At 32.7% G+C, this 144,179-nt stretch overlaps 9 protein-coding genes, 3 long non-coding RNA genes and 2 pseudogenes across 13 annotated transcripts in view; 10 read left to right on the forward strand and 4 right to left on the reverse strand.

Annotated features, from left to right (window-relative positions):
* LOC148768074 (uncharacterized) overlaps positions 1 to 1,069 on the forward strand; it is a 3,273-nt pseudogene extending 2,204 nt beyond the window's left edge. The window contains exons 2-3 of the transcript XR_016033441.1: positions 1 to 646; positions 742 to 1,069. The exon at positions 1 to 646 is cut by the window's left edge and continues 1,958 nt beyond it. The product of XR_016033441.1 is annotated as an uncharacterized LOC148768074 (transcript). The remainder of the gene's footprint in view (positions 647 to 741) is intronic.
* A 3,118-nt stretch (positions 1,070 to 4,187) lies between these two features.
* Positions 4,188 to 6,334, reverse strand: LOC148768075 (uncharacterized). Its single transcript, XM_088822759.1, has 4 exons — positions 5,945 to 6,334; positions 5,358 to 5,479; positions 5,044 to 5,197; positions 4,188 to 4,933 (listed from the first exon to the last, which is right to left on the reverse strand). The coding sequence occupies exons 1-4, from the start codon at positions 6,332 to 6,334 to the stop codon at positions 4,319 to 4,321; spliced, it is 1,281 nt and encodes a 426-aa protein (XP_088678885.1). The 3' UTR covers positions 4,188 to 4,318.
* A 22,069-nt stretch (positions 6,335 to 28,403) lies between these two features.
* On the forward strand, positions 28,404 to 29,635 carry LOC148768076 (uncharacterized). The gene is made up of 3 exons (XR_016033442.1): positions 28,404 to 28,711; positions 29,008 to 29,119; positions 29,185 to 29,635. It is a non-coding gene; the product is annotated as an uncharacterized LOC148768076 (long non-coding RNA).
* Positions 29,636 to 36,252: 6,617 nt separating this feature from the next.
* LOC105950599 (small ribosomal subunit protein RACK1) lies at positions 36,253 to 38,290 on the reverse strand. Its single transcript, XM_012973969.2, has 2 exons — positions 37,285 to 38,290; positions 36,253 to 36,554 (listed from the first exon to the last, which is right to left on the reverse strand). Exons 1-2 carry the CDS (start codon positions 38,170 to 38,172, stop codon positions 36,453 to 36,455), a joined length of 990 nt encoding a protein of 329 aa, XP_012829423.1. The 5' UTR covers positions 38,173 to 38,290; the 3' UTR covers positions 36,253 to 36,452.
* A 2,634-nt stretch (positions 38,291 to 40,924) lies between these two features.
* On the forward strand, positions 40,925 to 42,235 carry LOC148768077 (uncharacterized). The gene is made up of 3 exons (XR_016033640.1): positions 40,925 to 41,256; positions 41,341 to 41,393; positions 41,948 to 42,235. It is a non-coding gene; the product is annotated as an uncharacterized LOC148768077 (long non-coding RNA).
* A 10,542-nt stretch (positions 42,236 to 52,777) lies between these two features.
* LOC105950624 (exonuclease 1) lies at positions 52,778 to 56,277 on the forward strand. The gene is given in 13 exon segments (XM_012973993.2): positions 52,778 to 52,971; positions 53,129 to 53,165; positions 53,307 to 53,481; positions 53,581 to 53,659; positions 53,957 to 54,001; positions 54,116 to 54,265; positions 54,360 to 54,477; positions 54,572 to 54,672; positions 54,865 to 54,914; positions 54,916 to 54,957; positions 55,055 to 55,147; positions 55,440 to 55,648; positions 55,730 to 56,277. Coding segments are annotated over 13 exon segments (1,629 nt in total). The 5' UTR covers positions 52,778 to 52,893; the 3' UTR covers positions 56,182 to 56,277.
* A 264-nt stretch (positions 56,278 to 56,541) lies between these two features.
* Positions 56,542 to 58,633, reverse strand: LOC105950578 (BTB/POZ domain-containing protein At5g17580). The gene is made up of 2 exons (XM_012973944.2): positions 58,554 to 58,633; positions 56,542 to 58,469 (listed from the first exon to the last, which is right to left on the reverse strand). Exons 1-2 carry the CDS (start codon positions 58,589 to 58,591, stop codon positions 56,762 to 56,764), a joined length of 1,746 nt encoding a protein of 581 aa, XP_012829398.2. The 5' UTR covers positions 58,592 to 58,633; the 3' UTR covers positions 56,542 to 56,761.
* Positions 58,634 to 60,749: 2,116 nt separating this feature from the next.
* LOC148768078 (uncharacterized) lies at positions 60,750 to 61,802 on the forward strand. The gene is made up of 2 exons (XR_016033641.1): positions 60,750 to 61,108; positions 61,498 to 61,802. It is a non-coding gene; the product is annotated as an uncharacterized LOC148768078 (long non-coding RNA).
* A 12,626-nt stretch (positions 61,803 to 74,428) lies between these two features.
* Positions 74,429 to 78,864, forward strand: LOC105950579 (replication factor C subunit 3). Its single transcript, XM_088822869.1, has 10 exons — positions 74,429 to 75,593; positions 76,009 to 76,041; positions 76,611 to 76,785; positions 76,882 to 77,060; positions 77,145 to 77,281; positions 77,365 to 77,469; positions 77,940 to 78,009; positions 78,081 to 78,158; positions 78,285 to 78,393; positions 78,530 to 78,864. The coding sequence occupies exons 1-10, from the start codon at positions 74,568 to 74,570 to the stop codon at positions 78,586 to 78,588; spliced, it is 1,971 nt and encodes a 656-aa protein (XP_088678995.1). The 5' UTR covers positions 74,429 to 74,567; the 3' UTR covers positions 78,589 to 78,864.
* A 2,947-nt stretch (positions 78,865 to 81,811) lies between these two features.
* LOC105961338 (uncharacterized) lies at positions 81,812 to 90,365 on the forward strand (annotated as a pseudogene).
* Positions 86,154 to 86,963, forward strand: LOC148768079 (uncharacterized; the record flags this gene model as incomplete). Its single annotated transcript, XM_088823303.1, has 1 exon — positions 86,154 to 86,963. A coding segment is annotated over one exon (762 nt), but the record flags the coding sequence as incomplete, so codon positions are not given.
* Positions 90,366 to 106,482: 16,117 nt separating the features above from the next.
* On the forward strand, positions 106,483 to 108,087 carry E12A11 (PEBP (phosphatidylethanolamine-binding protein) family protein). Its single transcript, XM_012973958.2, has 4 exons — positions 106,483 to 106,793; positions 107,066 to 107,127; positions 107,240 to 107,280; positions 107,770 to 108,087. Exons 1-4 carry the CDS (start codon positions 106,599 to 106,601, stop codon positions 107,994 to 107,996), a joined length of 525 nt encoding a protein of 174 aa, XP_012829412.2. The 5' UTR covers positions 106,483 to 106,598; the 3' UTR covers positions 107,997 to 108,087.
* A 7,225-nt stretch (positions 108,088 to 115,312) lies between these two features.
* LOC105950581 (pectinesterase inhibitor-like) lies at positions 115,313 to 116,089 on the reverse strand. The gene has a single exon (XM_012973948.2). The coding sequence runs from the start codon at positions 116,069 to 116,071 to the stop codon at positions 115,496 to 115,498; it is 576 nt and encodes a 191-aa protein (XP_012829402.2). The 5' UTR covers positions 116,072 to 116,089; the 3' UTR covers positions 115,313 to 115,495.
* Positions 116,090 to 125,810: 9,721 nt separating this feature from the next.
* LOC105959659 (uncharacterized) lies at positions 125,811 to 127,971 on the forward strand. The gene is made up of 5 exons (XM_088822760.1): positions 125,811 to 126,588; positions 126,657 to 126,770; positions 126,936 to 127,341; positions 127,486 to 127,640; positions 127,730 to 127,971. The coding sequence occupies exons 1-5, from the start codon at positions 125,811 to 125,813 to the stop codon at positions 127,969 to 127,971; spliced, it is 1,695 nt and encodes a 564-aa protein (XP_088678886.1).
* The last annotated feature ends 16,208 nt before the right edge of the window (positions 127,972 to 144,179 follow it).

Here is a 144,179-nt window from a genome sequence, read left to right on the forward strand (position 1 = left end):
ATCTTGATATATGAAGATTATGGAAGAGGCTGGGGAGTGTATACCTATGAAATGTGATGATTATCATTTTCAGATTATTGGTCCATTTGACCAACACACTGTTGACTTGTTGGAGAGAAAGTGTAGCTGCAAAAAATGGGATTTAAGTGGCATACTTTGTAAACATGCATGTTCAGCAATATGGTGTAGAAATGAGGAGCCTGAATCATATGTACATAATTGTTACAAGGTTGAGACATATTTACAGGTTTATGAGCCTCCAATCTTAGGCTTCACTGGACCTGAATTGTGGCCCAAAAGTTCATTAGAAGCTCCACTGCCTCCAAACTACATTGAAAAAGCTGGCAGGCCTCAAAGGCTAAGGAGGAGAGAACCTGATGAACCCCCTGCCCCAGGTGCAAATCCACATAGATTGAGAGGAATTAAAAGAAACAATAAATGTAAGACATGTGGGGGCACAAACCATAACTCAAAAACATGCAAGAAAAGAAAATTTTCTGCAGTTGAGCAGGTGCAAGCAAGCCAAAGTGGAACTGGAGATCCAGTTGGCCAACAAAATGAGTCTGTATTTGAAATTCCTCAAGAATACTTGGCCACTCAAGCTTCTGTTTCAAGTGTACCACCACAGAGAAAAACAAAATTACAGGTTTCAATTATTTTTTTTATTTTTCAGTATAGTTAAAATATATTTATAGTCTTTTATGAATTAGTATTTAATAAACTTATTTGGGATAATTACAGGTTAAAAGGCCTTCTCAAAAGAATGTGAATGTTAAAGGAAGGACAAATACAATTGCTTTTCAAGCTAGCAAATCATCTCCAACAGTTAACACTCCTGTTATTGTCAAAGGGGGACTCAATTTTATCACTCTGAACAATCTGAAAGCAAGTGTCTCACATTCCAAGTCTGCTGGTGCCTCACATTCCAAGTCCAAGTCCAAGTCTGTTGGTGATTCTTCATCCAAGTCCAAGTTTGTTGGTGGTTCTGCATCTAAGGCTGTTGGTGGTTCTGCATCTAAGTCTGTTGGTGGTTCCAATCTTGCATCTTAGTCTTAGATGGCATTTTTATTTTGAAGACAATCTTGTGTTTTTAGGAATATGTAATTTGTTCTATGAAGTACTTTGAATTATGTAGTGTTTTTGTGAACTTGCAGTTTAGTTTGATGTACTCTAATGTGAGATGTCATTTGAAAACAAGTTTGTAATTTGAATCATGTTTGCAAACAAATCATATGTTTGTACTTTGAATGATGCTTTTGGAATCTAAATGATGTTTTTGGAATCAATAATGTACTCTATGTTTTATTTTATTTTTTGTAAGCGATGCTTGCATTTATTTTGTCAATCTGTTAACATGTACCAAAAATTCAAACATAATTGAGATACAAACTTGCATTATATTGGACAAGAAAAACAACAATGTTATCACAAATAACTACATCTTAACCACTAATATTAATCACTGAAAATTCTAACCACTAATTTTCATCATTACAATGACAATTAAACAACCTAAGACAATCAAAAGAACTTTCAAGATCTTCATTCTATTGTTATACATCACAATTAAATTCTCCATTTTCTTTATTTTTCTTTCATAGGACTTCTTTTCTTTGCCATCATATCTTCTTGCTTTGCCATCATAGCTTCTTCATTTGCCATCATATCTTCTTCATTTGCCCTTATATCTCTTTTTTCCTTATAGTTAGCCAATTCATCATTCAAACGGTCTATTCTTCTTATCAATCCAGGGATAATATTCTTTGATCTAGCACACATTTCAGGATCATGCCATTTGAATACATCACAGTGTTTAACTCTCTGTTCCAAAAGAAACACAATTGTGTGTGACAAATAATATCAATAGACACACACATACACACACACACACACGCACACACAAAAAAAAATTACCTCATAGTTTGGACAGACACGAAATCTTCTTCCTGGATTACTAGGAGTCCATGAGGTCAACAATGGCATCTCATCTCCACATTTACAATAAAACACTTCATTTCTAGCAGATCTTGAATTGTAGCTAGAACCACTATTTTGACTCATCCTTCAAGCTCCAATCCCCAATATAAAACAACAAAATCTTAATTTTTGTTTCCAAATTAAAATCTAGGATAAATAAAGAGAGAAGAAAATTTACTTCGAATTCGCGACCGCAAGAAGTGAAATTATCTACCTGCGCTGAAGAAGCTTCAAAATTTGAATTGCCCACTTTTTAATTGTGCTTTCAATGATGAATTCATAAGGAATTGAGAGATTTAGAAAATTGGGGCTTAGGGTTTTCCAGAGAATTTTGAGGTGTTGAGGTGTTGAGGTGCTTTTGTGTTGAGGTGTTGAGGTGTTGATGTGCTTTTGTGTGTCACGTGCGGCGCACGTGCGATTTTCCGTCCAAACTAACTGGACAAATGGACGGAGGGACAGAAACAGCATAAAAGTGACATGTTTAGGGACGAAAATTGTAACTTCATCTTGTTTAGGGACGAAAATCGTATAAGTGGTAATGTATAGGGACGAAAAGTGTAATTATCCCCAATTTCAACGTAAAAAAAAATAAATTTTCTAACAAATTCCTATGGAATAGGGACCAAATATATCTATTATTTTATGTTTAATACATATTTAAAAATAAAATAATTTATTTGATTCCTGCGGGTTGGAGCATATAAGTTTTTTCGAAGTACCAAAGTATTATTTCAAGCATCAATTAAGGGTTTAGATGCCTCATTTTAATACCTACTATTCGAGTTGCTCTTATTAGATTACAAAAAAACAAAAAAAAATCAAAAAAACAAAAAAAAAAGAGAAAAAATCCCACGGTAAAATAAAAGAATTCCTAGAATATTAAAACCGCCCAATCCCATTCCTATTCTTCCTCCATTTTCTCCATTCTTGGCAGACACAGTCAAAGAAGTTTTAATTTCTTTTGTTCAGCAGTTTTTTTTTTCTCTTTTCCCAAATGTTGACGCTCATCTTTTATTTTTATTTTTTGTTTTTCTTCCCTGGCCGGTTTCTATGTTGAAAGTCTTTCTTCCCACTCTATGAAACCGTCTGAAGAGAGGAAACTATAGCACATTAATTTTAGGGGTTTGCTATTATCAGTGCGGTTTTTATCACTCGCAGTGCAAAATAATTCATTTTTTTTTTATTTTCCAATTTTTTTCCAAATCTCCTCTCAAACACTCTCAACCTTTCATTCTTGAAATTTTTCAATTTGAGTAATTTTTCGACCAATATCAGTTAGAGCACAAGTATTATCGACATGGATGACAACGGCTTCGATTTTGAGGTGAAAATACACGTTTTTTGTTCATTTCCAACGTTTTCAGACATTTCGTATTATAACACACGAAATATATGCTTTCATTTCGTGTAATACTATACGAAATATGTCTTAAAATCGCTTGTTGCTTGTTTCGTAGACAAGCATACGAAATTAAAGCTTACATTTCGTAGTAAAACCTACGAAATGCTCTTATTTCGTGTGTTTTTACACGAAATTGTAGTTTACATTTCGTATGTTTTTCTACGAAATCCCTTAAATATTGTCTTTTAATTTTAAATATTTATGCACCAACTAAGAGAACAATCTCACGATCATAGTCACTTCTTTGAACGTGGTATTGTGTATGATAGTAGAGAAGCGTTAATTATGTGGGCAAAAGACACAGCAATTAGTCATAATCATCGACTGATTAATCTTGTTAATCAGAAAAATATCATGTTTTAACATGTGCAAGATATCAATCTGGACGACACGTACTATTGAAGAAACGTTCTTGTCCGTTCAGGTTAATTGGCAAAAAATCAACGGAGGATGGATTATGGCGATTGAGTGTGAGTAATGATAATCATAACCATCTGCCGGGTATTTGAAAGTTTAACTTATGTTTAAATTTGTATTTGTTTTAATTTTGCATTTTAATGTTTAATTTATGTTTTGGAATATTTAAATTTGTAGCGTTGTGTTTTGCATTTTATATGTTTAACCTATGTTTTTGGAATGATTAAATTTGTAGGTTGTTTAAATGTGTACTTTAATTGCTTCAGTTGTACGTAGTTTCTAAATTCAAATCATAAAACTAGTGAATTAAAATACAAAACAACAAACAAGTAAATTAAATAGTTCGTAATAATAATAAACAAGATTAGTAAAATAATTAGTTCCTAATAAAAATAAAAACAAATTATTAAATGAAATAGTTCCTAACAATAATAAAAATGCATAGTCCTAATAATAATAAAAATAAACTTTAAAATTAAATAGTTCATAAAAATATATAACTGGCAAAAAAAAACCGATAAACTACCGCCTCGCTCTCCTCGGCGGCTGCACCTCATGATCGTCGTCATCGTTGTCGTTGTCATAGTCAATGCCAATATATCGGGCGGCGGGCTGCATAATATCTCCAAGATCGGCACGTAGATCGGCAAACTGCTGCATCCAGTCCTGTCCAGTGCTCCTGGTGATCGGGTATAATGCACGTACTATCTGGTAATAAGCCGGTTGATCTGGTGGCCTCACATTCTCTCGATGCACTGGAGCCGGGCCTACGTCGGGGTTGTTGATCTTCAGATGAGTCCGATGATCGGTGTACCACTCCATGTAGTGCTCGTCGACTTCCCCCCGTTGTCGTGGCGTCTTGTATACGTTGGCACGAATGGAATGAGCCTGGACCATGTCCCACATACCACCCGGAAATGGGTAGTTGACTTTGTACGATGTACCTCCTTTGGGACCGCGTGAACATGGCTCCATCGATGGAATCAAGCCGCGGGGAATATCCTGAACCCACCCGAACTGTCGGACGCAACGATCAGGCATATACGGCTCTACGACCCACATGTACTGGATCGTGCCATGATACAACGTACGAGGGATAATCTCGTGTATATCCCGACCATACGGTAGCCACTCGACCTACACAGAAAACAATATAAATACATAAATCAAAAAATTCATATTTAAACAAACTACAAACATAAACCAAAAAATTCATATTTAAAAAAATATAAATATAAAAGACTTACATCATCCGCTGTCATATTGTCGAGTAAACCTCGAATATGCTCGAGCGTTCCCGCTTTTGGCGGCGCGTTCCACCTCTTGCATCGAGGCTGAAACTCGCGGTAGCGCTCGCTCTCCTCCGGCGGCTGGAATCTCGGAAAATACTCGTATATCGCACTGCAATATTTTATTTAAAGATATTAAAATTTATTAAAATATATTAAAATTTAAAAAATATATTAAAATTTATTAAAATATATTAAAATGAACAAAATAAGTACAAAATATATTAAAATTTACCTGAAGAAGGGTGGTGCAACCCGCCAAGCTCCTCGACTGTGCTCGGCTGCATATACCCAACTCCCTGTATAGATTGGCCAAACAGGCCGAACCCCACGAATACGTGCCGACCTGATCAAGCACTGGATCCTCGAGCACGTGCATATACCACGGCTTTACCTGATCACATGTCTTGTCGGGGAATAAAATCGATCCGAGGATAAACACCAGGTATATCTAAACTCGGCGTCTCATGATCGTGTCGGGCATCAACAACTGTCCATGTATCATCCTCCATGTGGGGCCCCCATGCTTCCATGACTCGTCAATATCCTCAAACTCGAGGTTTAATATCTCGGACAGCAAATACACGCATCTAGGCCAGGTAAATAACATCGGGCTAAGGGATACAAACCGGTCATCCGCAGAAAATGCTTGTCTACGGATACATCTATGTCTTCTAGGGCAGCTACTATCTTCTCGTAATTGAATTGGTTCAGGAAGTTGATATGGGACTCCACTCGTCCAACCGGACGTTCATGCAATCATTTATTTAGAAAACATATTAAATAATCAACTACAAAAGTATTTTAATATAAGATACAAAAATTATAATATTAAAGTTAAAACAAGTAATTAACTTACTTCTCCCCTCCAAATATATGTCGCTACGTGCGACTTGAAACTCGGAATCAAAGACAGATCCCCCGGGGGAAATGGACCAACTAGCACATCCGGATTGATTCGAGTATGAGCTCGACCACCACGACCTCCACGGCCCCGTCCTCGGCCTCCACGACCTCCACGAGCTACAACCTCAGTCTCGTGAACGGGGTTCAAAGCATCCTCCTCCTCCTCATCCATAGCACGAAAAGACCCAACATCGGGATGTGGAACCGATGATCTGGCTTCACCAACTCTCTCAGACTCTCGCCTACGTGTAGACATAGTCATGCGCTCGCGCTCGCGCTCTTGATGTTCAGCCTCTTCACGAACTGCTCGCATAATTGCCTTTGATTTCCCTTTGCCTGCCATCTGTTAAATAAACACTATTAACGTCAGTCTAAATAATAATAATAAATAAAACAAATCATAAAAGAAAAAACTAAATGCAGTTATTTCGTGGAAAAACTCACGAAATTAATGCTTACATTTCGTGTTTGTGTTCACGAAATACAAGCACTAATTTCGTGTGGTTTTCCACGAAATAACAGTAAAACTGCCAAAACACATATGTTTCGTGCAAAATCATACGAAACAAAAGCTTACATTTCGTGAGAGAAATCTCACGAAATGTAAGCTTTTGTTTCTTATGATTTTGCACGAAACGTAAGAAAAACAAACAATTAAGCTAATTTCGTGGAAAAAATCACGAAATTAGCCGTTTAATTTTGTGAGTTCTTACACAAAACGCAATTTTTTTCCGAAAAGTTTCGAATTTTTTCAAAATACTGAAAACGTATAGATTTTCGACGAAATTTGTTAATATACTACTATAAAACATTGGGTTAACGATTTCGAGTTCGAATTTTACCTTAAATCGTTGTTGAATTGCTCGATTAATCCGCAGGAATTTGAAGGACCTTGGATAGGGTTTGAGAGGATGTTGAATTTTTGGCAGAAAAGTTACAAATGAAATAAAGTCGCACTGCAAGCCGGTAAAAGTTGTTCTATGAATAGCATTTCAGTTAATTTTATGTTCAATCAATTATGATAATTTGTTAAATTCTCTTTAATTCTGTCATTCTGTGTATATGATATTTTGATAATTGTCCCAAAAATTTTTAAGATTATGTTTCGTGATGATCTTCAGTCGTTTGACTGACAATTTTTTTTTTTTTTTTTACTATTTTTCTTTAATTTCATGTTCACAGCTTTGTAAAAACAGAAGTATTCGATTTAACTTTTTAATACGTTTCGTTCTTAAAAACAGAAGTATTCGATTTAATTTTTAATACGTTTTCAGTCCATTTGGAATAATGGAATGTGTTGCATTTTACGAATTTTTATTTGATAGTATTTTTCGCAATGGGCAACAAATACAAACATGCTGACGAGAATTGTAATTTTTTTTTTTTGATGGTGTGGACAATGCGACAGCTAGAGAGCAATTCCACACCACATTTCTCCATGTTTAATAAATTGAGAGTTATTTTTCAAGCATGTGTCGAAATATGTTTACCGATTATTGTTTTTAACTGTGGATATTGGTTTATGGATGTTCATACACTCTCTTTACAAATACAGGAGAATTTACTTTATTGTATTTTCTTCTATTGTACTTTATCTTAAGAATATAATCATATATATGTTATATATTTTATTTTATAATTTTTTTGTTCTAATAATATTCTTGATTATATTACAAAGATATACCAATAAAAGTAACACGTGTAGTTGGATCGACTCATGAAAATCTCATTCAAATAATGTGTTGGACAAATTTAAGATGGTCCATAATAGTATAATAGGGTAGAATTTGGAATGGAATTTTTGAATTGTATCGATTTTGATCTTAATTTCGAACCGTTTTTCAAAAGTAGTAGTGTGCTAGCCAATAAAATATTTTTTTCAATTTGTGGGTACTCTAATTATGATGGCTTTTTTTTCATTTTTGATACGCCTCTTTTCGAATTTTATCCGTGCAAAAATACTAGTACATGTAAAAATAATCTTTTATATAATGAAAATTTCTTTTGAATTGGTACTACGTCTAAAATAGTTGGTGAGATCTAGGAATTTGTAAAATTAATCTAATGGTTCTCGTTGTATAATTTTACCCTATTTTTAAAAAGCATACAATTTTTTTTTTAAATGAAGACTTCCGTTCCGTATAAGGTATATTACTCCATAAACAATCCATGAAAAATATTAGAATTTCATTTAAGTTAGATTAAAATTACAAAGACTTCATTACAGAATTACAATGGTTACAAAAAATACGGAACATTATGTAAAACAATTACAAAAGATTACAAAACAAATACTAATAATTGTAAAAATAGGAAAACCCTTATTTCAAACACCAACTTCTAGATGCTTAGAAACAATTCAAGAAAATCTTCAAGATTTGCATGACAAAAGAATCCCCATACATCAATGATCCAATAAACAATTCCAATAACATGATTACGCAAATATATACACGATTAGGCAAACCTTTAGGAATCCAACGAATCAGGCCGGAAGATCTTCAATACGAACCGAATTTGAATCCATAATGGAATTTTGTCGTTTTCTTTATTGATCATCACGTCCCATAAACCGGCACAGGCTGCACCGATAGATAATCAGGAGCCAGTGACGGGTTGTGGGATGTATGGCCACTAGAATAACGATAATAACACCTTTCAATAATTACCTCAAAATTCAGAGAGGTAGAGAAAATAAAAATAAAACTATGGAGGAGAGATGAAAAGGGTATGAAAAAGACGAAGAGAAAAAGTGTCCTTGTGTTGTGTTATGTTGGTTTCGTTTAAATACTTTTAATTGGGAGGAGAATGTCGGCGTATAGCCCCAGGAGGAGCAAAGAGGAGGGAAAGATTTGCTTTTTAGGGTTGTTCTTTTTTTTTTTTTTTTTATAATAACTTTTAGCAAAGCCTTGTGTCGTAGGTTGAGGGTTGAATATTTATTTTCTTCGATTAGCAATTTAAAATAAGGGTTTATTAGGGATAACCCCCTTGTTCATATTTTCTAATGAGGTAGATCCAATTTTTTTTCCCGTTTTTGAGATAGACCCAATTTTGCCAACTTGGCAAAATATATTATATAATTTGTCTTTAATACCCCTGTTTTATTTTTAAACGGCATTTATTTCCTTTACTACGTGATTTGAGATTTGTTGATACGTTGCCTAAAATCACGGAATAAAATTACGTGAGATCATTGGCCGTTATATCAAATCGTGTACAATATTTTTCGAAGGTTCTCTTCAGCGTTCCAGCGGTTTTTTATCGTCTTTAAAGATTTCTGCACCGTCGTTGAAATATGATCGAATTTGAGCGTTCGTTGTTGGACGTTGTTAACCGGGTATGAATGCGTTATTCGTTTTTATTTTTCGCTCAATGTCTAGGATTGTCGATTACGGTGGTTAGAAATTTTTAAGAGTTGTGTTGATACTTGATTCTATTAAGTAGAACGTTTTTTAACAAAATTATTCCGTCATATTTACATCGTTATTTTTTGGCGGATGATGTTTGTTTGGAAGAGGATTGACAGAGTTAGATGAGGATGGTTCACGCATATCGGACCAGAGTTGTTTTATATGAACATCGTAGTTGGTTTACGCATTAATTGAAATAACTGTCCGCTGTCGTGGAGTTCATGAGTCTGATCCCGGTCGATAGTTGGTTTATTTGTTTATAACAGCCGATTTAAGTGTGCTGGGTAGTACATTAAAATATAGTTCGTAGTCTTTTTTAAATTAGCGTATGGATTTTGCATTTTAAGTTTATTTTTGATGATATTAATGTATTGTCATTCAAATTTATTTGCAGTCTATTTAATCATTTTTTAGTATTCTGCATTTTTAATTTTGTTTCATGATTTTAGGTTTTTTCGATGGCGAATTTCGTACGGATTTTGTTAAGGTTTGGTGGGTTGGTTGCTATAAAGAGGTGTTTACGATGTAATGGCTCGGTAACTTCGGTTAAGTTTTAAACCGTTGTTATACAGTAGTATACTATTATGAATACCGTATGATACTACCATTATCATTTTATTATACTATTATGAGATTATTAATGTACTAGAGTTTTTTAACTCGACATATTGGTTTGATTGTGTTATGATGTGTTTTATGTATTTTATCAAAACCCTATATTGAAATTATAAGATTATTAATGTACTATTTTATTGGTTATGTTGGAATACTTTACGTTGGTGTTGTTCTCAATGTTCTTGTCATTTCAGTGGTATATTGTTTGTAACACAATTCATATCACTACTATAACCGTAATATACTATCATAGCAGATCAATGTACTATATTGAAATTATTAATATACTATGTGGTTGAATAATACGGGATCCATAGTTGATTAACGAGATCCATAGTCGAATTAGATCAATAAGATAGTTTATTACATGATATAAGGAAAATTACCCTAATTGATTAGTATTTCAAACAAACATATTATTCAGTTTCCATATATATTATTATTTTTTCATATATATTATTATTTACCTTAATCGTTTTCATATAATAAGGAAAATTACCCTAATTGATTAGTATTTCAAACAAACATATTATTCAGTTTCCATATATATTATTATTTTTCCAATAATCAATTAACTAAACCCATAGTCGAATTAGATACATGGGATAGTCTATTAAAAGATATGAGATAGTCTATTAATTTTAAAACACAAATCCGCCGTCGTCACTTCTCAAATCTGGGGTTTTGATGTTTTTTCGGCCCATAGTCGATTAACGAGATCCATAGTAAAATTATACCAGTGGGATAGTCTATTAAATGATATGGGATAGTATATTAATACAGATGTAATTCGACTATGCATCTCGTTAATCAACTATGGGCCGAAAAATTATCAAAACCCTAGATTTGATTAATCCTAGATTTGAGTAACCCTAGATTGGAGCAGTGACGGCGACGGCAACGGCGACGGCGGCGGCCAACGACGATATCACTTCTGGTGGATGTTCTGCCCATCAATTGTTGCAATATCACTGATTTAGTGCTCGAATTCGGTTATAACAGATCTGCAATTACACAAACGTAATAGTCGATTTAGCCAAAACATATCAACAAATCGATGGATGATAGCGATTCAGCGAGTGGCGACGACGTACCTACGACAGCTTGCTCGGAGTGCACGAAAATCGTCGTTTCACGGCAGTGCAGACGTCTTCCCCTTTCAATCGGCCGTACCGGGAAGTTGTTCTGGGAGGTTTTGCAGTTTATTCGATAGTGGATTTGGGATGATAGTGATTTAACGGGAAAATAAGAAGGGATTTGATTTTATTTCAAAATGTAAAGTAACGGGTTTTGTGGGATTTGATTGAGGGTAATTATGTAATTAGGAAAAGTTTGGGTTGTTATCAAAATGGCAAATATAAATTTGGGTCTACCCCTATTATTTGAATGTTTAAGGGGGTTATATCTAATAGACCCTTAAAATAAAGCGTTAATAAGATATAAAGGAAAAATATTATGACTAACCACCTTACATTATTTTTAATGGGTCAAACCCCCTCACAATTATTAATTACTGAACTACCCCATAATTTCTAATAGCAATGACCCCCCACTATTTTTCCTAAAGCTGCATATCTTCATCCGTTTCATCAAAATAATTTCTCCTCAATTTCCGCTACGGTGCTATATTTGTGCCAAGAAAATCGCCAAAAAAAAATCTGCAAATATATCGGATCATTTCCCAGACGCAACAATGCCCTAGTTTGCTACATTTCTTAAAAAAAAAACAACAAATAACATTTGTGTGAGAATCGTTGAGAAATACATGTCAACAACAATGGTGAAAGGTAGCAAGAAGAAGACAGATAGTTTCCTATACACTCGTCGCTCCCCTCGTCGTCTATTAACCTAATTTATGTACATTTACCACATAATTTATGTTTTTGACACCCTCTTCAGCGACTCCGAAGGACAAAATCGAGGTCTCCTGCAGAAACGATATACAACGGTACGCGACGACCATATGCGACGGTTCGGAATTCTTCCATGGTTGATTACTCGAAAATGGAGTTTGTAAACACGATTGTTTTTTTTAGATCTACAGATCTATGGTCACACTATTTGTTGACTCATAAATATTTGTTTCCTATGAAATTTATTTTATCAGAGTCTAAAACAAAGAAAATATCAGTGTTGTCGAAAACATAAAATATTGTAGTCATCTACAATCAGAGTCAACTATAAAATCGGTAGTTCACTATATTTTTCCCAAAGTCAACTATAAAAATTAGATAGTCAACTATAATTTTTACGATGTCAACTATAAAAAAATGGTAGTTAACTATATTTTTGGCAGAGTCAACTACAAAAATTAGATAGTCAACTATAATTGTTCAAATGTCAACTATAAAAAAAATTTGTAGTCAACTATATTTTTCCCATTAATTTACCATATTATTTTTCAATTTAAGATACTATGGTGTTATAAAATTGAATACTCATGATAAAAATCTCATCTTCATGAAAACATGAATTTCCTATAGTAGAAAATAAATTGATTTCAACGACAATAGTGAAAGGTAGCAAGAAGAAGACAGATAGTTTCAAATGTCAACTATAAAAAAAATTTGTAGTCAACTATAATTTTTCCATTAATTTACCATATTATTTTTCAATTTAAGATACTATGGTGTTATAAACTTGAATACTCATGATAAAAATCTCATCTTCATGAAAACATGAATTTCATATAGTAGAAAATAAATTAATTTCAACGACCAAATAATGAGATATAGAAGAAAAGGTACAGTAGTGAGAAGAAATAGAGAAAAAAAAATGAAACAGAAACAGACGAGAAGAGAGGAATTGAGGGAAGAGAAAGAAGAGAGAGAGAAGAGATAGAGAGGGGGAGAAAAAGAAGAAAACAAAAAGATACGGGAAAAGAGGAAATTGGGGATGAGAGAGAAGATATGAGAGATAAGAGAGAAAAATAAGAAGAGAGAGAGAGAGAGAGAGAGAGAGAGAGAGAGAGAGAGAGAGAAAAAGATACCGGAAAAAGAGGAAATTGGGGAGGAGAGATAAGAGAGAGAAGGGAAAGAAGAGAGAGAAGATAGGAGAGAGGAGAGAGAAAAATAAGAAGAATAAAAGAACACGTTAAATATTGAGGAAAATAAGGAAGAGAGAGAAATTAATGGAAAATATAAAATGACGCATATGAGAGAAATAAGGAGAAGAGAGAGAAAGTTGGAGAAAAATATGGAAAAAATGGCATAATGGGCATTAACATAAGCTTAGGAAAGTCACACAATTCAGAAAATATTAAATAGGTTTGTCTACAAATGGTAAATTATAAATTGGGCCCGTATTATATTATTTTACCTAATGAGGGGGTTATCCCTCATTTTCCCTAAAATAAAAGATAAACTTGAATCGACTTTTAGATTGGCTCAACTTGATTTGCTAATTTAGTAATTTTATATATAAAAATAAGAAAAGCTAGGGCATACAAGAAATGCTACGGAAATTTAAGAGACCCTAATGGCGTATTTTTATTTTTAATAAAACTAATAATTATTAATATTATTTTATCTTTTATTTTCAGCATTTTTTTGTCGAATGACTTTTATAGCAAATCAGATTTGCAAACCCGCTTGCAAAATCATAATTCGTTCGGATAGTGTTTTTTCTTTTAAATTATTTTTCTCTCTCTCTTATACGTACAGATAATAATTTATTTTTTAATACAATTTAATAATCATTATTTTTTTGGCATAGCACGGGGATAATTGCTAGTATTACTAATAGAAACATAATTTATTAGTGAAAACCTAGCCGCCTTTCTTCTCTATGGGGGTCACCACCCAATCTTCTCCCCTCCCCCGGTGGTGGTACTCTAATATTTTTCTCTTTTTCTATCTTTTCCATGAACACCACCCCAATTTCCTCCCTCCCTAGTGACGATACTCTTCTCTTCTAACCTATATTCTTTTCTTTAATATCCATCTCCTCTATATTTTCCGACATCTTCTATCAGATCAATGAGATCCACCCAAATTTCCTCCCTCCTCCGGTGGTGGTAACTTATATTTTTTTTTTCTCTTTCTTTCCGACATCTTCTTCTTAGTCGGTATCCCTCTCCCGATTCACAAAAAAACAATAAAAATAAATAAATAAATAAATAAATAAATAAATAAATAAATAATAATAATAATAATAATAATAATAATAATAATAATAATAATAATAATAATAATAATAATAATAATAATAATAATAATAATAATAATAATAATAATAATAATAATAATAATAATAATAATAATAATAATAATAATAATAATAATAATAATAATAATAATAATAATAATAATAATAATAATAATAATAATAATAATAATAATAATAATAATAATAATAATAATAATAATAATAATAATAATAATAATAATAATAATAATAATAATAATAATAATAATAATAATAATAATAATAATAATAATAATAATAATAATAATAATAATAATAATAATAATAATAATAATAATAATAATAATAATAATAATAATAATAATAATAATAATAATAATAATAATAATAATAATAATAATAATAATAATAATAATAATAATAATAATAATAATATAATAAAAAATAAATAAATTATTTTATCTCCATGTTATTTTCTTCTTTCTATTAATTTGGCAGATATTGTCACCAATGATCTCACTACTGCTGGATTTCGCCGATTTTTTGTTCAGTCATCACGTTTGGAGTTTATTTGTTCCGACTGCGGGAGCGTGTTAGCAAGGGATTGTCCAGTCTTCACGTTCGTCATGTTTCGACTGCGGGGGCGTATTAGAGTATATTATATCATTATATACTCTTGTAATATTATGATTCTGTTATGATTCAGTTATCTAGATTAGTTAGGATTTACTTCGTATTATTTTTCTATATATATTTCATATAATCAACCCATAACATAATGGGGGTTTCTATTATATTACGTATTATTATTATTTATCTCTTTCTCCTATTTTATTCTTCCTATATAATTCTTATACAATACTGTAATTTTGGAATTTGGGGTCTAGCCCCTAATTTATAACCCTAAATTAACTCTGAATCCTAATTTTAGCCCAACAAATACTATTTTCCGTTTTGTATAAACGGTCAACTAACGGAGTGGACGAAATGTGGTACAAATGATGAATGGAGAGTGAAGATTGCTCACCTCGGAACATTGACAAAGGTGAAATACAATTTAATTATCATATGTTTATTAAAAAACATAAATATTGGCATCTAGGCCATCCTTGGGGAAAATTATAATAGGGGTTTTTTTGATAAAGTCCCCAACCAAGTATGTTTATTATTCTAGGTTTATGGGCTAGATCTCCTTCGCCAATAAACTCATCCCTTTAATATTTATTATAAATAAAGAAAACACTCATGTATATCTCAATATTACCCTCAACTGTTTATACCCAATTCTTAATTGTAACCCCAATTTAATCAATTTTGTCCACAAAAATCCAATTTTGACCACAAAAAAATTTAATTTTGACTTTTTTTTGGAGCATACTTTAATATGCTTCAATTTCATCCTTTAACTTAATTTAATCTCAATTTGACCCCAAATTTCAGAAATTATTCAATTTTGACCCAAAACTTTTTTTTTTCACAAATATTTTTTTTTTCAAAAAACAAATTTTTGCCGCCGGATTCCGGCGTTGACCAGCGGTCAACGCCGGTCTCCAGCGTTGACTTAAAAAAAAAAAAATTGTTTTTTTTTTCTTTCGGATTTTTTCGCCGGTTTCCGGCGTTGACTTCTTTTTTTTCTTTTTGATTTTTTCTTTTCTTTTCTTCCGGATTTTTTCGCCGGTTTCCGACAGTCTCCGGCGTTGATTTTTTTCGTGTTTTTTGAGATTTTTTTTGTTTGTTTTTTTTACGTCCGCCGCTAAACGTTGACCGTAATTGTACTAACAGTAAATTAACGTAATTATACTGTCAATGACAGTAAATTAACGTAATTGTACTGCCGTTGACAACACATTTATGTAATTGTGCTGCCGTTGACAGTAAATTAATGTAATATTTTTTTTTTGTTTTTTTTTTTTTGATTTGTTGACAAGTCAACGTAATTATATTACTGTCGTTGACAGTAAAATAACTGTAAACACAATAATATTACTGCCAACAACATCAATATTATTATTTTTTTGGGTTTTTTGTTTTGTTTAAGTTATTCACGGAGTAACATAATAATATTACTTTCTATTATTGTAATATTACTGTAAACACAATAATATTACTGTGGTTGACGGTAATATTACTGTTGTTATAGTAATATTGCTGTCGACCACATCAATATTATTATTTTGTTTGGATTTTTTGTTTGTTTGTGTTATTCATGGAGTAACGTAATAATATTACTGTATATTATTGTAATATTACTGTGGTTGACGGTAATATTATGTTGTTATAGTAATATTACTGTCACTCACAGTAATATTAATTCTTTTGGTTTCTTATTATGTTTACATTTGTTGAACGGTCAACATAGTAATATTACTCTATTACACAATAATAATGAGTTTTGTTGTGTTAATATTACTGTGGTAGAGATTAATATTGCAATATTACTGTGTTAAACAGTAGTTTAGTTTAACTTTACTGTGTTTAACAGTAATATAGTTAATATTACTGTCAATCACAGCAATATTGCTGTTTAAACGAATAAAAAAAGGTTACAGAAAGAAAGAAAAGAAGAAAAAAAGAAAAAAAAAATCGAAAAAGTCATCGCCGGAGACTGGCGAAAAAATCCGGAAGGAAAAAAAAAAGAAAAAAAAAATTGAAAAGTCAACGCCGGAATCCGGCGGGAAAAAAAAGTTTTTGAAAAAAAAAAGTTTTGGGTCAAAATTGAATAATTTGTGAAATTTGGGGTCAAATTGAGGTTAAATAAAGTTAAGGATGAAATTGGAGCATATTAAAGTATGAGGAGTTATTTTAGTCATTTACAAAAATCTGGACCATATGTGGACTTATTGTTAAAGGAGTTTTTTGTCTTTATATCTTTATAAATAAGTACCCATTGATGGGCTTATTTGTGATGTCCCCATTATAATACATAGATTTCACACCTGGTGTGTAATATATATATTATATAAAAAGAGGATTTATGCCCTCTTTGAATGACATGTGGCAAATTCCTATGTCATTTTCTCAAATCGCTTAGTTGGCATTAAATTGATGATGTGTAATACTCAATTGATTATTAGACATTTTAATCTTGGTATGTTTTTAAGTTCTTTCCTATTTAATATTTGCACATTCATTTAACAATTACCACATATATATATATATATATATGGGTTTATTAGAGATAACCCCTTTTTTCATATTTTCTAATGAGGTAGATCCAATTTTTTTCCCCTTTTTGAGATAGACCCAATTTTGCCAACTTGGCAAAATATATTATATTATTTTCCTTTAATACCCCTGTTTTATTTTTAAACGGCATTTATTTCCTTTACTACGTGATTTGAGATTTGCTGATACGTTGCCTAAAATCACGGAATAAAATTGCGTGAGATCATTGGCCGTTATATCAAATCGTGTACAATATTTTTCGAAGGTTCTCTTCAGCGTTCCAGCGGTTTTTTATCGTCTTTGAAGATTTCTGCACCGTCGTTGGAATAGGATCGAATTTGAGCGTTCGTTGTTGGACGTTGTTAACCGGGTATGAATGCGTTATTCGTTTTTATTTTTCATATATACATCGTTATTTTTGGCAGATGATGTTTGTTTGGAAGAGGATTGACAGAGTTAGAAGAGGATGGTTCACGTAGATCGGACCAGAGTTGTTTTATATGAGCTTCGTAGTTGGTTTATGCAATAATCGGAATAATTGTCCGCTGTGGTCGAGTTCATGTTTTTTGATCCCGATCGATAGATGGTTTATTTGTTTATAACAGCCGATTTAAGTATGCTGGGTAGTACATTAAAATATAGTTCGTAGTCTTTTTTAAATTAGCGTATGGATTTTGCATTTTAAGTTTATTTTTGATGATATTAATGTATTGTCATTCAAATGTATTTGCAGTCTATTTAATCATTTTTTAGTATTCTGCATTTTTAATTTTGTTTCATGATTTTAGGTTTTTTCGATGGCGAATTTCGTACGGATATTGTGGAGGTTTGGTGGGTTGGTTGCTATAAAGAGGTGTTTACGATGTAATGGCTCGGTAACTTCGGTTAAGTTTTAAACCGTTGTAATACAGTAGTATACTATTATGAATACCGTATGATACTACCATTATCATTTTATTATACTATTATGAGATTATTAATGTACTAGAGTTTTTTAACTCGACATATTGGTTTGATTGTGTTATGATGTGTTTTATGTATTTTATCAAAACCCTAGATTGAAATTATGAGATTATTAATGTACTATTTTATTGGTTATGTTGGAATACTTTACGTTGGTGTTGTTCTCAATGTTCTTGTCATTTCAGTGGTATATTGTTTGTAACACAATTCATATCACTACTATAACCGTAATATACTATCATAGCAGATCAATGTACTATATTGAAATTATTAATATACTATGTGGTTGAATAATACGGGATCCATAGTCGATTAACGAGATCCATAGTCGAATTAGATCAATAAGATAGTCTATTACATAATATAAGGAAAATTACCCTAATTGATTAGTATTTCAAACAAACATATTATTCAGTTTCCATATATATTATTATTTTTTCATATATATTATTATTTACCCTAATCGTTTTCATATAATAAGGAAAATTACCCTAATTGATTAGTATTTCAAACAAACATATTATTCAGTTTCCATATATATTATTATTTTTCCAATAGTCAATTAACTAGACCCATAGTCGAATTAGATACATGGGATAGTCTATTAAAAGATATGAGATAGTCTATTAATTTTAAAACACAAATCCGCCGCCGTCACTTCTCAAATCTAGGGTTTTGATGATTCTTCGGCCCATAGTCGATTAACGAGATCCATAGTAAAATTATACCAGTGGGATAGTCTATTAAATGATATGGGATAGTATATTAATACAGATGTAATTCGACTATGTATCTCGTTAATCAACTATGGGCCGAAGAATTATCAAAACCCTAGATTTGAGTAATCCTAGATTTGAGTAACCCTAGATTGTAGCAGTGACGGCGACGGCGGCGGCCAACGACGATATCACTTATGGTGGATGTCCTGCCCATCAATTGTTGCAATATCACTGATTTAGTGCTCGAATTCGGTATGCGATTATAACAGATCTGCAATTACACAAAGGTGATAGTCGATTTAGCCAAAACATATCAAGAAATCGATGGATGATAGCGATTCAGCGAGTGGCGACGAAGTACCTACAGCAGCTTGCTCGGAGTGCACGAAAATCGTCGTTTCACGGCAGTGCAGACGTCTTCCCCTTTCAATCGGCCGTATCGGGAAGTTGTTCTGGGAGGTTTTGCAGTTTATTCGATAGTGGGTTTGGGATGATAGTGATTTAACGGGAAAATAGGAAGGGATTTGATTTTATTTCAAAAGGTAAAGTAACGGGTTTTGTGGGATTTGATTGAGGGTAATTATGTAATTAGGAAAAGTTTGGGCTGTTATCAAAATGGCAAATATAAATTTGGGTCTACCCCTATTATTTGAATGTTTAAGGGGGTTATACCTAATAGACCCAAAATATATAATATTTCATGCATTTAATATCCTATAAATTCGAAAAATATTATTTTTTTAATAGTTTAAGTTTTCGAAATATATTTTCCGCCTATATTTTTTTAAAATTCAGAAAACTCAATCTTTAATGTATAAATATTCATATTTTTTTATATTATGTATATATTTTCAATTTTTTTAATATTATGTATATATTTTCAATTTTTTAATATTATGTATATATTATTGAATTTTTTTATATTATGTTTATATTTCCATATTTTTTTGTTTTTTTATTATTTTTTTAGTATTAATTCTTTGAAATATATTATATTTATAGAATTTCACAAACTAATTCGAAATATCATGTTTTTAGGTAATGGTTTGATTTTTTTTCTTTTCAAATCCGATAGTATATATATTATGCTTTAAATATATTGAATTGTAACTAATTTCTAAGAAAAGATAAATCTAGAAATATTAATTTTGGCAACATATCATACTTTTATTGTTTGATTTGATAAATGTGAAGGATTTAATATGGGATAATAATATCAGAAATCTTGATTTTATTTCCCATTTTGAGAATAAAATATTTACATATGACACAATATTGTACCATAATTATTTAAATTTGCTTATTGATTTTCGTAAATGAATGATTTCTTAATAATTAGGAGTAATTGATTTGTACCTTAATTATGTATTATTTACCTTTTTAGCAAATTAAAGACAAGTATAAAATCATTTTTACACCACACTCATCACTTTCATCCAATTTCGTTCCAGAAAACTACAAATGTTCCATTAAGTTTCATTTTTTCTGTTAATTTTTCGCATGCTTTATATTTATGCGTTTTTATTATTAATTATGTCGTATTGATACAATAATTATTTATAATTTTATTTACATATAAGATTGTATATCTAATATTTTATTTTGTTTGTTTATTATTGTAGATATAGTCGGCAAAGGTTTGTTATTCGTACTGATTGATTATTTTATGTTAAGATTTAACTCCATAATAATATATCATTACACCAAATAATTGTCTTATTTGAAATTGCAAGGAAAAACTCAAGACTCAATGACAATATAGAGATTATAGGTAAGACTCAAGACTCGGTGACATCAAAAAATAATTGTCTTTTTCGAATTGTGCCAAGAGAGCCGGTGAGTGGAGTTTGATTGGTCTACCAATTGCTCATACGAATTTATATGACACCAGAGTCCAGACAATTATATATATATATATATATATATATATATATATATATATATATATATATATATATATATATATATATATATATATATATATACAACGAGTATTGCCGCAATACAAGATTCGTTGTGTATCATTTTCTTCTATGGTGCAGAATGGACATTTTTTCCACTATGTTTAAGATTGTTAATACTATATGATTTGATTGCATTTAGTTGCTGATTTTAATTTTTTTAATGTTGATTTTTCATTTTTTTTCAAATATCTATGTTGTTTTCTTAATCATTATAATTCATGTTGAATAAAATTTTGTTTTGGTTATTCATCTGGACTTTTACAATAATTTAGTACTTAGTGTAACGAAGATATAATTTTTTTTTTTTTTTTAATTTCTTACGTGAAATATTTATTTTATTTTTCTAATCCATAAATTCTTAGAAAATTTCGAAACAAATAAATATTTTGTATTATCTATAAATGAAACTGTTTGTTTTGGTTATTATAATTTTGTAAAATCTTTAATTATTAATTTAAATGTATAAGTGAGCTTTTAATTAGAACTATAAGTGTGCTGAAATATTTGAACAGTTCACATAACCTTAAATGTCTTAAATTATCAAACATATTGGTAGAAATATATTTTCACAGTACTGTATATATATAATAAAAAAATATCTTTAAATAACTTTTAAAATAGTATATCATACTTTACCTTATTAAAATATATTTCAATATTAATCATATTATTAATATACAATATTCGTATTATTGATAATATAACAAAATATTTATTAATGGGCAATTCGAGCTACTATCTAAAATATCATGTTTAGTTTGATTACCTACATGAATATTACTTACTAAAAAAATCAAAACCCCTGCTACAAATAGGTGGTATTCTTTTATTTTATTTTTTGCTAGATTTAGTTTCATATATTAATTGTCAATTTTGATATAATTTATCTTACATGTGTAACTAATTCTTACAATAGATATAATCAAAATAAATATAAAACATAATTTGACATGACATCGATTTATTAGAACTTTTAAATACTTTAATAACATTTAAATGAGTTTATAAAAAAAACATTTAAATGAGTTATTACGACTATGTATATGAAATATTTGAATTGTTATGTCTGATTATAAGTTACAAAATATTTGGTAAACATATAAATATTTCTATGGGTTATTATTATACATGCATGTGGTGATATATTACAAAATATTTTACTATTATGGACCTCACATTTCTAAAAGTTATTAAATATATATTCGTACTTACTATTTCCACAATTCCTATAGATGAAAAATTGTTACTTTTTTGCATTATAGTTACTAAAATATTTAATTGTACTAAGATATTTAAATATGCTATAAATTTAAGTAATGAAATTTTTAAGTTTTCTTTCTTTTTTTTTTTTTTTTGCTTAATCTTAGAGTTCTAAACATTAGTGAAATAACATTTAAATTACTATGTATACAATATCATAAATTGAATTCCTTTTCTTGACAATTTGATTTTGATAAAATAGCAAAAAAAATTGTAAAGGTTTAAATATGTAAATATACAAAATTTGATTTTTATTATCATATATATTCATAAATAGTTATATAGTGAAAATATTTATACCAACCCTCATTAGGAGAGTTGGTACCTAGCCTTTACCAATAGGGTAAAGGTCTAGGGTTCGAGTCCCCCCCTCCCCTACTTCCCCTTGTAATGGACTTGAATTTACTCAAAAAAAAAATTATAAAATATAATGTAACATATAAGAGTATATATATATATATATATATATATATATATATATATATATATATATATATATATATATATATATATATATATATATATATATATATATATATTTATTGATATTTTCTCGGATATTGAAAATACTGCCAAATTCATTTAATCAAATAATGAACTACGGTCTATCATAAGAAATAAATATTATTAAGGATTGTTGTGATGATTTTAATATAATTAATAATTTCATTTGAAGTCAAATTATTTAAAAATTTAGATAGATATAAAATTAATAATATTTTAATTATACTATTTAGGTTATCGTTGCTTGAGTACTCATGCTTATCTTTTCAGTAAGGTGTAATTTTTTCTGAATTTTAGAAGTTGGTACATATGTATTTGAAATCTTGCACCATGCAAGATTGCAAATACATATGTATTTGCAATCTCTTTAGGGAGGAGATTGCTTCATGTGCATATGATGTTGTAAATAGGTCAATAGGTTGGTGAAGATTTCATTTCTATTTGTCATAATACTTCAATCGTTTTTATTCAGATGGTTATTATGTCGGCATACGATCGATAACAAGTTTATCTAAGTTGAGGAAGTACATTTTTACTTTTTGGGGGAAAAGACTAAATTTCTAATGTATTGTGACTCAATTTCATAAAGCATTTAAACTTTGAGTATTAGTATGGGTATATTATTATTAGTATTAGTACGAGTATTAGTATTACTATTAGTATGAATATTTGCATTAGTATTAGTATTAGTATTAGTATTAGTATTAGTAGTAGTATTAGTATTAGTATTAGTATTAGTATTAGTATTAGTGTTAGTAATGTGTTAGAATTGGTGTAGTATCAATATCAGTATTAGGTGGCGGCTGCTAAAACATCGGATAAAGCAGAACACTCAAAATATCAAGAAGACTCGACTTAATATTAATATTCGTATTAATATTAGTATTGGTATTAGCATTGGTATATGTATTGGTATTAGTATTGGTATTAGTATGAGTATTAGTACGTGTATGTGTATGAATATGAATATTATTATTAGTATTAGTATGACTATGACTATGAGTATGAGTATTAGTATTGGTATTGGTATTGGTATTGGTATTGGTATTGGTATTGGTATTGGTATTGGTATTGGTATTGGTATTAGTATTGGTATCGGTATAGGTATTGGTATTGGTATCGGTATCGGTATAGGTATCGGTATTGGTATTGGTATTGATATTGGTATTGGTATTGGTATTGGTATTGGTATTGGTATTGGTATTGGTATTGGTATTAGTATTGATACTGGTACTGGTATTGGTATTTGTATTGATATTGGTATTGGTATAAGTATTAGTGTTGGTTTTAGTGTTATTAATATTGGTATTAATATTAATATTAGTCTTAGAGTATGGAGCATTAAATATTCATTTGATAATTGGTATAATACTTTGACACTTCTAGAAAAAAAATTCACTCCAACCACAAGTATCAAATAGATTATCAAATTTTAAATATATTAATAATTATATTTTTAAATGTCATATGTCAAATAATGATAGGTTAGTGGAGTGGTTATATTATTATTATTATTATTATTATTATTATTATTATTATTATTATTATTATTATTATTATTATTATTATTATTATTATTATTATTATTATTATTATTATTATTATTATTATTATTATTATTATTATTATTATTATTTATTTATTTATTTATGTATTCATTTTTACCTTTTGTTCTTTTTACTAAGCTATAATATGTTATTAAACTTTAATTCATTATTTTGGTATACATGCACAGACTTTTTCTTAACCATATAAATTCATAAAATACTAAATAATATCTGTAATATTTTAATGAAAGAACACCATTATCATTCCGTAAGGTTCGGAACAAATAAGTAGATTTTAGGATAAAAATATCATTCTCTTTCTATTTCTATGTTATGTAATTCATATGAGTTCTAATAGAGTTTATAATAAATAAAAATATTGTTGCTACTTTTATTCCTTAATAATTTTTGTAACAATATTACGGTAATATTTATAACTTTATTGAAAAAAAAAAACACTATTGTTCTATATTTATAGCTTTTTTTAATCCATGTTTTTAATCACAACAAATTAATTTTATTGTTATTGTTTATTTAGGAAAATCAATTATCTAAGAAATGTATATTCATGTTATATCAAAATTTTGTAGATTAATTATATTTGCTTAGTGTAATCCGATATTAACAATAATACTAAATATTCACTTTGAATACTAAATAATATCATTTTGTGAATTATTTACATTATTTTTTATCTTAAAATTTTAATCACTGGAATATGATGGATTATTTACATTTTTTTTAGTTATCGGTATCAGTATCGGTACCGGTATCAGTATTGGTATCGGCATCGGCATCGGTACTGGTATCGGTGTTGGTATAGGTATCAGTATCGGTATCGATATCAGTTCAGTATCAGTAATAGTAATAATATCATTATCAATATCAATATCAATATCAATATCAATATGATCAATATCAATATCAATATCAATATCAATATGATCAATATCAATATCAATATCAATATCAATATCAATATCAGTATCAGTATCAGTATCAATATCAATATTTGTATTAACCATTACTATTAATGTTAGTATTAATATTAGTATTAGTATTACTATTAGTATTAGTATTAGTATTACTATCAGTATCAATATCAATATCAGTATCATTATTAGTATGAGGACGGGTATTAGTATTAATCTTAGGATGAATATTAATATTAGTATTAGTATAAGTATCAGTATCTATATCAATAATAATATCAGTATCAGTATTAGTATTAGTAATAACCATGCATTACTATTAGTATTAGTATTAGTATTAGTATTAATATTAGTATTAGTAGTAGTAGTAGTAGTAGTAGTAGTAGTAGTAGTAGTAGTAGTAGTAGTAGTAGTAGTAGTAGTAGTAGTAGTAGTAGTAGTAGTAGTAGTAGTAGTAGTAGTATTAGTATCAATTAGTATTATTATTATTCGTAGTAGTATTATTAGTATTACGATGAGTATTAGTATATCTATTAGTATTAGTATTAGTATTAGTATTAGTATTAGTATTAGTATTAATATTAATATTACTATATTAGTATCAATATCAATACCGATATCAGTATCAGTATCGGTATCCGTGTCAATATTAGTATCGGTATCGGTATCGGTATCAGTATCGATATGACTAGCGATATTAGTTTGGTATCGATATATGTATCGGTATCGGTATCGGTATCGGTATCGGTATCAGTATATGTATCGGTATCAAGATCACTATCGGTATTGGTATCGGTTTCAGTATCAATATAAGTATCATTATCACTATCAATATGATTATCAACATCGGTATCAGTATCAGTATCAGCATTAGTATCAATATCAATATCAGTATCATTATCAGTATCATAATCATCATTTATATCAGTATCAGTATTAGTATTCGTATTTGTATTAACCATTTATATTAATGTTAGTATTAATATTAGTATTAGTATTAGTGTTACTATTAGTGTTAGTGTTAGTGTTAGTGTTAGTATTAGTATTAGTAATAGTATTAATATTAGTATTAATATTAATATTAATATTAGTATTAGTATTAGTATCATTATCAGTATTCGTATTCGTATTAGTATTCGTATCTGTATCAATATCAATATTAATAGTATCAGTATCAGTATCAATATTAGTAGTGGTATTGATATTGGTATTGATATTGGTATTGGTATTGGTATTGGTACTGGTATTGGTTATAATATTGGTATTGGTATTAGTATTGGTATCGGTATCGGTATTAGTATCGGTATGCGTATCGGTATCGGTATTGGTATCAATATTAATATGAGTATCGGTATCGACATCGATATCGATATGAGTATGAGTATCACTATTGTTATCGGTATCGGTATCAGTTTAGTATCAGTATCAATATAATTATTAGTATATGTATCATTATCAGTATTAGTATCAGTATCAGTATCAACATCAATATCAACATCAATATCAGTATTCGTATGAGTATGAGTATCAATATTAATATCAGTATCAGTATCAGTATCAGTATCAGTATAAGTATCAGTATCAGTATCAGTATCAATATCAGTATCAGTATCAATATCAGTATCAATATCAATATCAATATCAATATATGTATTAATATTAGTATTTGTATTAACCATTATATATAATGAAGAATGTATGCATAGAATTACTTTGCCCAAAAAAAGGGAATAATTCGAAAAAAACTATTCACTAAAAATAAAAAGCACATTAAATGTACACGTATGAGTCAACGAAAAACGTGGACATGCATATAATATATAAATGATGTTTGTTAAAGCAACTGTTCAAATACTTCTTTGTACACGATATTGCAAGCAACATAGGACAAATCACCGTATTCTTAATTAATGAAAATCGTTATTTAAAATATACTCTTAACTCTAAACAATGATACGTACAATACTAATATTAATTTAATATTGATATTAATACTAAATCTAATACAAATACTAACACTAATACAAATATTAATACTAATACCAATACTAATATTAATGGTTAATACGAATACTAATACTAATACAAATACTAATACTAATACTAATATATATATATATATATATATATATATATGTATGTATATTTTTCTTTAGATAACGCGTTGAACTTATATATTGACACTAATAAATAATTACATCTTATTCATCTGGTAATGGTTGATTTGGCAGTAATTTCCTGTGTTGTTGTATCAAGATATTCAGATTAATGCGTAAGAGTGGTGTTCTGAATCAATCTCCACTCATGGAGTTGCTTGTGGCATTTAGTTTGACTGTTCCAACGTTGTCAGTTTGTATTTATGTGGATTTTTTGTGATAAAATGAAATGCAATTGTTTTTTTTTATTTTTTTGATCATTTTAAATTTAAATCTTCGATATTTTTTAATTCATTGGTTTTTTAAATTAGTGCAATTATTTGACCTTCGAATTAATCCCTGTTTCCGGTCACGGTCAATTGTACGTACCGTTGTCTCGAGTGAAGAGTATATATATATACAGGTTATTCGTCTTCTGGTCGTAGATCTAATTGTAGTTCTGTGGTCTTCTTTAACAACGTTCAGATTAATGTGCAAGACTGGTGCATTACTTTGATTTCAATCTCGGAGTTACTTGCTACATTCAAACGTGGATGGTGCTTAGAACATTATCCATTTATTTTTTATGGGGACTTTTGATTGATAAATTAAGATACGAATTTGTTATTTATTGTTCAATTGTATTTTTTTACATTCTCGACATATTTTTTATTCATTGGTTATCTACATTAACTCATTCTAAGTTTTTGAATTAATCCCCGTGCATCGCACGGGTGAGTTACTAGTTTGTTTATACGTATAAATAGGAATAAAGAATCCATTTCATTTAAATAACAACAATCATATTTTCTTCTAATTATTTCTATTTATCCTTGTAAAGAATTAATAGGCAGATAAAATTTTAAAGTAATTAATAAAAGGGGAAATGAGTGATAACCCCCTAGTTTTGAAAATATATATGAGGAGGTCCAAAGAATTTTTCCTTCCTAGTCAAAAACCCTAATTCTGAACTTATTTTGTGAGACCCCCTGAACAATATAAAATACCTGTTTTGCCCTTTTAATTCAATTCAATAAATAACCTAATCGCCTAACCCCTCTCTTCCATTCACACGTCCGCCGTTTACATCCCTCCTCTCGGTTTCTCTTTATCTCTCCCTCTCTCTCTAACTCTCTCTCGCCACTGTTCTTATTTCGAGAGAAAAATATTTATCCAAATCTCTCGGTTGGTTCGGATTCAGGTTCCCTTCAAATTCGAAACCCTAGGTTTCAGAGAAAAATCGCAAATGGTCATCGGAAGAACTTCCGTCGCTGCGAGAGATTTCCAGATTGTTCCGGTGGCGGAGATGGAGCCGTTGTCTTCTGACCATCATTCACCTGAGTGCCTTTCATGGAAACAGGTGCTTATTAATTACTTATATATTATAAATTATGTTTTTCTTTTAATTTTTGACTAATATTGTAATTCTGAATATTCATAAGGTGCTAAACTGTGTTAGTGATAATTTTTAATAATCAAATTGGATATTTATCTCAGATAAATTTTTGGAATACATGCTACTGTAGTACTGTTGTATCTGGAGAATTGTTGGACCAAATAGATAAGAATTAACTCAAAGAGCCAGTGCAATTTATTATATTACTGAGCTTATGATTTAATTTGTAGATTTATATATATTTTTAATTTTTTTTATAGATGGTCAGCAAATTGGTGCTGCAAATTGAAATCTCTGGTGTGGAATGGCGACAGTGCCATAATTAGATCAGTGCTTGATGAAATTACTCAAAAGTATAGTCTTCCGTATAAGGTTTGATTTAATTTTCATTTTCGATTTTAGTGTTCGTTTTCTCTAACTCGTATATTTTGCCGCAGGTTGCTACTTCATACAATAAGGAATGATGGGGAATAGTACACTATGAAGTTAAATTTATTAAGAGTATAGAACATTGTAGATGACTATAGTCATATACAGTAACATTACTACATGTTACTGTAGTCGACTATAGTTATATATAGTAACATTACTACATGTTACTGTAGTCGACTATAGTCATATATAGTAACATTACTACATGTTACTGTAGTCGACTATAGTCATATATAGTAACATTACTACATGCTACTGTAGTTGACTATAGTCATATATAGTAGTAACATATAGCAACATGTAGTCATGTGTGGGCTATGTGTTTTTTTTAAATGAAGAGTGATGATGATGATTTGTTTTTTGTTGAAGAACATGTGCATGTTATTGTGTATTTCAATCTATATTTGTACATATTGATTTATAAAATCAAGATTTAAATTGTGATCTTTGTTGTTTTGTGTCGATGATGTTTTTTTGTATATAATCAGCGATCTACATAATCGGTCGACTATATATAACTATACATAATTGTATATAATTTTGGAGTAAAAAGAAGGTACATGACTATATATAACTCTATGTGACTAGATAACATATAACATACTATAGTCATATGAAGTCAATATCTGTACAGGAAACTTGCTCAAAAATTATTTTAAAAAAAATTAAAAAAAAAATTAAAAATTCGAAAAATTTAAAAAATTAAAAAAAATTAAAAAATTAAAAAAAAAAAATTTTAAAAAAATTAAAAATAATAAGAAAATAAACATTTATATTGTTTTATTAAAAAAATATATAAAAATGATACATGCAGACCCAAGAAGGCTAAATGCAGTCGGGTAATGGGCATTATGCTGAATGCAGGGGTAATTATATTGAATGCAGTTGGCAAAAATTGCAATTAAGGGCACAATAGTACTTTTGCCTCTCCAGGGGCGTATCTCAAAGGAAGAATTTTAAGGGTGGACATATCCCTATATATTTTCCATACTAGGGGTGTATATCAAATGGACCCTTAATAAAATAGTCTTGTAAAGAATTGAATGACAAAACCAAGCCAAACAAACAGAAACAAATAAACTTTGAAGGATCACTCACAAATGGTAATTAATTTTCTCTCCATTTTCAATGCAAAACGGATATATTTGCTGGTTTCTTGTGGCAATTCTGACAGAGTTATAGGACGCCATTCTACTCCATTCAACTCGCAAATTTCGAAGCTCACTTGCTCCAAATCACGCAACCACGACTGTCTGAATTGATCATCTAATTGGTCTCCACTACTTTCTCTCTGCGTTAGAATCTTCCACACACACTCAATGTGCTCCCTTTCGGCAGCTCTGACGCCGTAGTAACCAATGTTTCTCGGACGACAAATACTAAACGTGCCGTTTAAAAGACACGAATAGGAAGATAATCGACAATGCAAACTCAACCTCTCCACCGCAATCGGTTTACCACAACCATTGATGCCGTGCATCAAATCTTGAATTTCGACCTCATCGTTCATCTTAGTAATTCCGAGAGTAATTTGAGACTGGCTTAATGAGTTGAGCAGTTGTTTTAGCTTGAGGAGCCACGACGATGGAGAACCGTACGCATGATGCATATATGTTACTTCCATATCGGAACACCACTTCCTGGAAGAAGTAGTTGTTGCAAAAGAGATTGATGGGGTAAAGTCTCCTTGATACTCAAAAGATTCTATATTCGGTGCATCGACAAATAGGTTGGTATCTTTGAGTCCATCGCAATGGATAATGGTGAAGCGTTTGAGGCTCGGGAATTTACACCACGAAAAGTTGTCCCATGACAACAATTCCACACCGAATAGAAACAATTCATCCAGATTACGAAAATCCGCTCCTTTGTGCAACCTAAGATTACCGCAAGAAATATTGATGCTTTCAAGAGATGGTGGATATATTTCGATGCTACAAAATTCCTCTTTTCCGAGGGTTTCGCAAAAGATTATTCGCCTTGATGTTGCTTAACCCTTTGCATAATCTGAGAACCGCTGTTTCGAACAAATTACAATTTGTAAAGTGCCATATTTGATAAACATCCCTAGGTGCCTAATAAATTAGGGATAAATCCAAAGGGAAATCATCCTTGTGAATACCCCTGGAAAGGCAAAAGTACTATACTGTCCTTATATGAATTTCCGGCTAGCATCTTTACTGATTTTTTAACTTTATTTTATTTTATTTTAATTTTTTTAGAAACCTGCTTGTTTAATTTTTTATTTTTATTTTTATATTTTTTATTAATTTTTTTTTATTTTTTTTTTTTAATCAATATGTTTACTGTATTGAAAATAATATGTCACTGTAGTAAACTATAGTCATTCTTAGTTCTGTTCTTTTTTGTACCCCAAATTTTTAGTCGATTAATTATGTACACACGCGAATATTGGTTTATACAAAAAAAATCCATAAACCACAACAACAAAAATTTATAATTTCAATATTTAATATTATAAATCACCTCATAAACCAACATATACATATTGAAAATAAACAGATATATCCATATGTAACTACATGTTACTATATATAACCAGTAATGTATACAGTCTGTAGAACAATGTAACTTGAAGCAGATGTACTTCAACCAAATTTTTTGACACCTTCAAGAAGACAAGGAAGAGAGAAACGATTGTAAAGTTGCTAGGGTTTAAAACTGATTTAAAAAGATATTTTAGGTACATCAAATTGGCCTGGGACATGGCCGACACTTATAGAAAACCAAGGAAGTAAAGGTTTTCGGCCTCCAATTTCAGAAGGCCCCAAAATATATATATATATATATATATATATATATATATATATATATATATATATATATATATATATATATATATATATATATATATATATATATATATAACAACTATGTGGTTTATTTTGGTAGTTCACGCCACCCAACACTCACCTGCAACTTAAATAAAAAAATTATTTATTCTGATGGTAGAAGGAAATGCAAAAAACACTTTTACTAAAATTAAAATATCTCTCAACTGTACTTACTGTAATACTTTTTGTGCGCCTCACCAAAATTAAAAGATATATTTTCTGTAAATTAATTTCAATTTGCAGCCTGCAGTATTATTTGTCTTGCATCAAAATTTTAGGAAAAGGGGATATAGACTCTTATTTACAACTGTAGATTTATATTATCTATTTTTTGCGTTTTTCCTAGGCTAAAAATCTTTGGAGTTGATCCAAAAAATTGGTGTTTTCAAGGAGAGGGCTACGGACTACATCTTTTGATTTTTGACATACAATTGCTAATAATGGGTCCTAAAAAATATACGTGTGGGAATAAGAAAAATAAAAAGAAACTAAAAATTGAGAAATTTGCGCAATCTCTACCAACAAAAAAGAAGTTTGTAACATCTGGCAATATTAGTACAATAGGTTAGGGTTCAACATCAGTTGAAAATTCAATGAGCACTGATTTTCCAGTTGAGGCAGGATATAATTTGAATGTTGATGACGATAATGAAGATCAAGTGAAAGAAGAAGATGAGGTCTTGGTGAATGAAGAACCTAATCAACAGAATGACGAAATTTTAACATATGCAGGCTCAGCCAAGTGGATAGTGTCTGGATTAATAGTGCTATTCATGTAATCAGCAGTCATTTTTTCAGTCATGTAATCCTTGTGTAATACTTCGGTGGCTAGTCTGATTATCTGGTCTCTCATATCTGCTTCGCGGTCTACCTGTGCTTCGGGTATTTATGGTTCTTCAACGTGCATGGTACTCCAAAATGGATGTAGATCTATAGTTATAAACGTATTACGTTGCTGGATTTTCAACGAAATTTGGCACGCACACGAAAGTCAATGAGTAACCCACAGAATGTGATCACAACTAGATGGGTCTTCTACCCCCGCTTTACCGAGCTCATCATCAAGCAAATTTAACGCATCATGTGTGACTTTGCATATCAAGCCCTGAAATACCGGATACGATGCTTCATGCATCCTGATTAAGCTGAATTTTGAAAACTCACCATTGATCATGGTAAGTTGACGCTCGACCCCGGAATCAACCTAATATTGAATGGTGTTCACAGCGCCGGTAGAAGCACAAATCCAACCATTCGACGAATTGTGAGCACTTTCCACTCTCTTGATAGCCATAAAAATAAAAACTAATAACTAAAAACACCAACAATATATTATAAAATACAGGCCGAAAATGAACCGAAAATACCAATTAGTCGACGTGTTCCCAAAATGCAAAATCTTATTAGTTCATGCTTTGACGAATTTTTGCTTGTATATTAGCCAAGTATCTTTAAGGTGTGATATTAGTTTGGGGTAACAATCATAGCGTCTAACCATTTCCTCGTAATTTTCATAGTAATCTTCTTCTGTTTTTTTTTTCCACTAATGTTGCCCAATGTCTGCGTCGGAATATAACCCCGTGTTTACTACTACCAATAAATTTCGATGCATTTTTTTCCACATTTCTATTGATGTGAAACAGACACAAGAAATGTGCAGAATCTGAAAAAATTTGGGGCATTGCTTTAATGAATTCACGATCCGTCAATATCACATCAGGTACCAGCCCGCCCAATGCACATTTCAAACAACTCAAAGCCCACGCATATGTGTCTGCATCTTCATGTGACATGAAAGCAACAACAATTGTAAAATAGTAACCAACAGAGGTAATCCCAACTATTTCCAGAAGTGGCATCTCATACCTACATAAAATATTTTTAAGTCTCAAAACATAAATATCAAATGCAATCAATGTATAATAACCCAATACTAAATACTAATTAACAACATATCTACTGGTTTTGTAAGTGCAGTCCATCAATATAACGTGAGAGAATAACCGCTAAAGTTTCAGTGAAATAGGAGCGACAAACATCAAATCAGTAAGTGTATCACTGTAGAGTATCATAGTGCCCAGCTCCATAAAGCCTAGATAACTATAAGTTCCCCTTGAGCAGTATTGATTACTGCCAAGGAGTATATATATATATATATACACTTATGTATAACAGAAAGATAGAGATAAAAGGTGAATAAATTTAAAGATAAATAGATGAAGAGTATCAGCTCAGTCTTCCAATTTTTACACCAGAGATTCACACTTTCAATATACACCACAAGAGTGCCTCAAAGAAGAACAAATCTTCTTTCTCTCTCAACACACAAACCCTAGTTTACCCAGAATACCACAAAGGAAAGAACAGATCAAGCACTCAAGCTTGCCCACTCACCAAAATCCCAATTTCATAACTCACAAAAGAAAAATTGAGAGATTTAGGTCGAGTCTAGGGTTTTATATGTGTCTTATCCACTTCCAACCTCCATGCCAGTATTTATAGGTACTTAAGTCAAATAGAGCCGGTGAAGGCTGTACTGGAGGGTCAAAATCAGCTATGTACCATGCTCTTTGACCTCCAGCCATTAATCAGTCAAGGCAGTACAAGGGAGGAAGAAGACAGAAGCAGGAGCGGCGGAGAAGAAAAAGTAAAAGCTAGGGTTTCAGAATGAGAGAAAAAAGGAAAGAGAAGAGAGTATTTAAGTGAGGAAATAAACGGTCCAGATTCAGCCAGAAATCCAAAGGATGGATTTGGCTCAGATATGGACTTGGGCTCACTTACTCTTTTGGGCCGCCTAACTCAAATGGTGGTGTATAGAATAAGAGGGTAATTGGGCTCACTGGCCCATAACACATTTGGGCCAAAAACCAACAATCACCAGCTTCGATACGAATATTTATATCGTGTTTCTTGAAGGTCACGTTTTATATCAAAGTCTTCCCTCCCATATTCTCTTTTTTCATCTTCTCAAGTTGGTTGTAGACATGTTTCACACTCGTCGATATCTGTTCATTATCCTTTCTCAATCGATCTATAATTAATGTCGGCTTCACATGACTTCTTCTAAGTAACTTCACTATCTCGTATTCTTCTGGTGTCAAACGACCACGTGCCTTAGAGAACTATCGTACACGTTTTCCGTCCTCTAGGGCACGGAAAACTTAAGTTTCCGTGCTGCGGAGGACGATTGTATACTTTCTTTTTCTTTTCTTTTTTAAATTTCCCGTGTGGTGTAGGTTCTCATACTACACAACACGATAGTATGTAAAAAGAAAATTTCAATATTTCTTCGTTTTTTACCTCGTAGAAGTCATCCGAATCGGCCATTATGTTATTTGTTGTTGTCGGGCAGTTTGTTTATCAAACAAACTTGAAATTCTCTTTTTTCGACTGTTTTTAATTGAGAGGGTTTTGGATTTTTTAGAAAGTTGGAAAAAGGTGAAATGAGAGTACCGCTACAAATAAGCTAATATCAGTAAAAGTTCCGCTGCAATTAACATTTCAGTTAATTTATCAAGATTTTACTATTTTTAATAGTGCTTAGTTCGAATTATTTTTCACAAATGAAATTTAATTAGTGAGTAATTAATCAATGTTATAAAATCATCAAGCTTGCAATGAACCTGTTTTTGGGCACATCATCATCGGCATCCCGGAACACTTTTGTGTATAAAATCTGGCCTAGGGCCCCCAAAATGTCTGGAACGGCCACGGGTAAACATACCAACATTACATTTTTTAAAAATTGGTATCCTTCAGAATTCTGTAAATATAATGTAGAAAAATGTTTTTTTCCACCCTTTTGCTATAGGGGCTACTCACTTGTAAATGCAGCACGAAACACAACCACAATACTGGCTACTAAAAAAATCACGGCGGCGTAACTAAGGAGAACATGGATACGTGACAATGGCCCGCACTAGAAACATGAAAGAAGGATTGTGCGATATCACAATGTTCCCATTCTATCGAAGTAAATATTGACTCAAATGTTGGGCCTCGATCAAATTTAATATTGATTCAAGCCTTCATTAATTCAAACCTAATCATCGAATTATTTCTAGTTAATCTTACTAACCAAGCACAGCCTAGTAGTGAACATTACCTGAAAATTTTTGGTTAGAACATAAAAAACAGAGATATATTGCTACAAATCGACAACCAGGCGATGAACAATACATACATACCTACTACATAAACTCGAAATTCAAGCAGAACTGGGATTAAAATTTTCGCAATAATTTAAAAAAGAACATTGTAGCTAACAAAAATATAGAGAATTCAAAGATGCAATCCAGCAAAGCAAACAAAACACAGAATCCAAATATCTCCGGTGACTTGGCGCACAGATTATAATTCTAATAGTAACTTGAAATAGCTCTAAACAAAAAGCATTTTTTATGATAACTCGGCTAAATCTAGTAACGCCCGATACCCCACACTCGAACAACACCGTCGGTATAACCGCTGAAAAGGGTGCTTCCATCGGCACTCCAGTTGAGGCAGGTGCAGTATATGATCTACAAACATCAAATTTCAAAAAACATCACTTATTTTGCAATACATACAAACCAATTAGTACTGTACAAAATATCAACGCACGTTTTCACAATTTCAAATACAAAGCCTGAAAATGTATATATACACTAATGACAATAACCAAGGGTTCGATACAAAACATGCAAATGTATACACTAATGACTATCACCAAAACTTCAATGGAAGCTTGCAAATGTATACAATAATGACAAACTTCAATACATTACTGGTCGAAAAATCTGAATCAATTTTGAGGCAATTTTATAAATTATAAGAAAAAAACACAATTAATCATGTCAATTACATGAATAAATTTGAATCCCTTTGAATCACTTTGGAGGCAATTTCATAAACTTGAAGAGAAAAAAACACAATTAATCATGTCAATTACATGAATAAATTTGAATCCCTCTGGACGCAATCAATCGAGAATTCGAATCGCTTTAGATGCAACTTTTTGAAACTAATTGATGATTGTCAACTTAACTTCTACAGAGAAATTTTGACCTTGCAAATCGGAAAAATGTAAACTTGTTCGCAAATTCATCGAACAAACAATCAATACTACCAATAATACAGGGGATGGGGATATATTCGACATATAACAAGAAATTAATTTGCACTTTTGTTAAATTCATCACAGATGAAGCATGAATCAATTAAGTGAATTAAAAAAAAACAAAATCGAATAAGCGAAAAGAAAAAATGTACCTTGTTCTTGCTAGCAGCGGTTTGGCCATTGCCTTCAGAAATCATCTCGCTCTCCTGCTTCAAGTCCACCTTGAGATCAACAACAACGCTCTTGCTCTCCAAATCCCAAATCTTAATCCCAGCCTCGGTCGCCGCGCAGAGCCAGTACCTATTAGGGCTGAAGCAAACAGCGTGCACAATCGAACCGGCGTCCAACGAGTATAGCTTCTTCCCCTCCGCCAAATCCCACAGCAAAATGAATCCATCTTTGCCACCACTCGCGCAAAGCGAACCGTCGGGCGAAACCGCCACGGTGTTGACGTACCCGGAGTGCCCGGCGAGGGTCGACTTCAACTTGCAATTGGTCAAATTCCAGATCTTGACCGTCTTATCGCACGACCCGGAAACAATCGTCGGCTGGAGATTGTTCGGCGAGAATCGAACGCACGAGACCCAATCGGAGTGGCCGTCCTGATCCTGGATGGTGTACTTGCACTCGCCGAGCGTGTTCCAGAGCTTGATGGTCTTGTCCCGGGAGCCGGAGACGATCTGGCGGTTGTCGACGGAGAACGCGACGGAGAGCACGTCCTTGGTGTGGCCGACGAAGCGGCGGGTGGTGGCGCCGGTCTGGAGGTCCCAGAGGCGGAGCTCTCCGTCCCAGGATCCGGAGAGGGCGAACTGGCCGTCGGAGGAGAGGACGACGTCCTGGACGAAGTGGGAGTGGCCGGTGAGGCGGCGGCGGGCGACGCCGTAGTTCTTGTCCTCCTTGGTCAGGTTCCAGAGGATTAGGGATTTGTCGCGGGAGGAGGTCACGATCATGTCGGAGTTGTCGATTGGGGTGGCGATGGCCGTCACCCAGTCGGTGTGGGCACGCATGGTGCCGCGGAGGATGAGCTGCTCCTGCGCCATTGCCGCTGCTCTTCTGCTACTGTGTGAAATGTGTGTGAGTGAGAGGAAGAAGAGGGAGGCTGAATGGAAGTAAAGAAAACCCTAGTGTTTCACAACGAGTGTTGTTTATATATGATGCGGATTAGGGTTTTGTAATTTGGGTTGGTTTGGGTTCTGAAATGAAGTGGGTCGGGTCCAATTACAAGGCTGAATAAAAATAGGTTAAATATAAATTGCACCTTTTGTATTATTGTTATTGTCATATATACCCATTTTTCAATAAAATGCTACAATTTGACCCCTACCCTTCAATTCATGTTGAAGAATTCTTACCATTTTCAAAGTTGACCTACCATTGCACTATATGTTGGACGATTTCGGATGAAAATACATTCTCTCGTGTATATAAAAAGTATGTTTCTTTCTTTCTCTCTTGTACCTAGTTTACTTCCGATTTTTTTCATGTTTCTTCCCTAATTTTATTTTCCACAATCTAAAAACTTCACCTAATTTTCTGAACAAATAGAATTTAGATTCTGAAAAATTATTTATAATTTTCTTTTAAATTTATGAGATTTTGCATTTTTTTTCCAGCCTAAAAATTTTACCCAAAAATTTATTATTATTTCATTTTCAGCCCAAAAATTCTCGATTGAAAATGCAATGCTTCTTCGTACTCCTAATACTCGAAATTCATGCAGTTCAACGTCGAAACAGTGCATTACATATTTTTCTAGAACCACTTATCAATGCAAACGAAGTGCTACGTAATAAAGTAAAAAAATTGTCCAAGTATTAAAGTCAAAAAATGTCTATTTATATTATATAAGTGTAAGGGTAAAAAAGTAACTAATGGTATTAGAGATTTGAGGATTAACAGTTAAATTTAGGGGTCACTTTGCCGCATTTTGTAGTAAGGGGTATATATATATATATATTTGTATTTAACCATTGAAAATGCCATCGATTTGTTTTACTTGTGTAGAAAAAAGAAAAAAAAAGAAAAAAACGCCAGTGATAAAAATATAATTTTTTTATGGTAAAAATGTAAATTATTTTATGGTAAAAATATAATTTATTTTTATTCACATATCAAAAATACCAAATACGACTTTTGGGACATATAACTTTATTTTTCGACATTTTAAATGTAATTTGAGAAAATATGATTTTTTTAATGTTTTGTCTCATATGATATAAATGATTTAGTAGATTATGAATAATTAATTCAATATTTTATTTGATAATATTTTATTGATGACTTGCATATGTTGTCATTTATTCTAAATTTAAAATAATCACAAAGGTGTATTTTGTTTCAGAAAATAATATTATTAATGACTTACGCACATTTTATAATCTTTCATTAATGAAATTATTTATAGGGGTAATTTGCTATAGCTTCTCCTATAAGAGATTTTATATGTATAAATCCAACTACTAATCCCCTATTTTTAGGGAAAATTTGCTTGACACCTTTTATTTTGGACTTATATAGGTAGACATCCTAGTTGCTAGATGAATGGAGGCATAGGTCCTTTGACTCAAAAAAATAATATAAATAAAATAAAATAATTAGTGTATACATAATCACCATCAATTAATAAGAAAACAAATTGCATATCTCTTTTCTCTCCAATCTCACGCTTCTATCATCATATATTTAATCTCTCATCTTTTTCTCTCCTATATGTCTCACGCCTTTCTCCCTCTCTCGAGCTTCTCTGTTTTTTTTTTTCTTTTTCTTTACTTTTTTTATAAAGAAATATTATAGAGAAGGAAAAAATAGGGATTTTTTTTAGATTATGAGATGATTTCTTGGTGGAAGAATTAAAGAGGACAATAAAAATTCATAAATCCAAAATCATAGCCAAAATTCACATTGTGTCTCCCTTATGTAGAACCTTCCCATCGTTTTTGTTGTTAGCAATTTCCGTTTGCAGGTTGGTTTAACTTCATTTGTTGTTTGAAGAATTGCGTTTGATGTTGAGATTCGATTCCTCTGGTTTACAATTTGCAAGGTATGTCTTAAGTTACATTTTACAAACATTTTGTTTAATGTTTTTGTTGTTTGCAAATTATTTCATAAACAATTTTTTGGTTGATGTTTTTAGTGATGCTGATTTTTTTTATTTTTTTTCAGTTTGCTGTTTGCATTTGGCCAAGTCATAGGTAGTTTATTGCTTGCAATTCAATAATGCAAGTTTTTGCTGAAGTTTTTCTTCAATTTGTTGTTTGCATTTGGCGCAGTCATAGGTAATTTTTTGTTTGTAATTCAATAATACAAATTATGGATTTTGTTTTTTCAGTTTGTTGTTTGCATTTCGCGAAATCATAGGAATTTTGTTGTTTGCAATTCAATAATATAAAATCTAATTTTCAGTTTGCTATTTGCAGTTTGCGGAGTCATAGGCATCGTAGTTCCCGGACCATAGGCGGTGGTGGGGCTGCGGTGGCGTTTTTAGAGTATGAGTTTGTAAAATAAATTGTATATTTTTGTTATGAATTAATTTATTTGTTTTAGTTAATATTTGGAAGATAGATGTTTGGGAATTTGTTTTGATAGAGAGATTTTTTGGATTTGATTTGATTTAATTAAGGGTATTTTTGCCATAATAAATCTTATTAATTTATTAAAACATTAAATTTTGACTTGGATTTACACACCTTATAATATAGAGGGACCTGGGTTCAAAAAAAAATAATATATAGGGACCTATAGCAAATTGCCCCCTATTTTTATTATATTTATTATTTTTATAGTGTCTAAAATACACCTAATAAAATATGGAAAATAAAAATCTCCAAATAATAATCCATTTTATAGAGGTTTTTAATCCCACTTTTCTTCCGAGAAAACATCGTTGCAAATCTTCATATCCCAAAATACGATTTTATATTTCTTTCATCTTCTCCTACGCACAAGCAGAAAACAACAAAAAATTGTCTTCGTTTGTTGTTTGTTTATCGTTCCTTTGATTTTTTGTCGTTTTTTAATTGAAATAAAAAACCCTAAATTTGTTTGTTTGTTGTTCACCATCCTTGTAACGCCAAGTCGAAGAACTTCAATATCAAACAACATGGTGCGGAAACGTAAAAGTTCGGGTAATTAATTCCGTTTTATTTCTCCAATTTTTTTAGATGTTTTGATGGTGATTTAATGACCCATTGTTGGTATTTTTATCTCAGGGGAAAAAATATTGATATTGGAGCATCGATCGAATTATTCACACATTTTAAAGGTTTCGATTTATATTTTGTATGATTGTTTACCGTATTTTTTACATTCTTGTTTGCAAATTTTTTCTGTTGGTTGTTGATGTTTATTTGTTGTCGTTTGTGTTGTTATTTGAAATTTGCATTTTATTGTGCATTATTGAACCATCGTGTTTTTGTTTTTTTGTTGTTCTTGTGGTATGCATTTTGTTGTTCTTGATTTCTTTATTTTGTGGATGTTCATGTGGCCTGCTATTGTTTGCAGTTTGTTACTTGTTTGCAATCGAACCATCATTTTCTTGTTTGCAGTTGCCTGTTACACTTTGAATTTCTTATTTGTAATTTTCTATTTGAAATTTTCTTGTTTGCAGTTGCTTGTTACACTTTGAATTTCTTATTTGCAATTTTCTATTTGAAATTTTCTTGTTTGCAGTTACTTGTTTACACTTTGAATTCATTGTTTGTAATTGCAGTTATTGTTTTTAATTTGCTATTTTTTGTTCATTTTTGCAATTTTTTGTTTGCAATTTAAAGTCTTACTTAGTTTTATTTTGTGTGTGCTAAAACAGCTACGTCAAAGAAAAAGAAGAAACAAGGCATTAAATGACTCTTCGACGTCTTCCAAAAGAGAAAAAACAAGAGCGAATTAGATTGCAAACAAAGTCCTCACAGAACAAGTTATTACAGAAGATCCATGAATCCCACAATACTCACTCAAATCTCGTTTCACTTGTTCACATCTTCAACCGACATAAATTCAAAGAACACCACATTAAATGTGTTCAGAAAAGTTGTATCTTGAAGTATTTTGTACTTAATGTACTAATTTGCTTCTATACAAAAATTAGTTTTTTGGTGTTTGTTATAACATCTTTTATTTTGTATTTCGTGTTTTGAAACTATTTCATATTGCTCGAGTAAAAAATGCACTAGGGGCAGTGTTGGTTATTGTTTGTGTCTACTATGTTTGTTGTTTATTGTTTGTGTTTGCCGTTTACTGTTTATTATTTGCGTTGTTATTTATTGGTTATGTTATTTTAAATTATAAATTGCAATTTGCAGTTTTCTATTGTATATTGCAAATTTATTTTTATTGTTAATTTTTTTTTTTTTTTGCTGAAGTAAAAACAATTAGAAAATGCAAACATAAAAAAAATGCAATACCGTCGAAAAATACGAAATAACAATTAATATTAAAAAATATATGGTTTAAAGAAAGTTGATTAGTGAAGATTGCTATAAGATATTTATGGAAATAAAATAAAAGTTTTTTTTTAACAAGAATTGAAAACTAAATTTCACAATAACTAGTGGCTTAAGAGAGAGAGAGAGAGAGAGAGAGAGAGAGAGAGAGAGAGAGAGGCGTGGGGTGTGGGGGAGAGTGGGGGTTGGGGAGAGAGAGAAATATATATTATGTATGTGTTAGAAAGAGAGAGATTTGTGGGATTTGTTCCCTGAATTTCCAAAATAACTATTTACATATAAATATTAATTGAAGGTTATTTATGTCTATACACTAATAATTTTATTTTATTGGTCAATGGACGTACACCTATATTCATTTAAGTATATACAAAATATTTTATTTTATTTTATTTGAATAGCTCTCTATCTTTATAAGTCCAAAATTAGGGGTGTCTAATCAATTTCCCCTTATTTATATATTAGATAAATTTCTCCTATCATGAGAATTGTCACAAAACCCAAAACAATTTGCATCAACGTTCGAAATGTTTTTAAATATAATTATTTTAATAGATAAAGTGTTTGTGAAAAAAATATTCAATTTAACTTATTACCTAAAATCTTATGAAATGAGGCTCGTAGTCGCGATCCCTCTATTTTGGCTCAATTTTTACAATTTCTTTTTAAAGATGCTCTATATTTCTTTCTTTTATTTTCCTTGACCTGTGCTAAAGACGTTCTTACTAGACCAAAAAAATTAACAACAAAGACATAACTTGTAAAAGATCACTTGTATGAATAAGAATTTTGAAGAGATATGTAGAAAATTGTAGGTATTTTCAAGAACTCGTTAAAAACCTCCCTATATAGCCTTTGGCCTTCTAGAACGTATCTAAAACATTTATTGAGTCACTCTCAACCATATAATTGAATCACCACTATGCATTGGAGGATTTGAGTAGTATTTATACACGAACAATATTTCATTTGTGAACCTATCAAATAAGGGTCTTATGAACTAGAACAATGAAGAAACTTCGAATATGAGCTTCAAAGGTGCAAACTCCATCACGTATCACATTCAACGAGTGTTGTTTATATATGATGCGGATTAGGGTTTTGTAATTTGGGTTTGGGTTTGGGTTCTGAAGTGAAATGGGTCGGGTCCAACTACAAAGGCTGAAAAAATAGGTTAAATAGAAATTGCATCCTTGTACTATTGTTACTGTCGTATATACCCATTTTACAATAAAATGGGACAATTTGACCCCTACCCATCAATTCATGTTAAAGAATTCTGTCCATTTTTAAAGTTGACCTACCATTGCATTAGATGTGGGATAATTTCGGACAAAAACACCCCTCTCGTTGTATATAAAAGTGTGTTTCTTTATTTCTTTCTTGTACTGAGTTTACTTCCGATCTTTTTCATGTTTCTTTACTAATTTTATTTTCCCCAACCTAAAAAGTTCATCCAATTTTCTGAATAAAAAAATTTAGATTCTGAAAATTATTCATAATTTCCTTTTATATTTATGAGATTTTGCAATTTTTTCCTAGCCTAAAAATTTCACCCATAATTTTATTATTATTTCATTTTCAGCCTAAAAATTCTTAATTGAAATTGCAATGCTTCTCGTACTTCTAATCCTCAAAAATCATGCAGTTCAACCTCGAAACACTGCATTACATATTTTCTATAACCACTTATCGATGCAAACGAAGTGCTACATAATAAAGTAAAAACAAATGTCCAACTAATAAAGTCAAAAAATGTCTATTTATATTATATAACTGTAAGGGTAAAAAAGTAACTAACGGTGTTAGAAATTTAGGCATTGACAGTTAAGTTCAGGGGTCACGTTGCCGCACTTTGTAGTAAAGGGGATGTATATATATATATATATATATATATATATATATGCAGGGGTGATAGTGCAGAAATGCAAATTTGCATTTAACTATCCAAAATAAGGGCGTGCTAAATCACACACTAAATTTTATTAAATCCTACACATAAATTAAATATATATATATATATATATATATATATATATATATATATATATATATATATATATATATATATATATATATATATATTTCTCTACTCATATTCTCTAACTTCTCTTTAAGATAATTTTATCCAAATCACTCAAAATTTATTAATTTTTTACGTAAATAATAATAAAAAATGAGTTCAATTTTATGTAATATTTATTCAATTTCATTAAGCTTTTTTAATTATTCAAATTCATATTAATTCGATTCTTTTTCTCAAATTCCAACTTTATTTTAGTTTGAACTTGTTCTCAAATTCGAACTTGGAATGCTATGAACTTTTTTAGTGTGTATTTTGTGAAAAGTTAGGGGAAAAGAAGAAAGGTGGAAAAAGAGAAGAAAAGATTTTAGAGAGAAAAAGAAAATTTGAGTTGTGTGCAGGATTTAGTAAATTTAGTGTGGGATTTAGCATTTCAGTTGACAATACCATCAATTTGTTTTACTTCTGTAAAAAAAGAATGCCGGTGATAAAAATATAAATTATTTTACAGTAAAAAGGTAAATTATTTTATGGTAAAAATATAATTTATTTTTATTCACATATCAAAAATACCAAATACCACTTTTTTTTTTTTTTTTTTGAGGAAAAACACCAATTTCATTAATTAAACAGTGTCAAAAAGGCTGGGAGGACATCTCCCTCAGTACAAGAAGAAACATACATTGAAGCTAGGTGGTGAGCTAGAATATTCCAAGACCGCTTAACAAAACTAAACTGACATAAAACAAAAGTTTTAGCAATTCTGCAACAATCTTCTATGTAGGCTCCAAAAGATGGTTCCGTAAGTTCCCCTCCTTTGAGTGCCATAATTGCTTGTAGACAATCCCCTTCTAGCGTGATTTTCGACCATCTCTTTCCCTGCGCCTTGGTTAATGCATGTAGGGCCGCGTGAGCTTCTCCATCCATCGGCCTCGGTCTTCCCGGATATTTAGACACAGACCACCAAATGCATTCCCCCTTTCAATTTCGACCAACCATGAAGACTGAGTAGAAGTATTTACCCATGGGGAATGAGACATCAAAATTAATCAAATACCACTTTTGGGACATATAGGTTTATTTTTCGACATTTTATATGTAATTTGAGAAAATATGATTTTTTTTTAATGTTTTGTTTGATATGATATAAATGATTTAGTAGATGAAGAATAATTAATTCAATATTTTATTTGATAATATTGTATTGATGATATGCATATTTTATCATTTCTTCTATCATTGAAAATTCTCACACAGCCCAAAATAGTTTGAATAAATATTCGGAGTCTTATCAAATTTACTTATTTTAATAGATAAAATGTTTGTGAAAAGATATTCAATAATAATTTATTACTTTCAATCTTATGAAATGAGACTGGGAAGTCACGATCCTCTATTCTAGATCAAATTTTACCCTTTTTCGGCTAAAGATGTTCGTACTAGAACAAAAAAGATCAACCAAAAGACAAAACTCAAAGAGGATCACTTGTGCAATAAGAATTTCGATAGAAAGTTTTCACCAAATTTTAGATATTTCTAAGGAATTCCTAAAAACCTCTCTATGCTGCCTTTGGCCTTCTAGAACATTTCTAAAACGTTTATTCAATCATTATTAACCGTAAGACAAATTAATTATCACTGTGCATTAGGGGTTGAGTGCTATTTAAACCCTAATGATATATTTGTAGTTTTCTTAAAATTAATTATTATTATTATTTTCATCTCCTATTTTTCAATGTTTTTTAACTTTCATAACAAATCAGATTTGCAAATCAACTAGCAAAATTTTAATCACTCTAGATAGTTATTTTTAATTTATTTTTTGTTTTGTGATTTCTTTGTAACAATCCTCTTTTTTAAACACACCGAATGAAATTTGTTTGTTATTGTATTTTTTTAACATAATCTAGCTATCATATATTTAATTTTTTTTTCTTTTTTCAATGCTACCCCGTGCATCGCACAGGGAAAATTGCTAGTATAACTTATAATAAAAATAAAATTGTATGCAAAACTTTCTCTCCTTAAATACAAAAAAAAGATCAATTTCTACTTTAGAAATGCATTTTCTGTAGTACTAACGATTGGTTGTATTTAAGTGGCATGTTTTTATATAATATTCAAATCATTTTATAAAATTTTAGTAATTTCTTTTAGTAAGTAAGAATATTATTACCTCTTTTAGAAAATGAAATCAAAAATATAATTTAACTTGAAATACGATGAGTTAACTTTCAAAATTTCTTTATAAAACATTGATATTTCATCTTTGTTCTCCTAATATACATATAAAATAGAACTTGTCATGTACTGTAAATTTAAAATAGGGCAAATGGTAAAGTGAGACATGACAAGGTAGTTAAATGCATATTGGTTCAGAGAAAAAACAGTCTTCCAAATAAGTCTATCTCATGTATTTTGTTTAAAATACCCTCCATAATATATTTTTTATCAATTCCATCATTTATACTTTAACTTTCTCAATATTATATATTGACCCCGGATTTGAACAAATATATCACATTAACTCGCATTTTAATAATTTTTTGAAAAAGTAATTTTTTCTGAATTTTTTTTTACCAGCCAAGTTCTGGCGTTGACTTTTTTTTTTTTTCTGAAATTTGTTTTCGGCCGGTCAACAGCTGTTGACCGCCGGTCTCCAACGTTGGCTTTTTCTTCTCTAAATTACTGTGTAAACAACAAAATTATTGACCCAAACAGTAATATTACTGTCTCAAACAATAAAATTACTGTCTAAGACAGTAATATTACTGTTTGGGACAGTAATATTATGAATATTATTTTTCCCAACAGTAATATTACTAATATTATTGGTCCAAACACTAATATTATTGCATGAGACATTAATATTACAGTCGGAGACATTAATATTACAGTCGGAGACATTAATATTACAGTCGAAAACAACAAAATTGCAGGTCAAGATTTGAAAATAATCGACTAGCAAAATCTTAAGCTACTCTGGATTGTTATTTTTATTTTATTTTTTGTTTTGCAATTTCTTTGTAACAATTCTCTTTTTTAAACACACCGGATGCAATTTGTTTATTATTGTATATATATATATATTTTTTAATAAATCTAGTTATCATATATTAAAATTTTCTTCATATTTGCAATGCTACCCCGTGGGTAAGGGTTTACCGGGTTTTAGAGCCGCAATCGACCCGTTTGGAGCGAGTTTGGGTAAGTTAAATGGTTCTCGGTCGGATAGTAAGTTTAATTTTCTAGAATTGGACGGTTTTGCGTCGGGTTACGGATCTTATTGGAACTGACTAAAAAATGAGCCGTATAAATATATTATATTTAATAGTTAATCTATATATATACAAATTAATTTATGATTTCATTCACAAAATTTCTAACTTTCATCGTGTATATTCTCATTTGCCGATTTTTCACTGTTTAAGTTTTTTGGATCTTGTTTCTCGTAAGTAATATCTATCAAATTTGTCGACCACTTGCCTTTTGAACTTTTTTATTGTAGAAGTTAAATCTAATTAATTATATAATTTTATTATTCACTTTATATCACTTGTAAAAGTTTATAGAAGTATTGTATTTTAATTTTAAGATTTTTTTGTTAAAATATACAAGCAAAATATTATGAAAGTTAATTTTTTTTTTGTTAATGGGTCTAGCGATTTTGGCGGGTCAGAACCGTTTAGTTCGGATATGGGTTGTGGTGGGTCTAGGTTTTATATATTTTTCGCCGGTCGAGTCTCGAGTTTAGATAAACCCGCCCCATAATCGACTTGTTGCCATTCCTACTACCCAGTGCATCGCACGGGGAAAATTGCTAGTAACTTATAATAAAAATAAAATTGTATGTGTAACTTTATCTCCTTCAATACAAATATGCATTTTTTGTAGCACTAACGGTTGGTTGTATTTAATTGACACGTTTTTATATAAGGGAAAATGAGGGATAGCCCCCTCATTAGGTAAAATAATAGAGTATGGGCCCAATTTATAATTGACCCTTTATAAACAAACTCATATAATATTTTCTGAATTGTGTGATCCCCTAATCTTGTGTTAATGCCCATTATGCCATTTTTTATCCATATTTTTCTTCTTCTTTCTCTCTCTTCTCCTTATTTCTCTCTTATCCGTAGTTTTATATTCTCTATTCATTTCTCTCTCTTCCTTTTTTTCCTCACTTTGACTTGTTTTTTGTTTTAGGGGTCTTCTGATATAGGTCCAAAACTAATTTGAACTAAATGACAAACCTAACTAAACTTTTGTTTCACATCCTTTATTAAATTCATTCCAAAAATGCCCCTCTACACATAAATTCGAATTTGTATTGAGTAAAATTCAAACTGCATTTTATCATTTTATTATGCATATAATATCTTCATTTTATTATTTTGTAGAAATATGTAGAAAATTGTCACCAAATTGTAGGTATTTTCAAGAACACGTTAAAAACCTCTCTATATAGCCTTTAGCCTTCTAGAATGTATCTAAAACATTTATTGAGTCACTCTCAAGTCTCAACCGTAGAATTAAATCACCACTATGCATTGGAGGATTTGAGTAGTATTTATTCACGAACAATGTTTCATTTGTGAACCTATCAAATAAGGGTCTTATGAACTAGAACAATGAAGAAACTTCTAATATGAGCTTTAAAGGTGGAAACTCCACCACGTATCACATTCAACTGGTTCTCCCGGAATGGAAGAGATTGAATTATGAGGTGACTTTGATTGGAAGCGGGTCCACTGAATTGAAGTCAGCAGCCTTGGGCACCCTGTAATCCTGCTCATACAATAAAACAAAGATTATAATAGGAAAAAATAACACTCAGGAACACGCTCTGCCCCATCCAATATGCGGTGAAAAATAAATTCGCCCATATCAAAGTCCAAACTCCTTTCAACATTGTACAACAACACAGCTTGGTCGATTGACACATCATCAGAATTATTGGTTGAGAATCAATTGGAACATTCAATCTCGTGAAGAACTGCATAGATCTTTGTCAAATGAGAATGCCAAACACAGAGAACGGGCCACTCCAGCATTTTAGCTCCAGTCAACTTCTTCGCCAACCGCTCGTTGCCAAGCCTTGTTGTCAACCTTCCCCCACTTCTTGTGCCTAGGATTTCATTCTCTTGGTAGGGTTGAAATCGAACATAGCATCACGGACACACACTTTAAAATAACCATCTGAGTCATCATCTCCAGCCCTCATATCCAGATTCGCATAAAACTAGCGCAAAACACTAACAGTCGGTGAGGTTTATTGAGAAGCTTGATAGTACCCAACAACCATCTGTCCCTTAAGAGTTGCTTCACACCCCAGTTAATGAAACTTGTTTCATCAATAGGCCTTTCAAGCAAGAATTTTACATCAACCGTTTCTTCGCCCAAAGCCTTCACATGTGAATTGTAGTATCTGAACTCGTTATCCAAAGTACCCATGTCTGGCACATCGAACATTGGGTCTAAGTGCGAGTCCGATCCCGCCGTTTCCTTGCCCTTTCCAGTATCACGTTTTTTGCTTCTTCTGGAACATGCGGTGGTTGAGTCACGTTTTCGAGAGTTCGTCATATTGTCCAGAGGTTTCGGGAAGAATTTGAAGAGGAGAAGATATGCTTCTGAGTGAGAGAAAGGATTGTTGGAAAATAATGGTAGATGACGACTTTGAGAGAGATTTGATTTGTTGAAGACGATAGGGATAGGATAGGGTTATGGTTAGGATTTTGTTTAGGATGAAGCAGATGAAGCACCTCTTAGTGAAAATGCACATTTGCACATATACCAAACCGGTTTAATCTAAAGTGTATTCCTACGTTCAAACGTTACCTGTACGTAGAGATGACAAATATGGCAGATTTCTTCCTAGATACCTAAGATTACTCATTATATTGCATATCACATTTTGGTGGCATGTTCCATATCTTGCATCGAGGTTGGAAGTCACGATACTGATTGCTCTCCTCCGACGGCTGAAACTTCGGGAAGTACTCGTATATCAGGCACTGCGATATTTTTTTTTAAGAATATTTAATTAAATAAACAATAGAATAAATTAATTTAAAAATATTATGAAAACATAATTAAATAAAACATATCAATTTATCTGAAAATGGATGGTGCACCCTGCCAAGCTCATCGACTGTGCTTTGGCTGCATATACCCAACTCCATATATAGATTGGCCAGATCGGCCGAAGCCTACGAATACGTGCCGACATTATCAAGTTCGGCATCCTCGAGCATGAGCATATACCACCGGCTTCACCCGATCGCACGTCTTGTTGGGAAAGAAAACTGACCCGAGAAAAAACACCAGATACATCTGAACTCGGCGTCTCATGGGCGTATTGGGCATCAACAACTGTGCCTGTATTATCCTCCATGTGGGGCCACCATGCTTCCATGCTTCGTTAATCTCATCAGCTCGAGGTTCATAATCTCGGACAATGAATACATACAGTTTGTCCGCTCTGTGTCCTTGTTGTACCTAGGAGGGACCAGCCGTCCCTCCACATGAGCACCTAATATTATCTGAATATCGTGGAGAGTGAGAGTCATCTGTCCCCACGACATATGAAAGTTGTTCGTCTCTGGCTGCCACCGCTTTACGAACGCAAACAACGATGGCCCATCTATGTGTTGAATGAAAGAGCGGGCTAGGGGGTATAAACCGGTCATCCGTAGAAAATGTTTGTATGCAGTGACATATATGCCTAAAGAGGCCAATGCATCTCCGATCATATCGCAGTTGAACTGGGTCATGGAGCTTATACGAGACTCCAGTCGTCCTACCGGCCGTTAATACAATATGTTATTTAGAACACATATTAGTTAATTATACAATTAAAACATTAAAATATAAGATATAACAATTAAAATATTAAAATTAAAACAAGTAATTAATTTACTTCTCCCCTCCAAATGTATGTCACCACGTGCGACTTGAAACTCGGAATCAAAGTAGGATCCCGAGGGGCATCCAGAAATGGACCATCTAGCACAAACGGATTGACATTACTACGACCTCGACCACCACGACCTCCACGGCCCCGTGCTTGACCTCCAAGAGCTACAACCTCGGTCTCGTGAACGGGGTCTACTGCCTCCTCATCCTCCATAGCATGAGAAGACCCGATATCGGCATGTGCAACCGATGCCCCAACTACACCAACTCTCTCTGCCTCATTCCTACGTCGTCGTATAGATATAGTCATCCGCTCGCTCTCGTGCTTCTCGGCCTCAGCACGAATTGCTCGCATAAGTGCCTTTGACTTATCTTTACCTGCCATCTGTCAAATAAGACATTAAACAAGTTAATTTTATGTGTAAATAGTAATAATAAGTAAAACAAAAAAGCCAAAAAAAAGACACTATTTCGTGGAGAAAAACACGAAACATAAGCTTAGATTTTGAGAGAGAACTTACGAAACATGGGCTTATATTCCATGGTTTTCTCCGCAAAAAAAAAAAAAACTCTAGAAATAAAAACGTTTCGTGCATAGTACAACAAAAATAAAACTTATGTTTCGTAAGAAAACTTACGAAACTTAAGTTTAAATTTCATCGTTTTATACACGAAACAGAGAGGAATCCAAAAAATAAACAACGTTTTGTGAAAAAAATCACGAAATTAATTGTTTTATTTTAGGATTTTTTGTACGAAATGTAGTATTTTTTTTCGGTGTCCTCTGAATCGACGATAACAAACCTCTAATTGATGCAATTTGTTAGTAGACGACAACAATAAAACATTGGATTGACGAAATGTAGTTCGAGTTTTACCTCAAATCGTTGTCGGATTGCTCGTTTAATTAGGGCGAATTCGAAGAGGGTTGGAGAGAGGTTAAGAGGATTTTGAATTTGTTTTGAACAAAAGTTACAAATAAATAGAAAAGTGCACTACATGGCTGTTCTATGAATAACATTTAACTAAAATATATGGTTCAAAGCTTTTGCGCCGCACGTGCGTGAAGTCCCATTTTGGCAATAGACGTGGCGGGAAGTTCAAATTCATTTGGCGGGGTATGAAAAATGCCATAAACAAAAAGTCCCGTTCCGTCACAAACAAATAGGGGACCAAAACTTTCGAATACGTGGCAACACATGGTTGGTCATTCCTGATCTCAACCCTCACAGACATGTAACACAAAAAACAAAATCCCCTACTCTTACATTACATCCCCGCCATCTTCTCTAATTTCTCCAATCCCATTTCTTCACCCCAAAATATTAAGAAAAAAAAAAAGGATAAATATACAAATCAGAAAAAATCAAATAATCGAGCAGGAAATGGGCATAAATAATCTCCTGAAATTCATGAAGACGTATGTCGAACCCGTTCACATCAAGAAATACGCTGGAAAACGTGTAAGAATTTCTAGTGTAGTGCAGTGATAGACTGTTTCCTCTTATTTTTTTATTTTTTTCTTTCTTAATTTCTGCATTTTAATTATTATTACTAGCAGTTATATGTTCAATTTATTTATTTTAATTTTTAATTTTGGCTTCTGGGTTGTGGACACAGGTGGGTATTGATGCATACTCTTGGCTACATAAAGGAGGTAGCTTAATCCAAAATTTCCTTTTATTTATTTATTTAATGTATTTTGTAATTGAAGAATGTTGAATATATGAGAATTAATTATTATTATTATCATTATTATTGGGTGCAATGGATTTTGATAAATTGTATGATTATGCAGCATATTCATGTAGTATGGAGATATGCTTGGATATGGAAGGGGATAAGAAATACTGGTTCTTACGTTACTTTATGCATCGAATAAATATGCTTCGACACTATAATATTACTCCGGTAGTTGTTTTCGACGGAGGGAATATTCCATGTAAGTCCACTACTGAAGATCAGAGGCACAGGCATGTTTACTGATTTTATTTTACGGTTGCATCGATTTTCGTCTTTATTCGACTTATGCGATTTTATTTATTAAATTATTTGAATTGATGTTGATATAGGAGAAGAAAAGCTAATCGCGATATGGCGATGGAAAAGCTCAACGACGGCGATTCTAATTCTGCCTCCGAGTTTTTTCAGGTATTAATCGATTTTTATGTTTATTTATCTTCTTGATTTGAACTGGTCTTCTCGATGCCATTGATTAGTTAAACGGATTCCAGTGAAGTATGATTTTTTTTTTTTAATTCTTTATTTCTTGATTTTGATTGGATGGGATGCAATGCTGGAGCTACTTAGAGCTCCGAAATTTGCCCGATTCTCCAAGAATGCTAAAACACGAATCAAGATCGAATTTTTTTTCTTCTCGAGATTGTGGTGTTTGTTTCATCATAAGACGGAAAATTCGTCTACTAATGTAACTCGATGTATTTGTAGAGGGCTGTGAGTGTGACCCCACAGATGGCATATCAACTCATCCAGGTAAGATAAGTCGATTTACTTTCCTAAGTACTTCCATATTTTTGTCGAAATGAACGATCGCAGATTCTTTTTTATTTTTTTTTTGATCGGATTTTAAATTCGGATAATTTGCAGATTTTAAGATCGGAGAACACTGAATACGTTGTAGCTCCGTACGAGGCGGATGCACAGCTGGCGTATCTGTCAGGTCTTGAAGCAGAAAAGGGCGGTATAGCTGCAGTAATTTCAGAGGACAGCGATTTATTAGCGTATGGTTGTCCAGCTGTAAGAATCTTAATTAATTTCTGACGTAGACGAACAAGATTCAAACTCTGTTTCGATTATGCAGTGTTGACTTTTTCTTATATGTTTTGCGCAGGTAGTCTTTAAAATGGATCGATACGGCAACGGTGAAGAGATAATAATGGAAAAGGTTTTTAAAAATACTGTTGGTTCTGTACCGTCTTTCAAAAACTTCGATAGAGAGTTGTTCACAGGTACTTTTGTATATATATTAATATAATATTTCACAAGCTTTAAAAGTTTGACTTTTGGCGCACTTGATTGAATTCTAAACATGGCTTTCTTTAGGTATGTGTGTTTTGGCTGGTTGTGATTTTCTTCCTTCAGTACCGGGAGTCGGGATTGCAAAAGCTTACGGTTTTGTTGCCAAGTATCGAAATATTGACCGTGTAAGAACATTGTTTTATTGCAATATCAAAGAAACTGGAAATATCTTTTCTTGAATCCAATTAATGTGAAGACTACAAATATTGATATATAATTGTGTTTATGATATGCTGGAACTTCGGTATTTTTAAAATGTCTCGAGTTATTTTGAAAAGGTTGACGGCACGAACAATATATATTTGAATTTTTTTCAGGTTATATCAATGTTGAAGTTTGATAAGGGTAAAGTAGTTCCTGAAGATTACGACTTTCAAAGAAGCAGTGGCAGTATTCCAACATGCCCGAGTGTATGTATCACAGAAATACATACAAAAAGTCTTCGTTTCTTTCGAGTTATCTCTCATAGCCTTATAAATCTGCTATTTATTTGAAATATTTCGACAGGTACGATTCAGTTTCAAGGCAACTCAAACACCTCAAGCCTCTTTCACCACAGCTTTTGCAGAATCAAAATCAAGATCTCGATTTCTTAGGGCCGTATCCTCTGTCTTTCATAAGTTGTGCTCGAATATATTACAATCAAATGTAATTTACTAATATTCAAAGTTGAAGATTACGGTCACCCCTGATGGTAAGATCAAATTACGAAAAACCCCCTCATGTTTGGGTCATTTGACATCGCAAAGATGAACATGTAAGAAGATTCATAGTTGAGGGGCGGTTGTAATTACCCAAATAAGAGGGGTTTTTTCGTAATTTGACCTTACCATCAGGGGTGGCCGTAATTTACCCTTTATTTTTTCTGCTCACTTTCCTTGACTGCAGTTAGAGATTTATCCCCTTCAATAGCAATTGCAATAGCTGAAGGGAATCTGGATCCGTGTACAATGGAGGCTTTTGATCAATTCCTTCAACCCGGACACGTTAGTTTTCACCGAGAAAGATTCTCGAGAGAAGAAAAAACTAGTACTGAATCGACGCAAGAAGGGTCCTTCACTATAGTTTCTCGCCACAAAACTAGCAAAAAGAGAATTAGAGGTTCGTCTTCTTTTTATGTGTTTAAAATCTTGAAAAGATTTAGCCGAACTGAATCCCGTAACTAATCATGGAATCTCGCAGGTGACATACCTCCACATGCAATAACCGACACTTCAGAATTACAAGTGAATGCAAAAGCAATCACACAGGAAGTGCTGCACTCGAGTGAAGCTATAGCCTTAGAAAAATTGGCTTTCCCTCTGAGGAACGAAGCTTCCAAAAAAAAGAAAAAAGTCCCGACTAGCTTCGCGTCGAGCAATATTCCTAATAATAACCCCTTCAAGAAAAGAAAACAAAACGAAATTCAGCTGATTCGGGAAGTTGATGTCGATGTCGATGAAGAAGCTTCTCAAGTGACTGAGATTGAGAATTCAAGAATTGTTACTGACTCGCAGGAAAGTGTGGATTCTAAACTTGTGAAGAATACTTTATTGAAAACCGCAAAGAAAGGCGACAAGTTATTAAAACGAGGTCCTTGTGGTCCCGTAGAATCCAAGACGAGTAGTATTTTAAAATTCTTTTCTCGGGTTTGATTCTTTTTCCATGTTAAATTTATAAAGATTTTGATTCATTCATCAGCATCGTAGACGTTTGTCACATTCTTTACCATAGTTTAAATGGCAGATAAACATTTGGCAGCAAACATATTAAGCTATCATTGAACTGTCGAAAGAATGTTTAACACATCAAATGAAGAGTTAAAACACTCCAGGAAAGTACTCTTGAATTTAGTCAATAGGGCCGGGGTTCTTTTTACTATCTTTAGCCTCCGATTCCGAACTAACCTTTTGGCAAAAGGAAATATCAAATCTAATGTTCGTATACTGTACTGTTAACATATTTAATTTATACCAGTTACAATTACAATTTAGCTTACAAGATTAATTTATACCTCATAGTACTTAAAACCTTGAAATATTTAACAAGTAAGCAGTTATTTATCAAGTTCTTTTGAAAAAGAAACACACAATCACTCGAGACAAGAAGTAAACCGTACGATATAGACCCTGTTTCATGCTCAATAAACTACAGATGAACTCACCAAGAAAAAAAATGAACCAATCATATATATATATATATATATATATATATATATATATATATATATATATATCATCTTGGATGCACCTTCTTCTTCTTCTTGACATGACAATGGCAATCATCATACATACTAATTCCACACCCAAATTTCCTCTTCATCTCCTTCCACATGCTCATTTTCCCATTCTTGTTTTTCTTCACCACATTATTATAATTACTAAATCCACTACCACAATTACAACAACCTCCTCCTCTCTCTATCTCTCTCCTCATCACATTACACTCTCTCTCTAACTCCTTCACCTTACTTTCCATCCTCTCTATCTCCATTCTCTCCCCTTCTTCTTCCTCCTCCCTTTTCACAAAACCACTATTACTATTCTCACTACCACCACCACCCACTATTCTCGGGACAATAGCCTCCCTAAGCTTCAACTGCGCCACATACAAAGCCTGCACCACAAACCTAACCGGCAATCTCTCGTTCTGCGCCGCGTGCTCGCACGCCCCACCGGACAACCTATTACAATTCAAAACCCTACATATCTCCTCCTTCTCCGACTCCGTCAAATGCCTGTGCTTGTCCAAATATATATCCACCGCACGGTATACTCCGTCCGACGTCCGGTGGCTCAATATTCCTTCCGATGCCGCCACCGACATGTCGGCAAACGCTACGAAAATCTCCATCTTCAAGTCTATATTGGCCGATATTTCGATCAAGAACTCGTCTATGAGCTCCGCCACTAACCCTAGCCCCGTCGGGTCCCGCCCCGTGTAGTGCATATAGAAGTTTTTCAAGATTCTCCGAACGCACTCCGTGTCGTAATTCTCGTCTTTCGCGTACCCTTGTGAAAGTATTAGCATCATGTCCTTGACCGAGGCTTGGTCTAGTTGCTTACCGATTCTTAGCTCGAGTCCGTTTATGCAATCTGAGCTGGCGTCGAGGAATTTAGCGTAACGGAGCATGTTGAAAAGAAACGTGCACGTCACCATATATCTTTCGTGAGGCAGAAGCTGCACCAAAGCTTCTAGAATCTCCCTCCGCGAAGTTTCGTCTACTTTTTCCTCGTCGGAAAATAGCCACGTTTTCGCGTATTGGCATATATTCGCTGCTATGTTCTCTTGCGGGATTTTTCGCTGGATCATTGCATTGATTAAAGGTGCATACAATCTTAATCCGAGTAAACTCAAATCTTCGGATTTCCACTCAATATCGAATAGCTTCCTTCTAGCGTTCGGTTTATAAACGTTTTCTTCGTTGGACTCTTCTTCATCGGAGATCGGAATATTAATCTTGATTGATTCTCCGAGCAAACGAGGATCTTCCATGGCCTTCGATATGATCGACTTAGCGCAGTAGTCGACAAGGCCGAGCTCCGATGCATGATCGAGGATATTCTCCGCATTCTTGAGGGCTCTTACGGAATTGTTCCAACTAGGGATAACACGGCACTCGAAGAAAGTTAGGGCTTTAGTGAGTAGGTTCTCGGGGCAGTGATCGTCGGTCATACCTAGGTATTTAGCGACGCACGAGACGCGTACGATGTTTTCGGGTGTGAGGTTTGTGCCGATGCCGTGGCAGAATCTTCGGACGATTTCCATAGATTCTCGATCGGCCGGAATATCGCGGAGAAGGTTGGAGAGGTCTGCATTAGGGTTTCTGTGTATTAGCTTTGCTATCTTTGATGATTTGGTTGCCAGAAGTTCTTTGTCTAGTGTGAAGAGTGATCCACATATATGAAGCTGGAGTTCTGATGTTAATTTGGACCTTGTTCTCCTGAATTATTAAGATTTAAATTAATTAATATAAAAATGAAATATATATATATAAATTCAATGAAGTAATTAAGCAATAACGTACCATGTTGAACATTCTATTCCTTTTCTGGCTGCTGCCATATCATATCATATCATATGATACTTTTTCTTAATGGCCTGTAAATTCACAGAGATATAAAGATAAATAAAATGTTCATTAGAAATTTAGAATTGGATGATGCAGTTGCCTACCTTATTCTGACGGCAACGGCGACGGATGGGTTACGTTGTCAACGGAGTTGGGTTAGGGCTAACGGAAGAGTTAGTAAGCTTTTAATTAATACATGTTCCAAGGAAAAAATAAAAATAAAATTGATACACTAATAACCAACGATTGGATGTAGCTGAAAGAGAGAGAGAGAGAGAGAGAGAGAGAGAGAGAGAGAGAGAGAGATACGTATGAGACTTGTTTTGAACGAGTCTAATAGCCGTTATGTATGTTTTTGGGGTTGTTAAGATATTGGGGGGTTTTTGTTAAGATATTTTGGGGATTTAAATATGAGACTTTTTATTTTTTATTTTTTATTTTTATTATTATTATTATTATTATTATTATTATTATTATTATTATTTTTTTTTTTTTTAATTTTATTCTCTCGCATTATACTATTTTGAATTAATAATCCAAATAATTCACTTTTGGGGAAATTCTGATTTTTTTGGCTAAGTGAAAAGGAATTCACTCCAATTATGTTCCACAAAAAGGGGAAAAAACGGGATATCAGAATTTTGGAAATTGGAATGAAAAAACTTGTTGCGAAATCGAAAATCTTTGGATCGGAATTGGCGGGTATTGGAAATTCCAATTTTTTAGTCACTTCAAATATGAAATGTATACTAATATTGATATTATAGGTGTAATCTTCGGAAAAAACTCGGAAAATTTTGGAATTATTTTTGGAAATTCACAACACACACACACACACACACACACACATATTACAATTTCGATAAAAAAAATCTGAATCGGATTTTCAGAATTTGGAATGAAAATATTTTTCCAAAATTGAAAAAAAATGATCGGAATCGGCGGAAATCGGAAATTCCGTTCCAATTTCCACCTCTGTTAGGGACACACAATTGTCCATTAGTCGATGTCTTATTGAATTTTATTAGGGTGAAGGGTAAATATGTCCATAACAAGGGACTTAAATGCACATTGGTCTAGACAAAAAACAGTCTTGGAAATAAACCCAACCTCATGTCATTTCTCTAAATTAAATATCCACCATATAATATAATTTTTATCAATTCCATCCATTGCACTCTAACTTCATCAATATTATACATTGACCTAAGATTTGAACAAATATATCAGATTAACCCCCATTTTCATAATTTTTTGAATTTTTTTTTCAAAAAATAATAATTTTTTTTATGAATTTTTTTTTCGTCCGGACTGATTCTAGCGTTGACTTTTCATATTTAAATTTTTATTTTTTTGAATTTTTTTCATGGCGTTGATTTTTTTCTTTTTTTAGTAATTTTTTTCTCTCTAAATTACTATGTTAACAACAAAATTATTGTCTGAAATAACAATATTGAATACCAAAACAGTAATATTATTAATATTACAGTCCCAAACCATTAATATTACTGTCCCAAACAGTAATACCGAATAGTAATATTATGAATATTACTCCCGAACGGTAATATTATTGCATGAGACAGTAATATTACGGCCGGAGACATTAATATTACGGTCAAAGACAGCAAAATTGAAAGTCAAGACGATAAAATTAATTAATACAATAAAAATACTGTCTCAGACAACAATATTACTGTCTCAGACAACAATATTACTGTCTCAGACAGTTAAATTACTTTTGGAGACAATTAATTAAAATATATGTTTTTTAAGAATAAACAAGTTTTCGAAAAAAAAGGTCAACGTCGGAGACCGGCGGTTGACCTGCCGGCAAAAAAGTTTCAGAAAAAAAATGTTAACGACGGCTGACCAACAGTCTCTGGCAGTGGCGGGTCAAAATTGGGGTGTAAATTATGAAATTGGAGTTGAATTAGAGTTTTAAGGAATTGAGGGTAATTTTGGTATATATAAAAGGGTTTTCCTTATTTGCAAATAAGTTTGAATGAGCTGCAATTACTTGGAAGATAAAAAAGTTAGATGTCTCTTTTTTAATTAAGTGCCCTTATCATGAGCTTATTTGCCATTTACCTATTTTATTAATGGAATAATTAGTGAAACCCCCCCAAAATCTTTGGGTATATTAGGGTGGATCTACACCCTTTTACATTATTAGTGAAACCCCCCTTATTAATAAATTAAATTAAATATTTATTAAATTTCGATTTAATATACCTAGTTTGCCCTTTATGTAATATTATTTAATATTTGACCTATTCTCTCCACCGTCCCCTTCTTTTCCTCTCTCCCTGTTAATATCGTTCTCTTCGCCGAGAAACGCAACCTTTTCCCCGCCGAGGAACGCAACCTACAGATCCAGATCGAGAGCCGCGAAGACGAGAGCCCCGTGTCCTCTATCACAACCTACAGATCCAGATCGAGGAGCTCTCCTCCAATTCCGGTGGCATCTTGAAGCTTTTCGATTCCAAGATCATCGGATTCGCCGCTTAGAGGTCTGTTTCCTTATCTATTTGTGTCCTTGTTCTTTTTTTTGTTACATTTATTTGGAATATGAAGCTAATATACTATGTTGATCTGTTGTGTATACGATTTAGTTAGTACAAAAAAATTGCAACTTTTTTTAGTTTGATTGGATCAAATTAGGTATAATATTTTAGATTACAAGATCTGACTAATTTAAGATTTTAGGGTTGAGATTGTTATGGGTTCTTTTGATTATGTTAATGATTTGCCGACTTGAAAACTATGCTTTAAGTTTATTGCTTTTTTTTCCTCAGATCTATGAATCTTCTAATATATGTGTTTAATATTTTCATAGTTGAATTGGTGATTTTCGTAGTTGCATTGATGTTTTTCACTGTTGAATTTGTTATTTTCGTAGGTAATTTTGTGGTATTTCCGTAGTTGAATTGGTGAAATCAATCACATACACTGATTTATGAAGAACTGTGCCGTGTTGAAGAGTAGGTAATGAAGGTGAATTGGAGAAGATCGTATTTTTTGTAGTTGTATTGGCTCAAATTTATAGTCGTTTTGCTGAAATCGATGTTGTTTTTTGTAGTTTCGATATCTTTGTAGTTGTTTTCATTAATGTGTATCTTCCGACGGGAAGATAACATTAGTTTTCGTCGTAGTTGTTTTCGTTACGGTTGTAGTTGGTTTCAATAATAGTCGTTTTTGTTGGAATTTTGGTGTGTTTTTTTTGCTTTTGCTTTTGCTTTTGTGGATTTCAATAATTTGTAGTTGATTCAATATAGTTGTTTTCATATAGCAATATAGTTGTTTTTGCACAACAATATTATTGTTTTCATTACTTTTTAGTTTGTTTGAATAAATAGTTCATTTAACAAAATAGTTGTTTTGGAGATGTTTTAATTAAATAATTAGTTAATCTTACAACTAAAATAATATAATGTATAATTAATTTAATAAATTGTGAAATTGATGTATCATTGTTTTGATACCAATTGTTTTAATAATAGTCGTTTTATAATAGTCGTTTTAATAATAGTCGTTTTATTGGCATATAGTTATTTTAACTGAAAACTAAAATAATATAGAAAAGGAATATTTAAAGAAAAATATTAAAAAAATATAAAAAATATTTTTTTTTTAAAAAATATTATTTTTTAAAGAAGAAATAAATAAAAAAACGAAAATTAAAATTAAAATATAAAAAATAAAAATATATCAAACTAGTGGATAATGAGTAGTGAATAGTGGGAGGGTAAATTTGAGAATACAAAAAGAATGGATTTCTCACTAATAAAGGAAAATGAGCTGGACCCATCCTTATTAAAATAATGTTAGAGGGGGTTCTCACTAATAGTCCCTTTACTAATTGCTCTCTTCGTTTCATTGTGAGAATTGATGTTTGATATAATTTAGAGTATTAAATAATATAATACTGGCATTCTAAAAGTGAGAGATAGTACAAGGGTGTTGCTATTTGCAGTGGTATTATTACTGAATATACTGGAATCTCATTTATTTGATTTTTTTTCTTCTCGAAATTCTCTTTCCCTCTCCCAAACTCTCTCAACAAATTCAACATTTGAAAAAAAAATCGGCTTTCAATCTGTAGCAAACGAGTCTCAATTCTGGTAATTTTTTTTTTCATATCCTACTAATTTCAATCAAATTCATTTACAATTTAGGTAAAAAACATGTTTAGGATTAAGTATTTTTCGAAAAAAAAAAAGAAAAATAGGGAGGTATTGTGCTCTGCAGCACGATTCCATTGAAATCTTCCAAGAAATCGCGCTCTAGAGCACGCGACCTTCAAGAAATTTGAATGTCTTGTGCTCTAGAGCACGATTCCATGGAAAATTCCATGGGATCGTGCTCTAGAGAACGAGACCTTCAAATTCACCTCGGATGTAGTATTTGTGTTTTGTGGAACATCATAACACATGTTGGGATTCTCGTACTTGTTCTCATATTCTTCGTCAAATTCACCTTCATTTTCCTACCAAAGTATAAAAATTAATAATCAGTATATTAGTACTAATGAGTAAAATATAAATTAAAAAACTAAAAAAAGAAATATTTACAACCTGGTCTCTTGCTCTACAACACGAATCACCAACGATCTCGTGCTCTGGGGTACGAACCCTAGGTAGTTTTGTGGTGTTCTCGTGCTTTGTAGCACGAGATCCTCAATTATTTGGAGGTCTCGTGCTAACTGCACGATACCCCCCGGCCCCTCCCCCCCACCCATTTTTCTCTTTCTTCGTTTTTACCTTGTAATTGTAATCCGGATCGGACATTGAACATGTTATTGCTCGGCAGTAAATTTGTCAAACGAGTTTCAGATTCTAAGATTTCGAATTTTTTTAGTTGAGAGAGTTTTGGTTTTTTAGAAAGTTAGAAAAAAATAGAAATGAGACTACCGCTACAAATAATCCAATTTTAGTAAAAGTTCGGCTGCAATTAGTATTTCAGATGGTATAAAACTAACAAAATTGTTTTTCCAAAGCGGGTGGTTTTTAAAACATATGTGGTAACTTAGTTAGAGTCCGTTTGACTAAACTTATTTAAAACATCTTATAAGCTCATACAAAGGATTATATATTTAATGAGTTGATAAATTGTTAGATTTTATTTAAAATTTTAATTTTTAGGATGTTTGGATATATAGCTTATAAGTTATTTCTAGATTTTATAGGTTGTTCAGATATTTGGAAATATAAAGTATTTTTATCGTCATAATGTCATAATGACAAAAAAGTACATAACATCATTATAATTATCAAATTTATTTTATTCTTCTACTTTTTTCTGAAATTATTATTGTAATATTTACAAATTACTTTATTTTCAAATACAACAATAATATAAAATTATATATTAAATAAACTAAAAATGATCTTTTTTGCGTTGATATGATATTGACTATGTGTTAAAATAAAATTATGTGTGATAAAATATTTTAAAGAAACATGTATATGGAAGTTTTAATTTTTTACCTCATTTATATATTAATATAAGTAAAAAGTTCTTATTTTTGTAAATAAATATAATTTATAAATTGAGATAATAACAATGTTCGAGTATTGTTTAACATATAAAATGTAAATTTAGAATAATTTATTTTATAATTATTATGATAATTCAACTTTAAGTGATTATTAATATTAATCTTGATTACACTAAAATGTTGTTTGAAAAACAAATATATGTTATTATTATTTATGTAATCTATTAAAGTATTTGATTCTTGTATTTTGTGTGTTTTGAAAAATAAACAAATAAGATTTTAAATAAAAAAAAGTGGGTGAAAATACTTTTTAAAACACCTTTTAAAAAAGCGTAATTGTTAAAAATTTAAGATCTTTCTTAACTTTCTTATCGAACACCTTTTAACATGTGTACTTTTAAACATTATATATATATATATATATATATATATATATATATATATATATATATATATATATATATATATATATATATATATATATATATTAATCTATATAAGAATGTATTCCCCCACCAGCTTCTCCTCCCATTCTTTTCTCTTTTTTTTTGGCCCCTATATTACTAAAACGACATCGTTTTGGTATTTTCCATCTCAAAAGCAACTGCTAGCATTTCCTTTTTCAATTTCATTTAATGCAGTCGGTACTCTGCTGTAGGGGTCCACTGTCGGTTCATGACGCAATATTGCGTATGCAGCACACATTTTCTCTTTCCTGCTTTTATTTTATTTCAGAAATTCCTTGCTCTTCCCTCCTCTTCTTCCATTTCTCTCTCCTACCTTTATTCTTTTTTATTAATTTTTCTTCTCATGTGGGCCCAGCTATCTTCTCTCCTCTTCTTTCACCGACCTAATTGCTGGTGTTCTCTACTGAGATTATTTTATATTGTTTCCATGTGGCCCCAAATATCTCATTTTTTTATTTATTTTCAATTTTTCATTCTTATAATTCTTTCTTCTTTTCCAATTTAAATTTTATATTAAATACTCTAAAAAAACACAAATTATTTTCATTATTTAACCTACGTAATTACGTCTTTCATGGGCACCAGTCTACATTTTTTAATTTTCTATTTCTGTTTTTTTATCCAACAATTTTGTGCTTTCGTTTCTTTATATTTCTTTTATTTTATATTAGTTTTTTTTTTATAATTTATTTTATATTACTTTAGTCACCATAAATAATTTATTTTATATTACTCCCAATCTTGTTTTCTCCCCCAACAAATTTCTCTAGCTTTTAATTTTTTTTTTAATCATTTCTCTCTCTTGACTTCAATCTATTTCCTTCTCTCACCCTTTTCTTTTTCATTTTTATTTTACTCTACATCTTACATAATATAGTGCAAAAATTGTCTCAATATGTCCAAACATTTCCCACGTGGCCTCAAGATCAATAGTTTCCCTTTTTTTTTCTCCTCTTATTTTATAGTAGTTCAATCATTTAATCCAAAATAAGACTACAAAATTTTTTTTTTCTAATTAAAATATATTTTAGGTTCAATTTATTTACAACTTAAAAAGAATTTGTTTTAAATCCGTAAATGCTATTGTGTGGACTATTTTTATATTAGTCCAAATAGAACCCATGCAAATAATGTTTGAAATTTGATATAATTTTTTTTTTTCTTTCAATAACATAAAACAAAGAAAAACATATAATACAAAACAAAATAAAAAAGCATAAATAATGGGCAAACAGCACCGCGCATTGCGCGGTGCACACCCCCTAGTATATATATATATATATATATATATATATATATATATATATATATATATATATATATATATATATATATATATATATATTCAGGGCAAATGACAAATAAGTTCATGACAAGGGCACTTAATTGAAAGAATGACATTCAACTTTTTTGTTTTTCAAATAAATCCAGTTCATTTAAATTTATCTGCAAATAAGGAAAATCTTCTTATATATACCAAAATTACCCCCCAATTCATTGAAACCCAATTCAACTCCCATTTCATGATTTACACCCCAATGTCATCAACTAACCAATTTTAACCCTAATTTCAATTTTGACCCCAATTTTGACCCGCCACCACCGGAGACTGCCGGTCTGCCGCCGTTGACTTTTTTTTTTTTTTTTTTTTCCGGTAAGTCAACCACCGTTGACTTTTTTTTTTTTAATAATTTTGTTTTTTCTTAAAAAAAGTATTTTAATTAATATTACTGTCTTGGCTACTAAATTACTGTTTCCAACAGTTATTTAATTGTCGGAGACAGTAATTTAACAGTTAATTGATTTTTTTTTCTTCAAACATATTTTAATTAATATTACTGTCTTGGCTGCTAAATTACTGTCTCCAGCAGTTATTTAACTGTCGGAGACAGTAATTTAACTGTTAATTGACTTTTTTTTTTTTTTTTTTGAAATTTTTTTTCTAACAAAAATTATTTTAATTAATATTACTGTCATGGCTGCTAAATTATTGTCTCCAACAGTAATTTAACTGCCTTAGACAGTAATATTAATAATATTACTGTTCGGGAACATAATATTCATAATATCATTGTCCCAAACAGTAATATTACTGTATGAGACATAAATCTAGTAGCCAATACAGTAATATTAATTAAAATATTTTTTTCTAAGAAAAAAAAATTCGAAAAAAAAGTCAACGCCGGAATCTGGCCGGAAAAAAAAAATTTCAGAAAAAAAAATATTTTTTTCAAAAAATTATTATTTTGGAGGTTAATGTGATATATTTGTTTAAATCCGGGGTTAGTGTGTAATAGTAATGAAGTTAGAGCATAATGGATGGAATTGATAAGAATTATATTATGAAGGGTATTTTAGACTAAAGACATGGGGATAAGTTTATTTGAAAGACTGTTTTTTTTTGTGGACCAATGTGCATTTAAGTCCCATGTGATGGACCTATTTGCCAGTCAAGAGCTTATAAACTTAGCCAAACATGCTCTAAATACTATTTGGTATGGGGAGATTAGAAATCAATCGATATTATCCGGGCAAATTGCATATAACCAGGCCCGTTCCTGGGAATTCGGGGGCCCTAGGCGAGGTTTAAAGAACAATTGAAAACAGGGGCCCCTATTTGATTAACTATTTTTTTATTATTAATGGATGTTCGAAATTGAATGTAGTAAAAAAAATTATATTTTTTTCTAAAAATGAAAAAAATAAAGATTCTGGGGGTTCGGGGCAGTGCCCCCGAAATATTTTTTGAAATGTATGAATATAAAGTAACTAAAAATATGGACAAAAATTTAAAATTAACAATATGATTTGCTGGTTCACTTCCTCCCGTGATATATAATTTTTATAGCAATAGACTTCAAAAATATTTATAAACTTGAATACACTAATAAATATTGATTCTTATTTTAAAATAAAAATAAGTTATTAAGACATTATAAATTAATATTTAGGGGCCCCAAAGTTAAGAAAATTTCAAAAATATCTATTGATCATTTAGTTTATTAGAATTGATGTTCAAAATATTATATATAATAAATTTTTAAAAATAATTACTAATATATAAAGTGTATATAAAATTATTTGGGGGCCCCAAATTTTCGAAAAAAATCGGGGGCCCTAGGCGACCGCCTACTTCGTCTCCCCTCAGAACCGGCCCTGCATATAACCCAAAGGAGGAGGACTTATTTGCTCTCCTATCCTAAACAAATACAGTCCGATAAAAAATTCTATCCTCTCCTCTTACCCAAAATACACCTCACAGTATAATTTATATCAATTTCATTCATAAAGTCCCAACTTAACAAATATTTCACATTGACCCTAGATTTATTTTAATAAATATAGCACATTAACCCCATTTTCATAATGTTTTGAACAAATATTTTTTTTTTCAGAAAATATTTTTTTCTTTGTACATTTTTTTTTCCGGCCACTGAACGGTCTTGATTTTTTTTTTTTGAAATACACTTGTTAACCTCAAATTTAAATGTCTGCAAAATAAATTACAAGACAAGAAAAAATAGGAACAAATAAATATATTTAATCAAAACGAAATGTGTTACAATCTTTGTTGATTCCTCTGATTCTTCTCCTAGATTTAATCCAAGGGCCGAAGCTTGTTCTTGAATTGAAAGCTTGATTCCTTCCTTGATTTGCGGAAGTAGATATGGATATCTAGAAATTGATTTGGGGATTTCTAGGTCTTTGTGGATATGGCGCCTTGATGAAGATGTAGAACCTCCGCGGTTGTTGTTCTTCGCCGTGGCAAGAGCTTGAGACTTGAGAGCTTTTGAGAGCTTAATGTACGCCTTGATTCTTGTGTCCTTGTATATGTGGTGTTTGATACCTCATTTTATAGGCTCGGTTTAGGGTTTCTTGACTTGAAGCTTGGGTCGATGAACTTGGACCCTTGCAGCTTACTCCATGTGTGCTAGATTTTATAAGCCCAAATAGCTAACTCAAATGAATAAGAATTTAGTACTTATTTCGAGTTAACCCACATTGCACATTTTCGAGATCCAGGTTAATAACCGATTTTCTTGGGCTATTAATCTGTATTATAATCTCAAAATTTTGATATAAAACTCAAATTTATAATGGACTTTTCATCGAGATCCAAATTAATAGTCAATTTATAGAAGCCATTACTTTGTAATTTAATCTCAAATTTTCGATGTCAACAACACTTTTTTTCCGATTTTTTTCCCGCCACCACCGTTGGCTGTTTTTTTTTGAAATTTTATTTTATGAACAAAATTCTATTTTTTTTAAATTATTTTATTTCACGCCATTGACAGGTCTTACACAGTAATATTAATTATCACAGTAATATTTATTTTCATAGCAACATTAATATTTCCAGTAATATTAACATTAATAAAAATATTTTTCTAACATAAACATTATTTTTTTCCATACTAACATTAATTTTTTTTAATAACATTAATTTTTAATAGTAATATTAATTTTCACAGTGACATTAATTTTAGCAGTTACATTAATTTACTTTAAAATTTTGTCGCAGTGCATGCATTATTTGTTTTTACAGTAACATTAACTTTGTTTATATATTTTTCTCATGCAAATATTAATTTTAAATAGTAATATAATTTTTCACAGTAATATTAATTTTGATAGTAGTTTTAGCTATCATATTAACATTAATTTTGACAGTAATACTAATTTCTACTACAGTTTTGTCGCAGTAACATTAATGTTTTCTCACAGTAACACTAGGTTGTTTGTTTTTTTCGCACGATAACTTTAATCATTTTTCATAGTAATATTAATTTTCCACAGTAATATTGGAGGCCGAGACAGTAATATTAATATTAACATAATAAAATTAATTACTATCGCAGAAAGTAATATTGCACTGAAATAGTAAAATTGCAGTCCGAGACAATAAATTTAATAATATTACTCTTTGAGACAGTAATGTTACTGAAAAATAGTTTTTATTTTTTTAAGTCAACGGCTCGTGACCTGCCGGGGAAAAAAAATCAGAAAAAAAAACAATACAAAAATAATAAAAAAATAAAACGGAGACCAGCAGTCAATGGTGGCGGTTGGCCGAAAAAAATTAAGAAAAGAAATTCAAAAAGAGAAAAGAAATAATTGGAGACCGGTGGTGACAGTCAAAATCGGGGTCGAAATTGGGTTATGGGTCAAAATTAGTTAATTGATGAAATTGAGAGTAAATTAGGGGTTAAATCATGAAATTGGGTGTGAAATAAGGTTTGAAGGAGTTAGTGGTAATTTTATAAAGTTATGTTCCTCCCTTAATTAAGTACAATTTAGATTTTAAGGAATATATAGAGGAAGGCTTCACGTTAGCTCATGTTTCATTTTATTTGTCCATCCTTGAGGAATTTCAGTTTCCTGAGAAAACAAGTGTAGTTTCGATATTAAACATAACAGTTTTCAACAAACAACAAAATGAAAGTGACACTAATAATAATTGAATATTGAGGTGCTATCATTCTTTTGTAATCAAACTCAGTTAAAAAAATATATCTATATTAAAATATCAAATATTAATGAAGCATAATGCAGTTGTAACTTGTAAGCATCCAAGCAAGCAACTGACGATTTGTTCGACCCTACACCGGGTGATAAACACCGGGTGGGTGGGTCTTCTGCTGCCACGTGTATCTTTTTTGTATTTTATAATAGATTACCCACTAGGGTTTACCTTTAGGGGTTTTAGAAAAAAAAAAAAACACGTGGCAGCAGAAGACTCACCCGGTGTTTATCACCGGATGTAGGATTGAAGGAACCCAACTTGACAGATATTTGTATAATTAAATATTGTAATTAGTCAATTGTATTGTATCAAACGCCGCCGTCCATAATGTTAAATACCGCAATTCATTCGTTAAATAAAGGGGCATGATAGATACAAAATTATTTTTGATAGGTTGCAGAGTAAATTCCAATATATATTCACAAATTCTTAAACTTAATAAATTCTCTCTTTTTTCGATTTAACAATTGGAGTTAAATAAGGGTTTCAAAGAGTTGGGGGTAATTTTGCTATAAATAAAAAAGTTTTTCTTACTTGCAAATAAGTTTCAGTGATGCGGATTCATTTCAAAGACAAAAAATGTTGAATGTCTATTTTTTAATTGGGTGTAAATTAGGGCCGGACGGCCCATTTTTTTGAGAAAAATGGATGCCATACACCTAGTGACTTTAATTTCAAGAGAATAGATGATTTATCTCTCGTAAACGTGGCAGTTGAAAGAACCAAATTATGAGTATTAATTTAGTTTTCTCTCTATTATTTGTTTACATTATTTCTTTGCATATTTTTTTTTTTCTTTTCTTTTCTTTTTTTTTGTTCTTCAAATAAAATTGAAATTTCCCTTATAATACATAAACTTAATGATTTAGCTAATAATATTATATTTTGTAGCCAATGAATTCTTTAATTTATTTGGATTTTTTTTTTAATCATAAGTAATTTCATATGAAGTAGATAAATAAGTATAATAAATTCTGTATGCATTTATTTTGGGTCTTGAGAATCAATTCCCAACACATATAAGATTGAATTAAGATGTGTTGTAAAAGGAATTTTTTTATTTAAAGAAAAAGAGAAAAACAAAAATCAAGAAGAAAGTAAAAGAAATATAAAGATAAATAGAGATGGAAGTTATAATTGCCCCACTCTAGGAGAGATGAGAAAACAAATCATATTCCATTCAAAATCCACATGTCATGATGTTAGTGGTGTCCATTTTTATTAGTAAAACGGAGCGTCCGTTTTGAATTAAATTCCTTTTTAATTTAAGGGGCTTGCTATTATCAGTGCGGTTTTTTCCAGCTACAGTGCGAAATAATTCATTTGTCAAAAAACACTTTAACCTTTTACAAAATCCTCTCAACATCCAAATATTTCGACTTTCGTAGATCGTGATTTGTTTTCGTAGAAATCAGTTAAAACCCAACGATTATCAAGATGGCCAACATCGATCCCGTAAATGAGGTAAAAAAATACGTGTTAGTGTGATTTTTTTCGATTTTCAGTCGTTTCGTGTAGAATATCACGAAATTATTCAAGTCATTTCGTGTTGTTTTGCACGAAATGAACACTTTATTCGTGTTTTCCAGTCATTTCGTGTACAATACTACGAAATTATACCTATTATTTCGTGTAAAGTCACACGAAATAGCAGTAAAACTGTTTTGTTATTCATTTCGTGCAGTACTATACTAAATGTATGAATACATTTCGTGTAAAATTACACGAAATGTATGCATATACTTCGTGTGATTTTACACGAAATACCTAGTATTGTTATTAATTTTTTTTGTGCAAGTATCTAACCTTTTTTTTGTATTTACGCAGCCATATGACGACAATTTGTATTTTGATCCCTCGGTTTTGGATAAAAAGGAATATGAAGATTTCTCTCACTTCTTCCAAGTTGATATTGTGTTCGGCAGTAGGGAAGAATTAATCAACTGGGCGAAAGAAACTGCAGTTAGTCATTGTCACCGTTTGATTTGTCAGTCTAGAAGGGAGAATGCACAGTACATGACGTGTGACAAATACGGACATGGCCGACAAACGAATATCGATGTGGAAGATCCTAGAAACTCAGGAACAAAAAAATGTGGTTGTCCGTTCAAATTGATTGGCAAAAGGTCAAGGTTTGATGAATTATGGCGGTTGACTGTCAGCGATGGCAGGCATAGTCATCGTCCGACTTTGTTTCCTCACGGACAAGGTACGACTAGTCGTATAACTCCGCAACAGAAAGCAAGAATTAAAGAATTGCGAAATTCTCACGTGAAGCCAATGCTGATCATGGATAGACTGAGAAAAGATGATCCGACGATACAAACCTCTATGAAGCATGTTTACAATGAGTTGGCCAAGATTAAATCTGAGGAAATGGAGGGCATGACTGTTATTCAGTTTATGATCCGAGTATTTGCACACACTATCTTTGGAATACTCATGGGCTCCCATGCGCGTGCAAAATTGTGCAGAAAATGGAAGATAATGACACGTTCGTCATTTCAGACTTGCATCCATTCTGGAGTACCATGGCAGTTGAGCCTTCGGAGCTACCTGAGTATCAAGTAAACCGCGAGGAGATTGTGGATAGACAGATTGATGACCTGAATTGCAATTTGAAGAAGATGAATTACACGAGTAAGATAAATGCCGTGGCCTCATTGCGTGGCATCGTTTATCCGTCTACGTCGCATCTGTCCGAGCCATCATTTGTTAAGACCAAAGGACGACCAAAGAATAACTCGACAAAGAGAGACCCTTCTGGATGGCAGTATCATATTGATGAGGAGACAATTAAGTCGTCGTGTGGTTCCAAGGGTCGCCAAACCTCATCTGGTGCAAAGATTCCTAAAACAAAGGTTGAGAGAAGCACTGATGGAACGCCTCAATCGAAGATGAAAGGTCGTGGTTCTCGTATTCCCACACAAGAATCTGCTGCCCCTACAATACCTGCACATGAAGGAATCGACTTTTATTCTTTCGTGCCCAGATTTATGGTCCGTCTTATTCAAGATTATGTTAACGTGATGGCGGATGGCAACTGTGGGTACCGGTGCGTTGCTCAAGCCGTGTACGGGGATCAAGAAAGATGGCCGCAAGTGAGAGGGGAGTTGCTTATTGAGTTATACGAGCATGCTAGTGTCTACACGGCGATGTTTGGCAGTACCGGATACGTTGAGGTCATACGCAAGTGTGACTGGACCTCAGGGCCTTGTCCACAAGCTTATTGGATGGACATGAATGAAATGGGATTGGCCATTGCTACCAGATACAGTGCATTAGTGGTACTTTTGACTCAAGTAGGGAGTATGACTTACCTTCCTATGTTTGGCAGTGGTCACTTATCATGTATGATTGTTGTGACATTGCACAACAATCATTTCATGTTTGTTAATTTGGTCGCAAATAGTCCACTACCACCAATCCATCCGGCATGGGTACACCATAGAGCTAAAAACTTGAGGCACTTACTCAAAACGTACAAACCCCGACTACTCTTGTACGAACAATTAAAGTCTGGTCGGTAGTTCAATTTGTAGTTGTATCTGAAATCTAGTTCAATTTTATTCGTATTTGAAATTTAGATCAATTTGTAGTTGTATTTGAATTCTAGTTCAATTTGTAGTTGTATTTGAATTCTAGTTCAATTTTTAGTTGCATTTGAATTCTAGTTCAATTTGTATTTGTATTTGAATTTTTTATTATTTCGTACTGAATTTACCGAAATGTCACTTCATATTTCGTGGAAAAATCTACGAAATATGGTCTTCCATTTCGTAGAAAATTCCACGAAATATGGTCTTCCATTTCGTAGAAAACTCCACGAAATATGTTCTTCCATTTCGTGTACGTTTACACGAAATACACGATTTTTTTTAATCTAACAGTTTCGTCCTTCGTGTTCTATAACAATAAACACCGCTATTTCGTGTGAAAAGACACGAAATTATTGAGTGTATTTCGTGTAATAATACACGAAATAGCGGGCGAATTTGGTTTTTTTTTAGGAAAGTTACAAATGAAATAAATCGCACTGCAAGCCGGTAAAAACCGCACTATGAATAGCATTTCAGTTAATTTAATTAGAAAATGTACATCCAACTTGTTTGTCACGAACTTATTTGTCGTTGCAGTTAAATCAACCGAATAATAATAAGCAGGTGTAACGTCTACTTTTCCTATTTATCCAATCTCTTCATTTATACAATATCTTACTCTTAAAACTGCCTATTCCAGACATTGAACAGCTTCACTTAACAACCAAAGGAAACAGCTTCAACAACCATAGAAAACATTCTTGTTATCATCAAATTATATAGTTTTCAACGAACAAATTTAGAGTTATTCCTCAGAAATTAACGCCTGAAAATTACTACACAACCCAACACACCACAACACAAAACACTTCTCTTCAACATGCAAGACTTTCTTGTTGATAAAAATTATAATAACCCTTACAAAGTCTCACCTCTTCAATGCCAAGTCCCGTTATCCCACATTCAAAATCAGCCCCCGATATCAACAGTCCCGATTCGCCCTCGAACGAACCGGCTTCAGCCAAGTCCGTCCGATCGTCTCGCTCGACGGGCTCCCCCGTAACTACTACACCATGGCCCACAAAATTAGCCGACTACATCAAATCGAAACCCAAGAACTCGGACCTAACCGAAGAGAGGCTCCACGAGTTCAACAAAAGATACGCAAACAATACAAGCAGCAGCCCTTACTACAAGGGCTTAACCGACTTTTCGCTCGTGATCAACCGAGAGAAGCTCTCCGGATCGAGCCCCGGAAGGGAGAGCCACGCTGCGACGAGCTTCGTCAGTTCCGGATCGAGGACGAGCTTCGTTGTCAAGGTGCAAGAATGGGGTTCCTCTTGCTTTACATCGAAAAGGAACGAGAGATTAAGTTTGTCGTCTTCGGCTTCTTCTTCTTCTTGGACAAAAAGCTCCTCCTCGACGAAACAATCTCACGACACGAGGTTTATGACATCATCTTCCTCGTCAGCATCATCGAAAGTCACGGAAACTAACATAAAGACTACGAGAAACGACTCTCTATCTGAGAAGAAGAAAGTTACTTTTCCCAATACCTCGTCAACTACGGAGAAGCCGTTAAGGGAGAGAGATACCGAACCGCAGCCATCTATGATGCCGCTACCACCGCCAACCGTGTCACCACCGGAGTTATTACCATATCCACTACCACTGATCTCACCGCCGCAGCCACCAGCTGTGCAAGCACCACCACCACTTTGGACACCAGGTGCCGGAGGAGGAAACGAAAGAGAGTACGTCTGGGCAGACACGTATCGGCCTTATTGGCTGCAAGAATTTCTGTGCAATAGAAATAAAGCTCTTTGGCTAAAGAGCATCGTGAGGAACTGGCACGACAAAGCGGAACAATGCGGTCACTTCATATTCGAAGGGAATCCCGGGGTCGGAAAGAGAACCATGATCTGGGCTTTGCTTCGAGAAGCTTTCGGAGAAGACAAAGTACAGGTACAACAATTAAAGATTTAAATTAATTTTGACAAGAATATGCATGTCGATTTCCACTTTTCGCCAACGTAAAATGGGGGAGTTAGATGCTTACGATGGGTGGATTTGAACCGTACGTAGATTTGATTAAATAACTACCCACTAAGCACACATACATGTGGGGTGTGTGTGATTATGTTTAAATCTACGGTTCAAATCCACCCAGTGTAAATAATCAAGGTGTAGCATGTAATTTCCCGTAAACTGCAGGTTACGAGCAATCGTAACATCTCTTATCGTATGATATAACAACAACGTGTTGTATTTTTCTAACCTAAAGAGCCGTAACGAATGTAGTGTTTTACGTCAAAACAACATTTTCTATGTTATATGGTTTGATGTTGTTTGATTATATCTCAGATGTTTTTATCCACAGGCAAGAGAAGAATGCAAGAAATTTTACTTGAAGGTAAATTCCGCAATATTCAAACTTTTCGCAACTCGACGGATACGTCGTTAATTCAGGAGTTCTAATACCGTTTTCTCAGTTACGAACCCGGGGACTTCATAACTGAACTGCATCTATATTTATTAATATGGCAAAAGAAAGTCTTCTTTAGCAACGTCTATCTAAAAGCATATATGCTAATGATTCGACACTTCTTGCGTTAGTGAAAGAAGCAAGCATGTCAAATGTAATGAGTCGTATAGATAACCGTTAGAACTTATTGAAATACCGTTCATATAAGAAAGAGACGGACGGACGACCTGTCAAGGATTATCTCTCGGTTGGAGAAATCAAGATAAGAGGATCAAACAATTTCTTCTGACTCTTTTTCAAATTCGATAATTGCTGGTTTGAAATTATATTAATTAAGTCGAAATTTTAGTATTACATACCTCAACTATAACTCAAGTGCATAGGAAAGAAGAATAGGTTATGCATGCAAAAACAGAAAAGTACGTATAAATTGAGTTCTTCGAGTAACAATTCCACTTTAGTTTCTACATTGACATCAATCACTTTATTCATCACAGGGAGAAGCAGTCGGTAGCATCTTCGTGAATTTATTGGTATCGCCGCAACATGTCGAAGTCAACCTTTCCGAACTTAAAGGTTACGAGAAGCATATCATCGTTGAACTTATCAAAGAGAAAAATAATATCCCGTCTGATACAACGACTTTGAACTGCAATGGCGATAACTGTAAAGGTATAAATTGGCATACTATTTTTTAAGCAATGATTTTCACATCAAAGATATAGACCAATGGCACGCCATGTAATTAATCAACTGTAAACCATGCAGCCATTATTCTACACGAGGCGGAAAAGCTATCGACCGATGCCCTGTCGTATATTAAGTGGATGCTAGAGAGGTTTAAAGGATGCAACAAGGTATTCTTTTGCTGCAGTGATGCCAAAAAGCTTCAGCCGATAGTGCCACTCTGCACGTACGTTCAACTCCTCGAACCTTCCGTTGAAGAGGTAGCAATATTATATTCTAATGCTTTTATAAAATGTCGAAACTCGTCATTCAAACTCAAACCTTTGACGACTGGGATTATATAGATTCTCGAAGTTTTGGCATTCATAGCAAAAAGAGAAGGGATACAGTTACCTCAACAGTTGGCGTATAAAATCGCGATCAACTCCAAGAACAACCTGAGACAGGCTATACGCTCGTTCGAAGCCACGTGGCACTTCAGGTATAATATACATATATACGTACAAAAATGTATAGTGCTTAGCTAACATTTTTCGTTTCCGATACTTTGGATACGAAATGAAGTGGCTGCAGTGACTCTCTAAAGGAAGACCAAGATATCAAAATGGGGTGGGAAGATAGAATAGCCAATATTGCTAAAAATGTTCTAAAAGAGCAAAGCCCGAAGCAGTAAGTACCGTTACGATATAGGACAAAATGCATTTCACCCCCTATAAATTTCGCATTTTTGCACTTTCCCCCTTAAAAATTCAAAAGAGGGTTACTCCCCCTTCGAAATACTATTTCGGTTGCACTACTTCGTCCTAGAAGCCAATTTTTGGAGGGCATTGTGCAACAAAAATAACATTTTAAAGGGGCAGCGTGCAAAAATGTTGTTTTTTAAGGGGCAACTTGCAACAAAAATACTCAATTGTGGTACATAATATTCTATCGGAGTTTTGCTATTAGGGCCATGTGCAACAAGAATAACATTTTGAAGGGGGAGATTTTCTTTTCAAAATTTTGAGGCGTAAAGTGTTAAAATTAGAAACTTATAGAGGGCGACGTGCAATTTTCCGTAAGATATATAACATATATATACAGCAAATTCAGTCATATATATATTCAGTCTCACAGAATGAATCGTCTGCTTTCGATAGGCTGTATAATATCCGTGGAGAACTTCAAAACCTTATAGAGCACAATGTAGCTCCGGAGTTCATATTCCAAGTAAGAAGAAGTACTTAGTTTTCGATTTACCGTAAAAGATTATAATTTATTAACCAATTATGTTCATGCAGAGTCTCAAAGATGAACTGAAAAACATTCTACCTGAGCAGTTAAAACAACAATTCGACCACCTGTACGATGAATATCAAGTATGAACCTCCACCGCCTATATATCACTAGTGTTTTTCTTTCGGTTTTTCAAATGACTCATTTGTCCTTGATAAAGTGAAATCGCGTAAATGGCGCGGCTAAGCCCTTTTTTTGTTCGTTCCTAGAAATACCATGCTGTTAGTAGGTACTTGCTGTCTGCAACTCAACAAGAGGAGCTCGGTAAAAGACAACACGATCAAAGAAAGAACGTTCAACAGTTCATGCGGATCGAAGGTAATTTGGCAAAATAAAAAAGAAAATCAATTAAATGAATATATCCGAAGCTTTATTCATGGTTCATGTACTATCGTCGTCGTCTGTGAAATTGAATCACGGTACCATACTAATTGTTTATTCGACGTACGTACAGAGTTTATAGCAAGATTCATGAGTTGGTACAAGGGGTTGGTTAACAAGGAATATACCTGATCAGATTGAATTCAGGGAGGCCACTTGACATTGTTATTCAAGTTTGCAGACAATCATTTGTCTTTGGGGTTCACTATATATTTTCAGTTTTAAATTAAAATAAGACAGGATGTAAAATACCATAGTTTTATATCTTATAAAGCTATATATATGTTTTATAGTATGTATATTGTGTAAAACTTATTCAGGGGTCAGGACTATTAAGGGCATGTTTGGCTAAACTTATTTAAAACATCTTATAAGTTCCTGCATCTAATAAGATGTTTTACGAGCTGATAAGCTGTTAGATTTTATTTAAAAAAAAAAATTAAGGTGTTTAGGTATGTAGCTTATAAGTTACTTTTAGTTTTTATAAGTTGTTTAGGTGTCTCGAAATAAAAGGTCTGTTTATCGTTATAATGACAAAAAAATACATCACGTCATTATAATTGTTAAACTTATTTTAGTCAAATACTTTTGTTCCTAAAATATTATTATAATATTTACAAATTAATTTCTCAAATAAAAATAATAATATAATATTATATATTAAATAAACTAAATGACATTTGTTTTATGTATGTTGATATGATATTTAACTATTTTTAAAATAAAATGAAGTGTAGTAAAATATTCGAATGAAACAGGTTTGTGAAAGTTTTAATTTTTTTGCACCATTAATATTTTAATATAAAATAAATGTTGTAAAATAATTTTTTTTTTGATAAATAAAAGAAATATAATTTATTATTGAAATAATAAGAATATTCGCGTATTTTTATACACATAAAATATAAATAGGGAATGATTTTTCTTACAATTATTATGATAATTATATTTTAACTCATTATTAATCTTGATTACAATAAAATGTTTTTTTTTTATATTAATATTTGAGGGTATTTTGTATTTTGAGTGTTTTAGTAAAGAAACAAATAAGATCTTACAGAAAAAATGTGGGGTGGATATATGTTTTTAAAAATATCTTATAAGCTCCCTAGTAGTTTATTTTTTGAAAAAATAAGATCTTTTGTATTTTTTTACCAAACATCTTTTAACAGCTTATAAGCTCTTAAAAATCTTATAAGATGTTTTTAGGAGTTTATAAGCTTAACCAAACAAACTCTAAGAGGGTGTTTGGCTAAGCTTATAAGATGTTAAAAGGAACTTATAAGATGTTATAGAGCTTATAAGCTCTTCCAAAGTATTTGGTAATTTAAAAAAAAAAGATCTTAATTTTCTATAAAATAAGCTGTTGGAGAGCAAATAAGATCTTTTTAAAAGCGCAACTCTACCCCACATTTTTATTTAAGATCTTAAAATGAGTAAAAATATGAAATAAGCTCATTATCCAAACACTTTAAAAATTATTTCTAAAAATAAGATGTAACAGCTTATCAATACTTAAAACATCTTATAAGACGTAAGAATTTATCAACTGTTTAATATAAGCTTAGCCAAACACCCTCTAAGTGATGATTTCCTTTAAAAAGTTGTGCCATGCGGAGCTAATCTCCTACTTAATTCACCATAATATAATTGATATTATAATTTATAAGTGCAATCTGGGAAGGGAGAAAAAAGAATAATTGAAATTTTTGAAATTATTTTTAGAAATTAAAATCAAATTGGAAATTGAACTCTCATTATATATATATATATATATATATATATATATATATATATATATATATATATATATATATATATATATATATATATATATATATAAAATATACCAATGTTGCATTTTGGCCTAGTGTTGCATTTTTGGCCTAGTGCATATTCTTCAGTGGCTCAGAAAGAATACAAATTCTTTGACTCCCCTAAGAGAGAGTTAATCTTAGTCATAATTTAATACATTTCAATTGATGATGAATATCTTCAAAAATCATGATACTGTTAAAAACAGTATGACCCAGAAATATGATGTTCCTGAAAATCTTGATTTATTAAATAGATGGACTATCGCAATTATTAAACCTAATATGGTTTATAAACTTGGTACTTTTGAAAAATTAGGGTTCAAACAAATTGTTAAAACCACATAATCTTCTATACCTCTTCATGAATCTGAAATGGTTATTAAATTACTTAGTAAAAATGATATTTTACCTTTTAAAAGAACTCATAAATTCTTACATATTGGTTGTGTTCAAGTTGCCTTTAGGCCACTTACTTTGAAAGGACTACCAGAAAGTTTCCTTGCTACCCTTAGAGATGGTAGAAATCTTAACTGGAAACAATCCCTTATGGGAATTATTGAGTCTAGCTTAGCTTTAGGACCGGTCTATTTTGATGCCTATCCTAATTTATCCCTATCCTTATCAGATAGTAATATTCTTGAATCATTAACATTAAATGTTAAAACTCATGGTTATAATACATACCTGGTACTGAAATTATGTGTAGTTGCTATCGTATATATTATAAACCTTTATTTACACTTAATCCCATGTGTAAAAGAATTGAGAAAGATAATAATGAAACTATCTTAATTGAAACAAATTTTAGTAAATCAAACGTTACTACTAGGAGATCTATTAAATGGGAAGAAATTATTTTTCCTGAAAACTGGATTTTAGAACAATCTATTCCAAAGATCCCTGTTATTAATAGCAACTTTCAACACATCACTCAAAGTAATGATGGAATCATTAATATTGGTTCTAATAATTTACTACGAAGACATTCGACTTCTTATTCCGGATCTAGATCCAGCCACTCCTTTAACATGATGTTTTCTTTCACATCTTTGGGAGGCCGAATTGAGAAAACCGTGAATAACGGAACAGCACCACCCACGTTCATTATGTGAGGTCAAAACTATCACAAAATTGGTAGTTTGCTTCCATCTGAGGGTTCGACACCGAAATTTGCACAACTCTACATTTACGACACGACTAATGAAGTATCAAATAGGATGAATGTCGTTGGGTATACTATTGTTCTATTTTTATTTCAATTTATTGTATTTAAATGTGCGTAAATAATAGGTTAATGATATGTTGTAAAATAATATATTATGTTTTATACAGAATGGAAGCAAGCAATGATGGTATACGGGATTCCATTGTTGCTGATCTTAAGGATTTGCTTGATCAAAACAATCCGTACGCACAATCGTACAAAATGGTGAGAGATAAAGTTGAAAGTTCAAATTGCCGTGATGTCAAATTACGCCTTATAGGAAAAAGGGGCCACGATGGTAGAAGATACAATCTCCCTTCCGCGTCTGAAGTTGCAGCACTTATAGTTGGTGATTTTGATTCTGCATACGCCGACAAAGACGTTATTGTAGAGACTCAATCTGGATCATTGCGGCGTGTCTCTATATTATCTCTTGCTTATCTTCCACTTCAATATCCTTTATTGTTTCCACGTGGAGAAGATGGTTATAGGGACGACATTGCATTAAAAGATAGTAGCAATTCAACATCTCGAAAGAGACGGAAGGTTTCAATGAGAGAATTCTTGGCTTATCGACTTCAACTACGACCCAATGAGAGTGGAATTATTTTTCATTCCAAGCGTTTGTTTCAACAATTAGTGGTAGATGTTTTTAGCATGGTCGAAATAGCACGTCTGACATTCATTCGAACACATCAGAAAGAGTTGAGAGCAGAAATGTACAAGGGTTACGCGGAAGCAATATTGAGAGGCGAAACTGACTGATCGAAAAAGGGCAAACGAGTCATAATACCTCCTACATTCACGGGTGGACCACGCTATATGATCCAAAATTACCAAGATGCAATGGCTATATGCAGATGGGCCGGATATCCTGATTTGTTTGTTACTTTTACCTGCAATCCATGTTGGATAGAGATAACAAGAATACTAAAGGATCATGGATTGAAACCTGAAGATAGACCAGACATTATTTGTCGGGTTTTCAAAATGAAACTCAATCAACTGATCAAGGATATAAAGGATGGAAAAGTTTTCGGAAAAGTGAAATCAGGTATTACGAACATCTTTTATTTGTTTCGAAAAATCTTACATACGTTCAATTGTGTCGAAATTAATTATAATTGTTATTATTTTATTAGTTGGATAGTAATAAACTTTTAATTAATCAAAATTTTTTTTGAGAATAACTTATATTTTTTACATGTGTAAATAATATTAATTATAATATGACTATTTTTGGAAATTAAACACATTACAAATATTATTTTTTTACAATAGTATTTTATGCTTTATATAATTACTATATTTAAATATATATATATATATATATATCTTATTAACAAAAGAAAGGTTCCTGGAGAAACCCTAGAAAACCCTAAGGTCAATTTTTCCCGCTCATTTGGAGGATATCTTATAATGGAATTAAATTTAATTTTCTAATCCAATTTTTTTTTCATATTATTAAATGTCGTATAATCTAATAATTAAACACCTAATTAAATATTAATTTCTACTAATTCTTTAACTAATCTCCTAAATATTGGCATAATTCTAAATTAAGTTTCCGTATAATCTAATAATTAAACACATAATTAAATATTAATTTCTACTAATCCTTTAACTAATCTCCTTAATATTTAATTTTCTAATCCAATTTTTTTCATATTATTAAATTTCGTATAATCTAATAATTAAACACGTAATTAAATATTAATTTCTACTAATTCTTTAACTAATCTCCTAAATATTGGCATAATTCTAAATTAATTTTCCCTATAATTTAATAATTAAACACGTAGTTAAATAGCACAAGTCTAAATTAGTTTTGTAATACTATTTTTTCATATTTTATTAAATTTCGTATAATCTAATATTTAAACACCTAATTAAATATTAGTTTCTACCGATCCTTTAACTAATCTCCTAAATATTGGCATAATTCTAAATTAATTTTCTAATACTATTTTTTCATATTTTATTAAATTTCATATAATCAGATATTTAAACAAGCTAATCATTTAACTAATCTCCTAAATATTGGCATAAGTCTAAATTAATTTTCTAATACTATTTTTTCATATTTTATTAAATTTCATATAATTTGATATTTAAACATGTAATTAAATATTAATTTCTACTATTCCTTCAATTAATCTCCTAAATATTGGCATAAATCCACACCTTTTCAATGACACGGTTCCTCTATTTTTTTTATCACACGTTTCCCCAAAGACTTATCGGGAACAATAATATAATATATATGTATATCTTAATAGATCCGTGGATATCTTTTAGGTTTTCCCAACAAACTCTTTATAAGCACTCTTTATAAGTATATTTCTCTCTGTATCTCTCTCCATCTCTCCCTGTATTTGCTGCTCCAACGCCTCAGGTAAAAAAAGCCATGTTCTTTTTAACGTTCCCTTGCTTTGGTCCCTGTTATTTAATCTGTTTTCACTTGCTTCGGTCTCAGTTCGTTTGCCCAATTTCACCCAAATCTTAAATATCCTGATTTTTGTTTCATTGAAGGATTGAAGGATTGAAGGATTTTTATTCATTGAAGCAGTTATGGCTCCACGAAATTCAACTACACAGGTTTCATTGCTTCATGAAATTGATACAAGCACTATTAATTGGAAGATAATTGTACGGGTAATTCGTCTATGGTTAGCGCCAGATAGGTGGAGAAAAACAGAAACGGGTAGCATTCAACTGGTTTTTTTGGATGAGAAGGTGATGTTTTTATTTTTCCGGATTCTTTTCTATTTATTTTTTTTATTTTTTTTTTATATTCCCAATATTTAGGAGCTTACTATTTTATTGATTTTGTAACAGGGTATGCGTATTCATGCTACCATAAAAAAAAATCTCATTATGAAATTTAAGGAATTGGTGAAAGAAGGCGAAACTTATATGTTTCAAAATTTCTTGGTGGGTGATTCAAATTTACCATTTAGAGTATCTACGTACAAATTTAAGCTCAATTTTGTCGGAATGAGTGTAGTTACTAATTTAGTAGCCGAATATATTCCGACAACCAACTTCAAGTTCGTTTCTTTCGACACAATAAAGAAGAATGTGGATGAATATTTACTATTTGGTACGCAATTGTTTCATATAACTTAGTTTGGTAAATGTTTGTTCTGTCTTACCGTTAATCACTAATATATTTGTGTCGTCTGTATCACAAGGGTTATGTAGAAATCCTCAGTAATCAAAATAATGTTGCAATTTGATTCAGTATATAACTCTGGTACATTTGATTTAATTTATTTATTTGTATAGATGTAATTGGCCATGTGGTAGAGAAGGGGCATATAAAGGAGATCACTACAAAAGGAGAGAAAAGCAAACTTTTGGATGTTATTCTGCAAGATTTAGAGTAATTTAAATATTATATTTTGTTTTTTACAATTTTTATATAGATTTATTCTTATAATATTTTTAGTAATTTATTTTACATTACAGGAAAAATACAATTAAATGTACTTTATGGGAAGCATTTGCTGAACAAATTGATGCATATGTAACGAATGCTGACCAAAATGGACCAACTGTGGTCATACTTCAGTGTTTCAGTGCTAAAACTTATTGTGGTGCGTGTTAATATTTACATACCCTAATATTGATGCATATTTAGGAATTTGTTAAAATATTGATGCATATTTTTGTATATTATTTCACCTAAAATCATACTTAGGAAGCACGACTTTGTCAAATGTTCGACATGAATCACAACTACTGATCGAACCGAATTTGAAAGAAGTTTTAGACTACAGGTATATGTACTACCATTTGATCATTCAACTTTTAATATATATATATAACCTTGAGTATAATCATTCGTTATATATTTTAATACCTGTAAATTTTACAGGCTTGCATTGAGCGAAGAAGTCTATGTCCCATCAGTTAGTCAATTATCGTCCCAACTTTCTTTGCCTCGATCGTACGATCCACTCTAGGCAGATAGAATGACCATAGATGAGTGCGTTGAGAGTACAAAGGTACGTTTATTTGTCGAACATATATCTGATATATTTTTAATTAAACAAATATAATGCTTAAGAATCGATTGTTGTATATATAGTGTAGGTATGTGTTGGATCCGTACTGGCGAAAATTCTGGAAATCGAGTCGGCAGCTAATTGGTGGTATGCTTCATGTAAAAATTGTGTGAGGAAGGTCGAACCTGTCTCAAAGAAATATTGGTGCGAAGAGTGTGACGGGTTTGTTTCTGCTGTACCAAGGTAATTATACTTTGATTTGGTAATATTTTACGAAAACCATCATTCCTCTTGGTATTTGAAATTTGTATATAAAATATATATTTTTGTACAGGTTCAGAGTTCAAGTGAGTGCCATTGATAGTACTGGATCGAATTCATTCGTAATGTTTGATCGTATTGTCATGCAATTAATTGGAAAAAAGTGCTTCAGAACACCTAGGTGGTGCATCAAACAAGGTATTATTGATGTAATAAGTTATGTACATTTAAATCCACATTAGGCTAATAACCATTTTATTTTTTTGTAGGGAAACCATAATTACGGATGTCCTACAGAGATTAATGCTTTGATTGATAAGGAAATTCTATTCCAAATAGCCCGAAATATTAAGTATTGGGGATGGCACCATAGGTGATCCCAATGACGGGGTGGTCAGCATTGAAATCCCTGATGACTTACTCATAAAAGAGTCAGCTGATCCACTTGCTTCAATTGTAAATGAGACATACCCATCATTTTTAGAGAATATGGATTATATCAGTTATTTGCAACACAGGGCCATACTGGCTCCTACAAATGAGATTGTTGACGTGGTAAACGATTACATGCTATCGTTGGTTCCTAAGGAAATGAAGACATATCTCAGTTTTGATAGTACATGTTCAGGAAACGGAAGCATTGACAGACCTGATGATATTTATACGCCCGAGTTTTTGAATACCGCTAATTCTTCTGGTCTTCCAAATCACGAATTAAAACTAAAAGAAGGTGTTCCGGTAATGTTGTTGAGAAATATAGACCAATCTTCAGGTTTGTGCAATGGCACCCGACTGTCAATTACAAGATTAGGAAATCGAGTCGTGGAAGCGAAAATTATATCAGAAACCAACATTGGTAATAAGGTGTTTATTCCACGATTGACTCTAACGCCATCCGATAACAGGATACCTTTTAAATTCCAGCGTCGACAATTTCCTATCACTCTTTCGTTTGCAATGACGGTAAATAAAAGTCAAGACCAATCTCTTCAACACGTGGGTATATATCTTCAGAAACCAGTGTTTGCAGATGGACAATTATATGTTGCTATCTCAAGAGTTACGAGTCGAAGAGGCTTGAAGATACTTATTTGTAACAACGACGGGAACACCTCAAATACTACTACAAACGTCGTTTATAAAGAAGTTTTCCAAAATCTGAACTAAGTAAGTTATTTATATATTTGGTTAAATTATTATATGGATTTTTTGTCTTCAAAGTTTTATAAATGAGCTTTGTAACATTTATTTTCAATTTATAAAAAAGTTCTTTTTTCTTTCATTTTGTCCTACGGTGCAGGTGACATAGGCTCAAGAGTTGAAAACAACTACTCTGTTGGTGGCCGGATTAATTCTTTGGTGGATAGAGTTTTATTAGATTTTTCAGTAAAATATTCAATATATAGTTTTTATTAGATTTCTGAGTTAAATATTCAATACAGTTTTATTTCTGTTTTTTTTAATGATTGTTATGTTTGTTTGTTCAATCCCGTGCATCGCACGGGTCAAGTTACTAGTATATATAATAGTACTTATGTTACTTTAACACTGAATTATGAAAACTCTATTGTGTTTATATTATACAAATATTTTAATACCAACATGTATTACTAATATATTATACTCAAATTTTTATGCAGTTATGTACACAATTGAATTTCAGAAGCGAGGATTGCCACACGCTCATATACTCATCTTTTTACATCCAGATTATAAATATCCAAATCCAGAGGATATTGACAAAATAATATCTGCTGAAATACCTGATGTAAATGAAGATCCAGTACTTTATAGTTGTGTTAGTTCTCTTATGATCCATGGTCCATGTGGTGTATTTAATCCCAAATCTTCGTGCATGGAAGATGGAAAGTGTACAAAATACTTTCCGAAAAAATTTAACGATCAAACATCGAATGACGAAGATGGCTATCCACTCTACAGAAGAAGAGATAATGGAAATGTGGTCAAAAAAGGAAAAAATGTTGTGGATAATAGATTTGTTGTGCCTTACAATCCATATCTCTTAAAAAGGTACAACGCCCATATTAATATTGAGTGGTGCAACCAATCCAGGTCAATTAAGTATCTTTTAAAGTATGTCAACAAAGGTAATGATCGCATTACTGCCAGTTTTTATGAAACTGGATCAGACAAGACTTGGTTAGAAGATTTTGATGAAATCAAGTCGTACTTTGATTGTAGATACTTATCGCCGTGTGAAGCAGTGTGGAGACTATTTTCCTTTGATATTCATTTCAGGGAACCATCTGTTGAACGTTTGCCTATTCACCTGCCTGATGAACAGATTGTAATTTTTGGGGATGATGACCCTATTGAATCAGTTATGGAAAGGCCACATGTACACCAATCCAAGTTTCTCGCATGGATGCACGCAAACAGTATATATAGTGAGGCAAAGTCCCTTACTTATGCTCAATTTCCAAGCAAATTTGTTTGGAAGCAACAAGAGCATGCGTGGCGTCCAAGAAAACAAGGATTTTCTGTTGGAAGAGTTCATTATGTACCTCCAGGGAGTGGCGAGCTATATTATTTAAGAATCTTGCTCAATACGGCTAAAGTGCCTTCTTCTTATATTGAGTTAAGAACCGTCGATAATGTAGTTTACCCTACATTTAGAGATACTTGCTTTGCAATTGGTATGTTAGATGATGACAGAGAGTACATAGGCGGCATTGACTAAGCAAGTAGTTGGGGATCTGGCACGTACCTGCGGCATATGTTCTCAACATTATTGTTGTCGAGTCAGATGGCACGACCAGAAATTGTTTGGGAAAAAACGTGGCGTTACTTGAGCGATGATATTTTACGTAGGCAAAGAAGGTTATTTCGGCGTGAATGTAATATTTCATTTATTGTTAATATATTATATGTTTATACAAAAAAAAATTATTGTTCTTGAAATGTATTTAATTGCAAAACGCCGATTTATATATAACAGATTTGCAACTTGATGAAGATGATTTGCAAAATTTTGCTCTTGCGGAAATAGAAACTATTTTACGAAGTAGTAATAGAAGCCTCTCAGATTTTCCCACAATGCCTTTCCCAACTATGTCTCTTATCACCCAAGTTCAAAACAGACTTATCTATGATGAACTGAATTACGACAGAAGTGAATTAGCTACCGAACATGCTAGATTGTTCTCAAGTCTTAATGACGAACAAAGGATGATATATGATAATATTATGCTTTGTATAAATGAAAAACGTGGAGGTTTATTTTTCCTTTACGGTTACGGGGGTACTGGTAAAACATTTATTTGGAGAACACTTTCAGTAGCATTAAGATCAAAGGGTGAAATAGTGTTGACAGTAGCTTCAAGTGGGATAGCAGCTTTGTTGATTCCAGGTGGAAGAACAACACACTCTAGGTTTGCAATTCCTTTCAACGTTGATGATGAATCAACTTGCAACATTAAGTGTGACACTCCTTTGGCTGATTTGATAATCAAGGCGAAGTTGATCATTTGGGATGAAGCGCCAATGACTCACAAGCATTGCTTTGAGTCTGTGGATAAGAGTTTCAGGGATATATTAAAGCACTCTGTTCATGATAGTAAGAACAAGCCATTTGGTGGGAAAACAGTTGTTTTCGGGGGTGATTTTAGACAAATCCTACCCGTCATTCCAAAAGGTACAAGACAAGAAATTGTGTCTGCAAGCATACATTCTTCATATTTGTGGTATGACTGTCAAGTGTTAAAATTGACGAAAAATATGCGGCTTTGTTCGAACAATTTTGATTGTCCTGATGTGAAGAAATTTTCAGATTGGGTGTTGAGTATAGGTGATGGTGTTGCTGGTGAAGTTAATGATGGTGTGACAGAAATTGAGATTCCTGAAGAACTACTGATACAATCATCAGGTGATCATATAGCTTCTATTGCGGAATTTACGTATCCAAACCTCATGGCCAATGTCAAAGATTCTAATTATTTACGAGAGAGAGCTATATTGGCGCCTAGAAATGAAATTGTTGACATGGTAAACAACTACATGTTATCTTTGATTCCGGGTGATGAAAGGACGTATCTTAGTTTTGATAGTCCATGTACTACCAATGAGAGTTCCTCCGTACATAATGACATATATACACCAGAATTTCTGAATACCATTACATCTTCAGGTCTTCCAAACCATGAGTTAAAGTTGAAAATTGGTGTTCCTGTTATGTTGTTGAGGAATATTGGTCAGACAAGCGGTTTATGTAATGGTACAAGATTGTTAATTACTCGATTAGGAACCCGAGTTCTGGAAGCAGAGATTATATCAGGTTCAAATATTGGAGACAAAGTCTTCATACCAAGATTGTCGTTAACCTCATCAGACAAGAGGATTCCGTTTCATTTTCAACGTCGACAATTCCCTATTGATCTTTCATTTGCTATGACAATAAATAAAAGTCAAGGGCAGTCACTGAAATGTGTTGGTCTATATCTTCTGAAGCCCGTTTTCTCTCATGGACAACTGTATGTTGCTGTTTCGAGGGTTACCGCTCGAAATGGATTGAAAATACTTATAGTTGACAAAGAAGGAAATACTTCCAACAGTACAACAAATGTTGTATATAAAGAAGTATTCCGAAATATCAGGTAACTAATTTTGTATATTATTCACATTAATTATTATGCACAATTAACTTTTGCATCATTAACACACTTTAAATTATTGTACAACATGTGAAGGTGAATTCAACGCTTTGAAGATGTTGTTGTTATGTTATAATTTGCTACGCATTAAGAACGGCAATCTTTTCACCCAAAGTTGTTTCATTTATGTTCTTGAAAGTATATTTGTATTTACAACAATTTATGTTCGTATATTGTTTGTTGTTAGTTTATTTTTTATTATAACATTATCTTCCATATTCCCGTTTTGCATGTCAATTATTTAAACTAATTTTTTTCTTATTTAATTTCGGAAACAGTCCACCGTGCAACGCACGGGTCAAGGTACTAGTTTTAGTTAATCAAACGTTACTACTAGGAGATCTATTAAATGGGAAGAAATTATTTTTCCTGAAAACTGGATTTTAGAACAATCTATTCCAAAGATCCCTGTTATTAATAGCAACTTTCAACACATCACTCAAAGTAATGATGGAATCATTAATATTGGTTCTAATAATTTACTACGAAGACATTCGACTTCTTATTCCGGATCTAGATCCAGCCACTCCTTCATCTCTCCTTTAGATTATGAGGTAGATCTACCTTGTACCTCTAGAGCCTCTACTTCTGCTTATAGAGAAGATACATTTAAAAATAACAATTATGAAAGAATCATTATTAATGAAAACAACATCATTCATAAAGATGAGATTGATCCCGGAACAATTTCGGATTGTAATTTTAAGATTTAAATGGATTTTAAAACCTTACTTGATTTCTCAAAGGGTTCTTCGGTAAGAGCCCAGATTAATGATGAATTTTATAATCCTAAATGGGATGATTTTAGAATATGGTATTTTAAATCCTTTTCAAAACCCGATTTAGATTACTTTGTTAACAGTTTTTATAAATTCTGCACCCATCATAATGAAATTACCTATTATGTTCATTGGTTCATAAAAACCTTTTACATAAATCATGTTTCAGTTATCGAAAGAGATTTTAAAATTATATCTGGTGAAATACAGAAATCTGTTCACCCTCCTCATGTTCCTTTTCAAATTGAAAAAAATGGTAGAGTTTTTAATTTTCTTCCATTTTCTAAAATTATTGAAAATGATGTTCTTCAAGTTACAGTTAAACATATCAATTTAATGATTGAGCAAAATAATTTTTGCAATCTTTATCTTTCGATTATAGGTGAGGAAATTATATCTTTGCATGATAAAATTGACAAAATTTTATCCCAAACTAAGACTCAGACTAAGTCTGATTTACTTGATAAAAGTACCATTGTTAAGACTGCCTCTTCTATACAGTCTCCTGTTGAATTAGACAATTTCAAAATTGAACCTTCTGTTTCTGATTTTGAAAAAATCATTTCTAATAAATTCTGTAAACTAAATATTTCTACTTTAAATAGTGATTTTGAAGAAAGTCCTGAACCAGCTCTACAAAATATGACAATACAGATAGTATTAACAAAATGAGATGGGCTGATAAGCCCAATCTTTCTAAATTCTATTATAATAGACCAACTCCTATGGATGTTCTTCATGAAGAACAAGAAAACTTCTTCAATACTTCCTATTCGGGAAAAAGCATCTATGAATGAAATATTGATGGCGGTAGTGATAAACATATTATTACTCAATGCCATCGCATGCTTATGTATGGTTCTGCTTGCAGAATTAGTGGTAACAATGATTTACAAACTGCTCAAGTTATTACTGTTGGTTTTACCGGCCAGATTAAAGGATGGTGGGATAATTACTTAAATAATTTAAATAAACAAGAAATTTTCTCTTCTATTAAGATTGAAGATGGTGAAACTAAACCTAATGCGGTTTACTCTCTTGTTCTTACCATTCTCGAACATTTTACTGGTAGATTTTCTAATAAATCTGAAAACACCAAAACTCTTCTTTTAAACATGAAGTGTAAAACCCTTACTGATTTTAGATGGTACAAAGATACTTTTCTATCACACATTTTCGATATTCCTGACTGCAATCAGGATATTTGGAAAAACAAGTTTGTTGATGGTCTTCCTTACTTGTTTGCTGAAAGGGTCAAGAAGGTCCTTAGAAAAGACTCAGATCATATTGCATATGAGGCTTTCACTTTTGGCCAAATCGTTAGTACTTGTATTCAAGAAGGATTAAGTCTTTGTAATGAAATCAAGTTAAGAAATCAGATCCGTAAGGATAATCTGTTAGAAAGAAAACAGTTAGGTCATTTTTGTGACCAGTTTGGCCTAGACAATCCTGGCAAAACACCTTCTTATAAGAATAAAAGAGAAATTAATCATAAGCCTAATTATATGAAAAGAAGAAGACATTATGATAATAATAAACAGATTAACCATTCTAAAGATAAGCAAGATAACGACAAAGGAAGAAATCGTTATCATAGAAAGAAGCCCTATAAAAAGGATAGTAATTTTCTTAGCAAAATTGTTTGCAGAAAATGTGGTAGAACAGGTCACTATGCTAATCAATGTTATGCTAAAGATAAGATTAAAAATCTTGATATTGATGATGATTTAAAAGAAACCCTCTATAAAATTGTCATGAATTCTGAGGATGATACAGATTCTAATAGATCTGATTCCTCTCAAGAATCGGATTTTTCCGATGATATTTCTACTAAGAGTGATGAATGTAATAATTGTGCTCTTGGTAAACCCTGTCTTAATTGCATCAAAGATACAGATAATCCTGTTGAAGATGAATATTATAAACTCATGAGTCAGTTCCAAGACCTGAATATAAATGTGTTAACTAATAATAATATTCTTGACTTTCTTAAACAGATTAAGGATCCTAGTTTAAGAGATAAGGTCATTGACCAGTTACATGATTCTGGTCCCTCAACTAGTAATACTAGCACCAATCTCTCTAGTAAAATTGATAATAATTATTACAACATGGGAGAATTAGATAACCTTCTTAAGCTTAGGAATATCAAGAATAGTCCTATCACTATCAATGATTTAAGTCAAGAGATTTATAATCTTAAAAATGATATTAAGATTCTTCAAAAGAATAATTCTGAATTTTCGTCACGTCTTTCTATTATTGAAAAAGGCAAAGAGAAGGAAACTTTTACAGCTCATTCTCAGTTTATTAACTCCGATGAGTTTGACAATTTAAATAAAAATCATTTATCTACCATTAATATTATTATTTCTCAAAAATGGTATACAAAGATTTCTCTCATTATTAATAATTCTTATAAGGAAGACTTCATTGCTATGATTGATAGTGGTGCTGACCTAAGTGTCATTCAAATGGGAAAAATTCCCACCAAGTTTTTTGAAAAAACTACACATTCTCTTTCTCACGCAGGAGGCGGATCATTAAAAATTAACTATAAGCTTAAAAATGCTTATGTTTGTATCGAAGGTTGTTGTATTGCTAATGACTTTCTTATTGCTGAGGATATTACTAGTCAAATGATTATTGGCCTTCCATTTCTTTATAAGATTTATCCTCTTACATTTATTGATGAAAGAGGAATTACAGGTACTTATAATGGTAAGCCTATTTCTTTTAAGTTTATCACCAAACATATTCATAAGGTTCTTAACTCTATCCAAGATCAAATTGATTTTAAAAATTGTCAGGTCAATTTTCTCAAAGAAGAATTTAACTCATTAACTGTTGAAGATAGATTGAAGAATTTAAAACTTCAAGATAAAATAAAGCTTTTATATAATTAATTCTCTATTGACATTTGCAATGAATTCCCTAATGCTTTTTGGGATAGAAAAAAACATATTGTTTCTCTTCCCTATGAAGAAGGATTTAAAGATAGTCAAATTCCTACTAAGTCTAGGCCTTGCCAGATGAACTCAGAATATTTAGAGTTATGTAAAAAGGAGATTTTGTCCTTATTACAAAAGAAACTTATTTCCCCTTCCAAGTCCCCCTGGTCTTGTACTGCCTTCTATGTTAATAAACATTCGGAGCAAGAACGAGGAGTTCCAAGATTGGTTATTAACTACAAACCTCTTAATAAAATTCTTAAATGGATTAGACACCCTATCCCTAATAAAAAGGATCTTCTTGACAGACTAGTCAATGCTCTTATATTTTCAAAATTTGATTTAAAATCAGGATTCTGGCAAATACAGATTGATCAGACTGACAGGTATAAAACTGCCTTCAATGTCCCTTTCGGTCATTACGAATGGAATGTCATGCCTTTTGGCCTTAAGAATGCTCCTTCTGAGTTTCAACAAATTATGAATGACATCTTCTATCCGTATAGCGATTTTATCATTGTTTATATTGATGATATTCTGGTTTTCTCTAAAGACATTGAGATACATTTTAAGCATCTTGATATGTTCAAAAACTTAATCATAAAAAATGGTTTAGTTATTTCAAAACCTAAAATGGTTCTTTTTCAGACTAAGATAAAATTCTTAGGTCATACTATTGAAAAAGGAAACATCATTCCCATTCAAAGAAGTATTGAGTTTGGAAATAAATTTCCTGATATTATTACCGATAAAACTCAGTTACAAAGATTTTTAGGAAGTCTTAATTATGTTTCTTCTTATATTAAAAATCTTGCTAACGATTCTGCTATTTTATATGATAGGCTTAAGAAGAATCCTTCTCCTTGGAATGATAATCACACTAAGACTGTTATTAATATTAAGGAGAAAGTTAAAAACATTCCGTGTCTTATGCTTGCTAACCCTTTGTGGGAAAAATACGTTGAAACTGATGCCTCAGATTTGGGGTATGGGGGTATTTTAAAACAAATCAACCCTGATAATAAGATTGAATACATCATTCGATTTTATTCCGGTAAATGGAATAGTGCTCAAAAAAATTATTCTACTACAGCTAAAGAGATTCTTGCTATTGTTGAATGCGTCCTTAAATTTCAGGATGATTTATACAATCAAAAGTTTACCATTAAAACTGATTGTAAAGCAGCCACTTTCATGCTCTTTAAAGATTTTGAGCATAATGTCTCTAAACAAATGTTTGCCCGATGGCAATCTCATCTTGCTTACTTTGATTTTAACATTGTTTATAAACAAGGGAAAGATAATCATCTTCCAGACTTTTTAACTCGTGAATTTATTTCTTCATGACAGATATGAGCTATCCTGGAAGGAACCCTTTTTCCTCTCAAAGAGGAAGGGGAGGCCGAGGTTTCCCTATTGTTCAGCAAGGGAAGAAATCCCTTTACAACCAGAATATTTCTGGTGTTAGTTCTTCTTCAAAAGAGGTCCAAAAGGAGTTCCAAGAATTCCTCAGACAAAGAGAAAAAAATATACCAATGGAGGACAATTCCTCAAAATCAGAAGAAGAAGAATCATATTCTTCAGTGGCTCAGAAAGAATACAAATTCTTTGACTCTTAATCTTAGTCATTGAAAATGACGATGAAACATTCAAAGAGTCCCCATGGATTCTCATGGATAAATATCTTCCGGCAAATTGTTGGAAGGTCGAAACTTACAAGACGAGAGGATTCTATGAGAATATCCTCACCAGTCTGGGAAGTGTTGATATTCAACACTATCCTCCTAAGAGTAAGATTATTAACTACTCTAAGTTTGTTATTAAGAAGATCATCTCCATCCAAGAATGGGGTACTTCCCCTTTTGCTGAGAAGACCATTACCAACGAAGTTACTAGGTCAGTCTACCAATACAATTATTGGGATTACTTACAGAGTTTTTATAAAACCCTTTTATACCAGAATCCTAAGCATTCTCACACATGGCTTATAAAAATTTGCGATAATATCAGTAGGAATCAAATTCCAAACTGGCTTTTCTCTTGGTGGGAAATTTTTGGTGCTATGGCAGACATTTTGCCAGAAGAGATTAAAACTCTCTTAGAAGAATACTCTATTAGTTTTTCTTCTTTTAAAACTCACAATACAGGTAGTAAAACTATTTGTATGTTTTTTGTTGATTCCGGAATCCCATGGGTTTGGAAATGGAAACCACAATTCGGGTTCACGACCAACGGTACGCCGTGTTTATGGAGAATCCATACTACAAGGTTTTGGAATAATTTAAATGTTATTACTCCTGGCTCCAATGATTCACCTTTACAGGAAAATATCCAGAGGATTAAATCCAAAATGGAAGATCACAAGAAGATCTCTACTAAAAAGACTTCATATAGTCTTCCTTCGTTCCCTGAGTTCTCCAAGCAGTACTCGGACATTTTCTCTAAAGAAAAAATTATGGATCTTTATATGGACCATATTAAGAAGGACTTATTCGATGATATCGACTTTTCTGATTCAAAATCAGATGCTTCTATGAGTTCTGTTACTGACCTCCAAGATGCTCAGGATCCTAACGAAGATTATCAAGATCTTTCTTTACAAGAAAGTTTTGATTTACTCAAATCCTCTCTTAAAGAGAAAGTTAAAGGAAAGGATTAATGGAAGACTGGGAGATTTATCTCGTACGCTTCAGCTCATCACCAGCTTGGAACATCTGGGAGGTTCCCTTTCATGTTAGGTTCGATGAAAAATCTAACGAGATCACAGATAAAAATTATCTCAAGATTCTTAGAAAGAAGATTGCAGCCCTTGAAAAATTTTTCCTAATTGAAGAAGGGATTAGACAGAGAAACAATTTTGTTGTCCAGTCCTTAAAAGATTTTAAGAAGACTCTAAGACTTCTGAAGAAACAAGCTTCTTTAATGGCGATTTAAGGAATATTTGATCATAGAGCATTCCAGCAAGATGCATCTACAGTATCCGACAAATTAAATTTCGTCATTGCTTACACCAGCAGACCAAGCACTGTTTATGAATAGTAAAAACACTATTCACACTTTTTACTATTCACGCTTTTTTATCTTTTTGAAATCCGGGGCTAATGTCCGGCTCTTTTTTTTTTTTTTTTTTTTCTATTTATAGTTGGAGTTTTCTACTCCTTTAGGATCACTTTTCTAGACTCTCTCTCTCTCTCTTTTTAATTTCTCCCTTGTATAACTATCGTTTGGAATAAAAGTTGGTTTGAAGTTCTTGGTGTTCTTTAAGGTACTCTTGCTTTCATTTTCAGTCTTTTATTTTTATTTTTCAATGATCGCCGCCTCAATGGCCGGCTAGGTTTCCTGTATTAAATCATGGCTTGACTCAACGTTACTTTACTATCATGTGCATTTGTGAAATGTAAAGACTTATTTTACTTAAGATATCAAAGGTAGAGTTTGGTTTAACCAGAAGGTATGAGGTTTCCAGTGATATTCATAAGTTAACCATGTGGGCTTGCCTTGTTGCCGTTATGCCGATGCTAGGCGCAGGCGTTTTGGGGCGTTAAGCTTTTTTCAGGTTAACTTATGAACTATGGATGTCCTCAGTAATATCCGATCTGTGTTTCTAAAAGATCCAACAGGATACTATTGATATATTAAGTACGATCTTGTTTTTGTATATATATATATGGGTCTATTAGCGCGACCCCTCATTATTTCTTTTACTAGAATTAGATCCATTTTGTTATTTGCACTTGAGAGAATCCCCTAACTTCTGATAACTCTATTTTATCCTTACATTATTCCAACTCCCCACTCCTCTTACCCAATATCTATATATCATTCTAGTTTCTACCTTTTTTTTCTTTTTCTCTTTTTAATAAATTTATATTTCTAATAAATTATTTTAATAAATTAATTTTTAATAATTTTTTTTAATAAATTCGTCATTTTCTTACTGGCAGATTTGCCACATGGTAATTCATAAACAACTACAAAGTACAATAATCAACTACAAAATTCTAATACGACTACAATTTATAACAAAAACAACTATAAAAACACATCAATCGAACTACAAATTTTAGCAACCAACTACAAGCGACAATTTAAATATATCCAATACAATTTATCGAAACCAACTACAAAATCATCAAACCAACTATAAAAAAACATCGAAATCAACTACAAATCACTGAAACCAACAAAAAAAAAACAATTGTAATTTGTCACGGCGTCGGAACTAGACTGCCCATTTTCTACCGTCGGAATCAACTAAATGAAATCTGTAAATCCAGCAAGAACCCATGACGTTTCAAGTCCAAGGATGGGCCGCCGTAAAGGCTCCTCCACCGTCGCTTCCCAATTCGACAACCTCCTCCTCTTTCAATTAGTAATGCCATTCCCCGAACTCCGCCCCTGGAATCTTCTTCCCCGTGCTCTCCATCGCCAAGTCCTCGACGACCTCTTCCTCTCCATGTTGTCAACCCTAGCACAAATATCCGCATCATCGCCGATGTCGCTATTTCTCACCATCTAACCCTAGCCGTCGTGTCTCTCGCCGTATGGGGTGGAAAACATTAACCAGAGGAAGCTCCAGGTGTGGCGAATTCTCCTTCACGAGCGAAACGTGAATCTAGTTTTCTTCAATTTCCTCAATTTACAAGTTTTCCCCTTTCAAAAGTTATTCCACAACGCGATTCTATAGAATTTGGTGGAGTATCTTCAGTTTCACTAGGTCGAGAAAAAGAAAAAGAAAAAGGGAGAAGTAGAGAGAGCGAGAGAAGAGAGATTGAGAACATAGAGAGAGAAGAGAGAAGATAGAGGGAAGAATGCTGCAAATGATAGGATGTGTTATGGGTTAGAGTTTTTGTGTCGAAGAAGTTCTGTCAAAGTGATAGGTGAAAGTATTATTCAGTGACTAACTTTTAAAAGGTATTATTTTAGTACATATACATATTATTTTATTTTAATTGCTATTCTTTTTTGTCATCGGTGTTAAACATATTTGAAATCTCCCTATTGTTGCGAAATAAACTAAAGACGAGGAAAACCGAAGATTAGATGAACTTTGACTTGAATAGAATGTGAGTTTAGACTATGTTATGAGACTGCTACAAGTTAAATGAAAATAAATTAGTTTAGTCTTATCTATCATAATGTACTTTGAGTAGATCGACTTTAATTCGATTAAACTATGTATGATATTGTGATTTTGGCGATTTAGTGTTGAATTACTTTGTTTATTTGACATTTCGATTTTGTCAATGAAAAATAATTGATTTTGAAAATGTGAATGGACGGTAAAATTTGTAAACACTATTGCAATTGTTCCACAGGACAAAAATAAATACAATTTGCATAACAACATGAATAGGATATTATTATTGAATTAATAAAATATTTGTATCGCTATATATCTTTCAACATGATTCATTTTAATTTTGTTGTGGTGTATGACAACATGCTTTACTTTTTGTCATAAAACTTATAACTACCCGCATGGGCATTTTGTTAATTACCTATAACAACATGCCTGATGCATGTATTAACTTGTTTAATGTTTTACAACGTTGTATGTACCTTGTCAATTGTGCCAAGGATTTAACAAAATATTGGTCAACAACGTTCGCCTGTGTGTTGTCTTAACCCTTTCACAACACACATCGAGTGTTGTTAAAACACCTTTTTCTTGTAGTGATGTCTTAGGATTAAATACCCTTTGCTCCCCGGAAGTATAGTCTATGTAACACTACCTCCTTAAAGTATCATTTGTAACACTTACCTTCCTCAACATTAATTATTTTATATTTTAAAATTTAAAATATAATAAACATAACAATCTAATAATCATTGGATCATAAAAAAATGAAAAGTAACTAAAATTAAATTATTTAAAAAAATTGAAAAGTAATATATATTTTATAATAATGAAAAGTAACTAAAATTAAATTATTGAAAAAAAATAAAAAAAAGTAATATATATTGTATAATAATGAATGCAAATATATTTTAAGAAATTAATAAACTAAAATAAATTTAAATACTTAAGATTAGTATTAGTTATCTGTTGATTTCTTAAAATTTATCGAAATGAATATATTCGATTAATTGGTTCAACAACAATTAGATGTTATTTATTAAATATATACCCAACGCAAGATAATATTTTTAAATTTTAAAATTTTGCATTTTTTAACAGATATTTTTAGTTGTATAATTTAATTATTTTTTTAGTTATCTCTTTAAATAAAAGAAGAAAATTTTAAGGTATTGTAATTTAAAATACAAATTAAATTGTGCTTGAGGGTAAGTGTTACAAACGATACTTTAGGGAGGTAAATGTTACAATCTTACAGAGGATATACTTTAGGGGTGTAAATTGTATGTCTTATAAGGGTATGATATGAATATCAATAGCATTGGGATTTAAGATAATTATAAAAGTAAAACAAGGGGGTGTTGCTAAATGGTAAAAAAAGGTCGGATCCATACTATAGGCAAATGTGTTTTGAGGGGGTCCTCCCTTATAAACCCTATATTTTTTTACAGCGGCGGGTTGTCAGAGCTCCAGTTAGCTGACTCACCATTAATTAACTCCAATTAGTTAACTTTAAACAATCTATTTTTTTTTCTTTTTTTCTTCCTTTAATTTTTTTTTTTCCGGTGGTAGGTTGTCGGAGCTCCAATTAGCTGACTCAACATTTGTTAACTTTAACATTAGTATACATTTCATTTTCTTTTTGTCTTTTTTCTTTCTTTTTTGAAGTTAACTAACGTGAGTCAGCTTACCGGAGCTCCAACGATCTGCTGTCGGAAAAAATAAATGAAAAAAGAAAAGAAAAAGGACAATAAAAAAATGGAATGTCAACTAATATTGAAGTTAACTAATGATGAGTCAGTTAAGTGGAGCTCCGACGAGCCGCTGCCGGGAAAAAAATTAAAATAAAAAAACGGATAAAAGAAAAAAAAATGAATGTCAACTAATTGAATTAAGTTAACTATGCCGAGTCAGCTAACCAGAACTTGACGACCCGCCACCTGTAAAAAAAAATGAATATCAACTAATTGAAGCAACTAATGTTGAGTCAGCTAACCGAAACTCTGAAAGTGACAACCCGCTGCTGGAAAAAAAAATAAAAAAAAAAAAAGATAAAAGAAAAAAAAATTAATGTCAACTAATTGAAGTTAACTAATGTTGAATCAGCTAACCGGGGCTCCGACCACCCAGGCCACCACTTTGGCTGAAGCTGTTTTGACTGCCATATATTTTTTGAATCGAATACCTTCCTCTGTCATCTCTGGTCTGTCTCTTTTTGAGAGAAGATTTTCTACCCCGCCTGACTATGAAGAGCTTCGAGTCTATCGGGAAAGGATGTGGTGGTAACCCCCGCAGCTTTGTCTAGAACCGGGCGGCCAGCCGTGTAGGAAGACTCACCCTAGCCACTATAGCGACCCCACCCCCAACTCTAGCTGAGAAAAAAAAAAACCAAAATTATTTATTTATTTTTAATTTTTTTAAATAAATAAATAAAAATAACAATTAAAAAATGAAATAAGATAAATCGAACCCTAATTAAGGTTTGAAAGTTTAAAAAATATATAAGCTAATTATTTGGCTTTATTCAAATGGGACTTAAAATTAATGGATTTTATTCAAAAATTTAAAAGGCGTATCCCACATTATGTAGACTAGTGAGGGATTATCTCAAATAACCCCTAATAAATTATACCATAGGAAATATAGAAATGTAACAATTGCTTTGTCTCTATCTAATGTTCTTGTAAACCAGTCTGCCTTTTTTTGGAAATGCATCTTGGAAAAGATTCATCTAATCTTCCAATTTATTTGATGATTACGACAAATCATTTGCAAAATCTGGTTGTTTTCGAAGCAAAAGAAAACCATGTTTAGGCAATCGCCTCATAGGAGCGGGAAAGACAAAGGAATAAAATTGAAGCACGTCATCACAGACCGCCCATTTTTTTGTGAAGTGAAGGGGCTAAAGTTGACCCACCAAACAAACTCAATGAAAGATGGCCCAACTAGGCCCAATTGAAGAGATCCTTCGAGCATTCTAGATTAATGTAGATATCATTATAGGATCTTTTGTTGTAAATATTTGGTAGGAGATCGTATGAGTTAATCTTAGCCATTAGATCAAGTTTATTACCACCATCCATTGAATAGGTGGAGTTGTATAAATATGGATAATCTCATTCATGTGTAATCATCAAATAATCTATTTAATAAAGTATTCTTTAGCATTCTCCAACACTTGTTTTCTTTCTTAAACACTTGGACACGCTCTTGTGAGCTTTCGAATGATGCTGACTTAGCATATTCGCGATGGGCGTTAATTAGTGGCTAAGAACCGTACGCTACTTGATTGAGTTTCCAGTCCGTGACAACGTGCTGCAGATATGCCTATTGCTCGGAGTTTCCATACGGTTGCTTTACCAGGCGCAACACTCTCGTGACAAAAAGGCGTCGTTAGAGAAGGCAAAAGTTTTCTCAAATATTGAAGATGAAGGAGATCGTATCAAGTTAGGGAGAAAGGATCTCCAGCCGATAACCGAGAAAGAAGGTATTTTTGATGAGAAGGAGAAAGAGGATGATCATCAAATGGAGGAGAAATCGCATTTCGATAATGAAAATAAGCCAGAAGATCAGTGGCAAAGAGAGAGAGTATTCAGTGGATGCTAGAAAAAAGATTGAAGATGGTAAGAAGAGAAAGAGTAAATAAGATGAGAATGATATTAAGGAGAATAGTGAGGATAATACGGACGGCGAAGAGAAGGAAACAATGGTGACAACGGGCAACGATGAGGATGGAGAAACAAGTAAAGAGAATGAGAATGTTGAGCATGATGGGAAAGAAGAGAATGGATAGAGTGGTGCCGTGAATGGTAAAGTGAACGAAAATGAGGAGAAGGGAACATAAACGAAAAAAAGAGTGGACCGAGTGAGAGCAAAGAGGGCAAAAGTGAGGAAACAATGGGAGAGGGTGATGAGAGAAAAGATGGCAAGCGTGAGGAAACAACTGTAGAAAGTGAGAGCACTGAGAATAAAAGTGAAGAAACAACGAGCTAGAGTGAGAGGAAAGCTACAAGAGTGAAGAAACAACCGGCGATAGTGAGGGCAAAAAGGGATAAAATGAAGAAACAATGGATAACCTGAGAACAAAAGTGAAGAAACTGTTGCAATGCATGTGAAGCCCGAAAGACAATAAAAAATCGCAATAGGTTTTAGATTAGCCGGTTTTAATTTTATTAACGTGCTTTTCTTTTCGTTTAAAGCATATGAAATTTGATCTAGCAAATTACATTTCCGTGTGCAGATTCGTTTCTATCTTCGGCGCACGAACGAGTCCACCCACCAATCCTTGCTTCTTGAAAATCACAGAGTTAAATACCTTTAATCTTCTATTGTGTATCCCAAATTTATTTTTCAACAAGGGTTAGCTTGTATTCTAAAAAAACACCAAAGCTATAATTGAGAAGACAAGAGGAGAAAACTATTTTATCTTTCTCTTTTTATTTTTCTTTTTATTTTAAATTTTTATTTATTTTTATTTGATTCTTTTTCATTGTTTGTTTAAATTTGAAATACTATTAGAATTTATCAAAGAATAATAAAAATATTTTTTACGGAAATAAAAAATAACGGAATATTTATAAAACAATTAGGTAAGATTGATCGTTTTATATAAACAACTAAAAAAATTATTTTTAATATTACAATACATTTTTGATTATTTTTTACTTATTTTATATTTTTAATAATTAATAAATAAATAAATAATACTCATAAAAATAACCACAACTATCTAATCAATGTGGTATAATCAAATTATTTGTTAAGGGTTTGGATTAAAAATAATATAAGATAAGGAAATAAATAATGTTTGTAAATAAAATATAATGTACTAATTGTTAAAAATGCTCCTAAAGTATTTATGTTATTTCATCTTTTTAGTAAATTTATTCAGATTTTATTTTGTTTTGGCCGAAATTGTAAGAAAAAGGTCGTATTGGGCCTAAATAAACAATAGGGTAAATTCCACTTTTCCTCTTGGTACTTTGGTTCGATATCACTTTACCCCATTCTATTCTTGATTGCATCGATTTACCCCTCTTACTTGAAAAATTGTCTCAATGTGGCCCTCATCGTTAGTTTTCAGACCTTTGACCTTAGCATCGTTTGATCTAATTCTAAAAATTACAAAAAAAAAAAAAAACCACCCCTCCCAGTTTAAATAATTATTAAAAAAAATAATAAATAAAAAATAAATTGTGGCCGGCGTTGTGGACTATATTTTTTCGTTGTCTTGAATATTTATTTTTATTTTTGTTTTTCTAATGATTATTTAAATATATATAATTGGGAGAGGTGGTGTTTTTGTAATTTCAGAGCTTAGATCGAAAGGTATTAAGATCAAATGTCTTGATAAATAATTGCGAGTGCCACATTGAGACATTTTTTTGCAAGTGCAAAGGGCAGATCGATACAATTGATAATAGAAGGGGGTAAAGTGATACTGAGCTAAAGTACACAAAAGGGGAAAACAAAATTTACCCTAAACAATACAGGTAAAAAGAGGGTTGGATTGTTGTGTCACGTGCCCCGAACGTGACCTTTTCAATACAACTTAACATAAATTCAATCAGCGGATTGAAACTGTAAGAAACCCAGTAATTTGAGGACCAATTTCGTGGCAAAAAACTTTTGAGGACCAAAATAAAAAAATATATAATATAAGGATCAAAACTGTAATTATTCCACGATTATTTGAGATCGGCAACTTTTTCTTCTCATTTTTTTCTGCCCTTCTTGCCTTCTTGGTCTTTGTTCTCATCGCGAATTCAACAATTTTTATTGTGAATGTCAGTATTAATCGTTTTTTTTTTTTTTTTTTTTTTTTTTTTGATAGGAAGCCACTTTTTCAATGCTGCTTTTTCTCGTTTGTCAAATGTACCGGCAACTGCTTGGCTAATGCCATTGCAAAAGCTACTGACCTTAATAGTATTAATCGTTTTAGGGAGAATGACGTTTTTTAGGCGTAGATTTGTGCTCAGTACAATCATGCTAGGGGCATTTCAGACATTTCAAGATAGATAGGAAGCTAATTGCAAGTAAAACTTAAAAGAGGTGAGTGGATTTTTCAATATCTTATTAATAAAAGTAAGGTTGCTCCTGCTAAACCCTAGGAAAATTTTCCCTCTCATTTGATAGTTATACTTTTCATTTATTTATTTAATTATTTATTTTTATTATTTATTTTTATTCAATATCTTATTAATAAAAGTAAGGTTGCTCCTGCTAAACCTTAGGAAATTTTTCCCTCTCATTTGATAGTTATACTTTTCATTTATTTATTTAATTATTTATTTTTATTATTTATTTTTATTTAATATCTTATTAATAAAAGTAAGGTTGCTCCTGCTAAACCCTGGGAAATTTTTCCCGCTCATTTGATAGTTATAAATTATAATTATCATTTATTAAATTAATTAATTTTATTGTTTTATTATATTTATTATAGTTAAGTTTAATAAATCCGTTAAGTATCTAGACTTTATGGCCCCAAATCTACGTATCCTTTCTCACTAAAATTGTCATTTTACTTAATATTAATTTGATGAAAAAATTATTTAATTGTTTAGAAAAATATTTGGTTCTTATTTTATTAATAAAAATCAAGTTACTCCTGATAAACTCTTGAGATTTAAATGCATCATTGATTTACAGTAAATTTACTGAGGCATGTTATGGGTGATAAAGAAGAAGATTCGTCAAACTTCAACATTAACTGAGATAAGATAAATATACAACCATATTACATCAAAAATATAAAGTTAAATTAATAAATATGGCAAAAAAAGTTTATGGATGGGGGATTATCATCAATATATATAGCAAAATATCAAAATGAATTGAAACTTCAGTTTTATCGTTTAAATTGAACTTTACTTTGTATTAATTTTACTTCAATCTCGTGCATCGCACATGCCAAAAATCTAGTATATATAATAGTGAATATTAACTAGTATATATATTGAAAATAGGCAAAAATAATTTATGAGCTAAAAGCCGAGATAACAAATATGACAAAACATTCCTGAAAAGCATTTACTTTCCACTATATATTTTGAAAAAGCGATTAAATAATACTGTGGTCTGTAACTGTAGCTGTAACTGTAACTGAGAGCAAAAGAACCTCAGAAAACCCAAACACGTGGACAAAATTTGGTGTGTATGCACACGTGGTGCCTTGCTTTTTGCATTGCCCTGTGCATGCTCAATAGGTTGCATGCAACTACTCTTTCAGCGGCACTATAAATATCCACCGTACCACCACCGGCTATTTGTTGTGGAGGATATTTTTGTTTATTAATTAATTAATATTAGTTTGTGTAATTATTAGAATATATATATTAATAATAAATTGAAAAAAAGAAAAAAAGAAAATGGGTGCAAATGTAGATCCATTGGTAGTTGGAAGAGTAATAGGGGATGTGGTAGACATGTTTGTACCGACAGTGAATATGTCTGTATACTATGGTTCAAAGCATGTCAACAATGGCTGTGATATCAAGCCTTCTTTGGCTGCCTCTCCACCCAGGCTTACCATCACTGGATACCCCAATCATCTCTACACTCTGGTATATATTACTCTATATACTATTTTTATTAATTTTTTTTTAATCAAGAAAATTCATCCCTCCTCCCTTTTCTATTTTTTTATTAGATACCTGGTTATTTACATCAGATGATTGTTAATCGTAGATGAATGATTGTTAATCGTAGATGAGGTTAATAATCTGCCACTAAGTACAAATACACATCAATGTGTGTGTTATTATGTACAGATCTACGATTAACAATTAATCAGTATAATTTGTAGTGATGGATCTATTATATTGATTGCATGCAGGTGATGACGGATCCTGATGCTCCGAGTCCAAGTGAGCCAAGCATGCGAGAGTGGGTTCATTGGTTAGTATTAATTATTCTTCCATTATTTAATTTATTGTATATCAATTTGTTTCGATTATTGTCTTTAATTTTAATGTGTTTTTTTTTTTTTTTTTGATTTTTTAAAACCTAGGATCGTGACGGATATTCCAGGCTGCTCCAATGTTACTCGAGGTAAAAATCAGGCCTAAATAAAACTAAAAATTATATTTGACTTTACAATTATTGGATAAAAAGTAAAACAATGGTATGGATGGAATTTTTGGAGACTCTTTAATACCAAAATAAGAAAATATAATTTTGGTCTTTTGTTCTATTAAATCAATCTATATACACTTGTTTTTATATGATATTTAATAATTCAATTAATTAAAAAGTGCTATATTTGAATTTACAAAATTGGAATAATTAATAGTAGATGGACAATAGTGGACAATAGATTCCATAATTGGTTATTTACAATGCTGGATTTGAACCGTTCATCTATACATAATCACACATAGCTATAGATATGTGTGATTACTGATTAGTAGATAGTTATTTAATCAAATATACGGTTCAAATACGCTCAATGTAAATAACTAGGTGTAGCATCTAACACCCCGAGAAACAAATCTAGATACATTATGTGTGTGTCCTGTGTGCGTGGGTGCATGGGTGCAGGTAAGGAGGTGCTGGAATACGTAGGGCCGCGGCCGCCGGTGGGAATACACCGTTACATAATAGTGCTTTTTAGGCAGAAAAGAGGTTTGGACGGGGTGGAGGCGCCGCCGTCGCGGTCACATTTCAACACGAGGGCATTCGCACAGGACCTTGATCTCGGAATTCCCGTCGCTACCGTTTACTTCAATGCTCATAAGGAGCCCGCAAACCGAAAGCGCCACCATTAATTATATATATATACATGACCTTCTGTCTTTATTTTCATTTTTCTATTCTGCAGCAGTTGGTATATCTATAAGAATATGTGTGACCTCTTGATATTTGTGTCCTTGCATGGGCGTTTATGTTGTTCCTTAAGCATTGAGGATTCAGGATGAAAATTCAGGGTATGCCGCATAGAAAATAAATAATAATTAAATATTCGAGTATTACATAATAAAAATATACTAATATTTCAATTACAATTTAGATTGAAAATCTATTTCTAGTTCAAGCGTAAATGCATTCTCCTCTTACTCATGGCTTGAAAAAAAAAAAGATTTAGGGTCTCATTTGGGAGAGGCGCGTTTTTTGAGAGAAGGGCTAAAATAAAATTAATTATGTCAAAAAAATGAACTAAAATTTTTGCATATTTTGAAGATGGGCTGAAAAAAAATTAATTGAGGCCGAAAAAAGAGAGAGGGGCTGAAAAAAATTAATTGAGGCAAAAAAACAAAGAGGGGCTGAAAAAATTAATTGATGCAAAAGAAAAAGAAAAAGAAGAGAGGCAGAAAAAATTAATTAATGCAAAAAGAAAAAAAGAAAAAAAAAATAGGGGCTGAAAAATTAATTGAGGCAAAAGAAAAAGGAGAAGGGCTGAAAAAAAATTAATTGAGGCAATAAAAAAAGAGAAATGTGCTGAAAAAAATTAATTGAGACAAAAAAAAAGGTAAAGAGGCTTGGGGTAAGTATAAGGACCATAACTATTATTATCCTGTTTTAAAACATTTACAATTAGCTACAGTACTTTAAATTTGATTTTTTTTTTTGATGGGAAGAAGAACTTTATTCAGACTATATCAGTCAAGTCAAATTGGGTGGAAGAACAAAACCTTCCAGAACATTATTACAAGGATATTGAGCAAGGGCATGGGCTAATTTATTTCCCGTACGCTTGACAAACTTAAACAAAACTTGATGAAAATCGAGAGCTATTCTCTTACAATCATTGACAATGGCCCCAAAAGTTGCCATTTCGTAATCACCGTCTCGGAGTGCTTTGATTATTTGAAGGCAATCTCCTTCGAGTTCAATGTTGGTCCAGCCCTTCGTTTTAGCAAAAGAGATGGCAGTGAGAGCCGCCAATGCCTCTCCTTCCGCCGGTTGAAAGTGTCCTCGTATTCTGAGCACCTGCCATCCAACGCTACACCCGCTAGCATCCCTTGCTACCGCTGCCACCGAAATCCCTTGATGCTCACGGGGTAAAGCTGCATCGAAGTTCACTTTTATATTCCCTTCCTCTGGTGGATTCCAGACACTCGGATGACAAATTTGCGCTGTAGCCCTTGGCCGGATCTGAGCATCCTCAAACATAGTCATGTATTCTTTACACCAACGTATAATATCCGACGCACACAAAATTTTTTCTCCGTTAGCCTCCTTATTTCTTATGTCCCAAGATTTCCACGCCACCACCATTGCCAATGAGAACTTCTTTTCTCCAAGCAAACGTTTCGCATCACATAACCGTCCCCATGTTGACGATGTATCCCCTCGTTGGATTTTTTCGAATGGCGGGGAACTCCAAACCCCATTCATACCTTGGCAGAGAAGGATCACGTGTAAAATAGATTCTTCTTCGGTATTAAACCGACTACATATTGGAGATGGCCTGATCCGCCTCCTAAATAATTCGGCATTTGTCGGAACAATATTGCTACACATTCGCCAAAGAAAAGATTTAATCTTTGGGGGAAGTTCCAGTTGCCAAATAGCACTCCAATCTCTTTCACTACCGCCAGTGTTGGACCCTTCCCCTCAACTTCTTCGTGTCTCCTGCTCTCTTAGGTGGTCTAGAATTATATAGTAGCACGATCTGACCGAGAAATTACCATTCTTAGAAAAATACCAAGTCCACACATCCTCGGCGAAACCCCTGCCTATCGGCACCGCAAGAATTCTATCAATGTCCACTGGCCAAAAGACTTCATTAATAAGATCCATATTCCAAGTGCTCGAGCTCACATTTATAATATCAGACACGCGATCGGGAAATATCGTAGAGGCTGGACGTTTAGTGAATATTCGACGAGAGCCTCCATCTCGAAGCCATGAGTCAGCCCATAGCAATGAGTCCCTTCCGTTCCCAATTCTACGGCAAAGACCCATTTTAAAAAAAAAAGAATAGTTTTCCAGATGCTTCTCCATGTCGACGAGGGTCGGAGTCCAATGTCAGCACTGAATAGATGACCTCTCCGAAAATACTTTGCCACCAATATTTTTGATAGCATAAGGTCTGGGTTGGTGAAAATCCGCCATGCTTGTTTCGTCACCATCGCCAAATTGAAAGCTCTAAGATCCCTAAATCCGAGGCCCCCCATCCCCTTCGATTTGCATAATTCTCTCCAAGGAAGCCACGCCATCCCCCGATTTCCATTATGACCCAACAAAAAACGTCGAATAGTTGCCTCCACGTCATTTAAAATACCCTGAGGCAATAGAAAACACCCCATTACATACGACGGGATAGCTTGTAGAACTGTTTTGATCATGACCTCTTTCCCGGCTCTCGATAATTGCCTCTCCCCCCACACTTTATTCTTGGACCAAATCCTATCCCTCAGATAGGTGAAGAGCTCATTTTTTGGATTTCCCAATAGCCGTCAGCATCCCTAAACACTTTCCATGTTGCTCTACTACTTGAAATCCCAAAATATGGCAAATAGCTTCTCGCTTCGCAAGGGGAATTTTCGGGCTGAACGTGACAGTAGTTTTCTCTTGATTGATCTCCTGCCCAGAAACTCGAGCATACTTCTCCAAAATATTTTTCAGCACACATGCGCGCTCCTCAGTGGCTTTGCCAAATACCAGGGTGTCATGGGCAAAACATAAACAAGATACCATCGGAGCATCTGAGGCGACCTGAATCCCGTGGAATTCACCTCTAGTTGTAGCCCTGGAAATCATTGCCATAAGAGCCTCGGCGCACCAAATAAATAAGTACGGGGATAGTGGATCCCCTTGTCGTAGACCTATCGAGGGAACTACCTGGCCAAACTGCATGCCTTAAAAAAGAAATGAGAAAGACACAGAGGAAACACACATCATAATAAGCTCAACAAAATCAGGAGGAATGCCAAAACGAAGAAGATTTTTTCTCAAAAAGAGCCATTCTATCCGATCGTAGGCCTTGCTAATATCTAGTTTAATGCCCATGTAATCAGTTTTCCTGCTAGAGTTCAATTTAATGAAATGGTTAATCTCAAAGGCCACAAGGACATTATCCGAAATTAATCGTTTGGGTACGAAAGCAGATTGGGTTGGGGAGATTAAGTCATTCAGAACTAACTTTAAACGATTAGCTAACACCTTAAACCCAAATTTATATATGACATTGCAGAGACTAATGGGTCTGTAATCGGTGATTTTTTCGGGATTTTTAATTTTTGGGATTAACACAATGAAAGTAGAATTCAGAGCAGCAGGAAGCCTATGATTGTTCAAAAATTCAAGGACACAAGAAAGCACATCGAACCCTAACAGATGCCAATATTTGGTAAGAATATGACAGGTAACCCGTCCGGGCCCGGGAATTTGAGAGGAGCCATTTGAGAAATGGCTCGGGTTACCTCGTCTGGAGTGAAAGGAGTGGAAAGAAGTTGATCCGCCCCCTCGGCCACTCGTGTCTCAATGCAATCTAACACCTCATTTATCTCTTCTTCGCTCGGGTTCGTGGTCTTGAAAATATGCTCAAAATAACTGGAGATAATATTCTTTATGTCTTCATTTTTCTCCATCCAGACACCCGCTAAATTCTTCAATTTATCAACCTTGTTTGTGCGGTTCCTGATAGTGGCCTTAGAGTGGAAGAATCTCGTATTGCGGTCTCCTTCTCGAATCCATTGAACTCTACTTCGTTGGCGCCAATAAAGATCATTATCCTCATATGCCCGTTCCAACTTTGCCCTAAGAATCCGAATCTCTTCCCGCGTAGCATCTGTTTGATCCACCGAGAGTAACCTATGGAGTTTTTTATGAAGCCCATCAATCACCTTACTAGGCTGCCTTACCGATGTTCTGCTCCAGTTTATTAATGCCAACCGACATTCGCGGTTATTAGTAATAAGCTTCTCGATTGGATCGGTAGAGCCCTCCGACCGCCAGTATTGTTCGACGATTTGTTCACACTCTTCTCTCCTAAGCCAAGTTGCATCAAAGCGAAAAGGTCTCTTCTTACCTAAGTTGGTGTTACTGGACGGGACGCTGAAAATTAATTGTACAGGGCAATGGTCCGAGCCAGAGTATAGTAGGTGATGAACTCGGGCTGCTGGGAAGTATTCAATCCATTTATTACTTGCAAAACACCTATCAAGTCTGCATCTAACCGTATAAGAAGTCTCTCTGCTATTAGTCCATGTAAAGGGTTGCCCGTCATAACCCAAATCTGTAAGACCGCAAGAGTCCAATGCATCACGAAATGCTTCAATTCGATCCGGATTACGTTGTAAACCCCCTTGCTTCTCCTCGTTGCTGTGAATTTCATTGAAGTCTCCGCCCACAATCCATGGGAGATCGCAATTGTCGCGAATGTTTCGAAGAAGGGTCCAAGATAAGTGTCTCCGTTTGTGATCGGGAAATCCATAGAAACCGGTCCTTCGCCATTCTATTGTTCGTGTCATAAACCTCAACGTCAATGTGGTTATTAGAGAAACTGATAAGATCTACCTCGGCATCTTTCTGCCAAAAAAGTGCTAGACCTCCTGAATAACCCACTCGATCCACTACAATGCCATTGAGATTCCATTTAATTTTTAGTCTCTCTATAAGTACAGTTGTCGCCCTCGTTTTCGAAAGAAACAACAGTCGGGGCCGATGAGCTCGAAGAATATCTCCGAGCACATAAATTGTCAAGGGCGCCCCGAGCCCTCGACAATTCCAAAAATAAAACTCATTAAGCTCGGCGGGACTGCATCGCAGTCTCCGCTGGTAGATTAGACTCTTCATCCCTTAAAACCAACATCAGTTTTTTCCCAATAACCTCTCTGTCCTCAATCCCCGACTCAGCCGCCTTCTTCTTGTTGCTCCTATTTGAGACCTTAACTAGCTTCCTCGTACAGGTGTCCGAGCTACTCCCCGCATGGAATTGAATGGTATGAGTAACCATATCAGACTCATCACAAATAGGTGTTGAAATGTTCTCTTTATTTGCACATGCAACGCTGGTATGAGGAAATAATTCCATTGTGGAGGATATCCCGAAGATGCTAGCACCACTAAGTGGCATTCGGGGACTGGTACCAGCACTCATTCCTTCAACCCGGTTCACAAGTTGCAGCGGCTGTCTCCCAGCCATTCCATCAGGAGGACCAGTAGCCCTCATCCAAACGCCGTATGGTAGATTATCACCTGGATCAGCAAAATCTTCATCGTACCGAACAGGACAACGATTTTCCACATGCCCAACAACTCCACACAGAAAACAAAAATTAGGTAAGCGTTCGTAAGAAAACGCGGCCCAATTTTTTGTCCCATCTGGGTTATGCAGATTCATTCCCCGTTTCAAACTTTTTATAACATCAATCCTGATTTTGACCCTCATATATGGCACATAAGCCGCTGGTTTGGACTTTATTATCTCCACAAGTTCTCCGATCATGCTGCAAATTTGGGTTACAATGTATTCGGTACGCATAGAGAGATGTAGGTTGTGGATTCGTAATACAATGTCCATCATGTTGATATCCACTGAGGTCGGGTCGTTATCCGTATCTAGATCTTGGAAGAGCAAAGCGTTCTTATCCACCAGCCACGGGCACCAAGAGCGAGCGTGAAGATAGTCCAACCGATGTTGGAATCGAATATAAGCGGTTCGGGCCCAGCGTATCAATCTCGCAAGCCTTGACTGGTTGAAGAAGTCGAAGCACGTTTGATTTAAAGGAGTGGGCTGAAATTTCTCTCTGGCAAACTACTCGTCCAACTAGTTGGAATCCCTTATCAACAACCCTAGTCTCCACTAGAGGGACCGTCATGGTAATTCCCTCTTCTTCTTCGTTTGTGAATAGTAGACCCTTTGCCAAGTTTTCTGAAAGTCCATCCATCCAAGAAGAGAGAATAGATGGGGTGTTGCGCAGTGGGAGGGAGGGCCGGAGGGGCGTTGCCAAACCAGATCTGCAGAGGAAAAAACGGGAAACAAAGGAAACACAAACTGGAAAACGAACAAAGAGAAAATAAAAGGTAAGACCAGCAAGAGACGGCAAAAAGACCTATCAAGAAACCCTAGCAAAATAAACACGAGCCGAAAAATAGAAGACCCAACGCAAATAACCAGATAAAAGACGAAGGTGCACGATCCGATGATCAAGCTACTGAGAAAAGGAAAAATCAAAAGAAAATCTCCCTGATTTTGAGGAAACTTAAGCTACCGATGCAAAGTACTGCCTCTCATACAGAGAGAAAGGTCATGCCTCTCATACAGAGAGAATTCCGTGAAGGACGTTTTCAAAATTTGCAATCTAGTCATAATTATTTTTTATTTCTTTAAAGATAAAAAGTTTCATAACTTACAATTGCACCCTTAATTTGATTTTTTTTACATTATTTGTGCATTTTTAAACTTCTCAAGGTTTAAAAATGGCTCTAAAATTAATTCTGAAGTATTAATGATAGTTTGTAAATTATTCTACTGCAATATTAGCTTTAAAAACTTATTTGACATTAGTTCTATTCTTTTACATTTTAATTAAGATTGTCCGTTTCGGGCGTGACACTGCAATGGAACTGGAACAGCAGTGTCCGCGACAGTGTACTGCGACATTCCGACAAACTATGGGTGGACCTAGTGGTGGTGAAAGAGAGCAGAGCTGGTCGTGCCTGGTTGTGGTGCAGGAGAGTAGAGCTGGTGCCTGCTGGTGAGGGCGGCTGACGGCAGGTAAGACGAACACGTCCTTTTTTTTAACTCTTTCTCTAATTGTTATTATTATATTTAACATATTTTTGTATTTTAAAATTTATTTGTTTAAAACTGAAAAACTATTAAAATTGTTATAGACTAATATTTTTATTAATTGCAAAAAGAAAAAACCTTGGTACATTTTTAACCTTGGTCAATGATTAAAAGATGGATGGGTGCGGTGAGCATCGAAACATGTTACATAAGAAGGTATGGGTGAATTTTGTTTTTTTTACAGGATTTGTTTGCTAATTAGAGATTTTACGGGGAGGTATTCGCAATAAACTCTTTGTTGGAGAAAAGAAATCGAGGTGGCTTACTTTGAAGAACAAGATAAACTCAATCTAAATCAATGTTGATTTTCTTGGTTTTTTAAATTATTGACAAATGAGGAAAAATATCAATAATTTTCATTTTTCTAAGATCTCCATATGAAAATTAATCAACCTCAAAACTATGTTATAATAATTTTTTTTCTTCTCAAAATCAATATAAATATTTCTTCATGAGAATATATATATATAGATTCCCACTTCACGTCCAATTCTTCCTTTTTTACCAATATTAAACTGGTGTTAATTAATTCCGGTTCGTTTCCTGGAGCAAACGGTTTGTGGCAACCGTTGCAATTTCCAAATAAAGCCCGAACTCCTTATTTCTGTCCCTAATATGGGCCGGGTCGAACGGATCCTTACTGAATTCAAGAATGCAGCCCTTCAGTTCTTGAACAGTATCATTAATCTCGACCGCGATAAACCGATAATTACGATTCGAATCCAACATTTTCTTTACCAATCCGAGGTTTCTGTTCGCATCGTTGTAATTCTTCGAGCACGATATATACTTAAATTTCAAGTCCTCGTCTTTCGAGCCGCCGTAAAGCCTGTTAAGGTCGTCGTGGATTTCACGGGCTTTTGCTATTGCCAGGTCGATTACGACTCCCGCCACACCTTTACTACTACCGTCCGTGTCTTGGAATGTATTGAGCTCGGATTTGATGACGGACAAGCATTCTTTTGTTCTGTTTGTCTGGGAGCAGAGATCTCTTAGGTCTTTTTCGATATCGAATTTATCTCGTCGACCGAGTGAAGAGGTGACTGCAATTGCCAATGTTATTAGGGCAATGTAGATTATTCTGTCTAAAGAGAAAGCCATTTTGTATTCTTCTTGTTGTTTTTATTGCAATTGAATGTTTTCTTCATATATATGACTTGTTTATATATAGAGGTAATTGTCATTAAATTTGATAGTTAATGCTTGTATGTTTTAGCTTCAGTTTTCAATTCTTGTATTTAATAATTCTGTTTTGGTTGGGATTGTATACGTTTCTGCTTTAGAATAAGAATTTAATCTGAAATTTTGTATTATTGTTATATGTATTTATTATTATATATTAGTTATATTTAATTTATATAAAAAAATATTTAAAAAGCTCACGAGCCGGCTCGTAAACTTATGAACAGTTAAGAATAGGCTCGAGTTCGAGTTCGGAAACCCAAGCTTTTATCAAGCTGGTTCAGCTCGTTTACCCACCTAGTGGTGACCGACTAAGATACAAATAGTGACAAATATGTATGGTAAGTCTTTTAGGAAGTAGTAGAGTAATAGCTAACATGGTGAATTGCAGAACAGTACATGACAAGGGCACTTAATTAAAACATGGACATTCTATTTTTCTGTTTTGCAAATATATCCTTCATTCAAATTAATTAAAACATGGACATTCTATTTTTCTGTTTTGCAAATATATCCTTCATTCAAATTTATTTGCTAATAAGGAAAACTTTATATATATATATATACTAAAATTACCCCCAACTCCTTTAAACCCTCAATCGATTCCTATTTCATAATTTAAACCATAATTTAATACCAATTTCACAAAATAACCAATTTTGACCATCACCGCCGACCAGCTGCCGGTTTCAAATGTTAATTTTCTTTTTTTTTTCTGAATTATTTTCCAGCAGGTCATTTGTCGTTGACCGTCAGTCTCCAACGTTGACTTATTTATTATTTGTTTTTTGAAATATTACTATGCTAATATTCATAATACTGTCTCAGCCTATAATATCTATAATCGATATTTGGTGCAAGGTATATATATGTTATAGGTTTTTATTTTGTTAAGCTTCAATTGATTTTCTTCCTCGATTTTTGCTTACACTCAAATTATATGATTTGAAATAATGATGTTTAATGATTTTATTGTCAATAACTTAATATACTTACCTAAAACAAATTAGGGTGTAAATTTAGATCGGATAGTCTGTTTTAATAGGAAAATCGGATGTTATAGAATGATTGACACGTGGATGGTTTAAATAAAGGGGAAATATGCAACACCCCCCCCCCCCCCCCCAAAATGGAAAATATTATGTAAAAAACCCATTTGACCTTTTAGACTTTTTCCCACACCCATTTCCCAATCTTAATTAGTGAGACCCCCTTATTAAGATAGGATAAGACATAATTACCCTTAACAACCGTTTTTAAAATAACTCAAATATTTAATAATAATATATTTATATAACCGTTTCTTTTTCTGTAGATGTACGTGATCTTCTCTGCATAATCTTCAAGCGCGATTTCAGCGTGATTTCGGCAGACACAATCAAGTATATTTTTGGGCGAGATCAAAGTACCTAGTCGTCATCTATATACCGCTCTGTGCTTGGTGTTGAAGAAAAGCTGCGTGGAAAAATATGAGCCATGAATGTGAAGTGTTTTTTTTTGTAATTAAGATTATGGATTATGATGTTTTGATTCGCAATTTGTTATTGTTTGTTTTGTTCCGATCCGATGGTTATGGGTTCGTATTGTATGTGATATATCTGCTTTCATCTTTACATCGATTTACAGAGTAGTCACATTGCACTAGGATGTATGTGATTACATATTTTGTTTTGATGTGGTTTTGACGTTTTTACTGTAATTTGTGAGGTTGTTAATTTTATATAATTGAATTATAAAATTTCTCGGTTATAATGCAGTTTAACTTACAGTGTAGTCATATTTGTTTGTTTTTAGTATATTTAGGCGGTTGCAATGAAAATTATAGGTCAGAGTAGTCATATTCGCCATTTTTTTTTTCAGCGGTGCACATGATGTCGTTCAACATCATGGTTGTCCTAAAGTATGGAGGGTCGTTTGGGGTGAAGATATGCCGAGCTGATTTTGCGTATGAAGACCTTGTTGGATTTGTGACAGACAAGCGGTGCAGCTTGAATGCGAGGGATGTTATATATATTCCCATTCATCAGTTATTCAAAATGTAGCCATATAATAGTCACATTCGTCCTGGTGTTTTTATGAAGAAATGTGGTTCTGTAAAGTAACTTTCCTTATACTGTATGTTATTTCCCACTATCATGTTCTAATGATTTACAAGCATAGTCACGTAGTAGTCATATTCTTAATGATATCCTAATAATTGTGATACTATGGTAATTCTACAGTTATGCACAACATAGTTACAGGCTAGTAGTCATATTTCTCACTGCATGTACAGTTTGCTAAATTTAGTTATATTTACATGCTATAGTAATATGACTGCTTTGTAAATTATAATTTTTCTGAATAATAATAAATTGTCAATACTAATAGCATCAGAAATAATAAACATTCAGGTCTGTTTAATAATGACTACAAAGCACAAAAAAAAACAAAAAAACCAAAATGTGGTCAACATATAAGTCATCATAACACAAATCAAATCAAATTCTTGAAAAGTAAAATAGAATAACATATTAGAGTTTGCAGTGTAAAAATGCTTCAACGATGGTCCTGCGCATATCTGTGAGACATTTTTCTGCCTCTTCTATAATCATCTTCAATGTCGTCTAAAGAGTCACTCTGCAAACACTCAAGCAGCTTCACTTTTAACTATGTCTGATAACACACGCTATCTTCTGCGAACCGTCGTAATGCCATGTCGTCTCTCGATTTATATGACTTTGTAAAATCAATCCTAAGAATGCCGATAGGTATCCCAAATATAAGTTGGCAATCATTGGGTGTGATTCTGAGCGACTTCCCACCAAGTGAGTATGTGCGCGTTGCTTTGTCGTATGTCCACAGGATCGTAAGGGTTGTATTTTGAGACCCGATCACACTATCATTTGTGATCTTGTGCTTTGCAAACGGGAGTACGACTAGAAGGGTGTACGCCGTAGGCATTCGTAATGTGCTGGTTCAAGTGTTATACCCTCAAAGAATGAAACAATTGTCTTCAAGCTCCCTCTGAATTATGAGGTCCACGTACCATGGTAACGCACTTGACGTGCCATGTTTCGAGTTTCATCTGTAAAAAAATTTATTTTATGTCTGTTGCACACTAATCAATAATATGCATGACTACATATATTCATCAATACTTTTACATGTTTGGAGCAATGTAACACACATGTAGATATATACAAATCATTCTACCAGCATGACTACAGAAGACTAATACAACAATACACTAATGCAATTACAGGTTGTTACTACATCGCCTCTAAAACTACAAAGTGAAACTAATTTGGATCTACGGTCACATATGCAGGCATATACAAGTAATTCTATCAACATGTAGACATATACAAGCCATTCTATCAACATGACTACATAAGACTACTACAGCAATACACTAATTTAGTTAGAGGTAGTGGTTTGAAGAGAGGAGATGGAGGCAAAAAAAAAAAAAAAAAAGAAAAAAGAAAAAGAAGAGGGCCGAAAAATTTAATTGATGCAAAAAGAAAAAAAAAAAGAGGGGCTGAAAAATTAATTGAGGCAAAAAAAAAGGAGAAGGGCCGAATAAAATTAATTGAGGCAATAAAAAAAGAGAAATGGGCTGAAATTAATTGAGACAAAAAAAAAAGGTAAAGAGGCTGAAAAAGAGGCTTGGGGTAAGTATAAGGACCATAACTATTATTATCCTGTTTTAAAACACTTACAATTAGCTCCAATACTTTAAATTTAATTTGATCATAGGCAAAGGGAACGGCCGAGGAAAATTATGATTCGGTTTTTTACATTTTCAAAATTTGCAATCTAGTCATAATTTTTTTTTCTTTTCTTTACAGGTGAAGAGTTTCATAACTTACAATTACACCCTTAATTCAGATTTTTTTACATTATTTGTGCATTTTTAAACTTCTCAAGGTTTAAAAAATTGCTCTAACATAAATAATGAAATATTAATGATAGTTTGTAAATTATTCTACTGCAATATTAGCATTAAAAACTTATTTGACATTAGTTCTATTGTTTTACATTTTAATTAAGATTGTCCTTTTCGGCCGCGACACTGAAATGGAACTGGAACAGCAGTGCCCGCGATAGTGTACTGCGACGTTCCGGCAAACCATAGGTGGACCAAGTGGTGGTGAAAGAGAGCGGAGCTGGTCGTGCCTGGTGGTGGTGCAGGAGAGCAGAGCTGGTGTCTGGTGGTGAGGGCGGCTGACGGCAGGTAAGTCGAATACGTCCTTTTTTTTTTTGTTTTTTTTTTAACTCTTTCTCTAATTGTTATTATTATATTTAACATATTATTGTATTTTAAAATTTATTTGTTTAAAACTGAAAAACTATTAAAATTGTTATAGACTAATATTTTTATTAATTGCAAAAAGAAAAAACCTTGGTACATTTTTAACCTTGGTCAATGATTAAAAGATGGATGGGTGCGGTGAGCATCGAAACATGTTACACAGGAAGGTATGGGTGAATTTTGTTTTTTTTTACAGGATCTGTTTGGTAATTAGAAATTTTACGGGAGGTATTTGCAATAAACTCTTTGTTGGAGAAAAGAAACCGAGGTGGCTTACTTTGAAGAACAAGATAAACTCAATCTAAATCAATGTTGATTTTCTTGGTTTTTTTTTTTTTTATTATTGACAAATGAGAAAAGATATCAATAATTTTCCAATTTTCTATGATCTACATATTAAAATTAATCAACCTCAAAACTATGTTATAATATTTTTTTTTTCTTCTCAAAATAAATATAAATATTTCTTCATGTGAATATATAGATTCCCACTTCGATCACGTCCAATTCTTCCTTGTTTACGAATATTAAACCGGTGATAATTAATTCCGGTTGTTTTCCTGGAGCAAACGGTTTGTGGCAACCGTTGCAATTTCCAAATAAAGCCCGAACTCCTTATTTCTGTCCCTAATATGGGCCGGGTCGAACGGATCGTTACTGAATTCAAGAATGCAGCCCTTCAATTCTTGAACAGTATCATTAATCTCGACCGCGATAAACCGATAATTACGATTCGAATCCAACATTTTCTTTACCAATCCGAGGTTTTCTGTTCGCATCGTTGTAATTCTTCGAGCACGATATATACTTAAATTTCAAGTCCTCGTCTTTCGAGCCGCCGTAAAGCCTGTTAAGGTCGTCGTGGATTTCGCGGGCTTTTGCTATTGCCAGATCGATTACGACTCCCGCCACACCTTTACTACTACCGTCCGTGTCTTCGAATGTGTTGAGCTCGGATTTGATGACGGACAAGCACTCTTTTGTTCTGTTTGTCTGGGAGCAGAGATCTCTTAGGTCTTTTTCGATATCGGATTTATCTCGTCGACCGAGTGAAGAGGTGACTGTAATTGCCAATGTTATTAGGGCAATGTAGATTATTCTGTCTAAAGAGAAAGCCATTTTGTATTCTTCTTCTTGTTTTTATTGCAATTGAATGTTTTCTTCATATATATGACTTGTTTATATATAGAGGTAATTGTCATTAATCTTTGATAGTTGATGCTTGTATGTTTTAGCTTCAGTTTTCAATTCTTGTATTTAATAATTCAGTTTTGGTTGGCGATTGTATACGTTTCTGCTTTAGAATAAAAATTAAATCTGAAATTTAATATTATCATTATTGTTATATGTATTTATTATTATATATTAGTTATATATAATTTATATAAAAAGCTGACGAGCCAGCTCGTAAACTTATGAACAATAAAGAGGGACATACTATTTTTCTGTCTTGCATATATATCCTCCATTCAAATTTATTTGTTAATAAATAATTTTTTTTATATATATACCAAAATTACCCACAACTCCTTCAAACATCCAATCGATTCCAATTTCATATTAAACCCTAATTTATCCCTTATTTTACAAAATAACCAATTTTGACCGCCACCGTCGGTCAGCTGCCGGTTTCAAATGTTGATTTTTTTTTTCCAGCAGGTCAACTTTTGTTGATTGTCAGTCCCCATCGCTGATTTTTTTTATTATTTTTATTTTTTGAAATTTGTTTCTCAAATTATTTTCCGACAGGTCAGCGCCGTTGCCCGCCGGTCTCCGACGTTGATTTTTTTTTAAACATTTGTTTTTTATCACGCTTTTCAATAATATTACTGTGTTTAGATATGGCCACGGGTGGGTCGGGTCCGGGTCCGATTCGGACCCGCCGGGTCCGGGTCCGACTTTTAGGGGACCCGAAACCGACCCGCGGGGAGGCGGGTCCACCCGGTTTTTCAAAAAAAAATTTTTACAAGAAAGGAAAAAAAAAACTTATATTGAAACTTTGGACCCTGAGAGTAACTTTAAATTCAAAATTAAAAAAGGTAATTGAATTTAAAAACTAAAATAATTTTAGAAAAAAAAAAATGAAACGATTAAGACTTTGAGACATAAACTAAATAAAATAAAAGTTGTGAATATTGAATTATGGGTTTTTATAAGTGAAAGTAATAATTGAAAAAAAAAATCAAAATTTCAAAATTCAAAAAATATCAAAATTCAATATTTCTTTTAAATTAAAACATATTTTTTATACTTTTCAAAATTAAATATATATGCATTTGTTATTAGTCGATATTTTTTATATTAATAATAGTTAACATAACAATTAATAATTTATCAAACATTAGTTATACAATTATTATAATCATTTTACAGTGTTATTTATATTTATATATTTATAGTTAGAATTATTATAACAAGGAATATATATAACATAAAAAAAAGTGTCAAATGATTATAATAAATAATGTTAAATAAATTATTAATTATCATATTCATTATTATTAAATAATTTTAATTTAATTATTAACGAATATAATATAATTTAAAAAAAAAAGAAATTGAAAGTACTTGAGCTTAATTCATTTAAATCTTACGATTCGATTCTAATATTTGAATAAAATGTAAATGTAAAAAAAAATGATTAGATCATATGACCTACGATTTAATTCTTGCGATTTTTACAAATTAAACCAATTATTAAAAGAGAAATCACATCATAATATTTTGATTATACTCGTCATATATAGTTTTATTTTTAAAGTAAAAAATTAATTAGAATGAGATATAATCTATTTTTGTTAAAATAAACATCATATATATATTTAAATAGTTATCTTATGATAAAATAATCAATAATTTTAATCAGTGTTCTAAAAATCGGCCGAGGCGGCCGATTAATCGGTCGCCGAGGCGGAGGCGGTCCAAAACCTTTACGATTTTAGTGTAAAGGTTTGAAAAATCGGTTTTTTGCCTGTGAGGCGGTTTGAGGCGGTCCGAGGCGGTCTGAGGCGGTCCGAGGCGGTCAAACCTTTAAGGCGGGTCAAACTTCGGTGGCAAAAATCGGCAAAAAATCGGTCAAAAATCGGTTTTTTTTTTTTTTTTTTAAATCAAAATAAAAGTTGGGATTTTAATAAAAATAATGAGTTTATGCTTTATTTTGTTTATGTTAATTAGTATTGTTAAAGAACTAATGATGTATGCCAAGAATGTATGTAAATTCAAAAAAAAATGCCTTTTATTTATATTTTATAAGGATATTTATGTATTATAATCTTATTATTATTAAACTTTTATTATGTTATTAGAATATATACATGATCGATATATAACTATGTTTAAATATTTTTTATCTATGTTTTGAGTATTTATAAATAATATCTACAAATATATTATATTAAATTTTAAAAACCGATTTATTTCCGATTTATCACCGATTAATCACCGCCGCACCGATTAATCGTGAGTCGGTGCCTGACCGACTTGGATCCGATTACCGATTTTTACAACCTTGATTTTAATAAGTTTTTGTCAAAAATTGAGGTTAATCAATTTAAATTAATTGAAATGAGTTATAATATATTTTTTAAATAAACATCTTATTTTATTTTTCATTCGAATTTTTCACACTATCGATTTTAATAACATAAGTGAGTTTGTATTAAGTCAACGCGTTTGTTTATATATTGAATTGATTCAATACATTATATTTTTCAATAGTGGAGATTATATTGATATAGTAATTAATAATAGATGTTCTGAAGTATTGAACCGTGATTCTATATATATTTTTAAAATTTTCTTATATTGCATTTGTTAATAATTTAATTAAAATTATTTAATAATAATTAATATGAAAATTAATAATTTATATAACATATTTATCATTTTACACTAGCATTTTATATTATATATATTTCTTGTCTACATTTAAACAAATATGCTTGTTGCCCCAGTGGTTAGACTTGCACTATTATACCCATTTACCTAAGTTTGAATCCCCCAATCCCCAGTTTTTGGACAAAAATAACCCGAAACCGATCCGTGCTTGGGCGGGTCCGGGTCTATGGTCAACGGGGCGGGTCCGGGTCAAACCTGGCCCGTGGCCGTGTCTAACTATGTTAATATTAATAGGGTTTATTAGGGATAACCCCCTTATTCATATTTTCTAATGAGGTAGATCCAATTAATTTTTCCCTTTTTGAGATACACCCAAATTTGCCAACTTGGCAAAATATATTATATAATTTCCCTTTGACAAAAATAACCCGAAACCGATCCGTGCTTGGGCGGGTCCGGGTCTATGGTCAACGGGGCGGGTCCGGGTCAAACCCGGCCCGTGGCCGTGTCTAACTATGTTAATATTAATAGGGTTTATTTGGGATAACCCCCTTGTTCATATTTTCTAATGAGGTAGATCCAATTAATTTTTTCCTTTTTAAGATACACCCAAATTTGCCAACAAAATATATTATATAATTTCCCTTTAATACCCTGTTTTATTTTTGAACGACATTTATTTACTTAACTACGTGATATGAGATTTGCTGATACGTTGCCTAAAATCACGGAATAAAATTACGTGAGTTTATTGGCCGTTTCTATCAAATCGTGTACAATCTGTTTTGAAGATTTTCTCCAGCGTTTCATCGTTTTTCTATCGTCTTGAAGATTTTTTCACTGGCGTGGAAATAGGATCGGATTTGAGCGTTCCTTGTTGTCCGTTGGTAAGCGGGTATGAATGCGTTTTTTTTCGTTTTTATTTTCGCTGTATGTCCAGGGTTGTCGTGTACGGTGGTTAGACATTTTTAAGAGTTGTATTGATACTTGATTCTATTAAGTAGAACATTTTTTAACAAAATTACGCCGTCACATATACATCGTTATTTTTGCTGATGATGTTTGTTTGGAAGAGGATTCACAGAGTTAGAAGAGGATGGTTCACGCAGTCGGACCAGAGTTGTTTTATATGAACGTCGTAGTAGGTTTATGCAATAATCGAAATAAATGTCTGCTGTGGTCGAGTTCATGAGTTTGATCCCGATCAATAGTTGCTTTATTTGTTTACAACAGTCGATTTTAGTGTGTTGGGTAGTACATTAAAATATATTTCGTAGTCTTTTTTAATTTAGTGTATGGATTTTGCATTTAAGTTTATTTTTGATCATATTAATATATTTTTTAGTATTCTGCATTTTTAATGTCGTTACATGATTTAAGGTTTTTTCGATGGCGAATTTCGTACGGATTTTGTTGAGGTTTGGTGGGTTGGTTGCTATAAAGAGGTGTTCGAATGGGTTTACTCGCGGTTCATTGGTTGCATTTGTTATTTCAAAGTGGCCACAACTCGATGGGTGGGATATAAGCATGACATATAGGCTGGAAGGCATTGGTGAATGTATCTTGGCTGACGATGAGGACATGATGTCGATGTTTGAAATGTTATCAGATCTCTCGTTGGATTGTATTGATGTTAACATTGATGGAAAACCAGTAGGGTTGCCTGGACCGAATGTATTATCTGCAGAGGTTGGTGGCTTCCCATTGGTCTTGTACGATGAAGGTGTGGTTGTTAATGAACGCAATGTAGAGGGAGTGGCGGATAAGGTGAAAGGCAGAAGATTGCTGAGTGTGGATTGGGCATATTTGATTAAGGATGTAGGTCAGGGGTTCGAAGGCGGTGTTCGTGATTTCAGGAAATCGCTTATGAAATACTATATTGAGATGGGATTTGAATTTTCGTATGTTAAGAATGAGACAACGCGAGTTACAGCGGAGTGTCGTTTCAAAAATGCTAGCCAGTGTTCGTGGAGGATACATGCATCGGTGGATAAATCAAATGATTACTGTTATATTCGGTCGTACAACAAACATCATCAATGTGGAATGTTTTTTGGAACAGCTAGTAAGAGAAGATTGAATTCAGTTGTCATCATTGACCTGATTGAAAATGATATTCGTGCAATGCCGGCTATAACCCCAGGAGAAATTCAAAGCCGAGTGAAGGATAAATTTGGTGTTGACATAAGCTATTGGGTTGCGTGGAGGGCTACCGATGCGGGAAGAAGAAGGATATTTGGGGATGAGACTTCTTCATATTCGTACCTTCCATCTTATTTTGATGAAGCGGGGAAGACAAATCCTGGTAGTATCTTTCATCTTGATGTTGATGTGGAGAAGCAGATTTCCGACGGTGTTTTTTTGCATTTGCAGCGTGTTTGGATGGATTCAAATTTTGTCGTCCTGTTGTCATGCTGGACGGCACGTTTTTGAAAGGTAAATACAAGGGAGTGTTGCTTAGTGCAGTGGGCAAAGATGCTGATGAAGGTAATGATCTTACTGCATTTGTGTTTAATAGTATCTTAACAGTTATGCCATAGTTTATTAACTGTCATATGATAGTACAATTGAGTTATGTATTAATATGCACAGTTGACTCATAAAACAACTAAAAAATGTTGTAGTGATTTTGGTTTAATTTCGTATGTGCAGGTCTGTTCCCTATCGCATTTGCAATTGTAAGTGAGGAGACTGATTCGAATTGGGCTTGGTTTCTGGGTCATTTTAGGGATGCTATTGGGAATGATAGGACGCTCAATTTCGTTTCGGATCGGAACCACGATATCATTGAGGGTGTTAGGAACATTTTCCCTGACTGTTTGCACACATATTGTTACAAACATTTGCAGAACAATTTGAAATACAGGTTCAGGGGTGTTCCAGCCGGCTTTCGTGAGACGGTGTTACAACAATTTGCGGCGTGTGCTTATGCGACAACTAAGGAAGAATTTGATCGATGTATTGACAAGCTGAAGACTACTGGTGGGACGAAAGTTTGCAATTTCTTAGATGATCTTCCAAAAGAGAAGTGGTCCAACGTTTACTGCGAGGGTCATAGGTACGGTCATATGACTTCTAATGGATGTGAGTCGTAGAATCATCAAATAAAGAAGCAACGTCACTTGCCGATAACTAGTCTGATTGATGGCATAAGGTTGTTGTTAATGACGCAAATCTGTAACCGGCTATGTGATGGCAATAGATGGACGACTGTGTTGTGTGAAAAGACCGAGAAGAGATTGAAGGAGGCTGTTGACAATGGGCGTTCATGGATTTGCAAAAGATCGTCTATGCACGTGTTCGAAGTTTTTTCGTCGCCAAATGCTGTTGTTGATCTTGGAGAAAGGACCTGCTCTTGTAGGCTGTGGCAAATTAATGGGTTTCCATGCGCACATGTTGCTGCTGTTATTTTGTTGAACTTCGTTGTGGGCTTGCTGCGTATGATTATATTGATAGATGGTACCATAGATCAACATTTAAGGAGAGTTATTTGGGCTCAATTATACCCTTTGTGAGACAAGTGTCAGATCTTCATGTTGCTGTAATTGGACCTCCTGAAGTTAAACCAACACGTGGTCGCCCAAAGAGGAAATGGATTCCATCTCAGGGTGAGTGTGTCCCCCGGAAAATGAGTTGTAGTCGTTGCAAAGCTCAAGGAAATCATAACAAGAAGACCTGTAGGAAGTGATTGTTTTAATTTATGTTTTTCCAGTACTTTTTTAAGGTTGATGTCTTATGCTTAAAATGATTTTTTTTTCTGTTTTCGTACAATAATCTGGTTTTATGGGATTTTTCGAACAGAATGTTTAATATTGAGTTTTTAATGGTTGTTGCTTTATATTATAAAGTTTAGTATTTTATTAGAATGCTTATAGTTATTTAAAATGATACCAATAGTCGAATAAAATATATGCAATAGTATATTTTGATTTAATTTGTGTTGTACACTTTCATATCGTGTGGTCAGTTTTTGACAAGATTTTCGTTGTTAATCAATTTAACATTCAAGGATAGGGTTTATTAACACGTGGTTCTATAATTTCACAAAATTGCTGAATACGATGCACAGTATAATTAGTTATACACAATAGTATAATAGTATCCAATTGTAGAATGACAGCTCGATAGCAATCTAGTGTATATTACATAGTCCATTAGTTGTACGGTTTTTTTTTCGATATAACTGAAGAGGCGTACGTTTTGATGAGTCGTCTGTATTTAAACCCCATAAGTTGAAAAGGCATGTATATGTAGCGATGCGTTTGTAATCCGGGGAGACGCATCATATTGATCATAGGTTTCACGATTATTTTTTTCGCCTATATAAGCATACCAATGGAACGATACTTTTATATCTACAACAGACTTTTATCAATAAAATAAGTTTTAAACAATATGGACCGAAGGTTATGGATACAAACTGAGAGGGTTTTCGCAGAAGCAGACTGGAGGCGTGATTTCGGAGATATTGCAATTCCAATGTACGAGGAGGCATGGGAAATTATTGACGGGGCTGATGGTGGTGTGGCGAACAGTGACAATTGTCGTAGGTCGAGGCACACGATGATTTTTTATGATCTTATAGGCTGCAACATGTGTTGGTTTTGTTTGTATGTCGAGAATAACGGGTCTCCCCGAGTTCGTAATAATAACGAAGGTGTTGTTTCTGGTGACGCTGGAAGAGGTGTCGGGGGTGAACGAGGTGGAGTCGTTGATGCCAGTGGAAGTGGGGCAGTGAATTTAGGCGTTGCGCAGTTTTCCGATGAAGAAGTGGATTGCATACCAGATGATAGCGACGAGGACATAAACTCACTGAATTCAATTGATTCCGACGGTTGTTATTTTCCAAACCTCCCTAAGAATTGATATTCTTGATTAACGCCGTGATTACTTGGTAATGGCAATGTAAAATTAGTTCACTGTTAAACGTTGTAATAAATTTAATTTAATATTATGAATAATGTATGATACTACTATTATTAGTTTAAGTTACTATGATGTGATTATTAATGTACTAGAGTGTATTGAATAAGCATTATTAAAGTCTTATGATGTGATTTTAAGTATTTATTTGATCATATTGGAATTACTGTACGTTAGTTTTGTTCCAAACGTTATTATTATTTTATCTTCACATATGGGTTTGTACTATTATATTGATATATTGTCTGTAAGACACGTGCATACTATTACAAGAACCGTAATATACTATCACAACATATTCAATATACTATAATGAAATCATTAATATACTACCATAGCAGTTGGTGTTCAATAATACGTTCGATTTGTTATATGATTTTTTTATGTGTACTAATGTCATATGATAATCTTCGTGAGATTATTTCATGGATTCAAGTAATATGTTGTTCATCACATGTTTGTTTTTGGAGTGTTTTAAGTGTTGCACACAATTCAGTGATATAGGATGTATAATTCACTACTATATATATGTGAGTACTATTGTTATCAACATAATATACTATTGGCATGCATGAAGTATACTATGCGCTCATAACTTCATAAAATTCAAAAATAAGTATTGTGAATAAGTTAATACTGAAAACATCATATTACACATAATAATCAAAAATAAGTTTTGACTGGCCTTCGCATACAGAAAATTAGTTGATATCATATTATCAGAAGATTGACTGGCCTATGCATCATATTCCTTGTTACCCCATTCCAAGAAAGTCTCTACGATTTCTCTGCACAAATTAGCCAAGTCATCACTTGCGCTGCTTGGGTCTATGGGTTGTTGGTGAAATATTTGTTTTATGCAGTAGAGTACATGGACACCACAGTCGCGGCCATTGTTTTGTTGTGGGCAATCCTTAACGACTTCAATGTCAAAATCGAAATTGATGTCGATTTTGTATCTACTTGCAGTAGCTTGCATCGCTGTTTTTTGTTGTCATGGTAGGAAGGCAAATGTTATTATTTACGTATGATTTTTATTTGAAGCTGGTGTGTTGGTCAAGAGTTTTACCATATCATGTGCATCGACCAAGTACTTGTCGGTTATATTCTCCCTTGGCAACAGCGAGTTGTAGAACTTCCAGGTCTCTTCTAACCGATCGAAAACAACGAGGGTGAAATGGTCTGCCACTTTGTTGGGATTCCTATCAGAATGGAGCGGGAACACTAGATAGCGATATGCATCTATGTTTGCAGGAGGATGGAAGGACCTGTCGGTGCTTTTTGGGTTCCTCGTTGCACTCTGTACGGAATCAATGTGATTACATTAGTTGCAGGAGGTCATCAGTGCGAAAATGTAATACCTACTATTATTCACTTACTAGTAGCATGCATGGAAAAACATAGCTCGTTCCCTCCAACTCAGAATACTGTGTCTTGTTGAACTCTTTCATGGATTGTCTTATCATTAAGATCTCACAATAAGCGTCAATTGTCTGTAGAAGTATTACCATTAATGTATGCCTATGTTTTGCAAGTGCAATATCAGAAAAAACAGGAGTAATGAATAATTGTAGACTTACAAGTGAGGAGATTTCACCGTGCGTAATGCTCTGCACCAAATCCTTGACACACACAAATTTTCTGCCATCTGGGCTTGTCCAAACTTTGGTGCTGTGGGCAAATGAGTGTAAATAAACTGTTTCGTGGGGGGGAAAATACTTATATTTGTATTAAACAAATTATGGCGAAAGTATTTTTGTTGAAACTTACTATTCCTTGTTCGCAGCAGCCTCCACAGTGATGTCCAGTAGAGACTTGTTACTCTCGGACATATTGCGATAGTTTTTGAATTTCTTGTACTTCCTTACAACCTTGGATACAGTTGTTGGTGTTACAGCAGGACGCTTAGACCGTGTTCTCTCAGATATGGGGAGTATTTTTTCGATGCCTTCAGCATGTTCCATGTTGACATGCGGTAAGATTAATTTGTCAGCAGATATGTCCACTGTGCCCTCATGACCTTCATTGTATGTGCCTTCGCTGTTGGAGTCCATGAGCCCCTCATGAATCTCGAAGGATACATTCATTTGTTCAGCTGAAATTACAGGACAATTGCTAGTCTTTTTGGTACTAGATATTGTGTGCTTCAGCTGCTTAATTAATTCGCTTTGGTGGAGTATCGTCTGACTCTTCTCCTTATTGATGTCTTTCAGCAATGTTACATCAGTAATGAGATCAACGAGCTGTATCTCGGTCTCGTCAACGTACGCCAGAGGTAAAGGATCACCGCGCTCTGCTGCTGTTTCATTAGGGTCAGGCTGCGTCTGTGACAACAATCGGAAAGATGGCATAATGTCTTCTGTGGGAGTTTTTGAAGTTGAGCCTGTCATCATTGAAGTGGTTGATTTACCAGCGGATTCGTGCAATTTGGTATCAGGTACGTCACTCGAGTTTGGAAGCCCTGTCTTGGACTTCTTGCGGCTGTTATTGTCAGCGGTCAGGGCCTCTACATGTAGCTTCAACAGTGTTGATGTTGCTTCTAAGTCTTCGTACGACTGTTTCATAATAGTTAGCTGTTCTTCGAGTGCGGCGCAACGTAATGTTTCGGCAGCTAACTTGGCTTCTGTAGTTTGATCTATGGGTTGGGCCGATTCCCCATGACTCACTTCTGCGGCTGGTGCGTATTTGGCCAAGAGGTATTCCAGATGTTTGTTCTTCTCTCTCAGTATATGGGATTCGGTCTCGTACTGAAGTGCAAGCTTGGAAAGACGACGATTTTCTGACGACTTCTCACGTAATTTCTTCATGAATTTTTCTGGGACATTGATATTTTGAGCATTATCGCCTGTTTCAGAACTGGTGTATGTGTCATCTGTTTTGCCTTTCTTGTGCTTCTTATTTTTAAAATTTCTTTTCCTTTTACTGCTTCTTTCCACTGCAGATGAGTCCTTACTGAAGAACGCAGTTTCTTCTTCCGTTTGAGTAAGTGCTGACTCGTTCACTTCATCGTTGTGGATGTCTCTGATGGCTTTATGCTCCAGCGCTGTCCCCAGTGTTTTCAAATTCCATTTCTGGAACCTTGGGAAAGCATCAGCAACGATTGGTTCAATGATATTTATCCTCTCGCACATCCAGAACTGAGGAAACAAACTAGTGTTAGAAATCGACTGCATGTTAGATATTAATATACCATTAAGACAATATAAATATACTATTAAGAGAAAATAAATACACTATTAAAACAAAATAAATATACTACTAAGGTTACAGTACTATACTATATGGATGGAATGTACACTATGTTTCAAATGAATATACGAGCATGCATATTTACAAATGCATGTAATTATGTGCACTAACAAAATAATTTTATGCAGAGTTGGTTACGAGTTAATGTATATACAACTATGCTGACTTACCAACAATAGTGTTGTGCACCCACGGACTAAAGATGGTTCTGTTGTCTGCACATATTTCATCAGGAATTCGACAATGTACCCTGCCCAATTGTAATCACAGAGTTTGTAGAGTTCATTACACAGCAGTACCATCCACCAGCTGACTTGGTCTCCGGAAGTTGCAAAAAAATAGGATGTAAGTACATGGAGTATGATTATACGAACCACATCTTCCACATCCTCGTCATCCCTACTGTCTCTGTATTCCATCATCTTAGGCTTCAACATCCCCAACCGTATTTTTTCTTCGTCTCTAAATTTACGATTGGTTAGACCGAATTCTGGTTTGGTGCTTCTGTGAATGTTTATACTTTTTTCACCTGATTTGATTCCGAATATCAGATTGCAATCTTCATTTGTGACATGTAATTATTTTCCTCCAATTTTGAACACTCTGTCTGTTTTGTTGTACGTTTTCAATACGAGGACTGTGCCGATTTGTGTCCCTGTGACCTGCGAGATGGATGTTTCATGCTTGGCAAACGGTAAGATTAGCCGGTAGAATGGCGTTCTTTTCAGGCATTTGTAGTGCGCTTTTCGCAGACTGACATTTGCGAAGGAGTCTACTGTTGAATGTATGCTGGATCGGAATTGTCGGGTCCAGCTGCCTTGATCTAGTTCTTTTTGTGCCATTATGTTTGATTCGGCTGTAAATCATGTAAAAGTGTGTAATTATGAGCAACACAAAATACGCAACAAATATTGATACAGACAGTTTAATTCTACATTATGACAATGCACATACAGATTATTAGACTACGTAAATGATCAAACAAATTATAATACGTGTTTAAATCCTCACGTGAATACTATTAAAGTTACATAGGTAAATACATGTCTGATATGACAGCAATTAAACATATCATATGCATACATTTTCACAGCATTCACATAACTACACAAGCATGCATAACTAAAATTGCAGTGCAGTTAAGACACTAACAATTCCTTCTAAAGTAATGGTATATTACTACAAATACATATATACACATAATCTATGAATCCATAACAACACAACTTTATATTAACATACTATCTCAATTCATAACAACTCGGTCTGAATTTCTTCAAAATACTATCCCATTGTAACAATGAATTAGCACAGCAAGCTGTCAGACTATTATAATATACATTCAGACTTCGTCAACCAAATATCACATACACAATAGTATATTTACAAATGTACAACATGAATAAACCCATGAGATTAATTATACTACGGCCAAACATCACGCTATCTAAAACACATAAACGACTATTAATGTCCTAATATACTATCGGACTTCATCAACCAACTATCATATACATTCGATTTAATCACAATGTATAACATGAATAAGCCCATGAGATTAATTATACTACGGTCAACCTTAACGCTAACTAAAACACAGAATCGATTATTGACGCTTTACTCAATTATACAACTTTCTAATATGTAGAATTAGGGGAAATCACTTTCTCACCCGCGTTTAGTAGCATAATAATGTCGTCTGCCATTTTCGATGCTTCGACGCCTGCAACATATTTCTGAGTGTGTTAGATAAGCAAATATATACAGATTATCCAAAAAAAACACTCAAAAAGACTATCACGTTGCAGTTAAACAAAAATATAGTAATGGGTTACCTCTTCTGGTGGATGTCCTGCCCATCAATTGTTGCGATATCACTGATTTAGTGCTCGAATTCGGTAAGCGATTATTAAAGATCTGCAATTATACAAACGTGATAGTCGATTTAGACAAAACATATCAACATATCGATTGATAATAGCGATTCAGCGAGTGGCGACGACGTACCTACGACGGCTTGGTCGGAGTGCAGAAAATCGTCGATCCACGCCGTATAAATTTCTGGTTTTGGGAGGTTTGCAGATTTTTTGGTAGTGGGTTTGTGGGGATAGTGTTTTAACGGGAAAATAGGGAGGGATTTGATATTATTTCAAAAGGTAAAGTAACGGGATTTGTGGGATTTGATTGAGGGTACTTATATAATTTGGAAATGTTTGGGTTTTTATCAAAATGGCAAATTTAATTTTGGGTCTACCCCTATTATTTGAATTTCTAAGGGGGTTATATCTAATAGACCCATATTAATAATATTGTTTCAGCCTACAATATATATAATTGGTATTTGGTGCAAGGTATATGTTATAGGTTTTTATTTTTTTAGCTTCAATTGATTTTCTTCCTCGATTTTTGCTTACACTCAAATCATATGATTTGAAATAATGATGTTTAATGATTTTATTGTCAATAACTTAATATACTTACCTAAAATAAATTATATTACATTTTCACCATATGTCACCCACCTATAAACTCACCACTTCCATTCAAGAAGAAAACACTCTAATGTGGTGTCTTCTAAGTTCGAATTAAGAACTATTTGTTTTTTTTTTCCATTTTCTTATATCATTTCTTTTCTTATCTAATAATTATTTTATTTTCTTATTTTTCTGTAGATATCAGTAACTGTTTTTTGTGTCTTATGCAGTGACTTTGGGATTGAAGAAAAAATGATATATTGACACATAAATTTAGTAGAAGATAGTGGCGTGAAGAGAGGAGATGAAGGCGGAGAGAGAATGTAAAAAAAGAGAAATAACGAATAATGGTTGGAACCTAGAAAAAAAATTTTTGGGGCTACTAGTGAGAACTGTCTCTAATGTTTTTTTGCCATATTTTCAATTATTTTATGTATACCAAAAATACCTCTATAGAAGCTACGGCCCAAGCAATTATAATCTATTTGTAAAAGCTCGCAAACACCACCTAATTAGTGAAGTCGAAATTAAACAATTAAGTTAAAAATGAGACAACAAACACAATAATAATTTGTTTAGAAAACATTCATTAATTGCTGGGAAAATTACAATCAAAACATTAACCATTTCATTCCATCCCTCTGGCCTATATCATATTTCAGCATATATATATATATATATATATATATATATATATATATATATATATATATATATATATATATATATATATATATATATATATTGATTATGTTCGACTATTAGTCATCAGTAGGAGGCCATCAAATCTTGCAATAGATGTCGGAGCAATCTGCCATGCAACTCATTAATTGATCGCTCTCTGTCAAACAAATATTGTTCATGAGCATAATATACACAATAAAAATGAAAAATACAAGCCAAATTATTTTCTTTATATATATAGACACACTAATATAACTGTATACATATATATACATATTATTATGTGTAAGATATGTAATTAATATGTGAAGGTGTAAGATTAAGTACTTCATAAATTAATGTATATAATTCACTACCTAGATATGGAGAGAGAGAGAGAGAGAGAGAGAGAGAGAGAGAGAGAGAGAGAGAGACCTGTGATTTTGGAACATTTAGTGACCGAACATCCAACAAGACAAAACGACATCAAAGATGAAAGCCTCCGGTTTTTCGAATTTGGTTCAGAAGCACTACAAGCCTGTTGACAATTAACTATACATCCATAATTAATTGGATCAGTATAACAGTGATGTTCGATTGTAGTACAGTTCAAGTAGCAATCGCTTTACGACTCCTTTATCGAGTTTACGGGATTATTGTTCACCGCGAAAATTAAGTTTGCCATAATCATGAATACTGCTGTTCTAAAAACAACTTTTCCTTCCATCTTTTTTTTTTTTCCAGAATATCCTATTCGAATATTTGAATTTGTTCGTCTGAGTCGATTCTCTCTGGCAGGAACAATGTGTATTTATAGTGCATAAATACTAGGTGTTAGGTAATTTAGTAAAATCTAACGAGTTTAATGAACATACTATATATACTCTTGACAGTAATTGTTTTGCTGGACTAACAAATGTAGTAACTTCAAATGTTTTTTTCTTTTTTTCGACTAGAGATAATCTTCATCCGAAAATTTAGTAACAAGGTGCGCAGAGTAATTAATGAAACTGTACAATTTATAAAAGGGGTTCTTTGATATAATTCCAATACTTGTACCAAAAGGCGAAATCACTCGCAGAATCTCCAATACTTGTACCATTTGAAAAGTATAATCCCCAATACTTATTTTAGTAGGAAGAGACTCAAACTATTTTGCATCATTTGAGAAAATTCACTCCTTAATTCAGCCAGCCATTTTTTTAATTATACCCCTGCCACCTCATCAACACTATCACATGCTATTCGGCTACCTCATCAGCCATTTTTTTTAATTATTATTATTATTATTATTATTATTATTATTATTATTATTATTATTATTATTATTATTATTATTATTATTATTATTATTATTATTATTATTATTATTTTTTTTTTTTTTTTTTAATTTTTTTTCTATCAAGTATATTAATCGACTATGATGAAGCATAGTTGATTAAGTAACTGACTACTAAAGATAAAAAAACACAACTACATAAAAACGAAAATCAACATTTTTTTTAACACTTATGAGGGGAATTTTTGTCACTGTTTTTATCCTAGGGGGGTTTTTGGCCTTTTAAAAAAGTAGTATTAGCGTATATATTATATATATTACGTATATTATTATTATTCTTATTTATTCTAGTTACCTTGTATAATAGGTTACCTTGTCTAGTAGGTTAGGGTTTTCTACATGTAACTATTTCTCCTATATGGTATCAGACGTACACTAGGTTAACCTAGCCGTCACCACCTCTTCTTCTTCTCTTCTTCTGCATAGCCGTCGCCCCCCTTCCTTCTTCTCCATGGCCGGCGAAACTTCTTCTCCCTCCACCGCCTCTCTCAATCCTTTTCACCGTGCTCATGTCATCTCTAATATCAAATCTCTTATCCCCGTTACTCTAGATCTAAAAAATCCTAATTATCAAAAGTGGAGCCATTTTTTCACGATTACCGTCGGTCGTTTCTGCCTCTCCGATCTTCAACATGGAAAACCCCGACCGGATTCGATTTCCGCCGACGAATGGCAGCGCGCCGACTATCTCCTCCAATCTTGGATCTACGGCACCATCTCCGACGATCTGTCCAGCATGGTTCTCTCAAAAACCTCCACCGCCAGTGATCTATGGACTGCCATCTCTTCTCTCTTCACCGATAACAAAGATTATCGAGCCATTCAACTTGAAGAAAAATTCAAGTCCCTCAAGAAAGGCGCTCTCTCCATTCACGATTATTGCCAAATAATCAAAACCACGGCGGACAATAACTTGGCCGATGTCGAAAATCCAATCTCCGACAAACAACTCGTCCTACAAACCCTACACGGCCTTCTGAAAAGTTACGGGACCGTCGCCAACCTCATCTCCTTTCATAATCCCCTTCCCACCTTTCTACAGACTCGATCTCTTCTTCAGATGGAAGAAACAAGAATTGCTGAACCGGAGCAGACCGCTGCTGTTTTCTACGCCTCCAACGCGAACTGTCCATCCAACAGTTGCAATGGTTCCTGCAAAAGTTCCCGCGGAGGTAGTTCTTCGCGCTATCAGTGCGGGGGTGGCCGATCCAACCGTCGCGGAGGTCGCAGCATTAACCGTCACCCCATGCAGCATTACGGCTACCATAGTGCTCATGGCGCATCTCACCTCTGGCGCGCACCTTACCGACAACCGTCAATTCTGAGATCCGCTCCAAATACATCGCCGAAACGACTTGGTTACGCAACCTACTCTCTGAGTTACTCTGCCCACTTTCGAAAGCCACTATTGTCTACTGTGACAACGTCAGTGCCGTCTACCTATCCAGCAATCCTATTCAACACTCTCGTACGAAACATGTGGGGATCGATATCCACTTTGTCCGAGACAAAGTTGCTTTGGGACACGTTCGAGTTCTTCACGTCCCATCCGCCTACCAGTTTGCCGATATCTTCACGAAAGGACTTCCTACTCAACTGTTCCAACAGTTTGTCTCCAGTCTCCACGTCCTCTCCTTTTCCGTTTCGACTGCGGGGGTGTATTAGCGTATATATTATATATATTACGTATATTATTATTATTCTTATTTATTCTAGTTACCTTGTATAATAGGTTACCTTGTGTAGTAGGTTAGAGTTTCCTACATGTAACTATATATATGATTAATATACGTGAGAGATAATTATTCTCTCTTTTGTCCAAACCTATTTCTCCTATAAGTAGAATGCCCGTGTAGGGCAGTGTCTGTAATTTCAAAATAGTTAGGACACAACTCATATGTTTTAAGAGAAAGCCCAAAAAAAAAAAATAATGCACGTTTTCTTTTCTCTGTTGTACACCTATCCTTTGTCTTCTTTGAGAGTCCACCCAAAAGTCCAAAACTAGATCTAGCAGCGACCGCGACCAGCGACGGTGACAGCGACCAGGAACACGAGCAATAAGGGGCACTGCGGTTAAACGATCCTCTTCCCCCATTCCTAGAATTTTTTGAAATGTCATACTGCCGTCGCCGTGTCCGTGCATCATAAGTCCTTGAATAGGGTCTATTACATAACCGACCTTCACTTTATTTTATTTGGTTTCTAAATTATATTGGTGGTATTGATTTATTCATTATGTTAGGAATTAATTAATTCGTTTTAATTTATAATAACTCATATTATATTTCCTAATCTAATTTGTTAATATTTTGAATTTGTATGGAATATCAATTATTTTCTGGATTAATTTTGAAAATAGACTGGAACGAAAAAACATGTACTATTGATTTTCGATACTATTGATATTATAAGTGAGTGTTGATTTATTTTTCTTTCTAATTCAAAAAATGGAATTGGATCGAAAATCAATATATATATATATATATATATATATATATATATATATATATATATATATATATATATATATATATATATATATATATATATATATATATATATATATATATTCCAATCCTGAAAAATAAAAATTAGAATTTAAGTTGTGTCACTGGTGAACAAAACAGATTTTATTTTTTATTTTAGGTGGTGTTTGTAAAATCTTATTTAAAAGCATAAGTTAGTAATTGTGAGTTAAGTTGATATTAAGTGCTTAATTCTAAAAGTTGGGGTTGTTTGCAAAAAATCAGAAAAATTAATTAAATAGAAAAAGTAGGTATATGGGTGCATTTAAAATTATAGCTTAAAGCAGCTTATTTGAAGAGAAGGAAAAGCAAAAGTTAGTTTTGCAATTACCTAAAAACAGATTATGTGAGAAAGAAAAGCTCATAATCTATTTTTAAAAGTTTTTGCCAACACCACCTTAATGAATGTGTTGACCGATCAACACAGTAACATTATTTTATTGACCGGTCAACACAAAAAAGAAACAAAAATAAATAAATAAGTAAAAAAACGGGGCCAATTTGCTATAGATACCTCTATATTACAATTTACGTCCATGAATCCAAGTCAAAATTGCATACTTTAATAAATTAATTATATTCCTTATGGCAAAAATATCCTTAATCAAATCAAAATTAAATCCCCAAAAAACCGCTCTATCAAAACAAATTCCACCAAATGCCTCGCTTCCAAATTTAACTAAAAAACAAAATTAATTCGTAAAAAAAACTATACTTTATGTACAAACTCATACACTAACAAAACCACCGTCGATGACTCCGTGAACTACAAATAACAAACTGAAAATTAGAATGTGTATTATTGAATTGCAAACCACACGGTTTCCTTGGTGGCTAGGGACCATAGCGGTTCGTGTCTTGCTTGGGCAGCTACGAAGCTTCCAGGTCGCCCATCTCCAACAGAGTGTGAAGCCCGAGCAGTGCTAGAGGCGATGAAATTCGCGATTTCAAAATGATGGACCTCCGTTGTCATCGAAGGTGATTGCTTAGAAGTTATCAACGTCCTCAATCTTGGTGAGGTGTCATACGCTTCTTATGGAGCTTATCTTGACGATTGTTTCTTTTTTTCTCAATTTTTTTCTAGTTGTTTTTTTCTCATTCATTAGACGTAAGGGTAATGTTTTAGCCCACTTACTTGCCACGAGGCATTTTTCTCATTGTACGGAAGGTGTTTTTCTTCCTAACGATTTGGCGGTTTACATTTAAATAAATTCTTGTTCTTCAAAAGAAAATTGCAAACCACAAACTACCTATGATTTCGGCAAATGCAAACAGTACACTAAATAAAAAAAGGTTAAATACAAAAATACCCTTGTACTATGAACTTTGTATCATATACCCTCTATACTACACATAAATACAAAAAACCCCCTGCTTTTATATTTTTTCCAAAATCTGACGAAAATACCCCTATTAGGCCTATAAATATATGGGTTTGTTTGAGACATTTTCCACTATATTTTTTTTAACATTTTCGGTCAATTTCACTTGGGAAATTTTGATTTTTTTTTTCTTCAAAACATTTAATTACTTAGATTTTTTATTTATTTTCTGAATAAAACCTTTTATTTTTGTCATTTTGAATTTCTTAATTTTTTTCTTTAATGTCTTCCGGTAGTTCAAATTTTCAACAATAATAGGATTGTAAAGTTGTTTGCAATCTTAGGATGTTTGAACTACCGGAAGACTTTTAAGAAGAAAAAAATGAAGAAACTCAAAATGACAAAAATAAAAGGTTTTATTCAGAAAAAAAAAAAAATCTAAGCAATTAGATGTTTCGGAGAAACAAATATAAATACCAGAATTTTCCACGTAAAATTGACTGAAATGGTAAAATATATGGTGGAAAATGATTCAATATATATATATATATATATATATATATATATATATATATATATATATATATATATATATATATATATATATATGCGGAAATATGATATAGGCCAGAGGGATGGAATGAAATGGTTAATGTTTTCATTGTAATTTTCGCAGCAATTAATGCATGTATTCTAAACAAATTATTATTGTGTTTGGTGTCTCATTTTTAACTTAATTGTGTAGTTTCGATTTCACTAATTAGGTGGTGTTTGCGAGCTTTTACAATGAAAACATTAACCATTTCATTCCATCCCTCTGGCCTATATCATATTTCCGCATATATATATATATATATATATATATATATATATATATATATATATATATATATATATATATTATTTATAACATTAACCATTATAATCAATAGGAGTGTGAGGCCATCAAATCTTGCAATAGATGTCAGAGCAATCTGCCATGCAACTCTTCAATTGATCGCTCTCTGTCACACAAATATTGTTCATGAGCATAATATACACAATAAAAATGAAAAATACAAGCCAAATTAATTTTTTATATATATAGACACACTAATATAACTGTATACATATATATACATATTAATATGTGTAAGATATGTAATTGATATGTGAAGGTGTAAGATTAAGTACTACATAAATTATTTGTTTTATATATATAGACACAATAATATATATAATTGTATACGTATTATTATGTGTAAGATATGTAATTATGAAGGTGTAAGATTAAGAACTACATAAATTAATGTATATAATTCACTACCTAGATATGGAGAGAGAGAGAGAGAGAGAGAGAGAGAGAGAGAGAGAGAGAGAGAGAGAGAGAGAGAGAGAGAGAGAGACCTGTGATTTTGGAACATTTAGTGACCGAACATCCAACAAGACAAAACGACATCAAAGATGAAAGCCTCCGATTTTTCGAATTTGGTTCGGAAGCACTACAAGCCTGTTGACAATTAACTATACATCTATAATTAATTGGATCAGTATAACAGTGGTGTTCGATTGTAGTACATTTCACGTAGCATTCGCTATACGACGACTCCTTTATCGAGTTTACGGGATTATCGTTCACCGCGAAAATTAAGTTTGCCATAATCATCAATATTGTTGTTCTAATAACAACTTTTCCTTCCATATTTTTTTTCCGGAATATCCTATTCGAAGATTTGAATTTGTTCGTCTGAGTCGATTCTCTCGGGCAGGAACAATGTGTATTTATAGTGCATAAATGCTAGGTTATAGGTAATTTAGTAAATTAATATCTAACGAGTTCAATGAACATACTATATAGACTCTTGTCAGAAATTGTTTTGCGGGACTAACAAATGTAGTAACTTTCAATGTTTTTTTCTTTTTTTGGATTAGAGATAATCTTCATCCGGTATTTTTGTCACATGGTGCGCACGAGAAATTAAGGAAATTGTACAATATATTAAAAGGAAAATTTGCTATACATCCTTTATTTTAGACTTATATATGCATAAATTTATTCTATTAGATGAATATAGGTATATGTCATTTAATTAATAAAATTAATTTATATAAGATAAAATTATTAGTATATAGTCATAAATACCCTTTATTAATATTCATATGAAAATAGTTATTTATTTAAATAAGTGAACAAATCTCACGTATCACTCTATCTATCATTTCTCTCTCATCTTCTCCTCTTCCACATCTCTCTCTCTCTCTCTCTCTCTCTCTCTTCCCACATATCATCACTCTCTTTCTCCATCTCTCCTTCTTTGTATTTATATATAGTCAAATTATAATTTTTGTTTCTTTTCTAATTGATGTTGTTTTAATAAACTACCAAAGTTATCTAAAACGACAAAATGCGTTTGCAATAAAAAATAAAAAAAACTGCAAATTGCAATTTGAAATAGAAAAAATAAATTATAACAATATTATAGGATGTGCAACAACAATCTAAAAATTGTAATATTTTCGCAAGAAATTATATTTGTTGCAAACAATAAATTATACTTCAAAGAGCAAAATGAATATAAATCATTAAAACAATAATTTTTGCCCACTCCCACTATCGAGGAACTTCTTCATGTCAGCGGCATCAACCGAAAATGGTCTTCTTTCATTTTTACCCAGGCATGTATGAGTTGAAACACTCCCACGATAGAATATAATGTACAATCTTGAACTTACAAAAAATAAATTGCAAACTTTAACCACAATCTACTAACTGCGGATATAAGGAAACTAGCAAAAAAAGAGTTGTGATTGCAAACAACAAACAACACATGCAAGTTCAAACAAGATTTGCAAAATACAAACTGAAAAATGCAAATAGAAAACTTCTTGCAAACATGCGTAAATAGAGAAAAACTAATCAAAAGTCCAATTTATAAGGATTAGAGTACACTGTAAACCTAATTGATAGAAACATAATTCACAACTCAAGAACATCAACACACAACAAGCATTACATTACAAAATAGTTACAAAGTGCAAGCTAAAATTGCAAATAAATATCTCTTGCAACATACATGTTTCAAAGTGTAAAAAAAGTAGCTTAATAAAAACTGCTTCAGTAAAATTTAGAAGAAATTAATAGCAAATATTAACTGCAGATGAAAAAATAGTTCATCTTACAAATGTAGACATGAACTGCAAAAAGCTAATAACAACTTCAATTAAGACCAAACATGAACGGCAAACAACGAATAACAACTTCAGTTATAATAGAGAATCACAAAGTGCATTCTGTTATAATAGAGAATCACGAAGTGCAAACTGCAATTAAAAATGTACATCGAATTACAAAACAACTAAATCTATTCCCTAGTAATTTGCACACCACAAACCACAACTACATGCAAACACATACTAAAATT

Source organism: Erythranthe guttata, chromosome 9 (assembly GCF_056151865.1).
Source record: "Erythranthe guttata isolate IM_541 chromosome 9, IM_541, whole genome shotgun sequence".
Lineage (NCBI taxonomy): Eukaryota > Viridiplantae > Streptophyta > Magnoliopsida > Lamiales > Phrymaceae > Erythranthe > Erythranthe guttata.

Coding starts and splice junctions, on each gene's coding strand:
- LOC105950599 (XM_012973969.2), bottom strand. CDS start 38,172: ATGGCGCAGGAGCAGCTCATCCTCCGCGGCACCATGCGTGCCCACACC. Junction 36,555..37,284: donor CCGCTGCTAGCAAGAACAAG/GTACATTTTTTC, acceptor TGATGTTTGTAG/ATCATATACTGCACCTGCCT.
- LOC105950578 (XM_012973944.2), bottom strand. CDS start 58,591: ATGGCAGCAGCCAGAAAAGGAATAGAATGTTCAACATG. Junction 58,470..58,553: donor GGAATAGAATGTTCAACATG/GTACGTTATTGC, acceptor TTAATAATTCAG/GAGAACAAGGTCCAAATTAA.
- E12A11 (XM_012973958.2), top strand. CDS start 106,599: ATGGGTGCAAATGTAGATCCATTGGTAGTTGGAAGAGTAATAGGGGAT. Junction 107,128..107,239: donor ATGCGAGAGTGGGTTCATTG/GTTAGTATTAAT, acceptor TTTAAAACCTAG/GATCGTGACGGATATTCCAG. Junction 107,281..107,769: donor CTGCTCCAATGTTACTCGAG/GTAAAAATCAGG, acceptor GCATGGGTGCAG/GTAAGGAGGTGCTGGAATAC.
- LOC105959659 (XM_088822760.1), top strand. CDS start 125,811: ATGACATATAGGCTGGAAGGCATTGGTGAATGTATCTTGGCTGACGAT. Junction 126,589..126,656: donor AGCGGGGAAGACAAATCCTG/GTAGTATCTTTC, acceptor TTGCATTTGCAG/CGTGTTTGGATGGATTCAAA. Junction 126,771..126,935: donor GGGCAAAGATGCTGATGAAG/GTAATGATCTTA, acceptor TCGTATGTGCAG/GTCTGTTCCCTATCGCATTT.
- LOC148768075 (XM_088822759.1), bottom strand. CDS start 6,334: ATGGCAGGCAAAGGGAAATCAAAGGCAATTATGCGAGCAGTTCGTGAA. Junction 5,480..5,944: donor CATATATTTGGAGGGGAGAA/GTAAGTTAATTA, acceptor ACATGTGATCAG/GTAAAGCCGTGGTATATGCA. Junction 5,198..5,357: donor GGTATATGCAGCCGAGCACA/GTCGAGGAGCTT, acceptor AAAATATTGCAG/TGCGATATACGAGTATTTTC.
- LOC105950581 (XM_012973948.2), bottom strand. CDS start 116,071: ATGGCTTTCTCTTTAGACAGAATAATCTACATTGCCCTAATAACATTG.
- LOC105950579 (XM_088822869.1), top strand. CDS start 74,568: ATGCCAAGTCCCGTTATCCCACATTCAAAATCAGCCCCCGATATCAAC. Junction 76,786..76,881: donor CAATGGCGATAACTGTAAAG/GTATAAATTGGC, acceptor TAAACCATGCAG/CCATTATTCTACACGAGGCG. Junction 78,159..78,284: donor ACCTGTACGATGAATATCAA/GTATGAACCTCC, acceptor GTTCGTTCCTAG/AAATACCATGCTGTTAGTAG.